This window comes from Schistocerca piceifrons, chromosome 7 (assembly GCF_021461385.2).
Source record: "Schistocerca piceifrons isolate TAMUIC-IGC-003096 chromosome 7, iqSchPice1.1, whole genome shotgun sequence".
Taxonomy (NCBI): domain Eukaryota; kingdom Metazoa; phylum Arthropoda; class Insecta; order Orthoptera; family Acrididae; genus Schistocerca; species Schistocerca piceifrons.
In genome coordinates this window covers 246,923,130-247,067,308 of record NC_060144.1, presented here as the reverse complement: position 1 = coordinate 247,067,308, position 144,179 = coordinate 246,923,130, and positions in this window count along the sequence as shown.

Genomic DNA, 144,179 nt, shown 5'->3' with positions numbered 1-144,179 from the left:
TCGCCATTCACCTACCACCTGATGTTGCATGCCCTCTGCATGTGGCGGTACGCCACGTAACGTGATGAAAAATAGCGGGTGATCAAAAAGTCAGTATAAATTTGAAAACTGAATAAATCACGGAATAATGTAGATAACGAGGTACAAATTGATACACATGTTTGGAATGACATGTGGTTTTATTAGAACCAAAAAAATGCAAAAGTTCAAAAAATGTCCGACAGATGGCGCTTCATCTGATCAGAATAGCAATAATTAGCATAACAAAGTAAGACAAAGCAAAGATAATGTTCTTTACAGGAAATGCTCAATATGTCCACCATCATTCCTCAACAATAGCTGTAGTGGAGGAATAATGTTGTGAACAGCACTGTAAAGCATGTCCGGAGTTATGGTGAGCCATTGGCGTTGGATGTTGTCTTTCAGCATCCCTAGAGATGTCGGTCGATAACGATACACTTGCGACTTCAGGTAACCCAAAGCCAATAGTCGCACGGACTGAGGTTTGGGGAACTGGGAGGCCAAGCATGACGAAAGTGGCGGCTGTGCACACGATCATCACCAAACGACGCGCGCAAGAGATCTTTCACGCGTCTAGCAACCCAATGTTTTTTTTTTGTTCTAATAAAACCCCATGTCATTCCAAGCATGTGTGACAATTTTTACCTCTCTATCTACATTATTCCGTGGTTTATTAAGTTTTCAAATTTATACTGACTTTTGATCACCCGGTATACTGAATAAATTCGCGAATATACTAAAACTGACGTCATAACGCAATAAGTATTATCGCAGAAAAATCACAAAGACTCTGTAATCAATTAATATGATCTGCGAATGTTATTTGTAATCTCTGTTCCTCTTGAAAAAGGATCGCGCTCTCTTCTCTTTTGTTTCTTGATAGTGTAAGAAGCCATTTTGTGACGAGACACGAAAACATGTAAGTTTCATGTAATATTTAGCCTAAAAATAATCAAATAGTACTTAAAAATGTCGCTAATGTTTTTCTGTAATAACTCCTGTATTCATGAAGTGATATTTTTCAATAGTTTATGCAAATTTTATAGGGAAACATTGGCGCAGAAGTCAGCGTCATTGTTCTAAGTGATAACCGCCAAAAGTCGTAACAAAGATCTTACTATTCGCTAATTTTGACAAGTAAAAATAAATGTAAGTGTAGGAGGATTCTCTTGATTAGCGTTTTTTCCTTTGAAACAGTAAAAGTAATCAGTTTCTCTGATGTTGTTGTTGTGGTCTTCAGTCCTGAGACTGGTTTGATGCAGCTCTCCATCCTACTCTATCCCGTGCAAGCTTCTTCATTTCCACGAACCCACTGCAACCTACATCCTTTTGAATCTGTTTCGTGTAATCATCTCTCGGTCTCCCTCTACGATTTTTACCCTCCACGCTGCCCTCCAATACTAAATTGGTGATCCCTTGATGCCTCAGAACAGGTCCTACCAACCGATGCCTTCTTCTAGTCTTCGGTATTGTTCTGTAGCACCACATTTCGAAAGCTTCTAATCTCTTCTTGTCCAAACTTTTCATAATCCATGTTTCACTTCCATACATGCTACACTCCATACAAATACTTTCAGAAATGACATCCTGACACTTAAATCTATACTGGATGTTAACAAATTTCTCTTCTTCAGAAAGGCTTGTGGTGTCACCGCCAGACACCACACTTCCTAGGTGGTAGCCTTTAAATCGGCCGCGGTCCGGTAGTATACGTCGGACCCGCGTGTCGCCACTGTCAGTGATTGCAGACCGAGCGCCGCCACACTGTGGGTCTAGAGAGATGTCCTAGCACTCGCCCCAGTTGTACAGCCGACTTTGCTAGCGATGGTTCACTGACAAGTTACGCTCTCATTTGCCGAGACGATAGTTAGCATAGCCTTCAGCTACGTCATTTGCTACGACCTAGCAAGGCGCCATTATCAATTGCTATTTATCTTGTGATGCATGTACCGTCAGATCGATGTTCACCATTTATGGATTAAAGTTAAGTATTCCAACAGATACGTACTATTTTTGCTAGTCTCATATCCCTGACCTGTTCCAGACCTCACGCCATCCTGCGTGAGCTTAAACGCGTGCCTTTCGGCTACCCGTCATTGTGGATTGGCTGTCTTGCCAGTCCACAACAAGGCTTTCCTTGCCATTGCCAGCCTACATTTTATATTATCTCTACTTCGACCATCATCAGTTATTTTGCTCCCCAAATAGCAAAACTCCTTTACTACTTTAAGTGTCTCATTTCCTAATCTAATTCCCTCAGCCTCACCTGACTTAAATCGACTACATTCCATTATCCTCGCCGGCCTCGGTGGCCGAGCGGTTCTAGGCACTTCAGTCCGGAACCGCGCGACTGCTACGGTCGCAGGTTCGAATCCTGCCAGGGCATGGATGTGTGTGATGTCCTTAGGTTAGTTAAGTTTAAATAGTTCCAAGTTGTAGGGGACTGATGACCTCCGATGTTAAGTCCCATAATGCTCAGAGCCATTTGAACCATTTCCATTATCCTCGTTTTGCTTTTGCTGATGTTCATCTTATATCCTCCTTTCTAGACACTGGTCATTCCGTTCAGCTGCTCTTCCAGGTCCATTGCTGTCCCTGACAGAATTACAATGTCATCGGCGAACCTCAAAGTTTTTATTTCTTCTCCATGGATTTTAATTCCTACTCCGAATTTTTCTATTGTTTCCTTTACTGCTTGCTCAATATACAGACTGAATAACATCGGGGATAGGCTACAACACTGTCTCCTCCCTTCCCAACCACTGCTTCGCTTTCATGTCCCTCGATTCTTATAACTGCCATTTGGTTCAAAGTGGTTCAAATGGCTCTGATCACTATTGAACTTCTGAAGTCATCAGTCCCCTAGAACTTAGAACTACTTAAACCTAACTAACGTAAGGACATCACACACATCCATGTCCGAGGCAGGATTCGAACCTGCGAACGTAGCGATTGCGCGGTTCCAGACTGTAGCGCCTAGAAGCGCTCGGCCACTGCGGCCGATGGTATTTGGTTTCTGTACAAATTGTAAATAGCCTTTCGCTCCTTGTATTTTACCCCTGCCACCTTAAGAATAGGAAAGAGAGTATTCCAGTTAACATTGTCAAAAGCTTTCTCTAAGTCTGTAAATGCTAGAAACGTAGATTTGCCTTTCCTTAATCTTTTTTCTGAGATAAGTCGTAGGGGCAGTATTGCCTCACGTGTTCTATTATTTCTACGGTATCCAAAGTGATATTCCTCGAGGTCGGCTTCTACCAGGTTTTTCATTCGTCTGTAAAGAATTCGCATTATTACTTTGCACTTGTGACTTACTAAACTGATAGTTCGGTAATTTTCACATCTGTCAACACCTGCTTTCTTTGGCATTGGAATTAATATTGAATCATATTAGGGAAAAGTGAGTTCAGTAAACTTTTTACGACTGGGAGAAAATGCTTACTGATGCATTTTCTTAAAACCTGCAGTGTCACGTACCGTTACGTAGGCGCCAGTCTGTCTTTCTCGAGGGCCTCGAAACCACCTCACCACATTCGAAAACGTAACATACGTCATGATATACAGCCATCAAGCAATAGACACTGAAACGCCAAATAAACTGAATAGGCATGCGTAACTAAAGCACCCCGTCTTCAGGCCACAAGTGGCCCATCGGGACCGTCCGACCGCCGTGTCATTCACAGCTGAGGATGCGGATAGGAGGGACATGTGGTCAGCACACAGCACTCCCGGTCGTTATGATGGTTTTCCTTGACAGGAGCCGCTACTGTTCGGTCAAGTAGCTCCTCAAGTGGCATCACGAGGTTGAGTGCACCCCGAAAAATTGGAACAGCGCATGGCGGCCGGATGGTCACCTATCCAAGTGCCAGCCACGGCCGACAGCGCTTAAGTTCGGTGATTTGACGGGAACCGATGTACCCACTGCGGCAAGGCCGTTGCCGCGCAACTAAAGTCAAATCCAATAATGAAAGCAGCTGTATGTATTGAAAATGACGTGTTGGTGATGTCTTTTAGTATAAAAAAATCGTGTCGGCAAACTAACTGTGGGAAGTACAACAACTGAGTCACTGACGTAAATAATTTTTCAGTTGTGAAGCAGCCACAATGACACTATCTGAAACTTTTTATAAGATGTAAATACCAATACATAAAAAAGAACCACCACATACAGTTTTTTTATATGCCATCAGCTAAGTTTGTGGTCTGCTCGGAAAGGTTTGTACCAGATGTTGTGCTTGTAGTCTTTGTACATATTTCACTACTGTACCAGTAGTAGTCATTCACTATAGCAAAGGATACAAGTTATAGGTACATTTCTTTTTTAGTATGCTGCTGTTGACCATGGTTAGCTACAAGTCTGCGGAAAATGCCAGCATGAAGTTACTGTACGACGAGCTCGGTGCAGTGAGAGAGTTGCTTGTCACTTGTAAGAGGAGCGTTTTCCATACAGCCCGACACCTTCAAATTTCCTCTTTGCTGCGGTGTAGCAGGGAGCCTCGAGATGAATATATTCACCACCAGCAGGGCTGACTTTGGTGCTCCACAGCAGAGCTTGAACGTTCTGGAGGCCGGCGGTTCAAACCCGCATCCGGCTATCGAGATTTCCGTTTTCCGCGATATCCCTAGCTCTCTACAGGCAAACGCGGGGAAGGTTCCTTTGAAAGGGCATGGCCGATTTCCTCCCCTATCCTTGACACAATCCGAGCTTGTCCTCCGTCTCTATCCACCTCGATGTCGACGGGACGTTAACTCCAGATTTCCTTTCTCAAGGGTTTCAGGAACGATACTGTTTCTACATACGAGCAGAGTCCTGGATGGACGAACAACTGGGCCAGATCTTCTTCCACCACCTCCCACGGTTGTCGCGTACTTGCGATTCCTTGACAGTGTACTGCATTGACATTTGGAAGGTGTGTCACTGCATGTGCGTCAAAACATGTCGTTCCGGCACAATGGCGCAGAATCTCATTTTTTCCGTTTGGTCCTAGATCATTTGGATCAACGACTTGGTTAACAGTGGATAGCTCGTGGTGGCACGATTACTTGGCCTACACGTTCTCCCGACTTTTACTCCTAAACCACTACTTTTGGGGGGTCACATGGAACTGTTGATTTACGAGATCCTTGTGGCATCGGAGCAATACCTACTATCGGTGGTTATGGCCGCGGTGGATACTGGATGATTAGGGACTGGTGATTGTGTGTAATGGAACGTGGTGCGGAGGTGCCGTATCTGTATTGACGTCAGCGGTCGTCAGATCGTGCTCTGCTTCCTTTCTTCCTTCAGAACCTGCTGTGGAAGACGACGCGACGGCGAGTACTAGAACCATAGCTGTGGACCCAGACGACAAGCAGCAGGAGCCAGAGAGAAACGTGTGTTGTGGTATTTTGACTGTAGGGGGAAAACGGTACGTTTCCGGATAATGGGTTCCTAGGCTAAACTTGTCATGCTTCCAACTGCAAATCCTTAGTCTGTAGAGGGAGTTTGGTTACATCCTTTATACAGGGTGAACCAGACCTTCACCGACACACTTTCAAAGATGGTAGTATATACGAAAACAAGAAAAGTATGGGCTATAATACGTTAAGAGCTGTGGGCACTTGTTCATTATCGCTACTGCGGGACGTCTCTTCTAATGAACCACCAAAAACTGCTGTAATGTCATTTATCGACGACCAGTTTCAAATCAGAATATCATTACATCATGTTAAAAGAAGGTTCCTGGACTTCCAGTACATAATGGCTCAAATGGCTCTGAGCACTCTGAGAGTTAACTTCTGAGGTCATTAGTCCCCTAGAACTTAGAACTACTTAAACCTAACTAACCTAACGACATCACACACATCCATGCCAGAGGCAGGATTCGAACCTGCGACCGTAGCGGTCGCACGGTTCCTCAAGTACATAATGATTGTGTCTCAAGTAATTATAATTATTAAAGTCTCTTGACACCACCACAAGGATCCTACCTATAACCTGGTGTGATGATCTTCGTGACTAGGAGACGCTTGCATGACCAAAATCTGCCGTCGATAATGTATTTTTTGGTGATTCTGCGACTTGGAGTATGCTGAATGTGACGATATTACTGTGTTTAGGAATCGAGCCCATGTTTTCGCTTACTAGTAGATGATAAGGTGTCTGGACTGCTCCACAGCTGCATGTAACGTCCTCCTCATACCCCCACGAGACCAAATGTGTTCCGAAATTAGATTTATATTAATACCTTCAGCTGCTAACGGGTGTTGATACATATCAAAGAGGACTGGTGAAAATGTGTGCCCCACCGGGGCTCGAACCCAGGATCTCTTGCTTACAGGGCACACGCTCCATCCATCTGAGCCACCGAGAGCACAGAGGATAGCGCGACTGCAGGGACTATCTCGCGCACGCCTCCCGCCAGACCCTTATTCTCACCTTGTATGTCCACACACTACATTCGTAGAGTCCCCCCCAGCACACTCGTTACTCGTGGCAGACAAAAAATGGTTCAAATGGCTCTGAGCACTATGGGACTTTACAGCTGAGGTCATCAGTCCTCTAGAACGTAGAGCTACTTAAACCTAACTAACCTAAAGACGTCACACACATCCATGCCCGAGGCAGGATTCGAACCTGCGACCGTAGCGGTCGCGCGGTTCAAGACTGAAGCGCCTAGAACTGCTGGGCCACACCGGCCGGCACTCGTGGAAGGCATTCTTACCAAGTCCCGTAAGAGTTCGGGGAATATGTGTGCATCCCCACAGAAGAAGAAGGTCATGGCCGGTGTTGCCGGAACTATATACTTACAAGGAAAGGGTGTCTGTTCTTTTAGACATGTCCGAAAGAAGGGACACGATATCCATATAAGTAAATGTGTTCCGCAACCTGCGGCTTCTGCTCGTAAACTATTAAAGGTTCTCCAATAGTGTAGGGTGGGTGGTAATCACAGCTAGTTTTTTCCCTTGGAACGAAACCATCTGACTTAGGAGCATTTTATAGCGACAGGTAAAAAGTCCAACATCTGCTTTGTCCTTTCCTCAAATGAAATCTTGCGAACTACGATGAACGGCAGCAGACGCATTCCATACTCCTAGATTTCCGAAATGCGTTTGATACTGTTCCATATTGCAGAGTGTTAACGAAGGTACTAGCGTACGAAAAAGGTTCCTATGTATGTGACTGGCTCGAACACTTCTGGAGTAATACGACCCAGTAGGTTGACCTCGACGGGAAGTATTCGTCAGGGACAAAGGTGTCGTTAGGACTGCCCCAGGGAAGTGCGGTAGGATCGTTATTATTCTCTACGTACATAAATGATATGACTGACAAGGTGAGCAGCGGTTTGCGGCTATTTACTGACGATACTGTGCTGTGCGGGAAAGTGTCTCGTGGAGTGACTGTAGGAGGGTAAAAGACGACTTTCTAATTGTGTGATGAATTGCCTCTAGCTCTAAATGTAGAGAGACGTAAGCTATGCAGGTGAGTGGGAAAAACAATCCAGTAGCGTTCGAATGCAGTATTAGTAGTATGCTACTTGACACTGTCAGTTCGATCAAGTATCTAGGCATCACGTTGCAAAGCGGTATGAAATAGAAGGAGTGTCTAAAGATTGTAGTGGGAAAAGCGAATTGTGGACTTCGATTATTTGGAGAATTTTAGGAAAGTGTGGGTTGTCTGTAAAGGAGACCACTGATAGAACACAAGTGCGACCCATCGTTGAATACTGTTCGAGTGCTTGGGATCTTAACCAGCTCGGATTAAAGGAAGACATAGAAGCAGTTCAGAGGCGGGCTGCTAGATTTGTTACTGGTAAGTTCGATGAACATGTAAGTATTTTAGGAGATGCTTTGGGAATTCAGATGGGAATCCATGGTGGGAATGCGACGTTCTTTCCGAGGAACGCTACTGAAAAAATTTAGAGAGCCTGCATTTCATGCTGACTGTAGAACGATCCAGCTGCCACCACCGTACATTGCGCGTAGTGTCCTCGAACATTTGCTGGTGAAATAGGAAGGAAAACATACACTCAGTCACGCACCATACGGTGGCTTCCGCGGTATGTATGTAGATATAGAGATACAATGTTAACGTTTGCTGCGAAAACTTTTCCTGGACGTACGGTATTGTGCTGCAGAATGTATAATTGTATATCAAGTGTTTTGGGTCTCCAATCTGCTTCTTTCGTTATGTTCTTCCCGCCACTTTGCGTCTTATGGGTGGGAGTACAACGCCGGCCAGAGGGTAGATCTTGGGACTGAGGTATCCCATAACTGAGTAGACTGACTCGTTTAAGGTCATGTCGACCCTGGGGGTTTGTTCCCCATATAGAACTTATTAGCTTACTCTAAATGTTGTGTCTGCTGCAGATTTTTTTCCTTTCAAACCCATACAGAGCTTTCTAAAAGGAAGAGTGCCCTCCAGAATAATTCATATGTAGGACTATTCTGCTATGTCACAGTGCTGAATTTACGATCGTCTCCACTTAATATTAAGTTTTCTTTTAGAGTCTCTGTTTCACAAGTGGAAAGCACATGTACTTATGTCTTTCTTGGATCGGGCTTGAGATGCTGCAGTTAAAAATAATCTCCTAACCCCTCAAGTTCGCTGCTTGTTCCTCAAAAGCCCTCCGTTGGGCCGTCATCTCTGTATAATTCGCACAGATATACAATTTTTGAAGAATCGTTCGGTTGACACTGGGTTCTAGAAACCCTAAAGGATTTTCATCTATTCTTTCTGCCTTGTTTAATGGTCAACCGCCTTCCAAAGCTCTGTCTGACTCTGACTCTAATATTGGTTACCCCTATGTCTTCCAAACTGATATCCACTTCTTCTATCGGATCAGCCGGCAGCTCGTCTCCCACACAAATGCTATCCGCTCTCTCGTCTGGCTTTAATACCTGAATTCCTTTTGCACTCCCAATCTTCACACTCTTGCTTTTCTTCTTCTTCTCTTCCTCTTGCGTTACGGCATCGGTTGGACCTCGGATAAACCATTCATGCATTGCACTTTCCTCTTCGACTCCCAGAAAATTTTCATCTTTCCACTTCTTCTCTCTTCTTCAGAGAATAATAACCAGAACACACAGGAACTGGGCCGTGAGGGATTAGCCGAGCGGTCCCGGAGGAGGATCGAGTCCTCCCTCGGGCATGGGTGTGTGTGTTTGTCCTTAGGATAATTTAGGTTAAGTAGTGTGTAAGCTTAGGGACTGATGACCTTAGCAAGCAAGTCCCATAAGATTTCACACACATTTGAACATTTTTTGAACATTTTTTTGAACACAGGAACTGGACGAGATTGAAAACAACTTTAGAAAAAAAGCAGAGAGTTCTTAAGTCAAAAAGAGTCTAATGGTATGGAAGGGGAGACAACTTTTTACAAGAGATAAGGAAAGGGTACTGGCCGTTAGTGGGAAGCAGTAATTTCACGACCTGCTGAAATGCGAACCGCCTGAAGACGAGCTGGAACTGCGGACAGACACAGAAGAGAGAGTCACATCTTCCAACCTGGGACTCGCACAGGCTACAAGGGATCTAAGGAATAATAAAATAACCAGAGTAGAAGGGATAACAGCCGAGAGGACAAAGTGGAGAGGCGATAGCACGATAGACAACATCATCAACGTTATCTGCCAGATTCTGTAAACAAATAAGTTAGCACAATGGTGGAAGAATGAGATCGTAGTGCCTTTGCTTTTAACTTGACTGTTCTCTATGGTGAATCTGTCTTTCTCATTTCTTTTTCGTTTAGTTACAGTTTTCCTGCGCCTGTTTCGCTCTAGCTTCCTTGCACATTTTATTTTGATTTAATCAATAAGCGACTTATATTGCTGTATTTTTCTTTTTTAAAAAATGTATGTCATTCGTTCTTTCATTGATCAATTGAAGTAGCTCCGTACAGTTTCTTTGCAGTTATTTTTCTTATATTTGTCTCTTCCTTTTTTATGGATGTGATAAACGGCATAAATATGCAGAATACTTTAAAGACACACAAAGACATGCACCCTTCATTGAGAAAGGGTCATGATGGTCTCTCCATTAGCAAAAGATTCCGGATTAGTCTCCCATTCGGATCTCCGGGAGGGTGCTGCCAAGGGGGAGGTGACCACGAGGAAAAGATTGAATAACCAACGAAAGAGCAACATTCATCGTGTCGGGGTGTGGAATCTCACAAGTTAGAACGCGGTAAGGAAGTTAGAAAATCCGTAAAGGGAAATGCAAAGGCTTAATATAGATATAGTGGGGGTCAGTGAAATGAAATGGAAAGAAGACAAGGACTTTGATCAGACAAGTATAAGTTAACACCAAGAGCGGCAGAATATGGTATAACGGGACTAAGATTTGTTATGAATGGGAAGATACGACAGAAGTGAGTTACTGGGAAAAGTTCAGTGATAGGCTTGTTCTCATAAGATCGACAACAATAGTTCAGGAATACATGCCACCGTCGTTAGCAGGAGATGGATATGTCGTGCGACGAGGGCCTCCCGTCGGGTAGACCGTACGTCTGGTGCAAGTCTTTCGATTTGACGCTACTTCGGCGGCTTTCGCGACGATGGGAATGAAATGATGATGATTAGGACAACACAAAACCCAGTCACTGAGCGGAGAAATCTCCGACCCAGCCGGGTATCGAACTCGGGCCCTTAGGATTGGCGTGCTGTCGCGCTGACCACTCAACTACCGGGGCCGGACATGAAATAAATAAGAAGCGCAGGGAACCCAAGGCGAAATGGGTGAAGGTAAAATGTGAAGAAATCGAAAATGAACAGGACATCGGAAGGGCTGGCTCAGCTTAGAGATACGTCACAACGACTCTCGGTGAAATTAAAAGCATTGGCGGCAAAACTAAGAGTGCAACGGGAATTCCACTGTTAAACGCAGAGAAAAGAGCGCGGTGGTGGAAAGCATATATGTAAAACCTCTGTGAGGTGGAGGAATTTACTGATGGTGTGTAGAAGAAGTCGACATGGAACAGAAAGAGGATTCAGTATTGGTATTTACAAGAGCTTTGGAAGGTGATCTTTAGGAAAGGTAAAGGAACCAGAGAGTAGTTGTAACGTTGCGGTTGGTATTGGAAGCAAGTCTGAAGAAAAATCGAGACACGTTCGTAGAATTTGTAGACCTAGAAAAGTGTTTGCCGATGTCAAATAGTTCAAGATGGTCGAAAACTTGAGAAAATTATGTGTAATCTGTAGGGAAAGATGGGTAATATACGACAGGTACAACAGACAAGAAGGACAATAAGAGTGGAAGACTAAGAACGAAGAGCTCGGATTAAAAACGGCGTAAGATAGGAATCCACCCTTTCACCCCTACTGTTCATTCCATACACTGATGAAGCAATGACGGAAATGCAAGAAAGATTCAAGAGAGGGATTAAAATTCAGTATATTAATGTTAAGATTCGCTGGTGACATCGGTATCCTTAGTGCGGGTGAAGAAGAATTGCAGGATTTGTTGAATAGAATGGTGTAGTGAGGGCTGAATACGGATTGAGGTTATACCGAAAGAACACAGAAACTAATGAGAAGTAACAGAAATGAGAATAGCGAGAAACTTAACATCAAAATTGGTGATAACGAAGAATATGAAGTTAAGGAATTCCGCTACCTAGGGGAAAAAACAGCTATGACCGACGATGCAAAGAAGACGCAAAAAGCAGACTAGCACAAGCAAAGAGGGCATTCTATCAAACATAGGCGTTAATTTGATGAAGAAATTTTTGGACACGTGAGTTTGGAGCACAGGGTTGTGTGGTAGTGAATCATGGACTGTGGGGAAACCGGAACAAAAGAGAATTCAAGTGTTTGAGATGTGTTGCTGCAGAGGAATGTTAATAACTAAGTAGACTGATAAAGTAAGAAATGAGGAGGTTCTCTGTAGAATTGGCGAAGAAATAATATAGGGAAAACACTGACAAGAAGAAAGGACAGCATGATAGGACATCTGCTAAGAGATCCTTGGTACTAGTAGGGGCTTTGGAGGATAAAAGCGGTAGAAGAAGACAGTGATCGGAATACAACAAATAAGTGAGGACGTAGGATGCAAGTGCTACCCAGAGATGAAGAGGTTAGCACAAGAGGAATTCATGACAGGCCGCATCAAACGTCATAAGACTCATGACTCAAAGAACAGTCCACCCCATCCCAGCCCACCCGTTTGTAGCAGCATCTACAGGCTCAGTTGACCTTCAGTCGCACATAACCATTCAGTGCCATGATTTATTGTACGTTGATTACTCATGAGGCATCTCTTAAACGTGGGCATAGCTGTTGGCAGTCATACGAGTCACTTTCCTTTTATTCATATGCAAAGAGATATAGCCGTAATTAATGCACATGGTACAGTTGCACTATGCAACGTCGAATGACTTTGTAATGTGAGACAAACATCGAAGTAAGCTCTGTCATTCATTCACCATTACGTGGCGCGTTAAAGTGCCTGCTTGGATGTTTCAAGAGAGCATGCTAAAAGACGTTGTAAAATGTGTAACAATGGTGAAAATAAATCGTAGTTACAGCGTTAATAGTCCGCAGCTCGTGGTCGTGCGGTAGCGTTCTCGCTTCCCACGCCCGGGTTTCCGGGTTCGATTCCCGGCGGGGTCAGGGATTTTCTCTGCCTCGTGATGACTGGGTGTTGTGTGCTGTCCTTAGGTTAGTTAGGTTTAAGTAGTTCTAAGTTCTAGGGGACTGATGACCATAGATGTTAAGTCCCATAGTGCTCAGAGCCATTTTTGAACAGCGTTAATAAAAGTATTGTACAGACTGAAATTTTCACTATGCAGCGGAATGTGAGCTGATATGGAACTTTCTGGGAGATTAAAACTGCGTGCCGGACCGAAACTCAAACTCGGGACCTTTCCCTTTCGTAGGCAAGTGGTCTACCGTCTGGGCTATCCAAGCACGACTTACGACCCCTCCTCACAGCCTTCCTTCCGCCAGTACCTCTTCTCCGACCTTCCGAATTTCAAAGAAGCTCTTCTGCCTGTAGAACACTTGCCCGCGAAAGGCAAAGGTCCGGAGAACGACTCTCGGTGCGGCACACAGTTTTAAGCTGCAAGGAAGTTTTAAAAATATTGTCGTGTATAAAATTCTGTGACTCCGTGAAAATGCATAACCGTTTTTTACTTTTTTTTTCTTGAGTCATCAGTCTTCTAACTAATTCGATGAGACCCTCCACTAATTCCTCCCCTGTGCCAACCTCCTCTGAGATTAGCACTTACAACATACGTCCGTAATTGTTTGCTAGATGTATTTCAATCTTGCTCTTCCTCTACAGTTTTTACTCTCCACAGCTCGCTCTAGTACAATGAAAGTTATTCCCTGGTACCTTAACGGATGGATTACCATCATTTCCTTTCTTCCCTTAAGTGTTTTGCATATATTCCTCTCCTCCAATTTTGCAGAGAACTTCCTCATTCCTTACCTTATCAGTCACCTAATTTTCAACATTCTTCTGTAGCACCACATCTCAAATACTTCGATTCTTTTCTGTTCTGGTTTTCCCAAAGTCCATGTTTCACTACCATATAATGCTGTGCTTCACACGCACATCCTCAGAAATTTCTTCCTCAAAATTGACCCTATGTTTGACGCCAGTAGACCTCTCTTGACCAGGAATGCCCTCTTTGCCAATGCTAGTCTGTTTTTTTATGTTCTCCTTGCTCCGTCCGTCATGGGTTATTTTGCTCCCTAGGCAGCAGAATTTCTTAACTTGTTCTACTTCATCATCATCAATTCTGATGATAAGTTTCTCGCTGTTCTCATTTCAGCGATTGCTCATTATTTTCGTCTTTCTTCTGTTTACTCTCAATCCGTATTCTGTACTCGTTAAACTATTCATTCCATTCAACCGATCCCGCAACTCTTCTTCACTTTCACTGAGGACAGCAAAGTCACTAGCTAATCTTATCGCTGATATCCTTCCACTTTTAACCTTGATTCCAGTCTTGACCCTTTCTTTTATTGCCGTCATTTCTTCTTTGGTGTATAGATTGAACATTACGGGCAAAAACCCACATCGCTCTCCTACCCCCTTTTTAACCCGAGCACTTTGTTTTTTGTCGTCCAATCATATTGTTCTCCTTTAGTTCTTGTAGCCATTGCATGTTACCCGTCTATCGCTGTAGCTAACCATAACTTTCCCCAGAATTTCGAAAATCTTGCACCATTTCACATTGTCGAACGCTTTTTTGTGGTCGAAAACTTCTACAAATGTGTGTTTTTTTTTCATTCTTGTTTCCATTATCAACCGCAACGTCATGATTGCCTCTCTGGTGCCTTTAACTTTTCTAAAGCCAAGGTAATCATCGTCTAACAGATCCTCAGTTTTGTTTCCCATTTATCTGTATATTATTCTTGTCAGCGACGTGGATGCATTAGGTGTTAAGCTGACCGTGTGATGATTCTCGCACTAGGCGGATCCTGCAACCTTTGGAATTGTGTGGATTATGTTTTTACGAAAGTCAGATGCTACATCGCCAATCTCATACATTTACACACCAGCGTGAATTGTCGCTTTGTCGCTACTTCCCTCAATGATTTTAAAAACTACGATGGAGTGTTATCTATCCCTTCTGCCTTATTTCGTCTTAAGTCTCAAAAAAGTATTTTGAATTCTGATCTAATACTGGATTCCCTATATCTACCGTATCAACTTCTGCTTCTTCTTCTATTACGTCATTAGGCAATTGCTCCCTTTCTTAGAGGCCTTCGGTTTACTCTTTCCACCTATTCGTTCTCTCCTCTGCATTTGTGAGTGGAATTCCCGGAATTCCCATTGCACTCATAAGGTCCCGTCCATACTTTTAGTTTCACCGAAGGTTATTTTGACTTTTCTATTTGCTGAGTCAAACTATCCGACAATAATTTATTTTTCGATTTTCTTCACATTTTTCATGAGGCCATTTCGTCTTAGCTTCCTTGTACTTCCCTTTCATTTCATTCTTAAGTGAGTTGTATTTCAGTATTCCTTAATTTCCATAATCATTTTTGTACTTACTTCTTTTGTCGATCAAGTGAACTATTTGTTTTTTTCCACATGGGTTCTTTGCAGTTACCTTTCTTGTACCTGTGGTTTTCCTTCCAGCTTCTGTGATTGCCCTTTTTAGAGATGTCCATTCCCCTACAACCGAACTGCCTGCTGAGCTAGTCTTTGTCACTATCCCTATAGCCTCAGAGAATTTCAAGCGTATCTCTTTTAGCTTCCTTACCACTTTCAAACTTGTGACATTCCAGATTCCGACTCGTAGAACGTTACTCTTTTACTGGTTATTTAGTCTTTTTCTCACGGTGTTGCTGTCGATTCTGATAAGAACAACAATATCACTGAGCAGTTCACACTAATATACTTTCTGCTCTACCTTTCTATTCATAACGAATTCTATTCCCGTTATACCATTTCCTGCTGCTTTCGATATTTTCCTATGCTAATCTGGCCAGAAATTCTTGTCTTCTTTCCATTTCATTTCACTGACTCCTACTATATCTAGATTGAGCCTTTGCATTTCCCTTCTCAGATTTTTTAGCTTCCCTACCATGTTCAACCTTCTGACATTCCACCCTCCGACTCGTAGAAATCCTTTCGTTACTTATTCAACCATTTTCTCGTGGCCAGCTCCCACCTGGCAGTTCCCTTCTGGAGATCCGAATGGGGAAATATCCTGGAATCCTATGATGATTCGTGTCTTTAATGCAGTGGTTTGCGTTCCCATCTACATCCTCATGCGTTGATCATCGTTGATTCTGCCGCCTTTTAGGAGAAATTTACTACCCCAATGGCAAGAGAGTACCCTGAAGCTCTGTCCGCTCCTCTGCCCTCTTTCAAAATGCCGTTGGCACGATGATTTCTATTTGAAATTTAGGCAGTGGCGAGAATCGAACCTGGGAGCCAGGAAGTTTTCATTATTAGTCAAAGAAGTTTCTTTGGAGACCACGAGTGCAGACAATAAATAATATGAAGTTAATTGAGTGTTATTATACAAAGGCCTGACGTGACAGCTTTTCAGTAGATAATATGAAATTAACTGAGTGGAAGATTGTGACGTCAGGCACTTCTGTAATAACATGTTTCCTTGCCTGATCCAGAGTGATCCCAATTAATTAGTGAGTCGATACTTCTGGCAACTGGTATATCAAGCGATGCTGCATCATTCGTTCTCTGTAGCTTTTCGAGTGCTATGATATTGTTTACAGTCGAATCGGATATGAGTGGTCAGTTCATTGATCTTGATTAATCGTGTTAGTCAGATTAATTTTATCGCTACAATAGTAACTATACACTGGTAAGTCAGAACATTCAACGAGCTACTATCGATATAAACCTGCCCAGGCAATAGCAGCATTACCTGGCGAGGATTGGTTGCTAGTCAGATATATGAACGGTCAATGTGAGCGTGCTGACCGGCAAAAGCATTTCTGAAACTGCACAACTTATAGGGTGTTCGAGGAGAGCTTTTCCGGCCGGAGTTGCCGAGTGGTTCTAGGCGCTACAGTCTGGAACCGCGCGACTGCTACGGTCACACCTTCGAATCCTGCCTCGGGCATGGATGTGTGTGCTGTCCCTAGGTTAGTTAAGTTTAAGTGGTCCTAAGTTCTAGGGGACTGATGACCTCAGCAGTTAAGTCCCATAGTGCTCAGAATCATTTGGACCATTTTTGAGCTGTGGTGAGGATCTTCAGTACGTGGCGAAAAAGGTGAAACTAGATTCAAAGTCATGGAGTTGGGCGGCCATCCCTTATTACAGACGGCGGACGTCGTAGACTGGGCCGACTGGTAAAACAGAACAGCGGCGAACTGTGGCGGAACTAACATCAGCGTTTAATGCTGGCAGATTACTAGTGTTTCTGAATATACAGTGCACTGGACACTGCTAATGATGGGCCTCCGCGGCCGACGAGCCATGCGTGTGCCAATGTTATCACTACGACATCGGCAATTGCGACTGAAATGGGCACCTGACCGACGACACTGGACACTGGTGCAGTGGTAAAGCGTTACATGCTCTGATGAATTCCGATACCTTCTTCATCAAGCCGACGGGAGGGGGGCGAATCCGTCGTCTTGACAACTGTACTGCGGGTCGGAGACAAGCTCCAATGTGCCCTGGGGAACATTCACTTGGACATCGATGGGTCCAGTGGAGCTCGCGCAAGGCACTATCCCGTAACGGCCAAGGTGTATCACGTACACTCCTTCACGATGATCGTGTTTCCCGGCGGTAGTAGTGTTTTTCAACAAGATAATGCGCCAAGTCACATAGCCAGGAGTGTGATAGAGTGGTTCGAGGAACACGAGTTCCATTGATGTACTGACTCCCCAACTCGTCAGATCCGATCCCGACCGAACACACCAAAGATGTGATTGAATGTGGCGTCGAGTTCATCGGCCCCATGTCCAGAATTTACGGGAATTGGGTGACTCGTGTGTGCAGATGTGGGGCCAACTTCCCCAAGCGACCTACCAAGACATTATTTCCATGCCACGGCGCGTCGCCGCCGATATCTGTGCCAAAGGTGTGGACATTCTGGCTATTGGATAGATGGTCTTAAAGGTTTGGCTGATCAGTGTATATGCTTAAATACGCATAGAAGGCGTATGCTGATAAACATGCGTGAGGGAACGTAAAATTTTTATCTCTTTGCAGTTAATGTACTAAGTTATTCGTTGGGTGTAATCCAATCTCTAAATTCCTCTACAGTTTTTTTTACCGTCTAGAGCCCCTCCCCCAAGTACATTTATGCCTTAACACATTTAATTATTATCTTGTCCCATCTTTTTGTCACTGTTGTCCACATGTTCGTCTCCTCGCCAGTTTTGTAGAGAAGCTCCTCATTTCTTATCAGTCAAGCTAATTTTTCAATATCCTTCCGTAGCGTAACATCTCCGATGGTTGATGATTTGAGTTTCTTCTTTTCCAGTTTTCTTAACTTCCACACAATGTTGTACTCTAAATGTGCACTCTCAGGAATTTCTTCGTCAAATTTGAGATCGATGTTTGATACTACTTGACTCACAGTCTGCTTCTTACATCCTCCGTCTGTCCTGTATAATTTTGCTTCCAAGTTAACAGAATTCCTACACTTCATCTGTTATGTATTCTCCAAACATATTTTTCACTGAAGGTTGCAATGTCCGAAATGAGTCTTATCGCTGAGATCATTTCACAATGAATTTCAGTCCAACGAGCGAAACTTTCTTTTATTTCTGTCTTTGCTTCATCGACAAATAGATTTAACAGCGGTAACTAAAGTCTACATACCTGTCTTACACCCTTTCTAATCCGAGATCTTTGTTCTTGTTCTCTCATCCGTATTTCCTTATCTTGGTTCGGGTGCATATCGCATATTACGCATCTTTCTCTATAGCTTACACTATTTTTCTGAGAATTTTGAACATCTTGTACCATTTTACAATTCAGAATGCTTTTTATAGATCTATGGATCTTGTGATCGTGTCTTGATTTTCCTTTTCTTCCATTATCAAGCGCAACACCGGCACTGCGTCTTTGGTGCCTTTGACGTTCCTTAAGTCAAAATTGTTGAGCTGAATGTGCAATTCCTCTAACACCTGGGACTGCTCTCTTCGGGATGCCTTGGATGATATTTTTTCAAACGTCCATTGGTATGTAGGGCAATTTCATTTAGATTTTTGCCGTGTGATCGTGGCAAGTGAAGTGGCTGTCTATATCACTAATAATCTCGTCCGTATTTACGTATTTTCCAGTTCTGTACCACGGTTGCAGGCAATATCGAGTATACTCTGCAAGTTAACGCGTGTAGTTGAAACAGGTTTAGACATTTTATTTATTCAAGGTGTGTCACAGCAACTACAAATACAGTGCTTTCTCTGTATATGCGTTTTGCTGCAGTGAGCAAACGCAGTGGTATTTTCAGATCACTGACACTGTTTTACTGACAGAAACTAATATGAACTGTTTAAACATCAACTATGTGTATTTTGTCCCCACAGGTAATGCGTGGTTACGTATGCGTATACGTCGTTTTCGGTTTCCGCTATAGTTTAACTAGACTTTGTTTGTCTTTAGTCTTCTTAAACGTTTTGTATTTGTTATTTATTGTTTCTCAAAGATAAAAAGAATTTTAAAAAATCATACTTAATGTGTCATGCCTTAGAATGTTGAACGCTCGCATGAAAAACATCTGAATTCTCCCACGTTGGTTACATGAATACGAATTTGGTAGGAAATGTAGAAAAAAAATTCAAAGAATGGAAACTGATACTCATCATTATGTGTTACAAGTTTTGTGATCTAGAGGGAACAAAGCAAGCATGTATCTCGCAGATATTACCGTGAACGTTTAAGACATTAAATCGAAAACAAAATATACATTCAAATAACGCTATTTATTACCTGCAATAGAATGCGAGTTGTGTGGTTTTTTCTCTGGGATGTCGGGGGGGGGGGGGGGGGGGGGGGGGTTTCAGCCTCCTAATAGGGAAGGGATCTCATCCTCCGCGGACTATGGCACCTTTTAATGTGGTGTAGGAGAAATGTCTCTTTAAAATGTCTGTTCAGGGTAGATGACTCTAACTCATGTGTCTATACTGTGGTATTACACGAGGGCTGTTTGGAACTTTAGTTGGCGTGTATATACTGTGGTGTTATACGTGGGCTGTTCGGAAAGTAAGGTCTGATCGGTCGCGAAATGGAAATCACAGTGGCCACACCTTCCTGCTACCTCTCTAAACAGTCGCCGCTCCGACTTAGACATTTATCGTGGCGTTGTACAAACTTTCCAGTAACCTCGTCACAGAAAGCAACCGCCTGTGCTTTTCACCAATCCTCTACGCTGGTCTGCCTTTCGTTGTTTGAGCCAATATGCTGTCTTCGTTGCTAGCGGCTCATGTGAGCAGAGATGAACAACGGAGGGAGCCAATTAAGGGCTTTATCATGGGTGATCAAACACTTCCCATCGAAAACGCTGCAGGAGCGCCTTTATTGCCCTTGCAGAATGCGGCCGAAAATTGTCTTGAAGAAAGAAAAGCATGACATTTATGTTATGTGGGCTGCATAGCTTCAGGCGAAATCTCTCACCAGATCCACACACTTGGCGGGAGACAGTGTTGTTCTAGGCATTTCTACGTCATCACTTTGCACTCTGAACAGAAAAGAGCGACGTGAAGCGATCGGAAGGCACACAAAAGACGCAGCCCGAAACATCTGTGCAAAGTTCCATGGGATATTGACAGTGGTCTCTATTTCACGCGAAATCGGACTTACTTTCCGAATACGCCTCGCATTTTTGCTGTATGATATTGAGAGAACCGATAAATCAGTTCCGGTACACAGCCTGTTCATGTTGAGATCACTGGCTTAATGCCACTATCGGATGGGCGGATCACCACCAACATGTCACAAGCCCTCACTCAATGAGACGCTGTGGGGAGGTTTGTAATTTAATCCAGCTCACTGGCAAGAAGACTGGTGGTCTGTAACTTGGTGCCACTGCCTCTCCTCTTCTTCTGGCTGAAAATTTCTTCCGCCTGTGAGACTGGAACCATTTACCTCCGAGCAGATCGCTACTCCTCAGACATGCATCGTCTACTTTTTTATTTTCCATTTTTGTAAGCAACTCCTCCCTTCCCTTCATTTCTAGTTACTTCTTCGACTGGTGCTCTCCGCCGTTAATGTTCCTGAAACAAATAATTGTTTCTCAAAGCTAAAAAGTATTTTAAAATCTAAGATCTTTCTCCTTTGTAATGTAATGAAGTTTTTCTGTGATTTATAGCGTTCTTCTTGCTAACTTAAAGTTATGCTTTTTGCTAATCAGAGTCCTGCTTCTTTGGAAATAATGCTTTTTTTTTTAAACTGAAATTTAAGTAAAGGAAAACTAGCAAGTGGACAATCTTATCTGGCTTCCTATAACTTGTTAGATAAACAATTTAGTTGATAAATATATACAAATTTAAAAACTCTGACTAAAACCCAAGTGTTTTGGATTATCACTCTGAAAGTAAATCATTGTTTCTTAAAGGTTAAAAAAGTTAATTCAGGATCTATCTTTTTACTAACACAACCAAAATTTCTTTTTTCTAACTTGTGTGTTTTCGTCTTTGTTAACGTGTTACACATCTATCAAGATCAAAGTCTTGCTGCTTTAGAAGTAATGCTTTGTTTCGTCTTACAACGTTCTACGAGCCAGGGAGTAGAAGATCAAAGTTTGAACGTGGCAGGAGAGCCAGGAAATCTTAAAAGTCAATTTCAAACACTCAATCTCGATATAGTGCGGAGTCAGTGAAGTGGAATGGAAAGAAGACACGGATTTCCGATCAGACGGGTATAGAGTAATTTCAACAGTTGCAGAAAATGGTATAACGGGAATAGGATTCGTTATTAGTAGGAAGCTAGGGCAGAGACAGAGTTAGTGTGAAAAGTTCAGTGATGGGGTTGTTTCTATCAGAATCGACAGAAAACATACACCGTCAATAGTAATTCAGGTATACGTGCCCAGATTGCAAACAGAAGAGTAAGAGATACAGGAAGTATATGAGAATATTGAATGGGTAGTTGAGTATGTAAAGGGAGATGAAAATCCATTAGTCATGGGGGACTGGAATGAGGTTGTAAGGGAAGGAGTAGAAGAACGGATTTCGGGAAAATTTGGGCTTGGTAGTAGGAATGAGAGAGGATACAGACAAACTGAGTTCTGCAAAGAATTTCAGATGCTAACAGCGAATACTCTGTTAAGGATTCACAAGAAGAGGAGGTGCACTTGAAAAGACCCAGAGATTCAAGACGACTCCAGATTGATTACATCATGGTCAGACAGAAATTTCGAAGTCAGATATTGGATTGTAAGACGTACGTGGGAGCAGATATAGACTCAGATCTCATTTTAGTAATTATGATGTTAAGCTGAAGTTTAAGAGACTAGCCAAGAAGAAATATTCCGGAAAGAAGTGGGATTCGGAAATACTAATGGATGAAGAGATACGATTGAAGTTTTCTGAGGCTGTAGATACTGCAGTAATGAATAATTCAGTAGGCAGTCCAGTTGAAGAAGAATGGACATCTCTAGAAAGGGAAATAACAGAAGCTGGAAATAAAAAGATACACTGATGAGCCAAAACATGGCCACCTGCTTAATAGCTTGTTTGTCCGTCTTTGGGGCGAAATACATCACTGATTCTGTGTATCAGGGATCCGACAGTTTATTGGTAGGTTTGTGGAGGTATGTGGCATTAGACATTTACGCAGGGTCATGTAATTTTCGTCAAAAAAGAACTGCTGATTTGCTTACCCCAGTAGCGACCCAGATGGTTCCCATAGGATTTTAAGTCAGGCGAATTTGGTCGCCGAGACATCAACGTGAGTGCTCTACAATGCTCATCAAACAACTGTAGCGCGGTTGTGGTTCCGTGACACGGACATTTTTGTTGCTGAAAGATGAGACCGCTGTTGGGGGAGGCATCAATCATGAAGGTATGCAGGTGGTAGCGTGTGATAATACTGCTCCCATCAATCTGCGTCCCTGGAGCGCTGCAACGTTTCGAGCCTCCGTTCAGCTCGATGACGGCACATGATTCACCCGAAGACCGAGATGTTTCCATTAATCGAATCTCGCTGGTCCCCTGTCTCCTGCAATCGTAATTGACTATATCGTTCGGTTAATATGTGAACACGTCGGGGTGGTCTGCTGTGGAGCTCCATGTTCAACAATGTACGATGGACGGTGTCCTCCCAAGCACTTGCACGTCCGAAGAGATGGCACAGACCACTATCTACATCTACATGTACATGATTATTCTGCAATTCACAAGTAAGTGCTTGGCAGAGGGTTCATCGAACCATAATCATACTATCTCCCTACCATTCAACAGCGCGCGGGAAAAACGAGCACCTAAACCTTTCTGTTCGAGCTCTGATTTCTCTTATTTTATTTTGATGATCATTCCTACATATGTAGGTTAGGCTCAACAAAATATTTTCGCATTCGGAAGAGAAAGTTGGTGACTGAAATTTCGTAAATAGATCTCGCCGCGACGAAAAACGTCTTTGCTTTAATGACTTCCATCCCAACTCGCGTATCATATCTGCCACACTCTCTCCCCTATTACGTGATAACACAAAACGAGCTGCCCTTTTTTGCACCCTTTCGATGTCCTCCGTCAATCCCACCTGGTAAGGATCCCACATCGCGCAGCAATATTCTAACAGAGGACGAACGAGTGTAGTGTAAGCTGTCTCTTTAGTGGACTTATTGCATCTTCTATGAGTCCTGCCAATGAAACGCAACCTTTGGCTCGCCTTCCCCACAATATTATCTATGTTGTCTTTCCAACTGAAATTGTTCGCAATTTTTACACCCAGGTACTTCGTTGAATTGACAGCCTTGAGAATTGTACTATTTATCGAGTAATCGAATTCGAACGGATTTCTTTTGGAACTCATGTGGATCACCTCACACTTTTCCTTATTTAGCGTCAACTGCCACCTGCCACACCATACAGCAATCTTTTCTAAATCGCTTTGCAACTGATACTGGTAAATTACAGCATCGTCTGCGAACAACCTAAGAGAACTGCTCAGATTGTCACCCAGGTCATTTATATAGATCAGGAACAGCTGAGGCCCCAGGATGCTACCTTGGGGAACACCTGATATCGCTTCAGTTTTACTCGATGATTTGCCGTCTATTACTACTAACTGCGACTTCCCTGACAGGAAATCACGAATCCAGTCGCACAACTGAGACGATACCCCATAGGCCCGCAGCTTGATTAGAAGTCGCTTGTGAGGAACGGTGTCAAAAGCTTTCCGGAAATCTAGAAATACGGAATCAACATGAGATCTGCTGTCGATAGCGGCCATTACTTCGTGCGAATATAGAGCTAGCTGCGTTGCACAAGAACGATGTTTTCTGAAACCATACTGATTACGTATCAATAGATCGTTCCCTCCGAGGTGATTCATAATGTTTGAATACAGTATATGCTCCAAAGCCCTACTGCAAACCGACGTCAATGATATAGGTCTGTAGTTCGATGGATTACTCCTACTACCCTTCTTAAACACTGGTGCGACCTGCGCAGATCTATCGGTGAGCGAGCGGTTGTATATGATAGCTAAGTAGGGAGCCATTGTATCAGCGTAATCTGAAAGTAACCTGATCGGTATACAATCTGGACCTGAAGACTTGCCCGTATCAGGCGATTTGAGTCGCTTCGCAACCCCTAAGGTATCTACTTCTAAGAAACTCATGATAGCAGCTGTTCATGTTTCAAATTCTGGAATATTCCATTCGTCTTCCCTGGTGAAGGAATTTCGGAAAACTGCGTTCAAGAACTCCGCTTTAGCGGCACAGTCGTCGGTAACAGTACCATCGGCACTGCGCAGCGAAGGTATTGTCTGCGTCTTGCCGCTTGTGTACTTTACATACGACCAGATTTCTCCGGATTTTCTACCAAATTTCGAGACAATGTTTCGTTGTGGAACCTATTAAAGGCATCTCGCAGTGAAGTCCGTGCCAAACTTCGCGCGTCTGTAAATTTTAGCCAATCTTCGGAATTTTGCGTTCTTCTGAACTTCGCATGCTTTTTCCGTTGCCTCTGCAACAGCGTACGGTCCTGTTTTGTGTACCATGGGGGATCAGTTCCATCTCTTACCAATTTATGAGGTATGAATCTCTCAATTGCTGTTGCTACTATATGTTTGCCATGAACCACATCTCGTCTACTTTTGCATAGTCAGTTCGGAAGGAATGGAGACTGTCTCTTAGGAAGGCTTCTAGTGACACTTTATCCGCTTTTTTAAATAAAATTACTTTGAGTTTGTTTCTGATGGATTTTGAAGAAACGGTATTGAGCCTAGCTACAACGACCTCGTCATCATTGATCCCTGTATCAGTCATGATGCTCTCTATTAGCTCTGGATTGTTTGTGGCTAAGAGGTCAAGTGTGTTTTCGCAACCATTTACAATTCGCGTGGGCTCGTGAACTAACTGCTCGAAATAATTTTCGGAGAAAGCATTTAGGACAATCTTGGAAGATGTTTTCTGCCTACCACCGGTTTTGAATAAGTATTTTTGCCAACATATCGAGGGAAGGTTGAAGTCCCCACCAACTATAGCCGTATGAGTGGGGTATTTATCTGTTACGAGACTCAAATTTTCTCAGAACTGTTCAGCAACTATATCATCGGAGTCTGGGGGCCGGTAGAAGGAGCCAATTATTCACTTAGTTCGGCTGTTACGTATAACCTCCACCCATACCAATTCGCACGGAGTGTCTACTTTGACTTCACTACAAGATAAACCACTATTGACAGACACAAACACTCCACCACCAATTCTGCCTAATCTATCTTTCTTGAACACCGTCTGATTTCTGCAGAACTTATTTCAGGCTTTAGCCAGATTTCTGTACCTATAAAGATTTCAGCTTCTGTGTTTTCTATTAGCGCTTGAAGCTCATGGACTTTCCCAGCACAACTACAACAATTTACAACTACAATTCCGATTGTTCCTTGATCCAAGCACGTCCTGTATTTGCCGTGCATCCTTTGAGATTGCAGCCCATCCCGTACTTTCACGAGGCCTTCTAACCTAAAAAATTGCCCAGTCCACGCCACACAGCCTCCACTACCCGTGTAGCCGCCAGCTGAGTGTAGTGAACCCCTGACCTATTCAGCGGAGCCCGAAACCCCACCACCCTATGGTGCAAGTCAAGGAATCTGCAGCCAACACGGTCGCAAAACCGTCTGAGCCTCTGACTCAGACCCTCCACCCGGCTCTGCACCAAAGGTCCGCAGTCGGTTCTCTCAACGATGCTGCAGATGGTGAGCTCTGCCTTCATCTCGTAAGCAAGATCGGCAGCATTCACCAAATCAGATAGCCGCTGGAATCCAGAGAGAATTTCCTCAGATCCAAAGCGACACACGTCATTAGTGCCGACATGTGCCGCCATCTGCAGCTGGCTGCACCCCGTGCTCTTCATGGTATCCGGAAGGATCCTTTCCACATCAGGAATGACTCCAGCCGGAATGCACACGGAGTGCACACTGGATTTCTTCCCCTCCTTAGCCACCATATCCCTAAGGGGCTCCATTACGCGCCTACCATTGGAGCTCCTAACTACCAACATGCCCACCCTCTGCGATTGCCCGGACCTTGAAGGCTGAGAATCATCCTCTGAAACAGGGCAGGCAGCTGCATCTGGCTCAGCTAGAGACAGTACCTGAAACCTGTTTGTCAGACGCACTGGGGAAGCTTTCTGATCACCTTCCGGGACGTCTTTCACTGCCTGCCATGCCTTGGAACGACCTCCCAATCAACCACAGGTGAGGGCTCAGCCCCACTGCGGGCAGCAACCGGTGAAACCACAGCGGCAGACCGATCTGGGGACAGACGGGACGAGGTTGACATCCCCGTGATACCCGGCTCCCCACAGTGGTGCACATTGGCAATAGCCTCAAGCTGCGCAACCGTAGTCAGCGCCGCCTGCGGCTGTGAGCGAAGGGAACTCAGCCCTCTTCCGAACACAGCTATCCTGCTTTACAGAGCGGACAAGTCCCCAAACCCCACGTTCTATGAAGAGTCGTGGACGTCCAACCATTTAGCGCCTAGTGGCCGTTTCTCTGTCCTTCTACCTCATTAAAAAACTAGAAACTCGCCTTGATTGCGAAAAAAGCACCTAGTGTTAACCTAGGTTTCGGTGTAGATAACTACACCTCCTTGTTCTGAAGAAGGTGTAGTTATCTACGCCGAAACCTAGGTTAACACTAGGTGCTTTTTTCGCAATCGAGGCGAGTTTCTAGTTTTTTAGTATATTAACCAACGATTGCTGACGCGCTGCGATGTTGAAGGTTCTTAACTTCTACCTTATTTCCTAGACACTCACGACAGTAGCACTTGAACATTCGACCAGCTTCGCTTTATCGAAGTACTCGTTCACAGGCTCTGCGTAATAATAATCTTCCCATTATCATCGTCTCTTATCTCAATGGATTTCCTCATCTGCAGCCCACATCTTCACAAGGGTTATAACTCGTCCGTGTGTGTTTCGCGTACATACTTATCTTACCGCGTCACTTGCCCGCAACACCACCAGGTGGCATCCAACGTCGCGGTGGGTGGCCGTCGGAATGTTTTGGCTTATCAGTGTCGGTCAGGAAGGTAACTGGGAAGGAACCATGGGTAACAGAAGAAATACTTCAGTTGATCGACGAAAGAGGTAAATAGAAGAATATTCAAGTAAATTCAGAAATACAGCAACATAAATAATTTAGAATGAAATAAATAGGAAACGCAGGGAAGCTATGGCGAAACATAAACAAGGAAAATGTGAAGAAATCGAAAAAGAAATGATTGTTGGTAGGGTTAGCATGTACAAAAATTAAAACAACCTTTGATGAAATTAAAATCAAGGGCCCTAAGATTAGGAGTGCAAGCAGAGAGCGGATAGTGGAAAGAGTCTCTGCAAGGGGGAGTTCTGGTCTGATGCCCTTATCGAACAATAAAAGGAATTGATAAGGAAGGGATAGGAGTTTCAGTATTACAATCAGAATCTAAAAGAGATTTGGGCGATTTAAGGTCAAATAAGGCTGAAGAGATAGATGACATTCCATCACAATTTATAAAATCTTTGGGGGAAATGGCAAGAAACGACTATTCACGTTGCTGTGCAGAATGTATGAGATAGGTGATATACCATCACATTTTCGGAAAAACATCACCCACACAATTCCGAAGATAGCAAGAGCTAACAAGTGCGAGAGTTACAGCACAGTAAACTTGACATTTCATGGATCCAAGTTGCTGACAAGAATAATATACAGAAGAATGGAAAAGGAAACTGAGGATCTGTTAGATAACGATCGGTTTGGCTTTAGGAAAGGTGAAAGCACCGGAGAGGGAGTTCTGTCGCTGAGTTTGATAATGGAAGCGGGACATTCATAGGATACGCTGACCTGGAAAAAGCGTTCGACAATGTAAATGGTGTAAGATGGTCAAAATACTGAGAAAAATATGTGTGAGCTGTAAGGAAAGTTGTCTAATATGCAGTATGGACCAGAACTAGGAAGGAACAATGAGACTGCAGAACCAAAATCGAAGTGATCAGGTCAAGAAGTGTTCAGTCTACACATTGAAGAAGCAATGGCGGAAATAAAACAAAGGTTCAAAAATGCAATTAAAATTCAGGGTGAAAGGATATCGAGAGTAAGATTCGCTATGACATTGCTATCCTCAGCGAATGTGGGGACAGGACCTGTTGACTGGACTGAACAGTCTATTGAGTACAGAATATGGACTGGGTGTAAATCGAAGAACGAGGGAAATAATGAGAAGTAGCAGATATGAGAACAGGGAAAGCTTAACATCAGGATTGGAGGTCACGAAGTAGATAGTAAAGGAATTATGCTACGTAGACAGAAAAATAACCCAAGATGGGTGGGGCAAAGAGGACAGGAAAAGCAGACTAGCAATGGCAAAGATTGATTCCTGGCTAAGAGAAGTCTTCTAGTAGCGCACATAGTCCTTAATTTGAAGAAGAAATTGCTGAACAATTCTTTGTAGCATAGCGTTATTTGGTAGTGAAACATGGACTGTGCAAAAACTGGGGCAGAAAATCTAAGTATTGGAGATGTGGTGCCTGAGAAGAATGTTGAAAATTAGGTGGACTGATAATGTAAGGAATGAGGAGGTTCTCCGTGGAATTGGCGAGGAAAGGAATATATGGAAAATGCTGACTAGAAGATAGGACGATATGATAAGACATCTGTTACGACCTTAAGGACTAACTTCCATGGTACTAAAGGGACCTGTTGAGGGTAAAAGGTGTAAAGGAAGACAAATATCTTAACACATCCAACAAGTAATTGAAGACGTAGGTTGCAGTTACTACTCTCAGATGGAAAAATTGTCACAGGTGAGGAATTCGTGGCTCCTCCTCCATTAACGCCCCCTGACGGGATGTTAAACTTTTTCCTTCTCTATTTAATAATCTTTTCTGGTGTTTCCATTACCCTGATGACTTTATGTTTATGTATATTTTTAATTCTATAATATTTTCTATATACACTAATTTACCTAAAGCCTATTCGTTTAATGAACTGTGGAGTTACTTCAATTATATCATTATATGGACGAGCACATGCCAGTTTCGTTTCTTATACATGCATATGAATCATTTCCTTATAACACCAACAAGCAGAAAACAAAATGACGTAACTGGGAGTCACACGAAAACGAGAAAAATGAAAAAAAGTAATGTATATTTGCAAGTGGGGATATTCAGCCGGCAATAATTGTTAAAATTCATGGAGTAAGCTTTAGCTGTCACATATTTTGCATAATTCGCTACAAGTTTCCGTTGATGACCATTATCATGCTTCCTGGCATTTACGCCAGGTAAGTTGATAACGGTCATTGATCGAAACTAGTAGCGAATTGTAAAAATAAATGACGGCTGTAGGTTTCACCCTGAATTATTGCGAGAAAAAGTAAGTGAACTATTTATTATTTCAAAATTAATCACCATATCTGTTAATATGTTTATCCTGCTGTGAGACAAGACGGTCAGTGTCTTAATGGAGAAATGATTTGCCTTTGCCTTCGAAACCATGAATGTATCCAAACGAGCACCTCTTCGTCCGGAGCAAATCGACTGCTACGGATGTCTTTATTCAGGACTCCAAAAATATGGAGATCGTGTAAAGCCCAAAGGACAGAAAAACCAAATTAACAAAAATTGTGAAAACTTAAAGTAGGGAAGTGAGTCATCTTGACAGTGACAACAGCTATTGGTGATAAAAAAAATTAATTACACTGATAATATTTTGAGTAACAACTATAACACTTAAATACTCAGAATAACATACAAAAGAGGAGATAAAAGGAAAGTGTTGTCATGCAATATCTTTTAATCATCTATAGAATAAATTTAAATTGATATGAACAAAGGTTAAATCCAAGGTGATAACATTTACCATGGAAGAGAGTTGTAGCCGCATCGAAAAGAAAATTCAATGCGCCTACAATGCAACTCGGATGTGGAAATGTTTAGTAAGTTTCTCTTGAGTCGCTCTAGAGTACTATTGCTGTAGTCTTCTGGAAGCAAACGCTATTAGATTGTTTCAGTTGTGAAAGTTCGATAGTTCGGGAGAGAGAGACTAAAGCCATACTGAATCATTCGACTGAATAAAGTAATCGGTGATTTTAATTGAGTGATACTGATTTACTGGACTTAACCTTCAGACTGAAGAACAGTTGCGAACTTGATAGTAATGTATCAGTGACACGAAAACTATTCGTAGTCTTGAGTAGGACACAATAATACAAAGTCATGAAGAAAAACCAATACGCCGTTCAATAAAAAGTTGTCAACGTCACGATTATTGGAGTGGTGAGAAGTTAATCTTGAATGACATATCGGTGTGTACGCGTGATAGGGATAAACAATTAATTACAAGAAGATTAATAAACTATTAGTCAAGAGATAAATCAGATGTGTCGCCTACATGATTCAAGGAATAATATTACGTATGTTCATGCTAGTGATTAAGTCTTTTAAACATTTTAAGTGACTGTGTGAAGACAGGAATAACAGACAGTGAAAGGTGAATAATATAAAAATCAGCATTATGGCGTGTTACAAGGACGTTACTTCAACATAAGTGATTTATGGAGTTACGTTCGACCGTTGTTAATAATTTCACGTAGCAACGGCATAGCAACGGAATTACGAACAGCAGTTATTAATCCTCGCTAAGGACCGTAGTGATAAGATTAAGAACCAAAATTTCACTGCTCAACGAAATTGACCGGGCATAAGATAAAAGATAAACAGTTGATAAGACTGTTACGGACGAACAATAGAATATTTCTTTAATACGCGAGGAGCTGTGTTTTTCGAGAGTAACAGGTGCTGTTCCACGTCATACTGACAGGGAGGAACATCAATACGAGTCGCGTCTCCTTCCGACGAGTACTGAAGGAGGGAAGGGACGTCACAATCGGGACTGTGTGGTGTATATGAAAGGGCATACCAGAGAAACTTCTGGAGCGTAGTCGTAACAACCTTGGCAACATTTGGGTAGGCGTTATCCTGCAACAGAATTATGCCGTCTGACAAACCGGTGCTAATTAACTTTCTGAAACATGGCGCACTATTAAAACACAGTGGTACGTGGACAACTGATAAAAACTGTTGCTTGCCATCAAGTGGAAATGCTCAGGAATATCGACGTACGGCATCAGTCTGTTGCAGAATAATGGCTGCACACATGTTGTCAAGTTTGTATCGACTGCGCTGTGTAAGTTTCGCTGGGAAGCTTTGGCACATCCTCCATACAGTCCCGATCTCTCCCCAAGCGATTACCGTATTTTTAGAGCCCCGAAGAAAGATACTGGTGGCCGTCGGCAGGCTTCGCACGAAGAGGTGCACATGTGGGTACAGTCGTGGTTCCGTACGCAATCCCAAACAATTTTTCCATTAAGGCATTGATCGACTTGTCTCACAGTGGGGTAAATGTAATAATAGTATGGTGATTACTTTAGAAGTCATAAACAGGTTACTTACTGTTTTTGCGTCTGTCCCATTTTCATTTGACTGCCCCTTATACATGCACAGATATGACGTTCTACCATGATAATAATGATTCTGTGTGCGGCGTGTGGGAATTGGATGGGAGGCATGCTCAGATGACCGACGCGCTCAGGCAACCGTTGTAGAAAAGCGGAGTAATCCGGTTCGAGTCCCGACCCGGCACATACTGCCGTTGCGTTTAATGCAACACCTGTGTGCAGCTGAGATCTGAAAACTTCTCTTATATTGTATATACATCTAAATCTACATGGATACTCTGCAAATCACATTTAAGTGCCTGGCAGAGGATTTATCGAACCATCTTCACAATTCTCTATTGTTCCAATCTCGTATAGCGCGCGGTCGGTGTCAACAAAATATTTTCACATTCGGAGGAAAAAGTTGGTGATTGGAATTTCGAGACATGATTTCGTCGCAACGAAAAACACCTTTCTTTTAATGATTTCCAGCCCAAATCCTATATCATTTCTGTGACACTCTCTCCCATGTTTCGCGATAATACAAAACGTACTACCTTTCTTTGAACATTTTCGATGTACTCCGTCAGTCCTATCTGGTAAGGATCCCACACGGCGCAGCAGTATTCTAAAAGAGGACGGACAAGCGTAGTGTAGGCAGTCTCCTTAGTAGATCTGTTACATTTTCTAAGTGTCCTTCCAATAAAATGCAACCTTTGGTTAGCCTTCCCCACAACATTTTCTATGTGTTCCTTCCAATTTAAGTTGTTCGTAATTGTAATACCTAGGTATATAGCTGAATTTACGGCTTTTAGATTAGATTGATTTATCGTGAAACCGATGTGTAGCGAGTTCCTTTTAGCACTCATGTGGGTAACCTCACACTTTTCGTTATTTATGGTCAACTGCCACTTTTCGCATCAATCACATATCTTTTCTAAATCGCTCTGCAGTTTGTTCTGATCTTCTGATGACTTTATTAGTCGATAAACGACAACGTCATCTGCAAACAACCAAAGACGGCTGCTCAGATTGTCTCCCAAATCGTTTATATAGATAAAGAACAGTTAAGGGCCTATAACACTACCTTGGGCAACTCCCGAAATCACTTCTGTCATACTCGATGACTTTCCGTCATTTACTATGAACTGTGACCTCTCTGAAAGGAAATCACAAATCCAGTCACATAGCTGAGACGATAATCCATAAGCACGCAATTTCACCACGAGCCGCTTGTTTGGTACCGTGTCAAAAGCCTTCCGGAAATCCAGAAATACGGAATCGATCTGAAATCTTTTGCCAATAGCACTCATCACTTCATGTGAATAAAGAGCTAGTTGTGTTTCACAGGAATGATGTTTTCTAAACCCATGTTGACTGTGTGTCAATTGACCGTTTTCTTAGAGGTAATTCATAATGTTCGAACACAATATATGTTACTAAATCCTTCTGCATATCGACGTTAACGATATGGGCCTGTAATTTTGTGGATTACTCCTACTACCTTTCTTGAATATTGGTGTGACCTGTGCAACTCTCCAGTCTTTGGGTACGGATCTTTCGTCGAGCGAATGGTTGTATATGATTGTTAAGTATGGAGCATACTCCGAAATGAACCTAATTGGTATACAGTTTGGACCAGAAGATTTTATTTTATTAAGTGATTTAAGTTGCTTCACTTATCCGAGGATATTTACTTCTACATTACTCATGTTAGAAGCTGTTCTCCATTCGAATTCTGGTATATTTACTTCATCTTCTTTTGTGAAGGCATATCGGTAGGCTGTGCTCAGTAACTCTGCTTTGGCTGAATCATATAAATGGTGTCTGTTCTTTCGACCATGTCCGAAATAACTACATACAGCTGCTGAATGATAAAATGAGTTCAACTGCTACTATTTTGCATCACACGAAATGCCAAGCGACTATCTGATTTAAAACTACATCATATACAGAAAAAGAAGCAAGCGTAAATGTGATATAAGCATCATCAGATTTGTTTTATTGTTGATACAGCCAGAAAATAATGTAAATTACTTCTCTTATTGACGTAGTAGTGGAGAACTCAATTTGATTTTACAGTCTGCAGAGCTAGAAATGCACCGTAATTTATTTGGCCCTTAAATTAATATCCGCCAACAAAGGAAAGCGAACTGCAGTAATTAGCTAATCAGCAGTGGTCAATACTGCACATAAATACAAAGGAACGCTGACAGTGAATGTCCTGTAATTAACAAACGCAAAAAAGCATCACTGTGATGAAAATTGCTTTGAAAATAACAGCTAATTAGAAATAATTTCTCCAAAAAACTGTAAATTAAGGTTTTGAAAGTAACAGCTAATTATAACTCAGTTCTTTGAAAACTCTAAATTAATGTATTTGGCCATTCTATCTACTTAGAAGGATTCTTTTGCTATTCGATGAAAGCAGGTCGAGCTTATTAGCATTTTTCATATTTGTCTTTGACATGTCGATGGTATTACGTATTTGTTTTGCACATTGCGTTCTAATAATTTATGTATTGTTTCTATTGATTTTTTGGGTGTCCAGCATTGCAGTATGGACATATGACATCACGAGAATTCTTTTTTGCAACATAAATTGTATTGTCATGGTAACGACCACCTAGAATCTACAATGTGAGTTGTGTCCTGTTCTACATCTGCATCTACATTTATACTCCGCAAGGCACCTAACGGTGTGTGGCGGAGGGCACTTTACGTGCCACTGTAATTACCTCCCTTTCCTGTTCCAGTCGCGTATGGTTCGCGGAAGAACGACTGCCGGAAAGCCTCCGTGTGCGCTCGAATCTCTCTAATTTAACATTAGTGATCTCTTCTGGAGGTATAAGTAGGGGGAAGCAATATATCCCATTCCTTATCCAGAAACGCACCCTCTCGAAACCTGGACAGCAAGCTACACCGCGATGCAGAGCGCCTCTCTTGCGGAGTCTGCCACTTGAGTTTGCTAAACATCTCCGTAACTCTATCACGCTTACCAAATAACCCTGTGACGAAACGCGCTGCTCTTCTTTGGATCTTCTCTATCTCCTCTGTCAACCCGACCTGGTACGGATCCCACACCGATGAGAAATACTCAAGTATAGGTCGAACGAGTGTTTTGTAAGCCACCTCCTTTGTTGATGGACTACATTTTCTAAGGACTCACCCAATGAACCTCAACCTGGCACCTGCCTTACCAACAATGAATTTTATATGATATGTTGTGGCTTAGGATTTCATTTACGAGAATGAAGACAAAGCAATACGTCGCCATTCCATGAAGTGTTTGGTTGAGAGTGTCAAGAACACCACCTACGTACTCTACCTTAATATTGTACAAGGGTTTGCTTAAAAGTAATGCCTACGAATTTTTCATGCGAAAACTCTTAAAGCTTTTTAAATAAAACAAACGTTGGTAACATTCAACATCTTTATTCTTCATGTCTACATATTTGCAGCTCTTTTACTCTAGAGGGCTCCGAATTGGAGCATGTAACTATGCCGGCTCTAAGAAACAACGTGTTGTAATAGAATTTCTAATACGAAGAGTTCCCTCACACATGCAGGATCCTCTCCTCCAGTATGACAATGCCAGATCACAGACGAGCGCTGCGACAACAATACGACGCCTTGGGTTCACTTTCATCGATCGTCCCAACATGGCCCCATCGGATTTTCATCTGTTTCCAAAACTTGAAGAACGCCTTCGAGGACTTCGCTTTGACAGTGGTGAAGCGGTGCGAACAGACGTTATGGCTCCGGTCAAACATTCTAGCCGTCCGCTGTGACCGAGCATTTCTAGGCGCTTCAGTCCGGAACCGCGCTGCTGCTACGGTCGCAGGTTCCAATCCTGCCTCGGCCATGCTGTGTGTGATGTCCTTAGGTTAGTTAGGTTTAAGTAGTTCTAAGTCTAGGGGACTAATGTCCTCAGATGTTAAGTCCCATATTGCTTAAAGCCATTTGAACCATTTTTGTCAACATTCTACAGTGACGGTATCAACAAACTGGTCTCTCCTTTGGAGAAATGTGTTCGTCACCAAGGTGACTGTGTTGAGAAACACATATGTAAACATGTAGAATAAATACACTCCTGGAAATTGAAATAAGAACACCGTGAATTCATTGTCCCAGGAAGGGGAAACTTTATTGACACATTCCTGGGGTGAGATACATCACATGATCACACTGACAGAACCACAGGCACATAGACACAGGCAACAGAGCATGCACAATGTCGGCACTAGTACAGTGTATATCCACCTTTCGCAGCAATGCAGGCTGCTATTCTCCCATGGAGACGATCGTAGAGATGCTGGATGTAGTCCTGTGGAACGGCTTGCCATGCCATTTCCACCTGGCGCCTCAATTAGACCAGCGTTCGTCCTGGACGTGCAGACCGCGTGAGACGACGCTTCATCCAGTCCCAAACATGCTCAATGGGGGACAGATCCGGAGATCTTGCTGGCCAGGGTAGTTGACTTACACCTTCTAGAGCACGTTGGGTGGCACGGGATACATGCGGACGTGCATTGTCCTGTTGGAACAGCAAGTTCCCTTGCCGGTCTAGGAGTGGTAGAACGATGGGTTCGATGACGGTTTGGATGTACCGTGCACTATTCAGTGTCCCCTCGACGATCACCAGTGGTGTACGGCCAGTTTAGGAGATCGCTCCCCACACCATGATGCCGGGTGTTGGCCCTGTGTGCCTCGGTCGTATGCAGTCCTGATTGTGGCGCTCACCTGCACGGCGCCAAACACACATACGACCATCATTGGCACCAAGGCAGAAGCGACTCTCATCGCTGAAGACGACACGTCTCCATTCGTCCCTCCATTCACGCCTGTCGCGACACCACTGGAGGCGGGCTGCACGATGTTGGGGCGTGAGCGGAAGACGGCCTAACGGTGTGCGGGACCGTAGCCCAGCTTCATGGAGACGGTTGCGATTGGTCCTCGCCGATACCCCAGGAGCAACAGTGTGGCGGTGCGGTCCCCTACGGCACTGCGTAGGATCCTACGGTCTTGGCGTGCATCCGTGCGTCGCTGCGGTCCGGTCCCAGGTCGACGGGCACGTGCACCTTCCGCCGACCACTGGCGACAACATCGATGTACTGTGGAGACCTCACGCCCCACGTGTTGAGCAATTCGGCGGTACGTCCACCCGGCCTCCCGCATGCCCACTATACGCCCTCGCTCAAAGTCCGTCAACTGCACATACGGTTCACGTCCATGCTGTCGCGGCATGCTACCAGTGTTAAAGACTGCGATGGAGCTCCGTATGCCACGGCAAACTGGCTGACACTGACGGCGGCGGTGCACAAATGCTGCGCAGCTAGCGCCATTCGACGGCCAACACCGCGGTTCCTGGTGTGTCCGCTGTGCCGTGCGTGTGATCATTGCTTGTACAGCCCTCTCGCAGTGTCCGGAGCAAGTATGGTGGGTCTGACACACCGGTGTCAATGTGTTCTTTTTTCCATTTCCAGGAGTGTATGTAATAAGTTAATGTCTGCTTTTTTAAAAGTTTTCACGTCAAAAATAGGGAGGCTCTACCATTCAGCACGATCTTGTACGAGGGCAGTTCAATAAGTAATGCAACACATTTTTTTTCTCGGCCAATTTTGGTTGAAAAAACCGGAAATTTCTTGTGGAATATTTTCAAACATTCCCGCTTCGTCTCGTATAGTTTCATTGACTTCCGACAGGTGGCAGCGCTGTACGGAGCTGTTAAAATGGCGTCTGTAACGGATGTGCGTTGCAAACAACGGGCAGTGATCGAGTTTCTTTTGGCGGAAAACCAGGGCATCTCAGATATTCATAGGCGCTTGCAGAATGTCTACGGTGATCTGGCAGTGGACAAAAGCACGGTGAGTCGTTGGGCAAAGCGTGTGTCATCATCGCCGCAAGGTCAAGCAAGACTGTCTGATCGCCCGCGTGCGGGCCGGCCGTGCACAGCTGTGACTCCTGCAATGGCGGAGCGTGCGAACACACTCGTTCGAGATGATCGACGGATCACCATCAAACAACTCAGTGCTCAAATTGACATCTCTGTTGGTAGTGCTGTCACAATTGTTCACCAGTTGGGATATTCAAAGGTTTGTTCCCGCTGGGTCCCTCGTTGTCTAACCGAACACCATAAAGAGCAAAGGAGAACCATCTGTGCGGAATTGCTTGCTCGTCATGTGGGTGACAATTTCTTGTCAAAGATTGTTACAGGCGATGAAACATGGGTTCATCACTTCGAACCTGAAACAAAACGGCAATCAATGGAGTGGCGCCACACCCACTCCCCTACCAAGAAAAAGTTTAAAGCCATACCCTCAGCCGGTAAAGTCATGGTTACAGTCTTCTGGGACGCTGAAGGGGTTATTCTGTTCGATGTTCTTCCCCATGGTCAAACGATCAACTCTGAAGTGTATTGTGCTACTCTTCAGAAATTGAAGAAACGACTTCAGCGTGCTCGTAGGCACAAAAATCTGAACGAACTTGTCCTTCTTCATGACAACACAAGACCTCACACAAGTCTTCGCACCCGAGAGAAGCTCACAAAACTTCAGTGGACTGTTCTTCCTCATGCACCCTACAGCCCCGATCTCGCACCGTCGGATTTCCATATGTTTGGCCCAATGAAGGACGGAATCCGTGGGAGGCACTACGCGGATGATGAAGAAGTTATTGATGCAGTACGACGTTGGCTCCGACATCGACCAGTGGAATGATACCGTGCAGGCATACAGGCCCTCATTTCAAGGTGGCGTAAGGCCGTAGCATTGAATGGAGATTACGTTGAAAAATAGTGTTGTGTAGCTAAAAGATTGGGGAATAACCTGGTGTATTTCAATGCTGAATAAAACAACCCCTGTTTCAGAAAAAAAATGTGTTGCATTACTTATTGAACTGCCCTCGTACATTTTCCGATCCCGTATTGTCCACCAGGTGACCAAAATTTTCCAAAGAAGGTAACAAATACATTTATGTGAAAGCCGTTCAAAAGTTTTGCAGAAGACAAAAGCAGCATACACAGTCGAACCGTATTATTGTGTTCATCTCCTTCTCTTTCAGATTGATGGTGGTCATCACGCCAAATGTGTTGGTAGCTTTCTGCATGCTGTATCGCACTGGCGGAGGATATTGGCATATAATGAGTACCATCCTACAATTGTAAATTAATTTCAATAGACAATTGAGAGTGGAAACCATAAGATGGACGTATGTTAAACTGTATTTATTGCCACATTGGTTGTGTCCACTTCTGATCTGGGACCAAGAGTAAACAAATATATTTTCGCTGTGGTCACCGCATCTACCTTTACACAATTTTAAGTGTACTCAGTATCCAAGAAAACAAAACTGCATTTTAAAAGAACAGAGTTTGTGTTATACATAATATTTTTAACTGTCCACGGTCGATTTCACCAGTACCATCGAAAGTCCCGAGTTTTGAAAGCCGTCTCTGTGTTGCATTAAAATGACTTATTTGCTCTAACTGCCTATTGCCATGTGTGGAGTAGGAGCAGCAGCGGTGCAAGTACAGTGACTATTTTCTTTAGTTTTACCAATCTAATTGTTTATTGCAACATGTTTTGTGATGGGCGATTTCTATTATTAACTGCAAAAGTATAGAAGACTTTTCTGAATAATAAGATGTGCTGCAGTGTGGCGTAGCGGCAAGCGTTGCTGGCTGCTGTGCTATGCATCTCCACTGCAAACACGACCATCGGCAGTTATTTAGTATTATCATTTTTGGGAGTTTCTTGAAATATCATACGTTTATAATGTTCGTATATTCTAGCATATTCGAAGCTTTTACATACAGGGTGATACACCTCAAACTTGCACCACGAATACTGCGGAAATGAAAAGTGCTATTGATATGCGGTTTTCGCAGAGTGAACTGGTAGTCAGGGGTTCGTATTGGAAGCCAATAAACAGAATGTAATAATACAGGGTGTTCAAAAAGTCTCTACGCAGTGCCGTATGATTGTAAGCCGCGCGTGCCGTATGCCGCAGTGAATATACCGAAATGAAATTCAGTGAAATACACGTTATTAATTTATTGAATATTAATTTTTACTTTCAAATTTTCACATTAAATGTTGAAAGTGACCCCCCTGTTGTTGAATACACAAATCAATTCGTCAAATCATGTTTCCAAACTAAAGAAAAAAGTCACTGTACTTCTACCGCGCTGCTGCTACTCCACACATGGTAACACATGGTAAAAGAAGCAGTGAAAGTGGATATCACAGTTTTCAATTCATCGATGGATTTTACACGGTTTTTATAGATTGTTACTTTCGCTGCACCCCAGATGAAAAAATGAGGTGGTGTTAGGTCAGGCGATCGCGGAGGCCAAAGTCCCTGAGAAATTATGGAATCACCAAAAACATCAGCAAGCAGTGACACTGAAACGCGAGCTGTATGCGCGGTTGCACCATCTTGTTGAAAATAACCTTTCTGTATTTCACTTAACACAAGTCCTCCTATGAATGGGTACAGAATATCCCTGCAGTATCGTTGTGCGTTTATTGTTTCGTTGAAAAATATGGGACCCACAATCCGACGTCTAGAAATTGCAATCCAAACTCCTATCTTCACAGAATGAAGGGATTCCTCATGAATACAAAATGAATTTTCAGTACTCCACATACGAGAATTTTGCTAGTTCATGTACCCGGATAAATGAAACCACGCCTCATCAGTGGAAAACCTTTCATTAAGAATATCCCTTCCATTTTGTTGAACATAATTTTTGAACCACTGACAATAATGCAGTCTATTGCCATGATCAGTATTTTTCAGTTCTTGCACGACTGTCACTTTGTATGGAAAAAGTTCTAATTTTTTCCTTACAGCTGTGTGGGCCTTTCCGACACTAACAATCGATTTCTTGGGCGAGTTTTCTTACTGACTTGTTCGGACTCATGGATATTTTACCGGAAATATCGAGTAAGTTATCCTCACACAAAACGCTAGAACGACCACCTCTCGGTGCATCTGTCACTGAACCCGAACTTCGAAATTTTTTAATCAAATCTCGCACATTATCGTGATGTGGGAGTGTTGTCTCCGGGAAAACTGAATTAAATGTTTGACGAACTGAAACTGTGTATTTACTGCCAGCTTTTAACATTTGTTCGACTAGAAACACACGTTATTAAAAAAAAAATGGTTCAAATGGCTCTGAGCAGTATGGGACTCAACTGCTGAGGTCATTAGTCCCCTAGAACTTAGAACTAGTTAAACCTAACTAACCTAAGGACATCACAAACATCCATGCCCGAGGCAGGATTCGAACCTGCGACCGTAGCGGTCACACGTTATTCAATTGTTGGCATTTTAACAGTGACAAAAACGCAACAAACGAACAAAGGAAATAAACTCCTCAGACCGCTCGGCTAATCCCGCGCGGCAGCAACGATACTACTGACACTGGCTGTGATAAACGAAACAATGGAATGTTAGGAGAGTCCATTTGAAGGGAAGTAACCCAGGCAGGCGAACAATCATACGGCACTGCGGAGAGGCTAAGAAAGTGTAGTTTTTGTACAAACATACACTTTTAAATGGAACAATGCCTACTGACATTAAAAAACTAAAAGGGGGGTAAACTAGAGTGTAAGTGGTGATCTTTTACAGGAGTCTAGCAGGAGTCGTTTACGACATACCGTATTGTGAAAACTTTCCACACCAACTAGTGTTTGTGCCATTCAGCCTGCGTAGTTGCTAGGTACAATGTTCTTATGTTAGCTTACAGTGTGCTTACATCTTCCTCGAGTTCACTGCAACTTGCTAGTCAATTAGTGTGTGACAGCCAAAGCAGTAGGTCGTGAATGGACGATGGGATTTAACAATGCGGAAAAAAGCGTCATGTCTATGGTATATGGAAACTGTACGAACAATGAAGTTCGGTGTACGCGCCAAGATATCCCAATAAACGTCAAGCATCTCGGCAGTTACTTATCAACCTTTTCAACCAGTTAAGTGAAATTGGTAGTGTAAAACGTAGACAACATTATGGGAGGAAACAAATGACGACAGAAGAGGGGGGAAATTAATCTTCTTGTTGCTGTTGCAGTTGCTCCGCACCTTAGTTCCCGTGGAAGCGCACAAGGAAGTGGCTTGTGTCAGGCAAGTGTGCTACGCATTCTCCACCCACGTGGGTTCCATCCCCATCACATCCCTCGCCATCGAGAGCTGCATGGAAACGATTATGAAAATCGTGTTAAATTCTGTACATGAGCATTAAAACAGGATATTCCAGGTGCATCAGATATCTTGTTTAGTGATGAAGCCATATTTACCAATCGTGGGCAGGTAAACGGCCTAAAATGCACTATTGAACCATCAGCTCAAAGGCCCGTTTTTCATAGACGGAACACTGAACCCACACTAGTATCGTAGCCTCATAACAGACCTTGTTACGCGGATGCTAGAAGATGCTCTTCTGCAGATTAGGAGGAACTTGTGATACCAACATCATGGCTGTCCAGTCCATAGTGCCCACGTAATACAGCATGTCTTCACGGATGTTTGTAAACCTTTGAACTGGATGCAGAGGACGCGCACCTTGATCGGCCCATTCTCCGGATTTAACGCCTTTAGACGTTTTTCTGTGGAGAAAGCTGAAACACGCTGTCTATAAGGATACACCAACTACACACAGTGATATGCAATGATCTACTTCAGCAGCCTGCTCGGACACCTCCGCTGAATTGCTAGCACGCCTGTAGCAGTCGGTCCATACCAGGCTAGAAGCATTTACTGCCGCTGCTGGCAGTCATTTTGAACACAACCTGTGACGGTCAGTTTCCCTATACTGGTCAGAAGCCACATAACTAGTGCATCCACTTGGGTTTTTATTTAGTGTGTGCTACCACAAGTCTGGTACAAGAAGCGGGCCGGGGTGGCCGAGCGATTATAGGCGCTTCAGTCTGGAACCGCGCGACAGCTACGGTCGCAGGTTCGAATCGTGCCTCGGGCATGTATGTGTGTGATGTCCTTAGGTTAGTTATGTTTAAGTAGTTCTAAGTTCTACGACACTGATGACCTCAGATGTTAAGTCCCATAGTGCTCCGAGCCATTTTTTTTGGTACAAGAATCGGTATGCGAACTTCTGAAAATGCGATATCTCGCCAACTACTGACAGTCTAATTTACCGTACTTTTAGATCGTTAATGTCAATAGGCAGTGTTCAATTTAAAAAGTTCATGTTTGCACAAAAACCAAACTTTCTAGGTATTATTACAATCTGTTGATTGGCTAACAGTACAAGCCCCTGGCTACCAATCTGTTCTCTGATAACGTCACATCAACAGCACTTTCCATTTCCGCAATATTTGCGGTTCGCAAAGTTGCTGTACTGTAACAAAATATGTTGGAAATGACATCCAGGGTTACTATACAAGTGTCAACCCGTTTAATTTTATTAGAAAAGACGTTCAGCGGATCTGATGATAGACTTCTCCCGTAAGCCGTTATTTTTTTTTTTTAAGTACACGGCCTGTGTGAGTGATTTCGATACAACAACAGATTTTGCTGCTCCCCAAAGAAAAGTCTGATGGAGTAAGGTTCGGTGAGAGAGAGGGGCACAGTTTATTTGAGATGTCGCGTTCTCCCAAAAAATCTCCCAGAATACGAATAGTGTTGTGTGCCATATGCGTAGCAGCGCCACCATTTTGAAAGCAAGAGTAATTTATTTCGACCTTTAGCTGTCCGATGTATCACGTCCACTGTTCACGGTTTCTTCAGATAAAGGTCCAATAATGCGCCTACTGGATATTGCTATCCACATTCCAATTTTCTGATCATGTAATGGCGTTTCAAGCACAGCACGAGAGTTGTCCATTGTGCACAATCGTGTGTTTTGTGTGTTAACATGACCACAGATATTTAACCAAGCACCACCTGTACAGAAAGTGACATCAGGAATAGTAACGGTATTGCTCTCTATAAAAGATAAACCTTTTGCAATAGCGAATTCACTTTTCATGATCCATTTCCTGCACTTATGTCACTACATGGGGACAGTTTCAATGTTTGGCTAATCTCTTCGTGTGCAGTTGCTGGCACAATATTCGTGTGCAGTTGCTGGCACAATATCTTTTACTTGTGCCAACTTGCGCAATGATTTTGCTGAACTCTGATGCACAGCGTCATAAATATCGAACTACTTCAGTCACTTCAGTCGTTTGGTTTAGGTGGTCTTCCAGTACATTCGACATGTAACAAAGAGCCTGTCTCTCGAAATTTCTCACGAAGTTGACGATGAAGTACAGCTGTTTCCGGGAATTTTTCAGAAAATGTCTCTTGCGTTAAATTGTCGTATTTATCGCCTTGTCGAAACGCAAGTTCAATAAGGAGAATACGTTCCTCAGTTTGAAAACACAATAATTTCAAAACAAATAGAACATTTAAAAACTACACATCATATTCAGTAGTTTTCATCAAGTGATCCAAAATGTTAAATGTTACGGAACAGTAGAACGAATTAAAAACAAGCGGTTATCTATTGAAAAAAACATTTCTGACAATTTGTGTTTTGCCGGTTTCGTAAAGTGTAAACTCTTACGACCGGAAATGTCACGATGAAGAAAATGTTCCGGGCTATTATGCCTTGGTCGAATGCATTTCACATTAAAACCAAAAGTTTCGTCCCATCTGCGGAGGACATTTTCAAGGGAGAATGTCCTCCGCAGATGGGGACGAAACGTTGGTTTTAATGTGAAATACAATACACCACGACATAATATCCCGGAACATTTTGTTAACTGTGTGCTAACTTTGTTTCGAACTTTCAACGTGATCTACATACCTCGTTCGTAGTCTACTGCATAGCGACTTTCCGAACGCACTGTATTTCATTGACGACCCTCTCTTAAGATTCATACGCTACTCAGTCTTACCACAATCACCCATTTGACGTCCACTGGTGGATAAAGATCGCCTTTAGACCTGTCGACGCATGATGACACCAGGTGGTGTCACTCCCGCTTGTTTTCTGCCGTCATCTAACCACAAAAAATGGATCTGAGCACTATGGGACTTAACTTCTGAGGTCATCAGTCCCCTAGAACTTAGAACTACTTAAACCTAACTAACCTAAGGACATCACACACATCCATGCCCGAGGCAGGATTCGAACCTGCGACCGTAGCGGTCGTGCGGTTCCAGACTGTAGCGCCTAGAAGCGCTCGGCCGCCCCGCCGGCCATCTAACCAAAGTTAGGGTGTCATCTCCATCTATCCTTATCTTGATGACTTCAGTAAAGAACTTTTTCAGTGTTTCCTTTTTTTACTTGTCTATGACACTGGATGCTGAGTTCCGTTAAAAGGTACATTTTGCCATAAAAAAACATATATGCTTCAATATCAAGTTTAAATTCTATTATGGACTCGGTTTCGGATCCACTTTACAGGGTGCAACTAAAGAAGAACAAATTTATTTATATTTTGACTAAGTAAGAACTATACGTTGTATTTCATTACTAGCTTTTCGTCCGTGGCTTCGACGCGTACACATACCTGTTGTAAGCGACGTTCACATTGATCATCAGATTTACCAGTCCATCTTACAGTGACACGCTCCCACATAGTCTGAAGTTGGTACGTCGTTGATAATCGTTTTCTTTACAACAGTTTCGCTTTTTTTTCCTTTCCGTTGAATCCGACCTACAAGTTTTAGTTTTGTTTCAGGCATATTTACAACAGTAACGGACTGTCATTCCGACTGTCTGATTTCCCACTGTTTTACACGTGGGACATATAACAAGGGCGTTGGGACTAGAGATTTACGCTGCCCGCTACTTTGAATCTGGCGCCCTAAACTTGCTCCTTGTTATTAATTTCTGTCGTGTTCATTTTCACTTTCGTGAATAATACAGTGGCGGAAGGCATTTTCAGACTTTCTTCTGGTCTTTAAAATGTGTTTGATCCAGTAACACGACACATTTGGCTTCGTTAGCGGAACTTCCTTCTTGTTACACATTTTGAATAATCAAGAAGTGAAGTGTGTGATTTGGAAAGGCTACTTTCGAAATCTGGCATTTCCCTTATCACAGAAAGACGACACAGATGTTCCGTCTATGTCCTGAGAACATACTTTGCTGTGTCTGGACGGTTTGCAATGTTTTCTGTAACAAAGTTCAACCAGAGTGTTCTTCGAGTTGTGTTGATACGAAATCTAAAGTCAAATAATAGAAATACGCTACAATACAGTAAAAGTAGCTTACGCAACTAAAATTCAAGTATATATAAGAAAATATCGCTTGAACGAGTCCACTTAAGAGTAAAATGTGATTCCCTCGCCTTAGACCTGTAATAATGACGACTGGTACACATGTAAATGATGCAAGTTGGCATTTTTTATCAAAATACTTCCACCAGAAGCTAACGTTTGGGGCCGTTAACACGGCGGACGTCGGTATCATGCGAGGCCCACGAGAAAGACAGGCCGTGGTGCGTGCCTCACAGCACGTGACACTACAGGTCTTACAAGTGCCAGCAGCCATCTACAGCGAGGAGCGAGGAGCTATTTCAAACGAATTGAGTGATTCTTAACTACGTGTTCAAACGTTTGAAAGATCTAGGTATCACACGACAAAATTAAGGCCTTTATTGAACATCTTTTCAATTACACATTGAATTCCCGTGGGCCCCTCATGGAGCCGAGTGTTCACGAAGTGTGGTGGACAAGCCAACTAATGTGACATCACAATTTATTCGCAGGGCCCGTATATCTCGTTGGCCCTGGCTTCAAGTTTATGACGTGATGACAACTTCCCATTTCTTTTTGAGTCATCAGTTTTTGACTGGTATGATGTGGCCCACCACGAATTTCTCTCCTGCGTCAACCTTTTCATCTCAGAGTAGAGCATCCAGCCTACTATCTTCAACTATTTGCAGGATGTAGTCCAATCTCTGTCTTCCTCTACAATTTTCACCCTCTACAGCTCTCTCTAGTACAATGGAAATCTTCCCCTGATATCTTAACAGGTGTCCTATCATCCTGTCGCTTCTACTTGTCAGTGTTTTCCATAGATTCCTTTCCTCTTCGATTCTGTGCAGAACCTCCTCATTTCTTACCCTATCAGTCCACCCAGTCTTCAACATTCGTCTGTAGCATCACTTCTTAATTGCTTCGATTCTCTTCTGTCCAGTTTTCCCACAGTCCACGTTGCACTACCATTCAATGCTGTACTCCAGACGTACATTCTCAGAAATTTGTTCCTCAAATTAAGGCCCATGCTTGATATTATTAGAGTTCTCGTGGCCAGGAATGCCCTTTTTACGAGTAATAGTCTGCTTTTGATGTCCTTCCTCCATCCGTCATTGGTTATTTTGCTGCCTAGGTAGTAGAATTCCTTAACTTCGTCTACTTCGTGATCATCAAACCTGATGCTGAATTTCTCGCTGTTATCATTTCTGCTACTTCTCATTAATTCTGTCTATCTTCGACTTAATCCATGTTGTGTATTCATTAGATCATATAATACCTCTTCACTTTCACTCAGAATAGCAATGCCATCGGCGAATCGTATCATTGATACCCTTTCACCTCGAATTTTTATTCCACTCCTCAACCTTTCTTTTATTTCCATCATTGCTTCTTCGCTGTTTAGATTGATCAGTAGGGACAAAAGACTACAAGCCAGTCTTACACCCTTTTTAATCCAAGTGCTTCGTTCTCGGTCGTCCACTCTTATTATTCTCTCTTCCCTCTTGTACATATTGACTAGTACCTGTCTCTCCCTATAGCATACCCCTATTTTCCTCAGAATTTCGAACACTTTGCATCACTTTATATTGTCGAACGCTTTTTCCAGGTCGACAAATCCTATGAACGTGTCTTGATTTTTCTTTAATCTTGTTTCCGTTATCAATCACATGTCAGAATTTCCTCTCTGGTGCCTTCACCTTTTCTAAAGCTAAACTAATCGTCATCTAACAAATCTTCAATTTTCTTTTCCATTTTTCTGCATATTATTATTGTCAGCAGCTTGGATGCATGAGCTGTTGAGCTGATTGTGCAATAATCCTCGCATCTGTCAGCTTTTAAAGTCTTCGGAATTGTCCCTGGGACATTGCCGACGGCAGTTTTGATGCGATCCTTCAACTCAGGAGTGGTGACCAGAATTTGCACGGATTTCTTGCGACAGACATTTCCCGGTAGAGTAATTTCCCGTTTTGGTGACATTTCCTGGCCGCCTCGCTCACCTAACCTTTCATGTGCAAACTTTTTCCTTGGGGGCTACCTGAATCAACAAGTGTTCCGAACACCATTCCTGAGTTGAAGGATCGCATCAGAACTGCCGTCGGCAATGTCCCAGGGAATACGTTACGCCGAGTTATGGAAAGCTTCTAATGCCGCCTAGATGAATGTGTTATGCAGAGGGGGCATCATTTGACACGAGTCATATTCAAAAAGTAATTCAAGTAATGGACAATGACTCACACATTAGTAAATGGCATACCTTTAACTATTAATTGACATAGGAAGTAATAAATAAATTACAGTTGCTGATTGATATTGTGTTTTTAATATCCTACTATGAACGCTGCCGCACCCTTTATATCTACATAGATTGAACCTTTGCATTTCCCATTCAGGTTTTCTAGCTTCCCTACCACATTCAAACTTCTGACATTCCACGACCCGACCCGGAGAATATCCTTTTCTTGATTATTCAGTCATTTTCTCATGGTCACCTCCCCCTTGGCAGTCCCCTCCCGGAGATCCGATTGGGGAACTATTCTGGAATCTTTTGCCAGTGGAGAGATGATCATGATATTTTTTCAGTTACAGGGCACATGTCCTGTGGATACACGCTGTGTGTCTTTAATGCATTGGTTTCCATTGCATTCTTCATCCTCATGGCGTTGACCATTGCTGAGTCTTCCATCTTTATGTGCAGTTTCCCATCCCAAGAGCAAGAGAGCGCCCTGTACGTCTCTCCGCTCCTCCGCCCTTTTTGACACGGCTGTTGGCAGAATGAGGCTGACGTCTTATGCCGGAAGTCCTCGAGCGCCGATGCTGATTATTAATCAGAATTTAAGAGGTGACGAGTTTCGATCCCGGCACCATGAACGTTTTGATTACTGATCAAAGACGCTACCCCTGGACCACGGGGTCTTGGGGTACTATACGTGTATATCGAGTGTATTAAAGAACGACACTCTAGAGAGATTGTTGAATATACCCATGGCATGATCTTCGGCTCTGAAAAGCAAAATTATTGACTTATTGAAGAACACATTCTTGTGACCTGAGTAATACAACTAAGTGGTAGATTGCGCTTCACACTTTTCAAATATTTCTAGTCACCTAAAAACCAGAAAGGAATACCAACAAGTAGTTTTAGAACATTTTTGCATGTCATTCCTCCTTATCCCCAGCTCCACTCTTAGGAGTAGTAAGCATTTTACACATATAATATGATTTATATATCAAATTCGAAAGTTTTTGGGCATTATTGGGTTTTGCTTTTATGTCATCCCTTTTCAAGCCCACCCTCAGCAATTAGGTTGACACGGGTGTTTTACAGTCACTGATTTTTTTCCAGATAGCAAGCGACGCATGTGTCACGTTTGGTAGAAGTTGCCTCGGGGGTTACAGAAATATGCAAGCTCATCCACCCCTCTGCCCCAGCCACGCGGAGTAGCCCGTAGTCTGGGGGGCCCTGCCACAGTTCGCACGGATACCCCGTCGGAAGTTCGAGTCCTCCCTCGGGCATGGGTGTGTGTGTGTTGTCCTTAGTGTAAGTTAGTTTAAGCTTGGTTAAGTAGTGTGAAAGCCTCAGTAGTTTGGTCCCATAGGAACCTACCACCACCACCGTCTCCCGCACTGTGAAACGCACCCATGTAGTGCTGCCAACTGGCAGGGAGCGAGTAATGTCGACTCACCTATAGCCACTCCGTCAACTATAGGTTCGATACTAATATCTGTCGTTATTTAAATATTTTTACGCATGATGACTTCTCACCCTCTCCTACATCGTTTTTAAACCAATTATTATACAAGACTGAGTAATGTATGTACTAAATTTGGCTGACATTGCTCCAGGCGTCCCCGGGTTACGCTTCTACACCATCCCCCTTCCACCCCACCCCATAGGCTGCGGGATTTTACTCCAGCAACGCTTCTTTCACGCTGTAAGTGGTGTTGTACTAATTGTTGAACACACCGTTTGGTTCAGGAGAAGCTGTAAAACGTACATACATAGATAAAATAATTTTTATAAATATATAGATTTAAAAAATTAAATTTCTATAGGAAACAAGGAAGTTTGTTTCTGCATTAAATGCGTCACATTTCATGAGCATTAGTGAAGAATGTCAACAAATGAATTCATAATTAATATTTATTTCATATTGAGACACAAAAATTATATAATTTTCAATCATATTTCATAATTTAATTTACTGTGCAATAGTATCAGCAATAAATTTCAATTAAACCAGACATTCCTAACTTCAAGTGCGTTCCTACATGAAACAGAATTAGCAACTGAACAGAAGAGTGAGGATGTTGTGGATGTCGTCTGGCTGTTGAAATCGTCTTTGGATTACCTGTGGTGCATAGTGTGTGTTTGTGTGTAGAAGTCAAGTGTAACAAGAAGTTTTGGGTTTCAGAAGCTATCAGTATGCAACACTTCCACATTGGAAGAAATGCGGTGGGTGATTGTAACAGTCTAACCGTATAAGTCAGGGCTGCAGTAGGAAATGTACTGCATCAGGCACTCGTTGCAGATTTTTCTATAGGACTCACCTCACTTCTTCTGAAGATATACCTCTCACAGCAAAAGAAAACGCTCAGTCGTGGCATCTTTTAGGAAGTGATGCTGTAGCTGTGGTGATCGTAGGAAAATTTGGAGCTCTCTTTCAGTAAAGAGTGTACAAATTTTGCTACGAGCGATGTCTTTTTGAGTGCTGTACTTCCTGACACAGCACTGTTAACTTTACATAACACGACATGATATTTGTATAAATCGGTACGGGACACTGGCGAATAATATTGATGTTGAACATGGTTTGTAATCACATATACAATACCACATTTAAGATAGCCTCTAAACATAAAATCTCGGAAAGATGAACACAGTTTTACAATACAATCACACAGAGAACATTCACAACCACATTCGGCTATGGACGTCCCTCGACTCTAAATTCCCAGAACTACCAATACAGTTGCTCACATCCACATCTGCACCCCGCTCTGGTCTTCACTGGTAAGTTAACATAACTGGTTTACGCAGACTATCTGTAACTGTGATGTTAGAACTTCAGCAATCAACTGCCAATTTAGAGTACTGATAACACAGTTACAGACAGTCTGTGGTGAGAACTTTATACCTATTGATTGTGGGTTCTGTGGAAGAAGGAAAGGTACAAATCTTATTTTTGTACGTCTTCTAAGGTAAGAAAACATGTGCACTGTTGACAAAAACGTGAATGTGCTATCCGTCCCATTCTATCTAGCATATCCTTACAAGTACATTGGAAAATTTATTGTTTTGTGTGACCAGATGTTTGAACTGACATCCATTCTGTATCGATTTTATAGCGCTCTTCGATGAACAATACCACTTAAGGTCAACTATTACGTCACTTGTCTTAATTGTGTCTTGTGTATTTTCCATGTTGGCATTTCTGACAAATAAGCCTATTATGAGCATTATTGCAGTGTAAAGTGCACTTCTGTTTCACGTGTCTTAAGTCTATGTGTTGTCTAGATGTATAGTATTCTATCTGCATGTGATGCACAGTGTTATTGTGAGCAGTTTATTTTTTATTTACGCTCATTTGAATACATGTTTATTTTGCACACATCTCGTGTAGGTCTATAACATTATTATCGTATTCACTGTGTTCAATGTTACTGATGTTCCTCAGGTATTGTTCACTTGTTTGAATCTTCATTTATTTGTGCATGTCTTGTCTTATGTACATATGCGATGTTCTTATCATATTCAATGTAACAATGTTCTTCATGAACAGTTTACTTGTAAGGAAATTTATTTATCTGTACTTGTCTTGTACGTCTTGACTAAGGGCAACTATATATATGAGAATGGTCGACTGGGCTTGACCCAGTAGGGCACAACTGAAAATATAATATCCCCACAATATCCCACATCACTGAATGAAGTTTTAGTGTAACTGTTGGGGAGTGAAGATTCTTGTTGTCTCTTGAAGTGTGTGTGTGTGACGGGCCAAGTGAACATAGATGGGCCACTTTGCCAAGACTTTCAACATTCCATCTCAGAAACTTAATAGTCATGAGAAGGAGCTGTGTAACATGTCCGACTGTGGCCGCTTTCGCCAACTCACCACGAGCGGCCGAAGAGGAGGAGGGAGCCGGAAGCCTGGGGCAAGCCCCCAAGGAGAGGGCACTGCAGTCGTTCTGCAAGCACACAGCAGTAAGTCGGGCCGCCGTCCTCACCTCGCTCAAGGAGGGACACTTTGCGAAGGGCCTGTCTGACAACGAGCAGCATACCGAGAATTGACGGACACCTGCAGCCATTAAGATGGCATGCCAAGAATGTACGCACGAAAGCATCTGAGTTCTTCTGGCCTGGTGGCAGTCATTTTACCTGCCTTAGAAAGCAGGAACGTGCCGACAATTCCAGCACCCCATGGGCACAGTGAGGAGCATACACAAAGTATGGGGAACTGGCACAGGGGGGCGTGTGAAAGAAGTCAGCGCTCTTAAGAGGATGTTTTTCTCGACAGTAAAGACATTCCTTATACGACTGATGGGACTTAAATAGTGGCAACTATTTATTCACATTCGATACAAAAGAGTTACGTGTTTGCACCTGTTACTGTCCTTCAAAGTAGTCACCTGCGTTGTGTAAAACCCGTTGCCCACGATGTGGAAGGAGTAGTATACCGTTAGCAGGGCCTGTTCTGTTGATGGTGCGAATGGCGCGGGCTACTGCCTGTCGAATCTCTGGAACAGTTCTGAAGCGAATGCCGCCTAGTGGTTCCTTCATCTTCGGAATCAAATCAAAGTCACAAGACTTAAGTTCGGAGAGTATGTTGGGTGGTACAGTACTTCCCAGTCCCATCGACCGAACAGAGCAGCCATAGCTTGCGCTGTATGAGCCCGCGCATTGTCGTGCAAAGTGATGGGTGAGCTGCGCAGAAAGTGTCGACGCTTCTTTCGTAAAGCTGGTCGCAGGTGATGCTCAAAAAACGAACAGTAATACTGTGCAATGACGGTCTGCCGTGGAGGAACGTAATGCGTTTGGATAACACCATGACAGTCGTACACGAGGATCACCATAACTTTCACCATACTGGGGCTCTGACGCACTTTCGACTTTCGCGGCGACCCATAATGACGCCATTCGTTGGATTGGCGTTTCAGTTTTGGCTCGTACGATGTGGCCCATCCAGTGTTACGATACGGCGTAAGAAAGCGTAAAAAAGCCTCTCCTTCGCGCTCATAGCGCTTCAAGTGCGTCTGAGAAGTGTCGTAACGCATCCATTTCTGCATTTTTGTCAAGTCATATAGAACCTATCGTGAGGCAATTTTTCTCATATTTACTATCAAAAACAGTCTTGATCACAATGTATTTATTACGGTGACCGGTTTCGACCACTATTGTGGTCATCTTCAGACCTCCTTCTGGTGGTAAATCACATGAGTAGTGATGACCACTGTAGTGGTCGAAACCGGTCACCGTAATAAATAAATTGTGATCAAGACTGTTTTTGATAGTAAATATTTGTAACACATTGATCACTGTTCACACCCATAATGTATTCAAAAGTAATTTTTCCCATGCCCAGGCGTTCCTTCAGGATGCGAAGCACAGTTGTATGGGTTAATCCCGTTTCGTGGGCGAGCTCACCAATTGTATGGCGTCGATCACTGTCCACTAAGTCGACAACAGCATGCACTTCTTCTTCAGAGACGCTAGGACGACCTGCCCGATACATGTCTGCCACAGTTTGCCGACCTTCGTTGAAGGCTTTTATCCAAAGTTCCACTGTTCTGTACGGCAATGCCAATTCCCCGCACGCCTCTTGAAGACCTTAATGACACTGTCGTGCTGTACGACCTCTGACACATTTAATATTGATCCAACTCCTTTGTTCCTCTTTCGAAAACACAGAACCGTTACATTAGACCGCTAGCTCACAAGTGACTGTATTTCCCTCAATTGTGCGCACGCCGGTGACGTGGGACGGACGAGTGCATTTGCTTGCAGGTAAGGTACTTACGTCAACAGCGTGTGCTATCAGCGACAATAGAAGATTCCATTGCATAGTGTCTCCATAGCAGTGTTGCCACTATTTAAGTTCGAACCTACGTAAATCACGGGTGCCGGCAGATTTTGGGACGGCGCCCAAACATGAGTCTGTCAAAATGTTCAAATGTCTCTGAGCACTATGGGACTTAACATCTGAGGTCATCAGTCCCCTAGAACTTAGAACTACTTAAACCTAACTAACCTAAGGAGATCACAAACATCCATGCCCGAGGCAGGATTCGAACCTGCGACCCTAGCGATCTCGCGGTTCCAGACTTAAGCGCCTAGAGCCGCTCAGCCACTCCGGCCGGCAGAGTCTGTCCAGTCCTCGCGCAGAAAGAGTGGTTATAAAGAAGTAATGTGTAGCTCCCCTCACAACAGCCTCGGAATGCAGGAAAACATCGTAAGAATGCGAGAGAAAGATGCCGATTCACGAAGCACACGCAAGCCCATGCCAGATAGGAAATTTACACTCCGCATGGAGAAGCGTGGCTATGAAACGGCGATCTGTCACTGGGCTGCACTGAAAATGAGAACGCCGAAAGGAAGAATATTTCGAAGAGGAATTGAGCTCTGAGATGGAAGAGAAGTGAGGGGGAGTTGCGGAGACACAGCGGAAGGGAGAGGACATGGGCGCTCTTCCACCCATCGTCAATATCCACCTTCGGACACCGTGATAGCACAGGTTCGGCCACGCGACCGACAACTGTCAGACAATTAGAGATCGTACTTGTGCCCCTCTGCAAAGCCGCAAGTCCTGATGAGGGCAGCCGACTCGCTCCGCACAGCTCCGAGGCGACACGCCGTACCAACGCAGCGCATGCCACCGACAGCAATACTCGACGAACGATAACAAAGAACGGTGAGACGACTCGGCCCCTCCCCGTTCCCCTTAATAACTGAGTCGTGTCCACGCCCAGTAAAATCGGCCCTGAGATTTATAATTTTGTTTTGGTTTGTGTAAACAGCACGAAAATATATACATTTCTTTCATGTTTTGATCTCCTATAATCGATTTTATACATTCGTACATGAACCCCTACATTACGAACCATTTGTGTTTGATTTCATTTCCTTATAGATTTCAATTAATTGTTGGCTCCTAACGTGGCGCAGTCTCATCAGTCATCTGCTCATAATTTCATGTTCGACAGCATAGAGTAGAATTCACAATTCACTACATTTTGTCACCCAACGTGGGGCGACCTGATTGGTAATTTTCGTGGTATCTGATGTCACAAAATAGTTTCTCGAGATCATAACAATGTTGTTGTTGTTGTGGTCTTCAGTCCTCAGACTGGTTTGATGCAGCTCTCCATGCTACTCTATCCTGTGCAAGCTTCTTCACCTCCCAGTAATGACGGCAACCTACATCCTTCTGAATCTGCTTAATGTATTCATCTCTCGGTCTCCCTCTACCCTCCACGCTGCCCTCCAATGCTAAATTTGTGATCCTCTGATGCCCCGGAACATGTCCTACCAACCGGTCCCTTCTTCTTGTCAAGTTGTGCCACAAACTCTTCTTCTCTCCAATTCTATTCAATACCTCCTCATTAGTTATGTGATCTACCCATCTAATCTTCAGTATTCTTCTGTAGCACCACATTTCGAAAGCTTCTATTCTCTTCTTGTCCAAACTATTTATCGTCCATGTTTCACTTCCATACATGGCTACACTCCATACAAATATTTTCAGAAACGACTTCCTTACACTTAAATCAATACTCGATGTTAACAAATTTCTCTTCTTCAGAAACGCTTTCCTTGCCAATTCCACTTTACATTTTATATCCTCTCTACTTCGACCATCATCAGTTATTTTGCTCCCCAAATAGCAAAACTCCTTTACTACTTTAAGTGTCTCATTTTTTATTTCTTATCCATGGATTTTAATACCTACTCTGAAATTTTCTTTTGTTTCCTTTACTGCTTGCTCAATTTACAGATTGAATGACATCGGGGAGAGGCTACAACCCTGTATCACTCCCTTACCAACCACTGCTTCCCTTTCGTGCCCCTCGACTCTTATAACTGCCATCTCTTTTCTGTAAAAATTGTAAATAGCCTTTCGCTCCTTGTATTTTACCCCTGCCACCTTTAGAATTTGAAAGAGAGTACTCCAGTCAACATTGTCAAAAGCTTTCTCTAAGTCTACAAATGCTAGAAACGTAGGTTTGCCTTTCCTTAATCTTTTTTCTAAGATAAGTCGTAAGGTCTGTATTGCCTCATGTGTTCCAACATTTCTACGGAATATAACAATATGGATCCTAATAACCCCTTCAGCATTGAAGCGCCGAAACTGGTAGCTACACAATAAATAAGATCATAAGGACGGCTGTAGGCTTTTCATTTTCTTACAATGGCAGTTGGGGACGCTATTTCCAAGTGGGTTGTGGCGCCGTAACTCCTCACCAAGATACCATCGTTGTCCTCTGCCCACACTAAAGGTCATCTGACATATCGCATTATATTACAATTTAGTGTAGTGTTGTCTTCGATAAGGAAAGGAAACTGGTCACGTTATTTTCTAACGAACTGTACCCGTGTTAATATTAGATAACCCAGACGTAACCTAGGTTTGGGTGGCTGGGTGAGAATTTGACCCTCTGCCTTCTCAGGTGTGAGTCAAGAGTCCGACTGTGGCGCCGTCTCGCTCAGCAGCTGTTGACTGAGATATCATCCACGTAGTATAATTCTATATAAGAGAATTGATGATAATACAGCTACAAGTTTTAGAGAAACTATGTCTCACAGGTAAAGCTCTGTCACTATTATTATCAGATTTACGCCTCTCATTGGTAATATTCAGGTTCTGGTAGACAGTACTACATACCCTGACGTGACAAAAGTCATGGGATAGCATGCACATATACAAATGGCGGTAGTATCAAGTACACAAGCTATAAAAGAGCAGTGGGTTGGCGGAGCTGCCACTTGTACTAAGGTGATTCATGTGGGATGGTTTCCGACGTGGTTATGGCCACACGAACGGGTATTGACGGACTTTGAACGTGTCGTGATAGTTTGAGCTAGACGCATGGGACGTTCCGTTTGGGAAATCAGTGGGGAATTCAGTATTCCGGGAATACCAAATTTTAGGCATTAGCTCTCACCATGGACAACGCAGTGGCCGACGGCCTTCACTTAACGACTAGAGCAGCAGCGTTTGTCAGTGCTAACAGACAAACAAGACTGCATGAAATAACTTCAGAAATCGATGTAGGACGTACGACCAACGTATGCGTTAGGACAGTGCTGCGAAATTGTGTTAACGGGCTATGGAAGAAGGCGATCGACGCGAGTGCCTTTGTAACAGCCTGCGGCGCCTGTCCTGGGCTCGTGACCATATCGGTTGGACCCCAGACGACTGAAAAACCGTGGCCTGGTCAGATGAGTCCCGATTTTAGTTGGTAAAAACTGATGATAGTGTTCGAGTGTTGCGCAGACCCCACGAAACACGAAATCCTGGCGCGGGGGGGGGGGGGGGGGGGGCAGTTGTCAAAAAGGGGCACTGTGCAAGCTGGTAGTGGCTCTGTGTTTACACGGACTAGACTGTGTCCTCCGATCCAAGTGACGCGTTCATTGATGAGAAATGGTTAAATGGTTATGTTCGGCTACTTGGAGATCTTCTGTAGCCATTAATAGACTCGGCTGATCCCGGCGGAGTCCTCCCTGGGGCATGGGTGTGTGTGTTTGTCCTTAGGCTAATTTAGGTTAAGTAGTGTGTAAGCTTAGGGACTGATGACCTTAGCAGTTAAGTCCCATAAGATTTAACACACTCACACATTAATAGACTCCTTGTTCCGAAACAAAGCTGGAACTCAACGCTCCATGTCACCAGGCTACAATTCTTCGCTATTGGTTGAAGAACGTTCTTGACGATTCGAGAGAATGATTTGGCCACGCAGATCACCTGACATGAATCCTATCTAACATCTGTGGGACATAATCGAGAGATCAGTTCGTGCACACAATCCTGCACAAGCCACACTTCCGCAAATATGGACGGCTACAGAGGTAATATGGCTCGATATTTCTGCAGGGAACTTACACCCAATTGTTGAGACCATGTCACGTCGAGTTGCTGCGCTACGTCAGGCAAAACGAGGTCCGACACGATATTAGGAGAGATCCCATAACTTTTGCCACGTCAGTGTAAAATGAGATAAACAATCTTAGTTATTTCCCTTAAGATATAAAGTATACAGAAATGAGTTGTACCACGTGAATGTATAAATTTGTAAGAAACGAAGATTTTACTTGAACCGTCTCATGAGAATGTAGGCGTTCGATTATTTGACAATGTATGCTGATGTGGCATCTTTTAGACTGATCAGTCACAATCTTAGTTTTACGGAAGTTCTTAACGATTGACTATATTACTTACTTGGGACATTAATAGAAAGAGCTAAATATTTCTTACGTACTCCCAACTAATGATGTGACTTAAGCATTCGGTCAACAAATGCCACAGTCACCCAATAACGAAACAGGGTGTTGCCCGCTAGAGAAATTACCAACAGGATAAACTTGTCTCATCGCACGTATAAATACGTCAGAAACAAAAGAGAATTTTTTGTAACAAGCAATATAGTTGGAATTCAATGGGACCTGAAAAGAGATGGAGGGTGTACTGATCAGCGCTGGCGATACATTGCCCCTGTATCGACTGTGATCAATAGACTTGAATAAACGACGAGCGGTGGTCGTTTTTGTTCGGGCTGCAAATTAGTTGGTTAATAAACGGAATTGCCTCGCGAATGCAGGATGACGGTGATTCAATAGGGCGCAGTTCTCCGAAAAGTCAAATGCAATGATTGTTCGCTTGTTTCTGACTGTAACATAACTACAGAGCAGCTTCGAGTAATTAGCTTTTCTTCACATCAGGTTTCTGATTACACAAGATTTACGAGGAAACCTATTAAGAACAACAGATACCTGCATTTCTATTATTTTCGCGAATTACCGCTGTGGGAAATTTTCCCAGCTCACTAAAGACATTGCGATCGGCGCGGGCGTAGCCGGTTCGAATCCCGACGTTGGGTTCAGTATTCAATACCATGGTTTGCTTTGCAAGTAGTGTATAGTTTAACTCTTTAAAATAGTATTCAGTTACTCATCAGAAAACTCCTTACCATTGTCTCTAGTTAATTCTCAAACTTCTCATCAATAGTCACCTGTATAGTGTGCAGGCGATGTTGTTGACGATAATCCATTAATCTCATCTTAACATTAACTTTGGGATTAATCGAGGGAAGCAGGGTAAGTGCTGGTTCCAGACTTTGACCTCCCACACTATTAATTAATTCGCCTACCTAAAATGACATATTTTTCACAAAAACAGAAGAATACTGAAATGTTGTGATTTTGAAAGTCCGAGGAGCATTTTCCTTGAAGAACATTGTAAAGCGTCCACCTTGGCTCACGTTTGTAAACAACAGCCAAGGCGCAACCTTTAAAATATCCTTCGTTATAAGTTTCCATATTTATATGAAGATAGTAACTGTTCTCGAAAGAACAGATACCATTGATGACCGTGCGGCTTCTCTAGAATAAATGATAATTAATTGAAACACTCAGTTGCCGACAGGTGTTGTTGATATATCTTGATAGGGACGGCTGAGAATGAGTGCCCCGACCGGGACTCGAACCCGGGATTTCCTGCTTACATGGCTGACACTCTATCCATCTGAGCCACCGAGGACACAGATGAATAGCGCGACTGCAGGGACTTGTCCCTTGCAGGCTTCCCGTGAGACCCACATTCCCAACTGTCCACAATCTACATGCATAATGTTCCTAACAGATACTTTGACCATCCACTCCCATTTTCAGCTGTCCCCATGAAGGTATGTCAACAACACCTGTCGGCAGCTAAGGGTTTCAATTAATTATCATTTGTTTCCATATTTCTTAAAGTACCTGGTACATTCTTGTGACTACGTCCCAAGTGGGTGAACGACTGTTCTGGCGTTGTCCGTTCCTCTACAATTTCTTCTAAGAAAACTATGGTGTTACTAATTTATCGATTCAAACTACCGATTAAAACTGCCATCCATCTAACATCGCAATTAAATAGTCTAATAGTAGTACTAAAAGTGAAGTACCGTTCCTCTACAATTTCTTCTAAGAAAAATATGGTGTTACTAATTTATCGATTCAAACTACCGATTAAAACTACCATCCATCTAACATCGCAATAACAATAGTCTAATAATAGTACTAATAGTGAAGTAATAATAATGAAAAAAGGAAGATCAGAAATGGAAAGAAGAATAGAGCGAAAAGAGTAAGAAAGATATTTGTCATTACAAAAAGTATGCGGAGTAGCACAAATACATTACCTAGGCTCGAACGAACGTGTCAGAATTTACATTGAGCAAAAGCACTTGCGACAGAATACTTACACATGGTGCAACAAGAGGGAACCTTAGTGATCAAGAACTTGAAAACTTCTCGGAATTTCAAAATCACAACGTCATTTCAGTATTTTTCTGTTGTCGGCGAATTATCATCTTTCATTTTAAAATTCACTAAAATTAATGTAGAGTAATGCAATTTCGGGGATACAGTAGTCTAGGTAACATATATGAGTAATTAGCATCGCAAGATCACAGGTTAATGCAAGCGCGAGATAAGCCATTGCTAATGTGAAACGCTGGTACTGCCTTTGTAACCTGTGTAACCGCCAGAATATTGAATGCAAGTATGCAAACATGAATGCATTGTGTTCTACAAGTGCCGGATGTCAATTTGTGGGAAGGAATCCTATGCCTGTTACACTTAGTCAGTTAATACAGGGACGCTTAAGGCTGGTTGTGGATGATGCTAGAGTTGTCTTCCTCTCATGTCCCACATCTGATCTACTGCAGACAGTCTAGTGACCGAGCAGGCCAAGGAAACATGTCGTTGCTCTTCAGAGAATGTTGGGTTACAACAGTGCTGTGTGAACGAGTGTTATCCTGTTGGAAAATACTCCCTGCAAAGCTGTTAATGAATGACAGCACAACAGATCGAATTATCATATTGATGTAAAAATTTGAAGTCAGGGTGCGTGGGATGACTACGAGAGTGCTCCTGGCGTCATATGAAATCGCAACTCCAGGTGTAGGTAAGGTGTGTCTATCACGTGCAGAGGTTGGTTGCAGGCCTACAACTTGCCTCTTTCAAACCACCTCACGGCCATCACTGGAACCGAGGCAGAATCAGCTTTCATTAGAAAAAACAACAGACCTCCACCCTGACCTCCAATGAGCTCTCGCTTGACACCACTGAAGTCGCAAATGGCGGTTGGTTTGGGGTCAGTGGAATTCACGCTACAGTGCGTATGGCTTTGAGCTGTAATTGAAGTAACCTATCCGTAACAGTTCGTTGCGTCACTGTGGTGCCAACTGCTGCTCAGATTGCTACTGTAGATGGATTGAAATGCGACACAACCATACACCGATCACGATGGTCTTCCTTGTCGGTAATGTCACGTGCCCAACCGGAGCCTGGTCTTCTTGTGACTGTACATTCTCGCTACCATCACCGCCGGCAGTCATGTAAAATGGCTACATACCTGCCAAGTCTATCTGCAATAACGCTGAAGGAACATCCAGCTTCTCATAGCCCTATTAGACGACCTCATTCAATCTTAGTGAGGTACTGATAATGGTGTCTTTGTCACCTTGTCTAAAATCAACTCACCAAGTTCACTCTGAAGGGTAACTAACGCTCACGACTGTTACAGCGTATATTTAGAGCAAACCTGATGCGCATCCTCATAGTGGCTCTATTACCGTCACTCTAGTGCGACTGGTGTGAAATTTGAGTAGACATCGTCTTGCAGACGTAGAAATTAGAATTCTGGCAGATGGACTGCTATAAACTCTACAACAAGCGATAACTTCCGCTTCCTTGAACAATTTTTTCTGCTGAAATGGTACAGTGATTAGGTCACACAACTTTTATTTAGAAGGACTTAGATTCTAAACTTCCTGGCGTATTAAAACTGTGTGCCTAACCAGGACTCGAACCTCTGATCTGTGCCTTTGGTGCGCAAGTGCTCCACCGATTGAGTTATCGACTCATCATGATCCGCCCTCACATCTTTACTCCCCCTCCCCGGTTGTCTTCTCTCTTACCTTCCAAATTTCTGCGATGTTGCAATGCCTATGTTATTACGAATTACGGTGCGAAGTTACTTTTTGCGACGACTATAGCAGTTATTAACTACATTAAACGTATTCCAGATTTCTACGAATTTCTTCCGCATATCTTACAAGACTAGCGCTCCTGGAAGAAAGGAGTGAGGGTGAGTCGTTAGCCGTGCTTGGATAGCTCATTCGGTAGAGCACGAAAGGCGAAGATCCGTTGTTCGAGTCCCAGTCCCACACAGAGTTTTAACCTGACAGGCGTATATGTGCTTTTGAGTCTGACAGAGCTGTAATGATTAGGACGTTAAAATTACACGATCAGTTATTTACTTGCTGCAATGTTCTATCACCTTCTACCCTTGGGACTTAACCGACTCGCAAGTGATTGACACGTATGATTATGGTTGCGTAGCTTTTACTGGAAACACTGCAGTCTTTGTCTACAAAAGCCTTCTTGGCGGTAAGAGAGTGCTGCAGCGACTACTTATCTCTAATCTGATAGAAAAATTATCCAGTGACAGAATTCTCTCTAAGTCCATTCAGATAGCGTGGGAACTCTGACAATTCTATACGGTCATAACTTAACAATCTATGGAATGCTTTTGAATTACCTGCTCTGCAGTCAGCATGGTGAGTCTACCTACTCCTATACTAAATGTATGACTAGTGGACAAAGACTAACCACGAAATATCAGTACTGACATGAGGTTACTGCTGACGTATAATCAGCACATGGATTGTCGATATTCCAGCTGAGCTGCGAGAACACTGGGAATAGAGGGAAGTAAGGCTTCAGTCCACGAAACTCGCCCAAATAATCATGGGTCCACCTGTTACTATACTGTTTAGGTAAATAGATCATGAGCAGTGGAAAAATGCTCCTATTGGAGCACAAAAAGGAGAATATGCTCCTGTTTCAAAGACTCTGGCTGACAAGTGGGGTGCCAGCTGCCTCATTCCACCTTCTTCAGACCGTTAAAAATTTTGCCTAATATTTCGGTAAGCGAACATATCCGCACACTTTTAACAGGAAGCTCACCTCTCGCTCCCACAAGCTCTCGTAACTGTAACTCGCTCACTCACAGTAGTCCATCGTTGTAAGTCACTCATACCCTTCCATTTCCACTGACCCGTCCCAAGCACTCATTCAGCGCAACTCATTATCTCTTTGTGTCTATCTGTTACTCTGTCCTTTCTCACAGCCACATTCTCTTTCGTTCTATCCTACTATATACTTCTGGCTCCTTTCAATGTAACTGTCTCCCTGTTGCTCTCTGTTACTGCTAGAATGACCTTCATTGCATGCCACTGCTGCCGTCTCTTCTCGCTGCAACTATGTCTCTCTTTTCGTCGTTGTCACTGTCACAGACTGTGTCTCTGATTTTCATTGGCTCTCACTCACTTCCACTCTCTCTTTCTCTTTATTCCTCTCCCACTGGCACTGTCTCCTTCATTCTTTTCCTAACACTGCTCTGTCACTATCACTTATGTTCCACTGCCACTATGTCCCTCTCTCGCACTCACACTGCCATTGTCTTCTTCGATCGTTTTGTACAACAACCGCGGTCTACTATCTTCCGGTGTTTATTACCTTCCCGTCTCTTTCCACTGCTACTACCTCCTTTCTCAGTAAAAAAAAGCGCGAATATGCTCGTATGGTAAATTTTTTGTGAAATTTTTTAAACATGCTGAGGAATGTTCAAAACATGGTTCAAATGGCTCTAAGCACTATGGGACTTAACATCTGAGGTCATCAATTCCCTAGACTTAGAACTACTTAAACCTAACTAACCTAAGGACATCACACACATCCTTGCCCGAGGCAGGATTCGAACCTACGACCGAAGCAGCAGCGCCGTTCCGGACTGAAGAACCTAGAACCACTCGGCCACAACCACCGGATGCTGAGGAAGGTAGAATGAGGCGAACTACCTCACTTTTCAGTCAGTGCTTTGTAATCGGGAGCTTATTCGCCTTTTTGGTGCTCCGAAAGGAGCATTTTCCACTGGTTCCTTTCTTTTCACTTACATGAAAGAACGTCATGAGTCAGTAAAATTTTGATAGTTTACTAAACTAATTTTACATCTTCGATCGGATTTTACGTGCACAGAAATTTTAAATGTTCTACAGGAGAAAACGTGGGGTTCCAAGAACACTTCCGGTAATAACGGAGACACTGTACAGTATATCTATTCGTGGTTCGTCACATAATAAACTAGGTTTCCGTCTCACAACGAATTTTACGTGCGTATTTCAGGTGTACGAGTAGAGTGAATTCGAACTTGTGTATCTCGGAAACGGATATAGACATCGAGAAAAGTTTCAAGGTATTTTAGAAATATACCGTAAAAATTTCAGCTATTTTCTGTGCACAGCCATCTTGGAACCCGTGGCTCGAGTTTGGTACGAAAAAATCTTAAAAAACGATTTTTTGGGATTTTCTAGGGAACCATACATTAACTGATAAAGGTTTTTCAAAACAGCAGGATGTTACTTCAAGATAAATGCCTAGAGAATATAACGTTACAATCTGAGAAATTCGCTGCTGTTATTTGTTATTTATATTTCGCCTCATCTGGATTATACGTGCGTATTTTACGTGAAGAAGCAGGGTTACTTTGAACCTCTGCATCTCGGATACGGCTAAAAATATCCTGTGAGAGGTATTGGCAGTTCTCCACATGGATCCACCAACAGACTAGAAGGAAATGATGCCGACGATGCACGAGGACGTGCCGGAATGGATATTGAGGCAGCTGTTGACCTTCCCCCTTACTGGAATACAACAGTCTTTCGAAATCCTTGCCAGTTTGGACGATGTCGAAGACGAGCGAAATCACTGAAATGGCTACAGAGAAGGTCAAAAGCCTCATAAAGTCAGGACGGAAACATACATGCACCTGCGAATAATCAGTCAACCTTTTCTTATGGATTGGATATACTTTGGGTATTGTGTTCCATTTGTTTAACACTGCTGTTCGTAAAATGCTGTACAATCAACGGGAGTTTCTCTAGGTGAATCAGCAGGGAAGAGAGCTGCCGAAATGTCTGGGAGTATGGCTATGTGTCTCCGAGTGAGCTGGATAATTAAGGGAAAAGCACAAAGCATAAGGGCTCTTCCTCTCGGAGCGGAAAACGTCCCCACCCCCTGACCACCTCAAGTAAACTTATATTCAGAAAAAAAACAGGACACCTTGAATGACTAGAGATAGGACGTTCATATTCACAGGACACGTACATAAGTATGTTTAGCAGAAATGTTTAGGATTTCTGTCACCTCGGTTCAGCGTGAATCCTGTTGCTTAATAGGCACATGGTCCGGTCCGCCATGTTCCATGCGTGTTGACATCAACGCGCATAAGGCGAATGGCGTCCTGTGATTTAGCCATCGATGCTGCATTCACCTGGTTCCAAAGTTCATCTGTGGTGGTTGGCGTTGGGTCACAGCCCTGAACCCACCGTTCCACCACATCCGACGCATTTTCGATTGGCGATACGTCTGGTGATCTGGCGCACCAGGGCAAAAAGCTCACATCCTGTGACACCAAGGAGGTACGTATTCGTACAACATGTGGTCGTGCATTATCTTGCTGGAAAATAGCGTCTGGGGTGTCAGAGAGGGTGGGGCTACAGGTGTAGGATCTCGTTCACAAAGGTCACATTGGCCACAGTGCCCTGGACACGCACCAAGTGTGATTTGTGGTTGTACCTAATAGCGCCTCTCACCATAAGGCCTTGAATTGGCGCTGTATGTCTTGTGAGAATGCAATCAGTGTGATGCTGCTACCCTTGTCTGCGGCGAACAAAAATGCGGCCATCATTTTCAAACAAATAGAACCTGGATTCGTCCGAAAACCTTACCTGGCGCCATTCTTGTCCATAATGATGCCGTTCCATGTACCATTGTCGTCCAGCATGTTTCTGCACTTTCGCCAGAGGTAAGCGGAGAAGCGGACGACGCGCATGTAGCCCATACCATAATAAACGGTGACAGACTGACACCCCTGATAGTGTACGCCGTGTTACGCTGTTCCACTGTTGCGCCAGAGCCGACGAGGAGGCAGGTATGACCTGCAATGTCATTCGAATGAGGTGTCGATCTTCTCGGGGGGTGGGGGGGGGGGCGGCAGGGGGGGTCTGAATGGTGCGTCCTGACCCATCTCGTCGTCTTCTACAGCCTTCCGTGAACCAGTCTGCCCACATCCGTTGCACACTGCCGAAACACTTCGTTCCAGACGAGCTGCAATTTCTCGGATGGATGTATCGCATTTTCTCATGCCAATAATGCTCCCTTTTTCAAACTAACTGATTTGACAGTACGATTCGTGCATACGTCTGCGAATCATCCTGCATGTCTGCTCGTCACCCTGATCCATTACCTTCGGTTTATAGCGACTACAAGGGCTGTAGGCACAATTTACCGGTAGGTGGCGTTGCGTGGGACATCGATGGTGATCTTGAACCCACGGGCCGAACTTGGTTCTTACGCCAATCATTTCTGCAGAACATACTGATGTACATGTCCTGTGAATATGAACGTCCTGTCTCAAGTCGTACAAGCTGTTTCGCTTTTTCTGAGCACGAGTGTGCTTGTCGGAGACAGATTGGATCAGAGGATTTACCTGTGGTAAGGTTAGCTCCAATTGATTCATTTGGCCAGGGGACAAGAATACACTCTCTCACGCACATTTCTGGCACGCACTAAGGACAACAACTTAGTAAGGAAAGATTGGTTCACCGCATGAAACCAGCTGTGCAGACGAAAAAGGGAGAGAAAGTCTGTGCGACCACAAATATCAGGAAGGTGAGCGTAGATGATAAGGAAGGTCACGTAAACGAAATGTGTATGCTAAAATGTTAAGAAGGTAAGAAGTTAGTGATAACTCAATAAGCTGGGGCTAGTACAGTAGTACAGAGTACAGTCTGACCGACTTTGACAGAAGAACTGAGATAACATTGGTTATTTAACTATAGGAAGGACTCACTTGGAAGTTACTACGTTCATGGTGTCTAGTTTCCCTTCCAGTTCAGCCAGCGACTTACAGAATTCCAGGAAAGGATAATTTGTGGAGAAAAAAAGGGAAGTAAATAGTGGTTCTCAAGAAAGGGTAGGAAGGCGTGTGGGTGGCAAACCTGAACAGCTATTTTATCAAACATTAATTTTTAAGTAGTAAATTAAGGAAACTAAACTATTTCTGGTAGATGACCTGGTAAAAATTGCCAGTCTTGCGTGCAAGATGAAGACGGAGTTCACCATCAGTAGTACTGTCGACAGGGTCGACTGTGGAGTCGAGTGTAGCGTCTGAATCAGAGGCTGAGACTGTTCTGCGACCGTGTAGAGTGCAGATTACTCGACTTGCGCCGTAGGTTGGTGAGTTTTTGGGTTCCGATTAATAGGTCAGGAGTCCGCTACACACAGGAAGCGACTACACAGGTAGCGGGGCTGTATGGAGGGGACAGGGCGATTTTTTTAAGTTACAGGATCTCAGGAAACTACAGGAAGAGCATCAGTGTAAATGGATGAAGGGCAAACGCAAGACGAGGTCAGAGCTAGCAACAATCGATATTGCAGTAGTAAACAGTAGTAGCCGTGTTTGGAAAGAACCAGAGCTCAAAGCGCTAATAGAAAGCACTGAAATTCAAATCGTTATACGTAAGGAAAGCTAGCCCTAGATAGGAGGGCTGTCCTGAAAGTAAGTTCCTATAGGTCACAAAATGGAAACCATTCTGAAAATCCGATGACGATTTGTACACATATATTGGGGAGAGTCTCCGTCGAACGCGGCATGTAGCTCTTTTTAAAAAATGGTTCAAACGGCTCTAAGCACTATGGGACTTAACAACTGAGGTCATCAGTCTCCTAGACTTAGAACTACTTAAACCCAACTGACCTAAGGACATCACACACATCCATGCCCGAGGCAGGATTCGAATCTGAGACCGTAGCAGCACCACTGTTCCGGATTAAAGCGCCTAGAACCGCTCGGCCACAGCTTTCGGCCAAGGTATTGTAGCAGATCCCACAGCGCTCATGTGTAGCCTAGCACTGTCATGCTGAAAGAGAGTATTTCGATTGGTGGCACGTTCTACAGTTATAAACACGATTACGGCCTGCTGTTTGTCACACAGCAACGTAATTGGATTATACGCTACTATGTTACACGCTACAATTCGGTGCCTTCTGGGGGCAGAGGCCTGGAACTATTTAGACAAAAAGAACAAATGTGTAGAGTAGAATAACGTTTGTTTCACTTAAAAAACTTTGAGTTTTCATACAAGAAATTTGGGGGCATTACTTTTCAGCGCTCCTTCAAACAACTAAACCACACGATAGCAATGCTAATGTAACTGATGACAGTGTCAATAAAGTAGAGTTACAAAATAAAGTTTTCCAAAATTCTTTTACTGGAGAAGACGAAGTAAAGGTTCCAAAATTCGACTCAAGAAGGACTGCCAACATGAGTAACTGAGACGTAGATATCCTCGGTGTGGCGAAGCAGCTTAAATAACTTAATAAAGGCAGGGTCTCTGGCCTAGATTGTATACGAGTTAGGTTCCGAAAGACCTAAAGACGAAAAGTCGCACAGGTCACACCAATACTCAATAAAGGAGCAATCCGCTGAGATTCAGACCTATAGCACTAGGAGATTAAAATTAAAACACGTGCAGCCATCTCTTTTGCATTTAATTGATACGTACAACCAGTTTCCGTGTTCCATTCCACCATCTTCAGGTCCCTTGAAAAATGAAAACTGGGAGGAATCCAAACACGTGTGCAGACATAACAGGAGGCAATATTAAATGACAGGTGTCCGTAAATCTCTGGGTTACACGACACTACCCTTTCGTTCTTCAACTGTCGACTTTGGTCAAGGGGCCTGAAGATGGTACAAATTAAACACCGAAACTGGTTGGATAAACAAATTAAATGCAAATGAGACGGCAGCAGGTGTTCTATTTTCATTGTTCTTAAACATCGGAAGTCCTTGTAATTGTTCGTAGAAACTGATGATAAGTTGTCGAGTAAAACAGAAGAAATGTCTGGCGTTCCACAAGGAAGTGTTGCAGGCCCTCTGCTGTTCCAGATTCATATAAATGACTTAGGTGACAATCTAAGCAACTCGCTTAGATTATTTGCAGATGAAGATCTCGTTTACCGACCTGTAAAGTTATCAGATGATCAAAACTATTTGCAAAACGCTTTAGCGAAGATGTCTGTATGATGCGAAAAGTAGCGTTCCACCCTAAATAATGAAAAGTTTGAGGTTATCCACACGATACTAAACGGAATCCTTAAAATTTCGGTTACATGATGAATCACGCAGATGTAAAGGTTGGAAATTCGACTAAGTACTTAGGGGTTACAAATACGAACAACTTTACTGGAACGATTTCATTGATAATGTTGTGGCGAAAGCGAACCACAGACTGCTATTTATTGGCAAAGCATTTAGAAAATGTAACAAGTCTACTAAACAGACTGCTTACTCTACGACTGTGCGCCCTCCTCCGGAGTATTGTTGCGCTGTGTGAAGTAGGATTGACGGAGGACATGGAAAAAGTTCAAAGGAGGACAGCTCCTTTTGTATTGTCACGAAATAGGGGAGAGAGTGATCTCCTCATGAAATTTCAGTCACCGACCTTCTCCTCCGATGCGAAAATATGTTGTTGGAAGAAGAAATGATCATCATAATAGAATAAGAGAAATCAGAGCTTGCACGGAAAGATTTAAGTATTCGTTTCTCCCGCGCGCTGTTCTGAATGTAGCGGTAGATAAATAGCTTGAAGGTGGTTTGACAAATCGTCTTCCAACCACTTAATTGTGAACTGCAGAGTAATCATGTAAATGTAGATGTCTCTACTGTCCTGTTGAAACGCGTCAGTTGGATCAGTTTCATGAGTGGTAGACGTACTCGGCGTTCTAGCATACTAACAGAGTTAATTGCACATTACATGCAATTCAGTCTTAGAAATATGCAGCCTTTGGAAAAGGGACGAGCTGACTTGTTTGCTTATGAGCCTACGCAAGGCTCGTTTAATTTCCATTCAGTCCTATAAATGTCTGTGAGTGGGTGTGATTTGGCAGACTGAGACCGTGTATTACTCTGAAGGTATGGCAGTACATTCCTTAGAGATGCAGAGCAGAAAAATGGGGTACGTCCACGTGATTAAGTTTTACAGGACAGGAGTTAAAAAAAAAAAAAAAAACTGAACACCAATATACTGATCCTGAAGTAATTTACTTTTTGTAGTAGACACTCGTCGGAGTATGTCTGAAATACTCCTCAGGAACGTCCATAGTTAACAGGGCACTCGTTTAGCGTTGCCATCTTAACCTTGTAGATGGGAATCATCGAGAGCAGAGAGCGTCGGTCAGTAGCATTGTAAGACGTGTATATTTCTATTGTCTATTGTCAAACCATAATTTATGAAAGATGTTTATATTTTATTAATAGGATTAAGTATGAATAATTAATATTTGTCATGTTGGAAATAATTGTGGTAGCAGGGAATGTCTGCACCAAAGTATTGTTGACAAAAGAGACCGCAAATTGATATAATTTTAAAAAGGGCGGGAGAGACCGCGTATAGATACATTTTAAGAAAAGAGCGGGAAAGACCACGCATTGATACATTTTGTAATGGTAGCAGGGATTGTCTGCACCAGAAAGCATTGTTGGCAGGAGAGACCGCACTTTAGCGTTCGTAGGAAGTCAGTAGTAAGCGAGAAGTGAAGCGAGTCGGTAGCAGGTCTGAAGCGAGAGGTTGAGAGGAACGGTGTGCCTGCCAGCCACTAGGTATGATTTACAAGAGATTAGAAACGGATGTACAGAGACATCAGCTAACTATTATAATAAGAGGAACTAATATTATTGAATTAATTTTTTGAGAAATTCAAGACTACTGAAGGTATGTTTGCGCATTGCTAGTTGTAAGATTATTGTAAAAAGTAAGTCCCATTTGAACTTTTGTAAAATCATTTCATTTAGAATATAATTAACTTTTGCCAGCAATATTGCATTTCTAATTATAATTCATCCAAAAAACCATCAACGTAAAACTTTGCAAAATTTTATTGTTGTCAAGAAAAAGTTTAACTATGAATTACGTAACTTCACTCAAATTAATTAAAGAATAACGTCAGCTTTGCTATTAAAGAATAACGTCAGCTTTGGTAATAAATACAGCCACTTATTATGAAAGCCTACCAGCAGCTAATTGAGTATAGTAAACCAGAGTAAGTATATTCATGTCGCAGTTCGATGTAGCAGTCAGATGGCGATCCAGTAACAGTAAAAAAGGTAAGGAACAGTTTTGGGTTATTGCAGATAACGACTGAGGGCCGCACGACGATGACACAGTCTATGTTTCGTCGAAATAATCCGAAAATCACTTTTTAAAAGCAGCAATTAAATTTGTATGCGAAGATTGAGAAAGAGAATAAATTTCAAAGGGAAGATTTCATTTGTTATTATTACGCAAGAGATAGCAAGGGGGCACGGTTGGGAATACTTTTCCAGACGGGGTCTAGCCATCACCACTTAACAGAGAGGCGACCGTTCGCGCAAGAGCCTCCATCGACACTTTGCTGCTTTGATTCTGTAAATATAGGATGCTGTAAGAGTGGTCCTTTTACGGTATGTACAAAGTTTTTGGAATTATTTAGTTTGACTCGTGTTAGTAGTTAATTTCTTTCTTTCAGTTGCGGTAGATAGCGATATGGTTCGCTGTATCTTTTTTGCTTAACTTCTTAAGTAATCTCGTGTGTTTGACTGTACCTATAAATGGGTGCTTTGTTCTTTCAAGGCAGCCGACACATATGTACTATTTCCCAAATGTTTTGGTAGTCTGCGTACTTAGTCGTGTCTAACGATTTTTCTTATATATTAACAGAATAGCCTTTGTGTCTGGGAAGGTATCCTTTGTCCGGTAAATACGACGTATCACAAACTTTGTTGCTACTATTGACTCGCGTGGTTCATAATGCAGAACTCGAAGTAACAATGCCAAAAAACAGCAATATGTCCACAGAATTTCTGTCTGTTTCCTTTTCTTATTTCATTTTTTGATGATAGCAAAATTTTTGTCCGTCAGTTTACCATGTGTCCCGAACTTTGTTAGTACTGTTAATGGTATGGTTCATATTATAGAACTCAAAACAACAAAGCCAATGAATATCTTTATGGGCACATAGTGTCTTTCTGTGTAGTATTTTTTGATTTTCTGTTGATAGTACAGTTTTTGCCCGTCAGCCTATGAAGTGTCCTAAATTTTCTTGTTAGTGTGACATGGCGTGAGTAAAATTAAAAGAGTGCATAATTGCGAACCTAACGAATAGTTTTTTATGTGAGAACTATCTTTTCGTTACTGACTTTTATATTTGTTATTTCTTTTACGTGATGGTCGAGGAAACACGCTCCCTGTTCCCTGGACCCACGTTTGATACTTGTTCATATCATTGGTAGTAAATTTCAGATGTAAATTTTCCTTTTGCATCCGTATTTAAGTGAATTGAGTGTTCTCATCCAACCCGTTATATTGCGTCACATTTCCTGAAAAACGGGGCTGGCTTTGCTTATAGGAAAATCTTTCTCCGAAAGTGTTTCCAGAGACCGCTTATGGTCGAGTAGTGTGTACTCATTGCTCTTGTTAACGTCGTAAAGGCTGCAGAGACGCTACTTTCAGATTGTTTGTAGATAGGGAACGCTGTTCTTAAGGAATAAATTCCTGACACTGAGAAAGAAAGGAGACCGTGAAAAATGAAACTCCAAGCAGAATTCGTTTACTGTTCCATAGTTATTACTGAACGTATGCCCAATAAAAAGCTAAAGCCTGAGGGAGGTCTGTTAGCATGTTTACTGCCAGCATCTCATGCAGTGAGTGCTCATGAGTAGTAAAACTGCAGGTATAGAAGCAGTGGGCTACAGCTGTGTGTGGGACAGGTGTCCCTTAGCGCCCAGGGAGTTAATATTCTCGTAACTGTGGCATCGGACTGGCGCTCTAGGGTAATTTAGCTGTGGACGAGACTCAAAGTGAATTCGACTCTGGCCTGCTGTGTAGCCAGATTCTGCCAACGCTCCCCTGTGTAAGAGGCAGCCTGCCATGGAGGTAGTAACCTCGGCCATCCATTCACTACCTGGTTTTTGCTGGAGCGGCTGTGTGTGTCTCCCTCCTTACCTGGGACAACAACAGGTTGCCACCTCCGGTGAGAACAGTGATATTGAGAGTGTTTAGGCAAACAGGAAGGGTGACTGGTAAATCATTTCCCGTTCATAAGTAACAAAGTGAGTGAATTTGTAGTGCAAGTGGAAACCCGCTAGGATATCACAAGGAGTTCGAAAAGAAGCCTCTGGGAAATTTTAATGTTCATTTTGTGTTTATTTATTTTTTGTAAAGTTTGCGGTCTTGTAAAATATTTTGTGGACGAACAGTCCTTGCATAATGACAGTTATAGACATTTGAAATTATATTTGTCTTTAGCTTAAGGCAGGTCATGTTTGAATGACTTTCCATGAAACTTTTTTGCACAAATTAAGTTTTTGGTTTTGGTTAAATCACGCAAATGGAACAGCGATACAGCGCAGTATCAAAGTTAGCTGTTTTTCTCTTTGTATGAGAACATTTTGTACTGAGGTAGTCCTAGAGGGAAAATTCGTATTGATATTTATAAAATACTTTTGTGTACTTATTATTTATTGTTTGCATATAGTCAATGTAGATACACTATGTGATCAAAAGTATCCGGACACCTCCAAAAACATACGTGTTTCATATTAGGTGCAATGTGCTGCCACCTACTGCGAAGTACTCCATATCAGCACCTTAGTAGTCATTAGACAATGTGAGGGAGCAGAATGGGGCGCTCCGCGGAACTCACAGACTTCGAATGTGTCAGGTGATTGGGTGACACTTGTCATACGTCTGTACACGAGAGTTCTGCACTCCTAAACATTCCTAGGTCCATTGTTTCCAATGTGATAGTGAAGAGTAAACGTGAAGGGACACGTACAGCACAAAAGCGTACAGGCAGACCTCGTCTGTTGACTGACAGAGACGACAGTTGAAGAGGGTCGTAATGTGTAATAGGTAGACATCTATCCAGACCATCACAAAAGAATTCCAGACTATCAGGATCCACTGCAACAACTATGACAGTTACACGGGAGGTGAGACAACCTGGGTCTCATGGTCGAGCGCCTGCTCATAAGCCACACATCTCGCTGGTAAATGCCAAACGACGCCTCGCTTGGTGTAAGAAGTGTAAACATTGGACTATTGAACAGTGTGAAAACATTGTGTAGAGTGAATAATCACGGTATACAATATGGCGATCTGATGGCAGGGCGTGGGTATGGCGAATGCCCGGTGAACATCATCTGCCAGTGTGTGTAGTGCCAACAGCAAAATTCGGAGGCAGTGGTGTTATGGTGTGGTCGTGTTTTTCATGGAGGGGGCTTGAACTCCTTGTTTTTTTTTTTTTTTGCGTGGCACTATCACAGCACAGGCCTACATTGATGTTTTAAGCTCCTTCTGGCTTCCCACTGTTGAAGAGCAATTTGGGGATGGAGACTGCATCTTTCAACATGATCGAGCACCTGTTCATAATGCACAGCCTGTGGCGGAGTGGTTACACGATAATAACATCCTTGTAATGAACTGGCCTGCACAGAGTCCTGACCTGAATTCTACAGAACACCTTTGGGATGTTTTGGAACGCCGACTTCGTACCAGGCCTCACCGACCGACATCTATACCTCTCCTCAGTGCAGCACTCCGTGTAGAAAGGGCTGCCATTCCCCAACAAACCTTCAAGCACCAAATTGAACGTATGCCTGCGAGAGTGGAAGCTGTCATCAAGGCTAAGGGTGGGCCAACGCCATAATGAATTCCAGCATTACCGATGGAGGGTACCACGAACTTGTAAGTCATATTCAGTCAGGTGTCCGGATACTTCTGATCACATAGTGTATGCCTCGTTATTTGGCTTCAGTTTGTGTCCGATTCTTAGGAGGGAATATTATTTCCCACAAAGGTAGCTGTCCGCCCAACTGGAACCCTTGGAGGGAGCAGGTTGTACTCAAAGACTAATCAGAGATGTTTGGAGCATCTGGTGACGCTTCAGCAGACGTCTAACTCAGTCCTAATGCAGAGAGAGAGAGAGAGAGAGAGGGAGCTATCAGTAAATAAATTATAACCGTGTTATCAATCATAGATTAGGATTGCTTATGCAATTACGACTTCAGTGGTAGGATGCACGAGCTGGTAAATCAATTGATTAAAAGCCAATAATTTATGCCTGCTTGGTTATATATCAAAAATGATTTTCCCCAATCCAAGTGAAACCTTCGCTAGCTTTCCTTAGTGCTATTCACTGATGGGCTGGCGCAACATTCACGATCGCCAATCATTTTAACCAAAACAAGATGGCGTATCTGCAGAAGTTCCCATTCTAGCCAAGGTGACGGTGGCACATAGGGATACTGAGCACTCCTGTGGTCAGACAACAGGCACCATCCCAGGCCAATTAATTTGAACGTTGGAGGGGGACGAAATGCGCCTTCGGAAAAAGCCAAAGCGGCCACCTACAAGAAGCTCGCTAGTGTGCGGCATCCGAGGAAATAACTATTGAGAGATGCTCTCTGTCTCAGTTCTTTGCAATTCTTGATAGGCATCACTTCGTGACTGGCACTTGTAGTGAGGCACTTGATGTCTTTTTCACGACACTTGTGTTAGTTTGTACCATCTTGGAAATAACTACGCACTGTTACTATTAACGTTTGTCAAGATATTCAATGTGGAATGCTCAAGGAAATTTGTCCAAGATTAAGATGCAAACACCCGACTTTCACCACGAGAAATCAACTTTATGGTTCCATCAATGATAGAAGGGTAAGCTCTGTTGTTCTACCACTGTCTGCATGCTCACGTTACACTATTATTCATGGCTCATTACTTTCGTTTGTGATTCTAAATTCTAGGGGTCCTTTCTGGTTTTGTGACCAATACTCTCTCTCTCTCTCTCTCTCTCTCTCTCTCTCTCTCTCTCTCTACGGAATGGACAGGTCGTTATTACTTCTCATGTATAAATGCTTGGTTCTTTCAGACTTGTCCGAAAGAACAGATACAACACATTGATACAATTGATTGGTCTCGATGGTTAAAGAATCTTCAACCTTTAGTGCTGATACACATTTACGTTCGATCTCCAGCAGGAATCCAAAATTAGCGAGCATGGGGAACGTGGACTAGGTTTTCAGATAAGGGCACCTAGATGGGGATGTGAGTGGGCTGGGGATTGTGCCTAGTTAGTTCTTGAATTTTCTGTAAACACTGTGTCTGGGTCTGGTTAACGCAACTGCCTTTCCTTTCTCCCCCTTCTCCCTTCAATTTACATAACATGTATCAGAGCTGCGGACCCCGTGTGGTGTCTGTTCTTTTAGTCATGTGCAAAAGAACAGACACCACACATCCATATAACTGATTCATCTCGATGGTCAACGAATCCCCAACTTTCACTGTGGATGAACAATCACATTCCATCTCCAGAAGGCCTCTATAATTAGCGAGCATGGAGGAGATGGACAAAGATTTTGGGCAGGTAGCACTAGGTGGTCAGACAGAGATACCGCAATCAGATACTGGATTGTGAGGCGTAACCGGGAGCAGATATACGCTCAGCTCGTAACTTAGTAGTGATGAAGAGTAGGCTGAAGTTTAAGAGACTAGCTAGGAAGATTAACACGCAAAAAGGTGGATGCAGAAGAGTAGTGGAGCAAACTATGTACAGCCCCACTCTCCATTGTTGCCAGATGTATCCAAGATCGCGGCAATGGCGTTATCCAAGATGGCGTCCTGTGGAGTTGGCAACAGCACATGACGTCAACAGAGATGGCGGCCGTGACGTCATCTGATGACGTCAGTACCGTTATCCAAGATGGCGGCTATTGGGGAAAGTGCCACGCCTCCCTGGTGGGAAGTTTGAATTTTGGAGGGAAATTGAATTATGTGATTTTACAGGTCACCCTGCAGTTCCCTGTCCCCCTTTCCGACTTTTTGCATGATGGTACGTCATCCTATTGCAAAATAGGCGCGAAAATTTGCATTTGGGTGGGGGGGAGGGGAATTTTGCTTTAAGAGCTTACTCTTGCAGTTGGGGGGAGTTGGTATGGTGTTGCCCCCATTAGAGGCCGCTCATGATGTCATTCAATTCGAATATAATTTGTTTAAATTTGTATAAATTTGTTGAAATTTGTTTAAATTTGATGAAATTTGTTTAAATTTATTATCACCTACAGTAGTAGTGGCTTAGTGTGGTGTTACCACCACGAGAGGCTGAGATATCAGTGATTGTTGAGCTGTCAGTATGTAAGAAGCATGTGTTCTATGGAAGAGCTATTGGTGTCTGACCAGGAGGAGTTTAACAGACATGTTGCCTGTAAGCATACAGCCGAGAACTGCGCCAATAGCCTCCTACATAGAATGGAAGCGAGAATTAATAATTGAACATATTAAGAGGGAGAATATGGTCCTGCAAATAAATGCTTTGCATCGAGATGCATTAAAGATGCATTACACAGTGCATGGAAACATCTGTCTGTGCTGGAAATGTCTTTCATTTCTAAAACCTACATATAAGCTCCCTCCCCACAAGAGGCAACTGCCTCTGATCCAGCAGACCAAAGAACTGAGCTAATTCGCAAGTTCTCCACTAGAGGGCGCTGCAATAGGTCATATGATCGTGCAGTTTAGTCAATAGGAGCACTGCATCATGATGATGTCATGTGTTTTTCTCAGCTGTACGTGTGCCCCAGCTATTGGCAGGTATTTCGAATTTTGGTGGGAATTTCTAATTTTGGAGGGTATTTCTTTGTCCCAGGGCTGTGCTGATGTGCCTGTCCCACCTGGGAATAGGCCGGAATAGGAATCAGCCCGTTCTGGGGTGTACTTTATTTATTTTTCGAATAGTTTATTTAGGGATGGATTTCACATAGTTTATTTATTACATTGATACAAAACAGTCTCCCTGATGTCATTGGGGTCACAATATATCTGAAAACTACTCGTAAATAATGCAGTACACTGATGTACAGAGACGAAAACAACTCGCATTTCACCGAAATAATGCATTGCACGGCATACAGACATGCAAACTCCTTGTACATCAGCGAAATAATGCATGTGTAACAGTATGCAAACACACTGACAACGCTTAAACACCCAAAAATAATGCATAGCACAAACATTCAGTGCACATAAAAAACGCAACGTAGTAGTGGCTCGAACCCTGATTCTACTGAATGGAAAGCCAAAGTGAACACCCTAACACATGGAAACTGTCCAGTTACGGCAGAGGAAGGTTAGGTTGGGGTACTTTGTTTATTTTTGTCGGGAAACCGACGCAAATATCGATCCTAATTACATAATTAATCACAAAAATAGGGCCTAATTACACAACTATATGCGTAGCGCTACACTAGGATATCAATCCGTTGTGATGAAACAGACGGTTAAGAATAAGAAGCGGGCGGTTTTTATGGATAATGGAGCTCCAGACGGACAGAGTTTGTTGCGTTTTACGTAAATCAACTGCGCTAGCAATTCTAATGTATTGTCCTATTGTCTGGGGTCATTACCAAGAAGGAATTTGTAAGAGAGAACATAAACACAGAGGTCCTAAGGCTACAATGTTCTGCACTTAAAGCACGCTATAATGTTAGATCGATGCGGTTTCCGACCTGTTACTATCCCAATGTAAGAAATATATTTCCAGCGCATGTCATAGATTCTCCTTGCAGGTTCCTCTACGATAAACTATGGTGATAAACTGTAAAATGAAAAACTACTTCCTTAAAACATTGATTCCTTGTGATACACGTAAAATATAGCTTCCCAGAGGTGTATAGCCCCCACTACTCACATCTGATGATGGTTCAGAAATTATACTATGCTCGCATCAGTCCTATCTATGATCTTTAGTCCTATCTATGATCTTAAGTAATGGAGAATCCGTCTTACAAGGAAAGAGACAAACACATAGCAGCGGTGTTTGACATGTGAAATTACACGTCATGCTGCCACTAATTACGTAAATAGGACATCTGTCAAGCAGATGTTTACATGGGGATTGTAGTACCTCACGAACACCTGTCAGTAACACCGTAGTTATGAAACTGAAGACTCAATCTTATGCCCAAGATGCGGCAGGGGGATGGGGTGCCTCGCATAAATCTTCATTCGTCTAGAGGAATTTGTCGAAACAGGATGAAAATCCTCTGATGACCGAAAGGTCTGATGTTAATTCTCTCAAGTAGACAGTGCTGTAAGTCATACACAGAACTCGCAGTTATATGCGAGTCGATATGACTCGTAAAACGCAACAAACTCCTTCCGTCTGGAGTTCCATTATCCATAAAAACCGCACGTCTGTTGTTCTTAACCGTCTGTTATATAATCACAACAGGTTCATGTCTACTGTACACCGATAAGGGGTGCTAACCTCCTCGACATTTCCGCATCTGGAGAAATCTTATGCTGTTGGATGGGCGCAGGACAGTAGTTACAGCCTCGGTTCGCACTGTTCCTGCACGATACATGGAATGTAGCGGTCTACTTCTGGTCAGCTGCAGGGAGCGTTGGTCAAAGACAATGCGAGGAGATCTTTTGGACTCGAACTTTATCCTAAGAATGCGAGAATGCCCTGTGACTCCCATCGACATGGAGAAAGATCATTAGTTATGCACTATGATAGAAGTGCTAGAGATATGTAGGTCGCTGTCTGGTATACTTGGTGTAAATGTTGGAGAATTAACAATGAATGAACTTACGGCACAGTCACCTACTTAAATTCTCGATGGTACGCACAAGGTAGTGGAGGGGCTGTTTAGTGATGATACAGAAATTGGTAAGCATGCTGCTGCGTCATTGGTTGGTGTTGAAATTATGATAAAATTGCTAAAATTGTTTGCACTATCAACTGTGATGCTTATTATTATAGTACATCGACGTTGTCTTTTCCATCCCAAGAGTGCAGGTACACTGTTGATTACCACACTGTGTGATGTCTAGTTTCCTGGGGGAGTCAATGGACCAAACGTGTTAATGTCAGTTTAGAATGTGACACAGACGTCAAAGTCGTGGCGGAAAAAATGTATGGCGCTGCACAAAGCATGTTACAGAATAAAAAGCGGTGTATCAAACAATAAAAAAGGGTCCCTCTCCTGCGATTGATAACATATGGGAGAAGGTTCTCGTACAATACAGGCGATGAATCTTTACACTGGTCTGTGCAAGCGACATCGATCACTGGCCACCTGCTCCAATGGACCAATACCTGTATATTTAATAGGCTCACCACATATGCTCGATGCCGGCACGTACGCGGTATTCGTTTTTTGATATATTCGAAGAGAGAGATGCGGTAAAATTCTACCGGATGAACTATCGGAGCTTTTATAGCTCCTAATTTTTCTCTGCTGGATGGTACAGAATAACGATGATAGAATGTTTGGGTGATAGTTCTAAATGGATCCTGAGGGACGACAACATGTTCCCGCTTCTACCATGTGGTCAAACACGTTCCTATAGCATTAATTCAACTCACTCTCTCTCTACACAGGTTGTAGTATGTGGTGGATATTGTCCTCTCCGACTTCTGGATAAAATTCCTAAAATTGATCTCGCTATCAACTGCGGTGTGTATTCCAGACATCGCTCCATATCAGTGGCGTCTTTCCAGTCCACACCGTCCACTCGGTACACTGTTGACTACCGCATAATGATTGACTGGCACCTCTCTATTGAGATGGAGGGAACCTTGACGGATATCTGCTACTTGTTGTGGGATTAAGTGTAGAGGTCATCACCTTAATAGAGTTTGGAAGCGTTCCTCATTGCTACAGGCTTGTCCTAATTCCATATGTCTTTCTTTTATTTTTTACTTTTTTCACCATTAAGACAACAGAACCTCTTTTTATTTGTGCTACCTCACATGTGTTGTGAACAGCACCTTCCGGTGATGGTCAATACCGGCACAGTATTCAAGTACTTGACTGCAATATGAAAAACCAATGCTTTTCGAAATGGGGCAGCGAACCATCCGCTACCCTTTCGATGGGAACTGTATAGGTCATAGCTGTTGGAACGGCTGCGATGTCTTGTACATTTATGTCAAAGAGAAAACATTGCGTCTGTGTTTCATTTCTACCAGCCTGTGGTGTGGTAGCTGTACAGTTTATGCCTAGCGAAGTTCAGTTTTCTGTGAGAGCCAGAGGACCGAAACGTGTTAATGTCGGTTTATCAGCAGCTGACATGGGTCTCTAAGTCATGGTAGGAAAAAAAAATACAAAGCGTATGGAGGTGTACACTGATTGGGTGCGTTACAACCGAAAAAGCAATGTATTGAACTGCTAATGAAGGAGCAATACAGGAACCCTCTCGTGTGATTAATAGTCTGTAGGATATGGTCGTCCTACACTACAGGTAATGAAACTTTACATCGGTCTGTGGAAGCGACTTCGATCACGAACCACCTGCTCCAATGAATCAATACCTATATATTTTATAGGGTCACCACATATGTTTGGCTGATAGACATGAATGCACACTGAGAGACAGAAATTTCCTTCGGACTAGCTGTATGTAGTTTGGAGATGTGTCGCAAAATCTTCGTCCATCCTCCATGCCATGTATGATATGTAGTCTTCCTAATTTTCCCCAACAAGAAACCCACCATAGCTGCTTGTACTACTTTTCCTACTACCTCGTGTTACAGGGGAAAGCTTCGTTAGGCGCTGGTATTACGCACTGGACACAGCTGGCTGAGATATGACACCATGTTCCCATTTCCACCAAGTGGTCAAAATGCTCTCCTGTCGCGTTAACTCAGCTCCTCCTGTTTCCCTACGGGTTTCAGAACGTTTTAGATACAGCGCTCTCTGAATTCGGTACAGATCAGATTTAAATTGGGACTATCACTTGGACTAAGCTGCAGGGAGGGCGCGGCAGAGACTTAGTAGCAGTTACAAGATATAGAGGGACTGTCTAAAAACAGCGCTGGAGTTTCTGTCGTATGGGATCCTTAGCATATAGGTTCGAAAAATGTGACTCATTTCTAGATATGAGAGTGCCACGAATATGATTCACCAGCGGCAGTAATCATTAAAAGATGTCTCTACAGGATCCAATGAAAGTAAGTGCTTGAATGGATAGACTTGATTCCAAATCGCGGACAGCATTTCTACCAGAAAGCGTAACGCTATCAGCGGTTCGTGTGTGAACCTGTAGATTGAAGACCGTTTTTTATGAATGGCGACGGTAATGATGTAGTCGTTACGATCGTGTTTTTAATAGCGTGGTCTTTACGCGAAATGTATGTTGTGGATTGTAGAATCGCTCTGTGGTCAGCTTCAGATGTCATTTTCTCAATAGTGTTCCACGAAAAGAACATCGTGTTACTTCCACGGATTCCCATTTGGCCTACCTGGTGAGTGTAATCCGACTACCGAAAAAACAAAAACAAAAATTACTCGCCACGCAAAGTGACTCTCGTGATCAATTTAATTTCGAAATAACGAGAACATTCTGTGGTGATTGGTAGTTTTCGCATCAAAATAGTCGAAGTTTTTTTTGTCATGATTTTATGCAGGGTGTGTATGTCTCTGATGATCATTTGTGATCGGTGGCGGTACACTTCGCTGGACGTCACAAAATAATGAGATGCGAGTGCAGTCGAACGTAAAATATATACCGATTTTATTCATAAAACTAAATGAAAATTGGCTTTGTCTATTTTCATGGAAAGAGGACATTTATTATCTTTGCGAATTTTTTTTTCGTTTTTTTAATAGCTGCTTTATTATAGGTTTAAATGGCTCTGAGCACTATGGGACTTAACTTCTGAGGTCATCAGTCCCCTAGAACTTAGAACTACTTAAACCTAACTAACCTAAGGACATCACACACATCCATGCCCGAGGCAGGATTCGAACCTGCGACCGTAGCGGCAGCGCGGTTCCAGACTGTAGCGCCTAGAACCGCTCGGCCATTTATTTTAGGAGTCGAGTTGATGTTAAGTAGTCCAGCGTAGAACAGCGGGTGAGTTCTCTACGAGACTGTGGCTCTCCCCTGTTCCCAACTGGAGCGTCCTACATGACATTAATGACAAGTGGTTTCCATCCCAGAATCAGAGGCCTATTAGAGGCGTTGAGGACCTGTCTAGTCTATGACAACTCGTCGCCGCAGCTGCGCCCCCCTAACCATTAGGGGCAGTTGTGTCACTATACTTTAGACGACCAAGATTCATTTGGGAAAGCCACCCTTTTATCTCCTATTGTTTACTTAACTATGCCTGCTTTTGCGTTGGCAGAGGACCATTGTATCAAGGCAGACAGCGGCCAGCACATGTCGCGAGGCTGCTGGTGGAGCAGCTCCCTTCCTCGGTCCATCCACTCTGTAGATGGAAAGAGGGCCTCGATTTTCGGTAGTTTGTGATTGTACACGGAGGAGAATGCACGTTCAACTACCATCCCCTATGCAGTCTTTTTGGACGACGATTTTCCCCCGTACATGTGCTATGACCTGTTCAATACGAGTGCTGGTTTTTTAACGACAGTTTCGAAGTGTAATTAGAACAGTGACGCATTTTTTCCATCAGCTGTGATAGCATGTGTTGGCTTTGGTTAGCTGGGTTGTAGGGTGGTTTTTAGTAGGTGTCTGTAGCGAACTCTGAAGTCAAACAATGGTAGATGTTCTATGCTTGCAGGTAATATACTTTTTAAACTCCTCTCTGTCCAACACCAGCATCTAGTCAGCTGAACGTATTTCGCCCGAAAAGAATAAAGATAGTACTTAGACCCCAGCCTTTCCCCCTGTAGCATGTAGGTGTACAGTAGAGTTTGAGTGTTTCTGTCACAGGTTTCGAGTCGTACTGCGAAATTTATTCCCAGCAGAATAACACCAGTTGTATTTTATCGTCAGTTATTGTGGAGTATTGCGCTTTTTTGCCCTCATTGTGTTATGCAATGCATATAGTTGTGTATTTAGGCCCAATCTTTGTGATTAATTATGTAATTAGAATCCATATTTGCGTCGGTTTTCCAACCAAAATAAATAAAGTACACTAAAGGAACCTTCCTCTCCTCCATCTTGACAGTTTACATGTGTTAGGAGGTGCACTTGGGTTTTCCATTCAGTCGAATCAGGGTTCGAGTCACTGATACGTTGCGTTTTTTAGGTGCACTAAGTGTTTGTGCACTGCATTATTTTCGGGTGTTTAAGCGTTGTGAGCGAGTTTGCATAGCGTTACACATGCATTATTTCGCTGGTCTACGAGTAGTTTGCATGTCTATATGCTGTGCAGTGCTTTATTTCGGTAATCTACGAGTTGTTTTCGTGCCTGTACTTCGGTGTACTGCATTATTAACGAGTAGCTTGCAGGTCTGTAAAATGTATATTATGACTCCAAGCACACCAGGGCGAGCGTTTTGTATCAGTGCAATAAATAAACTACTTGAAATCCATCCTTAAATAAATTGTTCCCAAAATAAATCCTCTCTCCAGCCGCCCAGAACAGGCTAATTCTTTTCCCGCCAATTCCCATGAAGGATGGGCACATCAGCACAGCCCTGGGACAAAGAAACTCCCGCCAAAATTCGAAATTCCCGCCAAAATTCGAAATTTCTGCCAATAGGGTAAGCTGGGGCACACATGCAGCTGGGAAAAACATGTGACATCATCATGACACAGTGCTCCTATTGACTAAACTGCATGATCACGTGACCTGTCACAGCGCCCTCTAGCGGCGAACCCGTGAACTAGCTCAGTTCTTTCTTCTGCTGCATCGGAGGCAGTTGCCTCTTGTGGAGTGGGCGTTTATATGTAGGTTTTAGAAATGAAAGACAGTTCCAGCAGAGACAGGTGTTTCCATGTGTTGTGTAGTGCATCTCAACGCAAAGAATTTATTTGCAGGACCATGTTCTTTCTTAGTACATTCTAAGTAAACACAGACTATACCATTACGGAGACACCAACAGCTTGCTCAGTGCCCTTTTGACAAATTGGGGCCATGGCTTCTTGGGCCCTGCACCATGCTCGAACCCTACCATCAGCCTTTGCCGACTGACACATCGACACCTGAGACCAGAAGTGGGTTCCAGTCTTCTAGGGTCCAACCGGTGTGGTCATAAGCCAGCAGGGGCACTCCAGGCGATGTCGTGCTATTCACAGATGCACTCGCGTCAGTCATCTGCAACCATAACCCATAAAAAAAACGCCAGATTTTGCCACATTGTGGTATCGGAACGTTAGTGTCTCTCTCTCTCTCTCTCTCTCTCTCTCTCTCTCTCTCTATATATATATATATATATATATATATATATATATATATATATATATTCCGTCTTAGTTTCCGTGTACGTCACTGTCACAAAACTGCGTTAATGTTAAACAATATTAAGCACGCAGGAAGTGTTAATCAGGTAAACAGTGATATAAAAATTAAATGGCCATTGTTAAGTTTGTCATTATGTCTTCGAAGGTTGTTTGCCTGACTCTTGTTTTGCGAGTGGTGAATAGGTCACAGTTTAAACCACACTGTAACTGTTTTGTTAGGGAGATCGTGTTATTCACAACGGTAAAGTGGGAATATATCGCAAGTCTGACATTTTATAGCTGCTTAGCTGAGCATCTGGCATTGCCCTGGGGCATTGCCCCAAAGTATATTTATTCTTATCCCATATCAATTCATCTTCTGTTTCTCCCTCTCTCTGTACATCTCCTGCACTCCTCTCTCTGTCCATCTCTGCCCCTCCCTCTTTTTGTGCACTCCATCCCGAACTCACTGTCCATCTGTTCTTGCCCCTATTTCTGGCCATCCCCTTCTGCCTCTTCCTCTGACCATCTTCTCCTCCTCTGCCTGACCATCTCTTATTCTATCTCCACCTCTCCACTCCATTTGTCCATGCCTCCTAGCCTTGTCCCTGTTAATCTCCCCAACTCACTGTCCATCTGTTCTTGCCCCTATTCCTGGCCATCCCCTTCTGCCTCTTCCTCTGACCATCTTCTCCTCCCCTGCCTGAACATCTCTTATTCTATCTCCACCTCTCCACTCCATTTGGCCATGCCTCCTCCCCTTCTCCCTGTTAATCTCCTCCTCTGCGCTCTCTGTCTATGTCATTCTGCTCCCTCTTGCAGTGCACCTCTTCCTCCCCTTTTCTATCGTCCATCTTCTCCTCCTTCTATCCATCACCTCCTCTCCTCTTTCTTTATTCATTTCCACTCCCATCTTGTGCAGCTCCTCCTTCCCAATAGCTGAGTTCTCCCCCCAGTATCTGAGAAGACGGAATGAGTGGAGGGAGGATGTGTAGGCAGTGGCCGAATGAGTGGATGGACAGAGGGGGGAATAGGAGAGGTACCGAGAAAGATTCGGGAGGAGAAAGACAAAAGAGTGAGGGTTGGAGCATGTGGACAAAAAGAGGGGTAGTGGAGATGGACAGAGTAGGAAGGAGGAGGTGGACTAATACAAGATTGGGGTAAATACATACCTGGGCAATGCCAGGAACTCAGCTAGTTTGTTATAAAAAGAGCCATATAAAAAGAGACGGCTATTAAATAAAAATAATTTCATAGTACGAACGGTTTAGAAAATTCTTATAACAGTCCTAACTCACTTGACGTAATAAGAGAATGAAAAAGTCATGAAACTAATATGGACTGTTGCAAGGACATAAAGCATAGTAACGTCATTCAGGATTTGATGCACTACTTTGACTCGCAGTCCGACCAACCATACGATGATGAATCTTTCACCACCAGGTTTAGATCCAGCCTCCTCACAATTCAATGTCAGCTTGTCACCGAGGTTTAGCCACGTCGCTCACAGCGACAGATACTAAGCAGGCGGTAGCAGCTAATTAGTCCTTCCATGTAAATTAGATGCGGCTGCCTATATGGGGCATTCTGGAAATGCCAGACCTGCAGACAGGAATCCGCGCTGCTGCCGGGTCGCACGCGCCAGCCCGTCTCGTCGCGGGAGGCGGGGCAACTCAACAGGTAGGCGCGAGCGCTCGTCTCCCGGCTTTTACCTCCGCGGCGCCCCAAGTTCTCCGCCTCACGAAGTACACCGCAAAGGAAATCTATTAGCGAAAGCATTAGGATGTAAATTTTCAAACTTCCTCCCCTGTAAAAAGACGCCGTTGTAATTAAAAGTAAGTAAAGGATGGAGAGAGGAAGAGCCGGCACTCCCAGACGCTGGCGGGATCATGAATGCGTAACGTGGAATCTGAAGCAGGATTACGCACTCAATTATGGACCACTTTGGCAGAAAATTTACATTCTTCCCTGGAAAATATGCATTTTTCCGCTGGCATTAAAAAAATCCGAAAGTGAGGTGGATTACAGGGCTCGTCTTAATGGTCCAAACTTGCCAGTAAAGCAGTCCGTCACGGCAGAACACAGCACCAAAGAAGGCGAAAGCTTTCCGCTCCGTAGTCATTCGTTACGCATCCTCTGTTTTCAGGTAGCTTTAAGTGAAGAGAAAAAATATTTCGATATTTCTGTTTTTGTTGTTGTTGTTACCAGTCTTCTGACTGGTTTGATACAACTCCTGCGCTTTTCGTCTTAGTGTAGCACTTGCACACTACGTCCTTAATTGGTTTTTGAATGTATTCCTATTACTGACTTCAAATGGTTCAAATGGCTCTGAGCACTATGGGACTCAACTGCTGAGGTCATTAGTCCCCTAGAACTTAGAACTAGTTAAACCTAACTGACCTAAGGACATCACACACATCCATGCCCCAGGCAGGATTCGAACCTGCCACCGTAGCGGCCTCGCGGTTCCAGACTGCAGCGCCTAGAACCGCACGGCCACTGCGGCCGGCATTACTGACTTCCCCGGCAGTTTTTACCGTCTTCAATTGCATGTAGTACCGTTGAAGTTATTCCTCGATATCTTCTTGTCAGTGTTCTTCCTGTATTCCTTTCTTCGGTGAATCTGCTGGGAACCTCCTCACTCGTAATATTGTCAGCCCACATAATTTTCAGACTCGATGTGTAGCAACACATCTCTAACGCTAAGAGTCCCTTCTTGTGCAGTTTTTTCACAGTCCATGAATACTACCAAACAATATTCTGTTCGAAACGCACAGTCTCAGAAATTTCTTACTCAAATTAAGGCCGATGTTTGATTTTGATAGGCTTCTTTTGTCCACGAATGCCATCTTTACCTCTGTTAGTCTTCTTTTTACGTCCTCTATGCATCTTCCGTTATTTTGCTTCCAAGGTGGCAGAATTTCTTCTCTTCGTCTACTTCGTAATTACGAATTCTCTCTTGGACTCTCTTGTGCTTGGTGTGGCAAACTGCACCTAAAAGGTGGAAGAATCAGAAATAATCAAACGCATGAAGATGAGACCACTGTGTTAAACACACATAACGTGGATCCACAGGCTATGTGGATTGTGTTGAGAAAGAGTCGTGATGATCTCTCCATTGGCAAAGGATTCCGGACTAGTCTCCCATTTAGATCTGCGGGAGAGACTGTCAAGGGGGAAGTTACCATGAGAGAAAGATTGAAGAATCAGTGAAAGGATAACATTCTACGAGTCGGGGCTTGGAATGACAGAAGTTTGATCGTCGCAAGGAAGCAGGAACATTTGAAAAGGAAAATACTAAGGCTCAGCGTAGATGCAGTGGGCGTGAGAGAGGTGCAACAGAAAGAAGACGAGGATTTCTGTTCAGACGAGTATTGGGTAGTATCAACAGAAGCAGAAAATGGTATAATGGGAGTACGATTCGTTATGAATAGGAAGATACGGCAGTGAGTTACTGTGAACAGTTCAGTGATAGGGTTCTTCTCATAAGACTAGACGGCAAACCAGCACCGCCAACAATAGTACGGGTATACATGCCGACGTCATAAACAGAAGACCAAGAGATAGAGAAAGTACGTGAGCAGAATAAACGGATAATTCAGTATGAAAAAGGGAAATGAAAATCTAATCGTCATGGGAAATTCGAATGCTGTTCTAAGGGAAGGAGTAGAAGAAAGATTACGAGAGAATGTAGTATCGGTCGTATCAATGGGAAAGAAGAAAGACTGAGTTCTCAGTAAAGTACAACAAGCAAAAACAAACACTATGTTCAAGTATCACAAGAGGAGGAGGAATATTTCGAAAAGGCCGGGAGATATGGGAAGATTTCAGTTAGATCAAGTCATGGTCAGGCGTAGATTCCGAAATCAGATATCGGATTGTATGACGTACACAGGAACAGACACTGACAGAGCAAAATTTAGTAATAATGAAGAGACTAAGAGCAAACTGAAGATTAAGAGACTAGTCACGAAGAATCAATGCGCAGAAGAGTGGGATACGGAAATACTAAGGATTGAAGACATACCTCTAATCACGGAAGTTGGAAAGAAAAACATAGGTACAAAGGTGCAAAGAAACCATAGGTAGCTTCAGTTGATCGAAGCAAGAGGGAAGTACAAAAACGTGCAGGTAATTCAGGTATATAGAAACACAAATCAGTTAGGAATGAAATAAACAGAAAGTACAGGGAGCTATGGCGAAATGGCTGCATGAAAAATGTGAAAAAATCTAAAAAGAAATGATTGTCGAAAAGAGAGTCTCACTATATAAGAAAGTCAAAACAACCCTCCGCGAAACTAAAAGTGTGGTAACAATAAGAGTACAATGGAAATTCCACTGTTAAATGTAGAAGAGAGTGCGATTAGGGGGAAAGCGTACATTGAGAGCCTCTATGAGGTAAAAGACTTGTCTGATTACGTCTTAGAAGAAGAAACAGGAGTCGATACGGAAGATATAGGGGATCCAATGTTAGGATCAGAATTAAAAGGGCTTTGGAAGACTTCATATCAAATAAGGCAGAAGGGATCGATAACACTTCTTCGTAATTCCTAAAATAATAGGGGGAAATGACAGCAAAACAACTATTCACATAGTTGTGAAGAATATACGAGACCGGCGATAAACCATCAGACTTTCGGAAAAACATAATCCATACAATTCTTAAGAACTGTAGCACAATCATATTAGCAGCTCATACATAAAATTGCTTTAAGAATAATATACAGAAGAATGAAAAATTGAGGATCTGCTAGATGACGAGCAGTTTGGCTTTATGAAAGGTGAAGGCACCAGAGAGGCAGTTCTGACGTTGCGTCAAGAAGGAGCAATAAGAAGACTACATCGAAGAAGCAATGATGAAAATAAAAGAAAGGTTGAAGAGCGGAATTAAAATTCATTGTGAAAGGATGTCAGTGGTAAGATTCGCTGATGACATTCCCATCTTCAGTGAAAGTGAAGAAGAATTACAGAATCTGCTAAATGGAATGAACAATCTAATGAGTAGGGAATATGGATTGAGAGTAAATCGAAGAAAGACGAAAGTAATGAGAAGTAGCAGAAATGAGAACAGCTAGAAACTTATCAGGACTGATGGCCAGGAAGTAGTTAAAGCTGAGAACTTCTACTTTCTATTCAGCAAAATAGCAATGACGTACGAAGCAAGGAGTGCATCAAAAGCAGACTAGCACCGGCAAAAGGGGTATTCCTGGCCAAGAAAAGTCTACTAGTATCAAACACATGCCTTAATTTGAGGAAGAAATTTCTGAGAATGTTCGTTTGGGACACAGCATTATATGTTAGTGAAACATGGACTGTGCGAAAACGGAAACAGATGAGAATCGAAACGTTTGAGATGTGATGTTACACAAGAATGTTGAAAATTAGGCGACTAATAAGATAAGGAATGAGAAGGTTTTGTGCAGAATTGGAGACGGAAGGAATATGTGGAGCACAGTGACAAGGAGAAGAGACAGAATGACAGGACATCTGGTAAGACATTAGGGAATAAGTTGCATGGTAGTAAAGGGACCTGTATAAGGTTATAACTTTATAGGAAAACAGAGACTAAAATACAATCAGCAAATAATTGAGAATGTGGGTTGGAAGTGCTATTTTAAGGTGAAGAGGTTGGCACAGGAGAAGAATTCGTGGCGGAACGCAACAAACCAGTCAAAAGACTGATGACCAAACAAAATTCGGTTGCTTTCCTGAGCTCATGTGGATGGGCTTGCATGTAATATCCCAGGCAGAAACAGACGCCATTTCTCATACTGTCAGTACTTACTGAAATCCACTAATCCGACAGGTTTGGAACCGGCAGATCACAAGATCTTAAGTAACGCAACACAAAATTGGACAGACACTTCACAAACGGAAACATATTAACAGCCTCAACTGTACTTTATTTATTCAATAGAGACCGCGTTTCGGCAGGCTGTTAACATCGAATGAACAAGAAGGAAAGAATGGTGTACGGCGTTAAATAGTACTTACACACGGTACGTTTAACAGCTGTTCGTATGAATAAAAAACTGAGTGTTGTCCTTAAAGACGTAATGTGCTAGAAATAGTTTATTTCCTGTGGATACTGCTAATAAAAGTTTAGTTTCATTCAAAATTTAATACTCGAATTTAGTACTAAAGCATTTTTATGACTGTTGCATATTGTTGCATGTCGGAATTTTTCGGATTTGAACAAACTGCGTGATTGACTCGAGCTAGCAGGAGGCTCAAATTAAATAATTATTCTTTGATGGTTACATAATTTTCCTGCGTTGTATTAAACTCACCGAGAGGAGATAATTAAACGGAATGTTGTTAGGAAACTTATGGAATTGGAAGCAGTATTTAGATTTAAGTCTCAACGAATCAGAGAAAAATACTAATAGATTCTGGGAACCATCTGAACGAGGTGGCGCATATGTTAAGGCTATAGACTCGCATTTGGTAGGAGCAGGGTTCAGGTCACCATCCGGTCGCCCATACAGGGTGAACATTCATAAAACCGACACGCTGCAGGGACGGATTCCTGACTGGGTATGGAGGAAAAAAGGTTCTATGAATGCAGGCTGTGTGATTGACGCAGCGTACTGTAAGCAGTGGATTGGTACGGTATTCACGTCGAGAACAAGCCGAGATGGTGTTTGCCTATGGCCAACCAGATGGAAACGTTCGAGAGGCAGCACGGCTATACCAAAACACGTACCCTCACAGACTCAACCATATCACACGTCATTTCAGGCCCTTTTTGAACGTTTGGAGGAGGATGGGTACCTTCAGACAGACGAATGTGCAGGGAAGCGGCGGACTGGGCGTACACCAGATCAGGAGGACCAATCTTAGCGCAAGCTCCAGGCAAGTGGTCTGCCAACGTGGTGTAGGCCAAAGTACAAAAATGTGTATCCTGCATGACAACCGCTGCTATCCCTATCACCTATAGTCCCATGGAGGCCACTTTGAACATCTGTTGTGACGTGGATGCGACGAAGTTCTGTACTGTGTTCCAGGACGATTTGATGCCTTACACACGCACCGTTCATTTCCAAACACATGTTCATAGCATTTTTTTCCTCCATTTCCAGTCAGTTATCGGTTTATTATTGTATATGGATGTTTTTTACTGCCCCAAAATGACTGCGTTGAATGCCAGGACTGTTCCTTCCGAAGGAACGATCCATGCTGGGTAGCTAAAAGTGTACGGGAATATTGCCTCATCGTATGGCACAGTGGTTACGTGTCACGTATTATTACGAGTATGACGTAGTCATCACCTGCCCAGGACACAGCGACTGCAGTAAGTGCGAAATTAAACACCCATGGTTCACGCACAGTTTCATTCAACGTCGGATTATTATTTCCCTGGTAGCAACACATTGCAGGCTTAAAACCAGCACTCGCTGCCACAGTCAAACGCGGAAGTTGTAGACCGTATGTCTGTGAAGTTAAAGTTGCGACGCAATTGCCGAACCAAGTCGTGGAGCGTAAACAACCGTAGTGCTCGCAGTAAAACAAATCATTGAGCTTACAAGATGAGCGAGTGCAATGCTCTCCTTTTATCTGAATTTTTCATATAAATGATTAGCTTGGGGACGCAGCCACAGTGAGAACAACAAACTTATTAATGGTTCGGTTAGCCGTGGGAAAGTTGCAGGACAACTTGCAGTGTAATATAGATTGAAAATAAAAGACATTTATTTGCTCTAATTACTGACAAAAGTCGCATTAAAATTACTGAGATCAAAATTCTCTAGAAGTCAAATCAAATTAAATGATGAAGGTAACACTGTGGAGAGATACCAAAAACCGTGGAAGAACATCTCATATGGGCAGCTGTCGAAATTAAAGTTAATGACGCAAACAAGATCCCACAATTTATAGCCAAATTAAGAACACCAGTTGCATGACAAAGTAAGCAAGTAACGAGCTGCTGAAAATATGGGATCACGCTACAGCAAGCGACCTGTACATTTGCCCAAAATCATACTGTGTGGCAGTCAGCACCAAATTGCGACGGGAGGTGAATGACCTTCACGGCGGGTGGTGATCGATTCACCGTGAAACATAGATCTCCCTCCACAACTCCCACTTTCGGAAAAACTTTATGCAGAGAATACGCCCCGGTGCTGTTCAGAATGTGACAGACCAGAATATCGCCTGTTACATGTAAAAACTGGAGAACGCAGCAGAAATGTCCCACTCTTGACATAAAGAATCCATCTTAACAAATAAGAGGTTGATGCTTGGATGGAGCAGCGTCCCATCGATTGGTCAGCTTCTTCACGCCAAGCCCAGTGGCGAGGCAACTCTATTCCACTGGACACACTAAACTCTGGAGGAAAAGAAATACACCTTTTCATGGTAGTTGGGCAGTGTCTCAGTATCTCGTGCTTTTATGCCCGAACAGAAGAGGCAAAAATGACATTCTCTGTTACTCCCTGAGGTTGGGTTGGCAACACGGCACCTTCTGCTCAGGAGTAGGAGAGGGACTCGCTTTGCTGACAAAAGCATGAAGCAGGCCACAGCTGGACTGCCCAGATTCCAGAGGAACTTATCCCTTTGTAATGAGATTCACTGACTGCCTCCTGCACACCGCGAGGACCCAGAGACGAGATTAGGAGAACACCTTTTCAGTGAGAAAAGCGCAAAGCCTTGTTCCTACAAAATGTGCCCAGTATACGCTAAATAAAATTGAATATGTGGCTGTAATGTCACACAAGGACAGGAAATGGGAAGAGGAGGCCCTGGTGCTCTAAGACCACTGAGTATCGCAATAGAGGCGATTGGGGAAGAAGTAAAAACCAGTCATCATATATGTGTGGTCACAGATCAGCTGTCAACATCTAGCACACCACTGAACATGACGCAGGCCGCTGCTGCCCATTAGCTTCAACGAAATCTCACAGCCATGCAAAAAGCTCATCGTACAAGTGTAGCAATGAAAGTGTCACAGATGTGTCGGGCCATCCCAGATGTACTTCTTTATATGCTTAATCATTATGGACGAGTGCTGCGTTTATCAGTACACACCACATATCAAGCTTGTGCAGGTCACTGCCTATGACTGCATAGCTATTGTTGACTTCTGTAAGCTGCCACTGCCGTGTTACGTTATCATCAGGCCCCGACATGTCAGTATGACCACCGTTTGGCAATGAGCGTGCATGACATACTGTTCATCCACACTATAACAAGCTAGGTCTGGACACGTATAAATAGCTTCTGCTCCTCAGGCAATGGTAAACGAATCAGCTACTGCTGCTGAGTGGGCGACAGCTGTGGGGTCTGAAGAAGCATCATCGCTTGAACACCGTCTGTTGGTGCACCATCAGCGTCAGACAGCACTACTCAAGAGGACCGCTTGCCATACAGCCCTGCACCTGGCCTGAGGCTCGAACCGAGACCTACTAGCTGCCGGCCGCTTAGCGAGTGCCGTGGCCAGTTGTCTCCAATCAGGAATCTGGGACCAGAGTCATGCAGTAACATCACTCAGCTGCGCAGACAGCACTGAAAGCTTCAGCAAGGGTGGTCACCTGCCCAGCAACAACACTCCGCTATGAGCTACACTGTACTGTTCACTGCTGTTGACAGAATTCTGAAAGCGTATCATTGCCAAGGACCTTCACTTCAGCGCTACCGTTCCCTCGCCTTTCTACTGAGATGTCGCAAAGAAGGAGTAACACAAAAATTTGCCAGATTTTTTTCCTTTATACTAACACAAGAACAACTAGTTTTCCTTTGAGAAGGGATCCGATTTACTTGCAGGCGATTGGATATAATATCCAAAGATTTGCCTTAACTTCATTTAGATGTAGCTTAATTGGTTTACATATGGAGTTAAATCTATCTTCGAGAAATAATCTGCAAATTCTTTTTCTTCTTCCTTTTTTGTAAAGTGATGATTTTCTAACTGTGTTATAGTGGTATGGTTATCTTAAATAATCTGATTAATTTTTTTATTGAGATATGATGTAGTGAAGTAATTATTGAGTTGTGTTAGAATACTTGTGCATTCAGATTTGGTAATGTAATTAATGCATTTCTAAATACTGTTTGGTAACTGCATCATAATCATTAGGAAGATCTCTTATATCTTCTAATCTTCTATATTTAAAACAATATATTCTTTAATTATTTTAAAAATATTATCTAATTCTATATGAAATTGTTTAATTGTATGTGGTCACACATTTTCAATTTTAACATTTCTCTGATTCTGGAGATTATATTTTTGTAGAGCTTTGTTCACATAATCTTATATGAAATTGTTTACTTAAATGTGGTTGAACATTTTCAATTTTAAGATTGATTTTTTTCTAATTCGCCAGATTATATTTTTGCAGAACTTCGTTCACTTACCTTGTTTCCAAAAGGTTTATTTATTAGGTTTAAAATAATATTGAATTTATTGTTATTGGGAAACAATTTTCATACAGATACATACAAATGATCACAAATGACTTTGTTAAAGTTTTGTATTATCTTGGAACTTAATTTTTCACATATACATAACTGGTTATTTGGGTAAGTTGCCAACAAATGAATCAACAACAATGTTTATACTATTTTTAATAGTAATAAAACCAGTGTGTGACAGCATGATTAGATATATTTAAATTTACTATTCCACATCCGATATTTTTTGGTTTGTATGATAATTCATCAGTCATGAAGATGCCATGAAAGAGATTATTTTTTAATGGTTTAGTATGTTTTTCTATATCCAAATTAGTTAATGCATTAACAGATATACTAATTATGTTTTGGAATTTGTTTCTTTTAATCTAAACCTTTTTTCCATTGCTTAGTGACGCCTTTTTTGTTCTTCTACTTTTTATCACCTTCCTTTTTAGTTATAACATCATTTGCAACAGCAGCTGCCCTGCCTGCCAATGAATGAAGTGTAGCTAAATATGGTAAAGCTGCCAATAATGGAAGGAATTGTCCTTTATGTCGTGTTAAACCAGAGCTTTCTTTCTTTTTGCTAGATATTCAATAATTTTTTCACAATCGGTATGCCTTATTTTATGATCAAACTATAATTTTTTATCTCTCTTTCTTCTATGAGCATCATTTAAAAATTATCAGTACCATACAATGGTTCATTATTAAATTTAATTTTAATTGTTTCTGATTTAGTTTTGCCATTAGCTAGGAATTATTAATCAATATTGAAGTTGCTGTAGCTCTATGGGGAGGAGATAGTTCAGCTCGTCAGTAAGTTTGATAACCTTCATAAGAAGAAAGGCCAGCTACTGAGTGCCCTCGCCTTTCTACTGAGATGTCACAAAGAAGGAATAATACGAAAGTTTGCCAGATTTTTTCCCTTTATACTAACACAAGAACAGCTAGTTTTCCTTTGAGAACGCATCCGATTTACTCGCAGACGATTGGATATTATATCCAAAGATTTACTTTAGTTTCATTTAGAGATTTCGTCACTGCTGACTACGACGTGTTGGGAGTAAGTCGATTTTTCGCCCTGGACATTATCAAATTGGGTGCATAGGACTGCTGCTAGTGGGCAGTTCTCTAAATTTCAACATCTTGGTCATACGTGTTGACAGACTGTGATAAATCTTACAAGTAAACTGGATGATGTCTGGGTTACAGTGTTGGAAAAAGGTTTAAACTTAGCACCAACGCTTAGAAGTGTTCCCACCACGGAATTCATTTCTTCTGTTGAGCAAGCACTGTCATGTCTTTCAGAAGAACAGTTGAAAGAGATCAGACAGGAGTTTTTTCAACTTTTGCATCAGGCTTGACCTTCACAGAGTAATATTTCCTCTGCTGAACGGGAAGCAGTTCGATTATTAGAGAAGACCCTGAATTATTAATTTTATCAGCAGACAAAGGCAATGCTGTCGTTTTAATCTCTGAGGCCGATTATGCAAATGGGATGTTTGACGTACTTAAGGATCTGTCATATCGTTTATGTCAGAAAAATACCACAGATCGCATAAAGCGGACAACGACTTCCCTTCTGAAGGACAATGAATTATATGGATTGGCGAAGGTCCATAAAGATCGTGTCCTGTCACTTCCTACTGTTAGTAATTTCAGAGCGCCGACTTATAGTTTGGCAAAATATTTAGTAATGGTCCTCAGCCATCATGTGAGTAGATGTGAACACCATATTTTATCCAGCATTTAAAGTCGCTTTGTCTTGGTTCCTCTGATTTACTTACCAGTTTCGATGTTGTGTCTCTTTTTACCCAGATCCATCTTGAAGAGTCATTGGTTTAATTACTGAAAAGCTAAATATGGGAATGACTAAGTTCTACCATCTTGTACAGGCATGCACCTATTTTTCATTGAATAGCAAATATTTTGAACAGACTGATGATGTGGCTATGGGGACTCTTTTTATCCCCCCTAGTCGTTGATCTTCTTATGAATGACTTTGAGGATATGGTCCTGAAAGCATCGTTTTTGGAGCATACTTGTTTTTTGAGTTACCTTGACGATATGTTTCTTGTTTGGCCATATGGAACAGATTCTTTGCACTGGTTATGGGACCATTGTAATTGTCTACATCTTAACATCAAAAGGAGGGGATATTGCCTTTTTTGGATGTTCTGATTTATAAAAAGATGACAGAACTCTTGAGCATAGAGTTAATAGGAAATCGACACATACAGGTAGGTATTTACATGCTGCTGTGTACAGCAGTCCTACGATTCTTGGTCAAAATAGCATATGCTCTCTCGGATGCTGAGAATTTACCACAAGAACTGCAACATCTGAAGTACATGTTTAATCATAACAGCTATATGTACAGACAGATTCGATGTGCTCTTGAGCTGGACCACTAAACCAGCTGAAGACACTATTAGTTATATGGCTTCCCTTCCATATGCCAAGAGAGACAGGGTTTTGAAGAAATATGAAATTCCATCTGCCAGCTTAGGTTAGAACACTTCTTGGCTCTGTTAAGGACGATATAGGTTCGAGGAAGCCTGGCGTTTACAAAATGCCATGTGAGTGCAGCAAAATATACGAGTACATTGGCCGAACTATTCGTACTATCAGATGTGTTGAACATCACCATCATACGCGATTATTCCAACCTGACGAACCTGCAGTGGCTGAGAAATGTATTACAGGGGTACGCAGGATGCTATACAATGTGATGCAAGTGCTTGCAAATGCCTCTCGTTACTGTGATTGTGTATTAAATGAATCTGTCGAAATTAAACTAACAGGTAATATCATTAACTGTGTAATGGATACCCACTAAGCAAAACTTTGAATCCTGCTTTATCGGATGCTAAGAAACAATGACATCTGAATCAACCAGCTATGAGCAATAATCCTTAATGATATATCGTTTTTCGACAGTATTTATCACTGGAGGCGCTGCAACTCTTCTTGCGCCAAGGGGCAGCAGCAGTGATTAAGTGCTTGCATATTTTATCTTGGGGCATGCACTTCTTTATTTTCACTGGGTATAAATGTTCCATTGTTCACATTTGAATGGCTTACCTATTGTCACTTGATGATGGCAGCCAGTTGGACAGTGGAAATATTGTGTGCAGATGAAAGTTTGATCCGGCTAATGAACTGGCAAGAATTGGAATACAGAAGTTATTCAAGTATATAGATAAAAATTATTATGACGATGAATATTTTTACAATTCCAACCACTTTCATCAAGATCATTAAGTATGTCAAATTTTCGTTTTCCATACATTTTTCCTGTAACTGCTGTTTCAGCTTATTTTTCTCCTAATAAATGATCAGAAGACTGCATTCTTTCATTGTCAGCCAACTGAAGTTGTTTATATGATTCATACCCTTTCTCTAAATCTGTATGATCCCTAATATAGGCAATAACATATTGTTTACAAGCTTTTTCTACTGGATTGATTCTTTGATCTCCTCAAGCTAATCTTTCATCTAGTTTGGTCCCTGAACACAAAATGTATAGCCTGGCAGATGCATTTCAAAAGGTAATTAATTAATGAATGTGTTAATTAATCCTTTTCCATATTTCTAATTTTCCCAAAATGTGTGTACCAAGTTATTCAAAAGTCTAATCAGATATAGTATTCCCTTTGGATTATTGGTAATGAAATTACTAAATGTATTTGTTAACATTTGTGTTATTCCTGCTTACCATTATGATAATTTTTATTTCCAGCTAATTCTTCATCATGAATTACTGCTGATCTGGTGATCAATTCCCATGCATCATTCATCCAAACATATTCAACCGGTTTTTCTTCACCAGCTTTCTAATTGAAACTTGATTCTAAATGTGCTTTTAAATTTGGTAAATAGAAATCAACATTTTCACTTATCGAACTCTTACATTTTTGACCTTTGGTTGATTTTATTTTATTTGGATTATTATCATAAACGTAATTATTCTCGATGGTACAGTATATTCACATAATTCTATAATTCAGGAGTATCAAATTTTGAATTTAAATCATTCTTAGTAATTCTGTGTTTTAGTTAAATGTTTCGTTATCCCATCTGTACATTAATATTCTTTTTCACCAATTTTTAATGTATTTCCATTGAATTCAACTGGCAAAAAACAAACAAATATTAAATGCACAAAGAGGTTTTATTCCAAAAATTTTCTCTTTGCTATGGTTAACACACTTTAATATTCTTTCAGTTATGTTTATTTTTGAAACATCACCCTTAAGGGATTCTCTTCAATCAGTAATTTTTTTACTTTCTTCCTTTTCTTCAAAATTTTTTAGTGCAGACTGTATTTCAGATCCACATAATGCATAATCAGACTATAGCCTTTCATAGCATTTTAATTTATTTCTCATCTTCAAACTTACTCAGCACAGCCTGTGCTTCTGATCCACTTAATACATAGCTGTACACAGCAGGGTTACCATCAGAGCATTTGTAATGTGAACTTAGGTATACTGGGAAATTTTCATGATATGGAAACATTTGTTTTTCAATTTCTCTAGTTTTTAAAAACTTCAGAACATTATTATCTAAAATTCATTTCCTTGTTTTACCTGCTTGATTTCATCAATAACAGTCAAATCTTCTTTTTTATATGTTTCACATTGTTTTTGGTTGTGCTTTCCAAAACTTGAATAGTTTTTTCCACTCTTCGCTTTTCTCTGTTTTCTGTAGCTTTTTTAACTACTTCTGGATTCTATTTTACAAATATTTAGTAGGGACAAAAAAATTAACATATTTATTTTTATGTTTAACATTTAGATGTTGTAAATATCTTTAATTTTGATGTCTTCATTTACCTTCATTGTGTTTCCTAGTCACAACTACCCTAAGAAACCTTCACTGATGCTTATTCCAGCATTCACTACAATATTCCTTAAAAATCATCAAATTTTAAATCACCACCAACACTCATGCTAAATATTGTTTAAATTTATATAATCTTGTCGAAATATATTTTAAGAATTTAGATTAACGTGAGCTAAATAAAAAAGAAATCTGTACCTTTATTCCTGCCTCTAGTAAAATATTCTCTAACCACATCCTGATATTAAGAATGAAATCATCAAATACTACAAAAAAAGGTCTTGACAGTGATCTGAAGGTGTAATTTCTTAATTATACTCAATAAATGTAGTAATATTCTCATTATTCTTATCTTCCACTTTTTTGCACATTTTTATAAATTATTGATATTTTGGCTCATCTAAAATTTTAGAGTAAACATGTAGATGACTGATTTTATCCCATTTCAACCATACTGGAGCTAGAATATAACTGTCAATCATTAATACTGTTTTTCCACATCTGCTTGGCCCTATCGAATTAGACAAGAGCTGATATCTTCTCTTGAAGTCTTATTTTTGGATCACAGTCAGTGTTCATTTAATTAAGAATACAACATATTTTTTTAGTAGTAAATGAGTTGCCTATTTCAGTTGGGTGCTAAGCCAACTGTTTTCGAAAAAGGTACCTATACGAGTTAGCTATGGTAGTTGGCTATTATTTTTAAGTGCAAATATAACACCAAAAAATAATAAATTGTATTGTGAAGGAGAGACAGTAAAAGTGCCTGTTGATCAACATACTTTGAAATACTTTGAAAAATTTGTTCATTCAAAAAGCTGAATATTCACATTAAGGCTGGTGAAATTTTTAATAGAGATATTATTAAAAATGCTTGAATCTGGTGGGCGCCTGATTCAAGAACCGCAATAACCTATATATATTCCAGTTAACAATACAATTCAGGATTTAGAAACAAATATAAATTATAAAAATGACAATTTAACTGTCTGCATTGGTGCTTGGGGTACAGGTGTTTGAGAAATGGCCTAATAAACTTTTATCCTTATTGAATGAAGAATATAGAATCTGATGAGTTTTGCTCATTCCCTGTGAACAAGAAAAGGAAATACAACCTAAATATTCCTAACACAGATAGCGAAATTAAGATCCATATAGGAGATTGATGGCTTCATCCTAATCATAGTTGTATATGAGCTTCAGAATTGTTGAAGCTGATGGATTATATGATGGAAAAATTCAATAAAATGTTAATTGATAGTTATGTGGTAAAGCTATTTGATTCTATAACCAGAAAGAAAAGAAATAATATTTTATCTAGAATTTATCATTTCATTTCATCATCAGTTTCGTTGGATTTGACTTTATCTCTTATTGATAAAATCAGCATGGAAGTTCATATACTTAACAATGGAAAAATAAAGAGAAAGAAAAATGTTAACTCGAAAATAATAATCAGTTGACTGTTTCATCATTATTTGATACACACACTTTATGTGAAGGATGGAAGAAATGAGGTTTTTCTGCAAGAAATGTGGAACTTTTATTCTGTTAATTAGAAGATGATATCTATTACTGTTTCCTTGGATAGTTCCTTTCTTGTAGATCACGCTAGGTTTTTGAATTTTTAAAATAGGTTAATATTTGACTGAGGAATAAACAAAAATCGATCTATTCTGTAGCTCATAAGTGGTCCTGTAGTATATAGGTCATGAATGCGTGAGAGAACTGACTCAGCAAGCTAATTCAGAAAGTGTGCACAGTAGCCATGCTCGCTTCTCCCTATCAAAGCACAGTTTCCTGTCTCTCTATTCCACAAAAGATAAACTTCTTGCACACTACTAGTTCAGAAAGTTGCTAACAGATGGCTCTTTTTTCTTTTCAAATCAACTTTGTCCCTCGAAATTGAACTATGTATATGATTTTTAAACAGCGTTTGCTAGCCCATATGGGCTAAGCTAGTGCTATAGCTAATCATTTGGCCAATCATTATTAAATCATTTGCTATCATGCATTGTTCAAGAACATCTGGCAGCTAATCTGGCAGCTCATCAGTATACAAGCAGAAGAAGAGGGAATAGCAGCAGTGTTACAGAAAAACTTGTTACGCAACAGCAGCGTCAGGAAAAACTCAGAGTGGGAAATTAAGAAGCAAGCAAAAAAATCATGAAAAAACTCCTCTGGGTTTCTCTAATACGGTCTGGAGTTTCGTTAAATTTTATTAACATTCTATATAAATGGAGCCCTTACTCAAGAATCTCAGTAATGCAAGCAGTTCTAATTTATTTACAAAATAAGTCACCTAGAAGCAAATGTTTTGTATAACATCAGTGGATGTGAAAGTTTTAATGCTAGATATAAAGAAAAAAATTGTATGAAGCTTAATAATGGGTTTAACATTCTTTTGTCTGATAGATAGTTGAAATTAATAACTAATTGGAATTTTCAAGTTTTTGAAGATGGACAGATTAAACACAGACACAATTAATTGTAGAAAAAGAAAAATAATAATAATGAATTTCATGATTTTGAATTTTTAGTTTAATTGATATTTATTGTTGTTACTACTCCTACTTGCCGCTGCACTGGCCCATTTTTTGTCCGCCAAGTGTGCATAATGCAGCAATTTACTTGTGATTCATGTATATAAGTTGGTCATTTCCCTGCTCATTTACCTTCTTGCTATTCTTAGACTGAGGTGACTGAGTCGAAACGAAATAAGATTGTAGGAAAGTGTTGTAGGTTCTGGGTTATTTTTTCTTTAGGGAACATTATATAGCTCACAAAATTCTGTAGGGATCTTGTGATTACTGTCATTTTTTTCTTACAATGAAATGATCTGGAACCTAAAAACTTACCCCACTACCACCCATCTCAAACGTTTCGATTTGCTTCTATTCCAATTTTCCCACAGTCCATATTCACCACCATATATTGCTGTGCTCGAAACATACATCCTCAGAAACTTCTTCAAATTAAGGCCCATGTTTCATGCTAGTAGACTTCTCGTGACTGGGAGTGTCCTATTTGTCAGTGCTAGTCTGCTTTCTATGTGCTCCTTGCTCCGTTCGTTGTGGATTATTTTGCTGCCTAGTTAACAGGATTCTTTAACTTCATCTATTTCGTGCACACCAATTCTATTGTTAATATTCTCGCTGTTCTCATTTATGCTATTTCTGAGTACATTTCATCTTTCTTGGATCTAGTCAGTATCCATATTGTCCACTCATTAGATTGTTCATTCCATTCAACAGACTCTGTAATTCTGCTTCTCTTTCACTGAGTATAGTAATGTCATCAGCGAATCTTACCATTGATATCATTTCTCCTTGAATTTTACCTTCTTTTAATACAAGCACTTCGTTTGTAGTCTTCTAGTCTTGTTGTTTCCTCTTCGTTCTTGTACATATCGCATATCACCTGTCCTTTCCTACCTTGTCAGAACGTCTTTTTTGGTTTCTTTGTCTTTCCTAAAGCCAAACTGATCATTATTTATCAGATCTTCATCTTTCTTTTTCATTCTTCTGTATATTATTCTTGTAAGCAAACTGGATTCATGAGCCATTAAGCTGATTGCGGAATAATTTTCTCACTTGTCAGCTCTTGAAATCTTTGGAAGTGTGTGGATAATGTTTTTCCGAAAGTCAGATGGCCAATTTCATACATTCTACACTCCAGCGTGAATAGTAGTTTTGTTGCCACTTCCCCCAATGATTCCAGAGATTCTGGTGGAATGTTATCTATCCCTTCCGTTTTATTTGACCTTGAGTCTTCCAGAGCTCGTTTAAATTCTGATTCTAATACTGGATCCCCTATCTCTTCTATTAGGACCGACTCCTGTTTCTTCTTCTGTCACCTCTCACTTCTTCAGACAAGTCGTATGCCTTCATAGAGGTCTTCAATGTACTCTTCCCACCTATTCGCTCTCTCCTCTGCGTTTACCAGTGGAGTTTGTAACACCTCCGTTGTGTCCCGACCCGTTCTGATCGAATAGCAGCCCAATATTTATTATAAATATGACCGTGTACCTAATGGGGCTGGTAATCGGAATTGACTGCTACGGAAGTTGTTACTTTCCAGTTCGTCCTGTTCAATACTGTGATAATGAAATGTCTGGTAACAAGAAAAACACCAACACAGTTTCACTAATTACGAACCTATATTCGTCTCAAAAACACAAAAAAAAGGAGACAGCCACTGCCTTCGTCATACATATCTAATTACGGCTAATCTCAGCACAGGCTTCTTCATTTTCCATTATCGTCACACGCTAATCCATCGCTGCATCCAACACTGCAATCCAACACTGCAATCCAAGGAGATGCCGGCGCGGTAGACGCGAAACCAAATATCAGCCCTAGAAATGTCACTGACCACTATCGTAATAATACTTCTTCACCTTCCCGGTATTATTCTAGTACAAGGGGTCTAACCACGGCGATGGCGACCCGCTTCTCCGTTAAAGCCTTGTATTTCAACAAACACCTTCACACATCTCTACCCACAACATGGCACACGCTCAACTCCACACTCGCTCTCGCAACACGATACAATCGATTGTTTGCCCTATCGACCTGTGCCGAGTGCAAATTTTTAGTAAGGGCCTATGGACCCCTTACATCCCCGCCCTCGAAAACTTCTTTGGAGCATCTGGCGTAAAAGAATCGGCAAGGAAATTAGATATCATTACATCTGAACAAAACACACAGTGTAAATAATTAATGAAATTACAATTCACCAAATAATCCCTCGACTCCGGTAGTGGGCTGCCTCCACAATAATATTCTACAAAAGGTTATTACATCTTACAAACATGGCATTGTCCAAATTACAATTTTTTTTTCAAGCAGCAATAATCCTCTATAGTCCATATTGAATGTAACACACAACATCAATCTATCTTAATTAACATAGCATGGTAAATATTTTTATAAATTTATCTTATATTCAATTACCAAAAATCTTCACTTTCAAAGGTTTGTACGAGTCATTAACTACATATTTGTTATAACTTGTTACAGCAAAGACAAGAAAACAAACTAGTTGAATGCCAACTACCCCTTTGGTATGCCATCCTTTCAGCGGGGTTCCTGCCGTCCATACTACTATCACTCTAACTTATAACTCACTTGGCCAACACGCATTAAAGTTAAGGATGAAATTCACAACTTATTCATTTGAGTTTTTAACAGAAACAAAATTGAATATCAAAACTAAATATAGCATTTACTCCTTGACTTATGCAATTATTTTACAATCCCTCATACCTCTACAGATTCCATAATATTAAATGCTCCATTATACCACTAAGTATGTCTTACATAACTATTTGCAACACTATAACTAATGTGGTCACCCAATGAAAAATTTTAAACTACTGATCATTTCATTTTGCCAAACATTACTGCCATATGTGAATTGTTATCAAGAAAGCTTAGATGAGAGGTACAATATTTCCTGTTATACTGACATTAATCCAAATCTTCTATATGGATATTTGTTATTCATTACACAGTGCCAGAATTCTGCTTCTAAAGCTTGACCTACATATAACCATAATTGACTCTGATAGCTAATTGGATACATGAATTACTAATTATTCATTAGTTACACTTTGTTTTATCAGCATACTTCAGATAAACATGTATACCTACAAATAACTTGCAGACAGATGTTGCACATGTGCTAAATGACATACTTCAATACTTCAAACATCTCATACTCCATACATATCATTACACATAACTCCCTCAACTTAATAGCAATTTCAACTGCAAATAAATATATATCTTCAATCTACATCAATCCTCCATATACTTCAATACTTCAAACATCTCACACTCAATACACTTCATTACATATAACTCCCTCAACTTAACAGCAACTTCAACTGCAAATAAATATATATCTTCAACCTACATCACTCCTCCATATTAACTGCAGTAACTACATAAAAATACTACTCCAGGCTCCTTAGCCTCTCCGTTCATCATATTTCACAGCATTTATTCGAACAACTATCTCCTCATGTATTTGTTTCTTTATATGTTCATCTTAATTATAAGCTGAAACATTACTTCAATTTTCTTACAATTCCTTGACCTTTTCATGCCTCATAAAACAACTCTATAAGATTACACAAACTCTTGTTTGACCAATTAGCTTCCCACGACATTTTGTAAACATTAGCTTTCTTATCTGGTTCTCATTTTATTACTTCTGGCACTAATAATTTTGCAATATACTGACACTAAACTGAGATTTCAACTTATTGATTCTTTGACACCTCACACACTACATCAACAGTAACTACTTATCCTTATTTAAGTCAACTATAAATTTACTACATGGTTCCTGACTGAATTACTTGGATGACCGCTACCAATCCTAACTACTACACTAACTTTCTTAACCTACAGATAGAGAAAGATGGTAGAGGAGTGAAACTTGAAATAAGCTGGGAGTGTACCAGTCGCCACTTGGTATACCAGCAAAAGAGTTGCTGGCTCCCTACACCTCTCTTTCTTCAATTTGTACCTCATGATCCCTTTGTCTATCTTCTCCCCTCTCATAATTCCTGTCATCATCATCTCTCCTATGATTGTCGTGAAACTGTCGACCATTGCCATGGTTCCTACGTCCATTACCCCCACCTCTACCTCTGTAATTTGGTGGGCCATTAAACTGACTGTGATGTTAATCATTTCCTCCTTGGTTCTGATCATGCATCTGATTGTTTTCCTGTGGACGAATAGTTTCTAATTGCTCCAATATTTCCATTAAAGTATCTTTATCTTTAATCAGGCTTCCAGATAAGTTTTCTTGCATCCTATGACTTAACCTCTTTTTAATTCTTGATATCATTATGTCATCATTCAACGGCTGCTCCGATGTTTCATTCAACTCCCATAGACTCTCAGTAAATTCTCTGAAGGTACCTCTCCCAGTATTAAGGGACTTGTGATGCAGTAAATCTTCAAGTGTTGCACACTGGTGACTTTTGGACCAGTATTTCTTTAAAACTCTTCCTTCTTCATGACTCCCCAAGTGAAGGCCTCACCTTCCATCCTATCTATTGCAAATTGAATCTTGTCTGCATCTTTGAAATGTGCTGCAAAAACTCCTTTTAACCATTTCATAAATGTCATTGGGTGCAACCCTCCTTTCGGTTTAAACTTCTGCCCTGTATTATTTTGGATGTACCGATTATCACTGCTCATCAAGGTAACGACTCTACCTTCCATAACGGTTAAAATGGCATTGCTAATTCGTTTATCAATTTCTTCTGTCTTGCTCTCCAATTGTTGAACTCCCTGTTGTAATTGCCTGATCTCCATTGCAACCCTCTTGTTATCCTCGTCTCGTTGCACGGCTATAGCATTTCTCAGATTGACAGCCAGTTGGTTTTACCTATCTCCTATCCCTTTAACCGCATCATTGCATTGTTTCTGCATCTGTGTCACCTCGGTGATTCGATGATTGCAATTTGTTTCCACTTTGGTGATCCTTTCTCCCAATTCGGCTTTAGTTTCTTCAATATCGTCTTCTATCTATTTTGTTAACTTTCCTTCTATCTTCTCCACGTCTCCCTGGACTTGGTCTATGCTCTTCTGTAGCTTACTCTCTCTCTCGTTGATGTCCATCTTCAGTCGTTCTTGTAACTCCTGCATTTCCTTCTTCAGATTATATTCTATCTTCATTTGCGATGTTTTGATCTCTTGTGCTAGAGTTTCCTTAAATGATTTTTCTAAGCTTTCTTTGGTTTCTTGTAAATCTTCCTTTAATGATTCTTTAGTTTCTTGTAAACCTTTCTCTAATGATTTGCGGACTATTTCTTCCCTTTTTCTAGTTTCTTGTAAACCTTTCTCTAATGATTTGCAGAATATTTCTACCCTTTCTCTAGTTTCTTGTAAACCTTTCTCTATTGATTTGCGGAATATTTCTCCCCTTTCTCTAGCTTCTTGTAAACCTTCCTTTATTGTTGCCTTGGTTTCCTTTAGCAAGTCTGCTAACATTGACCGTATATCTGCACCCTCTGAAACTGGCTTATCTCTCGTCATTTGTCCCGGTGCCTCGGGGTAACTAGTTGAATGTGCTAATGGGCTTTCTAATGACAATCCATAATCACTGATTCCTGAATCATCTCTGTCTTCCTGTCCTATCCCTTTCCTTTCAACTACTGCCTCACAAACCTGCTTATCTTCAGTAGACATGTTTGTTTATTTTTAATGCACAGGCAAGTAATATTAAATAACCTATAGTAACCCAAAACACTCCTAATTACCGCTGAACTGATCAAACAGTAACTGTAGTATCTTCAGTTAATTCCAAAATTGATACAATACGTATGAGTACTGAACATAACGACTCTCAAAACCTAATAATTTCAAATATAAATTTTCACATACACAGCTTATGTAAAATGTTTTAAATAAGACAAATCACACCATTCATTAAATCTATAAATGTAAAATCTCCAAAAACAATGAGCATATCTGTATAATCACCATTTAGACAGCGCAGTATGCATAAATAAGTATGCTATATTTCAGAGTATGTTTCGCAAACTTTTCGGAAATTACTGTAATTGGGCACTTGTCCTAGGGTAAAACACAGTTTAAAACTGTTTATTTATCGTGAAGACAGTATACTGCAATTTAATGTTATGCTAACCAGTTGTCTTCACTCACCAACTGACGTTACCACGAGTCGCGATGTTTTGACGTTTGAAGTGGGCGTGGCGCTGTACTGCCGCCGGAGCTGCGTGAAGTCGCACTGAAAATCTGTGGCGAGTCGTCGTAGTTCTCAGTCGGCCGCTCTGTGGCGCTGCAGGCGGGCGTAGTTTGTAGTTCGGCCGCTAGATGCCGGGTTGGCGCTCGGTGTCTCGAGGTCGCGCTGATCGCTGTAGACTGTAGTGCATCTGCGTCTAACCTACTCCTTGCACAGGTAGTTGGGATGATGTGTGAAATCACCTCACGGATCGAAGCTCTTTGGCGCAGATCCTGCACGGGTCTGCGTGACGTCATTCAACAATTGCGTCGCGACATAAATTGTCGCCTGCGTCACAGTTTATGGGTCCACATGAAGTTGCTCGATTTTCATTATTCAAAAAGCAATTTTGATCATAACATTACTACTAAACACTTCTTTAAAAGCTTCCGTGACGAATTCTTGGCTCGTTTTGTTGTAGTAATGTTCACACGTGACTTCCTTTAGTGTACACTTTTCACCGTTTTTCGTGCGGATTTATGCGTTTGCACATTATAACACAGTTTATCGACACTATTACTCTTATCTAATGTGGCGAGAAAAACAGTTTATTCACAATTGTAAGATGCTATTACTTCGTATTGTTAAAAACGCACTGTTTCTTGTCGCGATTTTAAAGTTTATACTCTGTCTTGATCCGAAATTGGAAAATATTTTCCCGCGTTAAGCAAGATAAAATTACCTATTGTTCTTACTATTCGTCCGAAGATTGCACTTGCCCTTTCATGGTAAGCCAAGGTGTAACACCTCCGTTGTGTCCCGACCCGTTCTGATCGAATAGCAGCCCAATCAATATTTATTATAAATATGACTGTGTACCTAATGGGGTGGTAATCGGAATTGACTGCTACGGAAGTTGTTACTTTCCAGTTCGTCCTGTTCAATACTGTGATAATGAAATGTCTGGTAACAAGAAAAACTCCAACACAGTTTCACTAATTACGAACCTATATTCGTCTCAAAAACACAAAAAAAAGGAGACAGCCACTGCCTTCGTCATACATATCTAATTACGGCTAATCTCAGCACAGGCTTCTTCATTTTCCATTATCGTCACACGCTAATCCATCACTGCATCCAACACTGCAATCCAACACTGCAATCCAAGGAGATGCCAGTGCTGTAGACGCAAAACCAAATATCGGCCCTAGAAATGTCACTGACCACTTTAGTAGTAATACTTCTTCACCTTCCCGGTATTATTCTAGTACAAGGGGTCTAACCACGGCGATGGCGACTCCCTTCTCCTTTAAAGCCTTGTATTTCAACAAACACCTTCACACATCTCTACCTACAACATGGCACACGCTCAACTCCACACTCGCTCTCGCAACACGACACAATCGATTGTTTGCCCTATCGACCTGTGCCGAGTGCAAATTTATAGTAAGGGCCTACAGACCCCTTACAAGTTCCCATTGAATTCTTGATGTTATTTCCCTTGCTTCTAACTTCGCTGAAGGTTGTTTTGGGTTTTCTCTGTGGTGCGTCAGTTCATCTGAGAATTCTGTCTTTTCCAACTTTTTCACATTTTTCATGCAGCTATGTCACCTTAGTTTCCCCGCACTTTCCACTTAGTTCATGTCTAAGTGACCTGGATTTCTCTATTCCCAAATATCCATGAGCATTTTTCTACTTACTTCTTTCACTGATCGTCTGAAGTAGCCCACGGTTTCTTTGCAGTTACCTTCCTTGTACCTACGTTTGTCTTTCAAATTCTGTGACTGCCCTTTCTCGCTCCTCTTCAAATGAACTCTCTACTGAGCTGTTCGTTATTGCAGTATCTATAGCCTCAGAGAACTTCAAACGTATCTATTCATTACATAGTATTTCCATATCCCACTTCTTTATGCATTGATTCTTCCTGACTAGTTTCTTGAACTTCAGCCTAATCGTCATCATTTCTAACTTGTGATCTGTGTCTACATCTGTTCTTGGGCACGCCTTACAATCCAGTATTTGATTTCGGAAGCTCTGCCTGACCAGGACGTAATCTAACTGGAATCTACCCATCTCCTCAGACCTTTTCTAGGTATACCTCTTCCTCTTGTGATTCTTGAACAGATTATTCTCTATTACTTGCTGAAATTTATTGCTGAACTCAATTAGTCTTTCTCTTCTCTCATTCCTATTTCCTAGCCCACATTCTCCCGTACCATCTCATCTACTCCTTCCCTTACAATCACATCTCAATCCCCGATGGCTATTAGATTTTCATCTCCCTTTAAGTGCTGAATTAATCATTCAGTATCCACATATATTTTATCTATCTCTTCATTTTTAATGGTGTAAAAGGAAAGTCTTAAAAAGTTAGTATCAGTACCTTATTCACATTTAGAATCGTGTATGCTATGATCATAACTCCGCCATTGCCGGTCCCAAGCCCGGATGAGAAAGGAGGAGGGTTAGAGGATGGGCCAACCCCCCATCCTCTGTAAAAAAAGATTCTGGTTAAAGAAAAAGACAAAAGGAAAAACTGGACGGATCAAAATGGTGACGAAACTGGATACGTAAATGGATTTTCTGGATTTAGAATTGGAACATGGAATGTAAGGTCAATCATGACGGGGGGAATGAAACAACTTGGAGGAGAACTGAGTAAATATCAATGCATAGTGGCAGCAATTCAAGAAACAAGACTTCCTCAGGGTGTTATGAAGATTGGAGATACTCACACGCTCTTTAACAGCAATGAGCTAAGCCCAGCCTGGACTTCTGGAGTTGGTTTTGCTGTACACAATAAAATGATATCGGCTGTCAACAAATGGTCTCCTGTAAACGACCGAATCTGTTGGATGATTTTACACGCTAAACCATATAAGATCTGCCTAGTCAACTGTCATGCCCCATCAGAGGATGCCGATGAAGAAACAAAGAATAACTTCTATCTAGAACTAGAGAATGTAGTAGACAAACTCCCAAGACACTCAATTCAGTTGATAATGGGAGACTTCAATGCCCAAGTGGGAAGAGAAGTGCAGTATCGTCCAACGATAGGGGCTGATAGTATCCATGAAACAAGCAACGAGAATGGTATCAAATTAATTAACCTTGCCGATACAAGGAGAATGATCGTTAGAAGCACATACTTCCCCCGCAAAGCAGTGCATAAAGTAACCTGGATATCCCCAGATGGAAGTACGATGAACCAGATCGATCACGTTCTTGTTGACCGAAGACATCATTGTAGTGTCGAGCATGTAAGATCCTTTCGCGGGGCAGATATGAATTCAGACCATTTCTTAGTGGTAGTCAAACTACGTCTGAAACTTTCAACCATGTGGAGAAGAAATTCTGAAATGATGGTCCGCTTCGACAAGAATAAGTTGAAAGATGTAGAAGTGAGACAGCGCTATCAAGAAAAAATTGCAGAACATCTCACAATAACAGAGAACCCTACCAGTGTGGAGAACGCATGGATGCTGCTGAGGAATGCAGTGTTAGAAAGTGCAAATGAAGAACTAGTTTGCGATGCAAAACGAAGAAGTAAACCTTGGTTCGATGAACAATGTCGAGAATCTGTTGAGATTAGAGCAGCGAAGAGGATAAAATGGCTACAGCAACTCTCGGAAGAAGCAAGGGTAGCTTACTACGAAGCGAGGCGTAACACGGACCAACTCATGAGAAAGAAGAAACGGGACCACCACAAAAGTCTGTTGATTGCAGTCGAAGAAGCAAAGTCGTCACGCTCGTTTTTCCAGGCCTCAAGATTCGCCAGAGGCGCATACAGACAACGTACATTGGTCCTAACGAATGAGACGGGTGAAGTTGTACCGCCAGAAGAGCAAGCAACCCTATTTAAAAAACATTTTGAAAACCTATTGAATCCCGACAACCCACCAGTAGGGACAACACAGACGGATGCCCGTTTTGACAGAGTTGAAGTCCCTGAACCATCTGAGGAAGAAATCAGTGTTGCCCTAAAAGCACTCAAGAACAACAAGGCTCCAGGAGGTAGTGGTATCACAGCTGAGATGCTTCGCTTGGGAGGGGAAACACTGGTGGGTGCTTTGAAACGATTAATTTCTACCATCTGGGAAGCAGAAGTTATTCCTGAGGAATGGAAGGGAGCAATCATATGTCCCATATTCAAGAAGGGAGATGCTACTCATGTATCCAACTACCGAGGGATTTCGTTACTTGAAATTGGCTACAAAGTTTTTACAACACTGCTACTAAACCGCATGAAACCACTGGCTGAAGGAATTGTAGGGACCTATCAATGTGGGTTCGTTGCTGGACGATCGACAATTGATCACATATTTACTCTGAGGCAGTTGATAGAAAAATTCTACGAATTCAATAAGGATCTACACCTCATCTTCATCGATTTTCGACAAGCTTATGACAGCATTGACCGCGCCACGTTATGGGAAACGTTAGAGGAACTTGGCATCCCATCAAAATACATCCGCTTAATTGCTGCTTGCTACTCTCAGTCTACGGCCCAAGTGCGGTTTGGTAATCAACTATCACCATCATTCAGTATACAAAATGGATTGAGACAAGGAGATCCATTGGCGCCAATATTATTCAATTTGGCCCTGGAAAAAGTAAGCCGTGACACTTGTCGAACCAGAGAGATGGAGATGGTGGGAGCAGACACAATCTTGGCATTTGCTGATGATGTTGTGATCCTTGGCGACACTCTAGAGCAAGTACGCAGGGATACTTCCCGATTCCTCCACAATGCAGAGAAAATTGGGCTGGTGGTGAACGAGGAAAAAACTAAATATCTTGTTGTATCACGCCGCCGAGATCTCCCTCCTTCCATTGATGTCGACAGGCATACCTTCGAACGAGTTGAAGAGTTCAAGTACCTGGGCTCCATACTAACAAATAGAAGTGAAGTAACGAAAGAAGTACAGCAACGTATAACAAATGCTAATCGCATGTTCTTTAGCCTGAACAATCTTTTCAGATCTCGGCTGATATCGCAGAAGAACAAGATCCACCTATACACGACACTGGTGAGACCAGTACTTTTATACGGCTGTGAAACTTGGGCAACATCAGCAACAGCAGAAGAAGCAATATGTGCATTTGAAAGGAAGGTACTTCGGAAGATATATGGACCCATCTACAATGCCATGGAAGGTAAATGGGAACGAAGAAAAAAAGAAGATTTATACCAGCGGTATGGAAAGCCACACATTGGACGAATATTGGCGCAGAAGAGACTCCAATGGTTTGGCCACATCCTACGGGCAGACGGATCCCTTCCAAACAGAGTCCTCCACTCTCAACCCACAGGAAAACGCCCTAGAGGACGCCCAAGAACTCGATGGAAGGATAGGATAACAACGATCCTAAAAGAAGTGGAACCAGCAGCCGTGGAGGAGGACGCCAACGACCGGAGGAGATGGACTGCCATCTGCAACAGCTCCCTCCTCTCGTGTAATTGACAGACACTGCGTGTGTGTTCTTTTTTGTTTTTTTGTTTCTGTAATGTATCCCTCTTGCCTTTTAAACCTTTGATTGAATGCCCTGTTTATTTTTTCGTTTTTCTTTAAGCTGTAATGTACATATGTAACTTTTACTACTGTATAGAGTACTTTTGTAAGTCTTTTTGTCTTTACTTTTCCTTTTGTTCTTCTTGCTGTAGGCCTTAAAGGCCCGATAAGGCAATAAATGATGATGATGATGATGTATGCTATGATCATACCCAAATTTTTGCTTATTTTGTTATTCCTATGGACAATCTAAAGATGCCCCACGAACGCGAAACGTGTTGTTAATAAAAGGGGATATTGCAACCAAGACTGAAATAAACTGACTTACTGCCCATACGGTGTAATGGAAAGGTAGATTCTGTAACACATAAATAATAGGGTGGGCGATTTCCCACGAGCACTATCACTGTTAGTGCACACGAGTTCGATGATCGCTCGCCATGGGTCCGCTAAGTAGTAGAAGCATACGGGAGCTCACCTTTAAATTTCCTTGTATGATAAGTGTTAAAGCACGAACAGCTCAGTACTAATATACAGCACATGTGGAAATCTTGTCTGTCGTGCCGTACCAAGGAACTGCCAAGTCGAAGCAACGACGCTAGTTTACTCAGAATATCGATACGAACGTATCAAATTTAGAGATATAACAACGAACGTTTTCGACGTACTTGACACATCTATTGCAGGGAATACATTATTAAGTTTCACTATACGGCACTGCACGCGAAATTTACGTAGTGTAAAAGTTGAGGAAATATGCAGCAGTAAGTTGCTAAAAATCTGTTAATGGCAGATCTAGATTTCAACCATTGTGCGGCTGTCACCAGTACTAAAAACATGTAAGAATAGATTACAATAAGACACGTGCATGAATCGAAGCGTATTATAGTTGTATAAGGTTCCTGCCACAGTAATACAGTAACATAGTGGTAAGATGCAAGTCATAACGTCGTATGGGATGGAACTTCACATAGGGTTTGTAGAAGAAAAAACAAACAAAAGTCGTATTTCAATCAGTTCATGTTTATGTTTAGGGCCCCATACATCAATTGGCAAAAACGGAACCCTTATAGGATCACGTGGTTGTCCATCCGTCTGTCAGTTAACAAAACTTTCTCTCAGGAACGAGCAGGCTATCAAGTTGAAATTTAAGTGACATATTAAGGTCTAGGGTCTCCAGATGGTGTACAAAATTGAAGCCATTAAGTCAATGCAATCAAAAGATACGACTATTTATATCACATGTTTTGATATCGAAAATTCAATCAACAAACCCTATAAGGTATTTTCCGTTGACGTAGGATCATGAAATTTGGCAGGGAGCAGGGCTTCACTGTAAAATTAAAGGCCAAAACCGGAAAGTTGTGATTTTGTAATTACTTTACACGAAAAAAATTGTAATTTGTTATCACACTTTCTGACTATTCGTCTGCTAAGATCGCTTTTTTTCGGGGAATGGTTAGACGTATCAAGTTCAAATTGGTCTCTTGGCGGTATGATAAACTGTAGCTTCTAAGTCAACGTAATCAAAAGATACGACCATTTATGTGCCATTTTGCTAATTGTAAACTCACTCATTAAAACCTCTACGGTACTTCGCTTTGACATAGATTCATGAAATATGGCTAGAGGCAAGGTTTCACAGTACAAGTAAAGGAAAAAAAAAATTGAAAATTTTGAATTTGTAGTTATGTAACACAACAAAAATATTTTTTTTGACATTTTTTATCTGATTTAAAATTTCAAATTAAAGTATTATTGTAAGTCTTGGACTCCCTGGGACGAATAACTTGTCAGTATCAATGCAGGTAACAGGTAAATATCGTCGAGATTCTCGATTCTCGGTATTGATGAATTGACTATACCGATAGGATTGTACGAAACCCTCAGTTTATGTGCCCTACTTGCACTTGGCCAATTTTTCTTTAAGCTTAAGCTACCAATTCCGACACTTCACTGGTGCTATCCTCAGACCCCTATGATACATTGTGCACGGATGCACCACACCGATTGATGCAGTACAACAGCAGCCATCAAAGAAATATTGATTTCGTGTATATATTTTTGAAGTGAGCACCTAAATGGTTGCCGGCCGCGGTGGTCTAGCGGTTCTAGGCGCTCAGTCCGGAGCCGCGCGACTGCTACGGTCGCAGGTTCGAATCCTGCCTCGGGCATGGATGTGTGTGATGTCCTTAGGTTAGTTAGGTTTAAGTAGTTCTAAGTTCTAGGGGACTGATGACCATAGATGTTAAGTCCCATAGTGCTCAAAGCCATTTGAACCATTTGAACCTAAATGGTTGAACAACAAGTGTCAATAATTGCCCTCCTGATCCGTTGTGAGGTTTCTCAGCAACATTTTGACACAAAACCTTGGCATGTGCAAAACGGATGTCAAAATTTGATGTGTGGTGAAAGTGCTTAAGTTTAGCAGGTCACCCATCATCCTCATTATTAAACACATCAGATGAATTCACAACTGCGAATAATGGCTACCATCAGCTGTAGAATGGAATGACGACAATGGCAATCTGTGCCGGTCCGGTACTCGAACTTGAATTTCCCGCTCGCGATAAGCGGTAAATCCGGGTTCGAGTCGCGGTCTGGTACAAATTTTCGTTGTTGTAATTCCATTCAACAGCTGATGGTAGCCTTTATTCGCGATTGCGAATTCATCTGATACGTTTAGTTACAGCTGTGGTCACCGCAGTGAATCCTCATCAGAATAACACCGCCATTTCAATATCGTCATTATTCAACGTTCGACATTTTCGTCTGTTTTCGAAGTTAAAAGTCTCCCTGAGCGAGGTTAATCTACAGCGTGTTCTCGACCTCACAAAAGTGGTTTGTACCGGCGAAAAATTTGTGCTCTTCGTAAGGAATCTTCAACATAGACCGTGTTTCGACTTTTCAAAGGTCTCACTTCCGGATTTCCCGAGTTTAATACACAACCTGATGGCATGAAGTTCATCTAAATTCCGCTGTTCTATTTTTAATACATAGCAAAAACACAGACTCACTGAGAGCGCTCTTAAAAACCATGAGATGGCTGTACGGAGCTGAAACTCGGCCTGAGCATCTGGGAGGGATTACACACAGGTGTACACAAGTTTAACAATATAGCGTTGCCAGATGGCTCGCAGTATTATCAGTCTAATTACTTTTCTCACACACCTCTTATGATGACATGGAGAATGAAGATGTAGAGTGTTAAAGCTTTAAGAGTGTTAAAGCTTTAACAGTTTCCACATTAAAAATTCGGATGCATCACATTTCAAGACTATTTTTACAAATCCATAGTTTCCTCAGTTATGGTGTTAATAGATTTTCCCTCAGATTTTGTCTATGCCTGAAGAGGACCTCAGTGTATTCCAAATGGTATGCCTAATATTTAAAGCCGAAACACGAATTAAGCGAGAGATGGGGAAAAAGAAAATACGTCCGGCAAGAGTTGAACGGAGCGGCAGACGCCAGGAACCAGGTCGGCCGTTTTAATTTTCGGAGGTTAATGAGCTGAGATGCGGGCTTTCCGCCGCTGGAGGAGGCGCAATTCATTAACGTCTGGAGAGGCCAGGTCGGCCCGTCTCCCGCTGCCTGTCTGCTGGAAAACGCTCTCCGGACTCCCGGCAAAGTCCTTCTCTCCCGGAACTCGTTAAGAATTCTTCAGCGGCCATTTGTACGAGTCCTTCGGAGATTCCGACCGCCCCTCACAAATCGTTTACGCTTTAATCTTTTACAGCACAAGGAAGGTGCACGGGTATTTGCTAAAATAGGCATTTTGATTTCACTCTTACGTAAATATCGCTTCTTGTCCGATTACGACAATAGCCGCATTTAGTTTTATCTTAAGATCTGACAAATGACATGCAAAAAAAAAAAAAAAATCTTTACTAGTATACTGAGCTAAACGCTGCGAAAATGATTGGAATTGCGAAAAGCCTGTTTCTTAAAATCTGATAAAAGGAAATCATGACTTTAAGTATGCAATATGACTGGAAAGACTAACGATTTTGCGACTGAAGACACTGTAGTTTGGTCCCTTTATACCCCAAACCAACCAACTAGCAATTTCTCGTAGCAGCAACATCTTTGTTTTATTGTCTAGTGAAGGTTCTGATACATTGCCCGCTTCAAAAGGTCTAAGTCTTGTGCGACCCGTCACGAATTCGTTTCCTACGCGAACTTCTTCATCTCACAGGAGTACTTGCAAACTATAGCCTCAATTATTTGTTGCTGGATGTATTCAAATCTTTGTCTTCCCCTGCAATTTTTACCCTGTACACCTCCCCATAGTACTATGAAAGTTATTCCCTGATGTCTTAACAGATGTCCTATCATCGTGTCCCTTCTTCTAGTCAGTGTTTTCCATACATTTCTTTCCTCGCCGATTCTGCGCAGAACCTCCTCATTCCTTACCTTATCAATCTACCTGATTTTCAACATTCTTTTCTAACAACGGACCTCAAATTCTTCGACTGCCTTCTGTTGTGGTTATTCCACAGTCCATGTTTGACTATCATACGATGCTTTGTTCCAAAAGTACATTTTCAGAAATTTCTTTCTCAAATTAAGGTATAGGTATGATACCAGTAGACTTCTCTTGGCCAGAGATGTCCTCTTTCGCTGTGCTAGTCTTTTTTTTATGTCCTCTTTGCTTCATCAGCTGTGATTTGTTATGTTTCTAATGTACATAAATTTCTTAACTTCGTCTACTTCGTAATCTCCAATTCTGATGTTAAGTTTCCCGTTACTGCTACCTGTCATTACTTTCGTCTCCCTTCAATTTACTCTCAGTCCATAAATTACCATATATTTAATCCCAACAACTATAAGACAAATCACTAACAGATTCGAACAGTTGTAATACCAAGCTCCCCCAAAGACACTATAGAATAGTCTACAACTTACATGAGACGCTCCGTGTAGAATCTTGAGGCTAGGAATAAATTCTTTCATATTAGTACAAATCCTCCTGGGTAATATCGTCCATCTTATAATGTTAACCAAGCGTAAATAATATGAACGGTTTATACACTACTCATTAAGGAACACCTGCTTATGCAGATGAGACTATCCGAAAAAAATGTGAATAATGTAAATAGGTATTATTATGTACTTGAGATTACTTCGTGAAAACATTCGAGTGATTAAAAAAAAGTACAAACTCCAGAAGATGCAGTGCATAACATTTTCATTAGCACGGAACCATGGGCACAAAGCCATATTGTTGTTGTTGTTGTGGTCTTCAGTCCTGAGACTGGTTTGATGCAGCTTTCCATGCTACTCTTTCCTGTGCAAGCTTCTTCATCTCCCAGTACCTATTGCAACCTAAAACCTTCTGAGTCTGCTTAGTGTATTCATCTCTTGGTCTCGTTCTACGACTTTTACCCTCCACGCTGCCCTCCAATACTAAATTGGTGATCCCTTGACGTCTCAGAACATGTCCTACCAACCGATCCCTTCTTCTAGTCAAGTTGTGCCACGATCTCCTCTTCTCCCCAGTTCTATTCAACACTTCCTCATTAGTTATGTGATCTACCCATCTAATCTTCAGCATTCTTCTGTAGCACCACATTTCGAAAGCTTCTATTCTCTTCTTGTGTAAACTATTTATCGTCCATGTTTCACTTTCATACATGGCTACACTCCATACAAATACTTTGAGAAACGACTTCCTGACACTTAAATCAATACTCGATGTTAACAAATTTCTCTTCCTCAGAAACGCTTTCCTTGCCAATGCCACTCTACATTTTATATCCTCTCTACTTCGACCATCATCAGTTATTTTGCTCCCCAAATAGTAAAACTCCTTTACTACTTTAAGAGCCTCATTTCCTAATCTAATTCCCTCAGCATCACCCGACTTGATTCAACTACATTCCATTATCCTAATTTTGATTTTGTTGATGTTCATCTTATATCCTTCTTTCAAGACACTGTCCATTTCGCTCAGCTGCTCTTTCAGGTCCTTTGCTGTCTAAGACAGAACTACAATGGCATCGGCGAACCTCAAAGTTTTTATTTCTTCTCCATGGGTTTTAACACCTACTCCGAATTTTTCTTTTTTTTCTTTACTGTTTGCTCAATATACAGATTGAATAACATCGGGGAGAGGCTACAACCATGTCCCACTCCCTTCCCAACCACTGCTTCCCTTTCATGTCCCTCGACTCTTATAACTGTCACCTTGTTTCTGTACAAATTGTAAATAGCATTTCGCTCCCTGTATTTTATCCCTGCCACCTTTAGAATTTGAAAAAGAATATTCCAGTCAGCATTGTAAAAAGCTTTCTCTAAGGCTACAAATGCTATAAACGTAGGTTTGCCTTTCCTTAATCTATTTTCTAAGATAAGTCGTAGGGTCAGTATTGTCTCACATGTTCCAACATTTCTACGGATTCCAAACTGATCTTCCCCGAGGTCGGCTTCTACCAGTTTTTCCATTCGTCTGTAAAGAATTCGCGTTAGTATTTTGCATCCGTGACTTATTAAACTGATAGTTCGGTAGTTTTCACATCTGTCAACACCTGCTTTCTTTGGGATTGGAATTATTATATTCTTCTTGAAGTCTGAGGGTATTTCGCCTGTCTCATACATCTTGCTCACCAGATGTAGAGTTTTGTCAGGACTGGCTCTCTCAAAGCTGTCAGTAGTTCTAAAGGAATGTTGTCTCCTCCCAGGGCCTTGTTTCGACTTAGGTCTTTCAGTGCTCTGTCAAACTCTTCATGCAGTATCATATCTCCCATATCATCTTCATCTACATCCTCTTCCATTTCCGTAATATTGTCCTCAAGTACATCTCCGTTGTATAGATCCTCTATATACTCCTTTCCCTTCTTTGCTTAGAATTGGGTTTCCATATGAGCTGTTGATATTCATACAAGAGGTTCTCTTTCTCTGAAGGTCTCTTTAATTTTCCTGTAGGCAGTATCTATCTTACCCCTATTGAGATAAGCCTCTAGATCCTTACATTTGTCCTGTAGCCATTCCTGCTTAGCCATTTTGCACTTCCTGTCGATCTCATATTTGAGATGTTTGTATTCCTTTTTGCCTGCTTAATTTATTGCATTTTTGTATTTTCTCCTTTCATCAATTAAATTCAATATTTCCTCTGTTACCCAAGGATTTCTGCTAGCCCTGGTCCACTCTAATAGTGACAAGTAAGTGCCATTGAACCACTCTGGATTCAGATTACAAAAGATGTTGCAAAGTTAAATAAAAAGTTTGCCTGAGTTGTGATCCAGACTCTTCCATGAATTTGACATCCTCAGCCATGTCTCAATTATAATTAAAAGAGGAAGAGGGCGTAAGAGAAGGAAGGAAACGATTAGAACTGTAATAATTTCCTTATCAGATGATGACAATTTCATCAGTGAAGATTCCCACTGGCATGGTCGTAACGAGAGAATATCAAACACATTAGTCTGATTTTGTATTTACATTCTCTTGCAGGAAAACGGAAGAGAAGGTCGTCATTCTTTATTTACACAAAAAACTGTGGGGTTTGCTGCTTTTCTGTGAAAGTTGAAAAACTGTTGTGTGTGAGTGTTTGTGATTGTGTGTGTGTAAGGAGTTTATCTCTTATAATTTGTTAGAAAAAACGTTTAATCGATATACACATGTACTCGAATTATGGAAAGTAAGACATTGCAGCTGAAAGGTGGCAACAGCTCTGATATATGTCTATGTACATTCTCTCCCTGAAGAGCATTTTCCGATTTTTGGTGTCTAAGGCAGGCAACAGACTCACAGCCGGTAGTGCACTAAGACTAGAGGACTTCAAGGACGTGAATGATAGGTTTGTTAAGTTGAACGGCTCTTCGAGAGGAGTTAAATAAAATGGAAAAGGAAAGTGGGTTTGAGAATAACCAGCTGTTGAAAAATTAATTAGTGCATTGTGTTATATACACTACTGGCCTATCGTGATTGCGGTTTATCGTATCGCGACATTGCTGATCGCGTTGGTCGAGTTCCAATGACCGTTAGCAGAATATGGAATCGGTGGGTTCAGGAAGGTAATACGGAACGCCGTGCAGGATCCCAACGGCCTCGTATCACTAGCAGTTGAGATGACAGGCATCTTATCCCCGTGGCTGCAGCGGATCGTGCAGCCACGTCTCGATCCCTGAGTCAACAGATGGGGACAACAGATGGAGACAACAATCAGGCACGAACAGTTCGACGACGTTTGCAGCAGCATGGACTATCAGCTCGGAGGCCACGACTGCGGTTACCCTTGATGCTGCATCAGAGACAGGAACGTCTGCGATCTTTTACTCAACGACGAATCTGGGTGCACGAATGGCAAAACATCATTTTTTCGGTTTAATCCAGTTCTGTTTACAGAATCATGATGGTCGCATCCGTGTTTGGCGACATCGTGGTGAACGCACATTGGAAGCGTGTATTCGTCATCGCCATACTGGCGTATCACCCTGCGTGATGGTACGGGCTGCCATTGGTTACACGTCCCGTTCACCTCTTGTTCGCCTTGACGGCACTTCGAACAGTGGACGTTACATTTCAGATGTGTTACAACCCGTGGCTCTACCCTTCATTCGATCCCTGCGAAACCCTACATTTCAGCAGGATAATGCACGAGCGCATGTTGCAGGTCCTGGATACAGAAAATGTTCGACTGCTGCCCTGGCCTGCACATTCTCCAGATCTCTCACCAATTGAAAACGTCTGGTCAATGGTGGCCGAGCAACTGGCTCGTCACAATACGCCAGTCACTACTCTTGATGAACTGTGGTATCGTGTTGAAGCTACATGGGCAGCTGTACCTGTACACACCATCCAAGCTCTGTTTGATTCAATGCCCAGGCGTATCAAGGCCGTTATTACGGCCAGAGGTGGTTGTTCTCGGTACTGATTTTTCAGGATCTATGCACCCAAATTGCGTGAAAATGTAATTACATGTCAGTTCTTGTATAATATATTTGTCCAATGAATAACCGTTTATCATCTTCATTTCTTCTTGGTATAGCAATTTTAATGGTCAGTAGTGAACTCCAATTGTATTCGTTTTGCAGCAACAAGTTGGGATATTGACTGTGACAAAAGCGTTTCTCGAAAAAAAAAAAAAAAAAAAGAAGAGAAGAGTTCAGTCTCCTGTAGATATCATGGTAATTAGAAACAGAGCACAGTCCTGCATTTGTTTCAACGACATGGCAGAAAATCGGCAGTGCCATTTCAAAAGAATAATGTTGGCTTTTAACTGAGGTGACTTAATGAAACCATGGAAGAATTAAAGAGGGTGAAGAAACTCGCATTTTTTAAAGGATAGGGAAGACAATCGGCCATGCACTTTCAGTGGAACCATCTGTGAATTTGCCTGGAGCGATTAAGGAAATCACGGAAAACCTAATATGGATGAAACGTCGTCCTTCAGATTAAAGAGTGGTTAAGTAAGCATCACGATGTATTTTGGCAGCCAACATCAAGGGAAGTATCAGACTTAACGGTTATGCCTAGCGAAATGAAATTGTGTGCAGATATTTTACATGCCTTATCTGCTGCAACTGACTCCAAATATCAATTATGAGGAGTTGCAGATCCATTATTGATGAGACTAACAGATCTGTATTGATGAGTTATGGGTGAGTAACGTGGGGGCAAATGTTGTTCCTTGGAACATTTTTAGACCGTCGCCTCTAGCCAGCCCTGTAAGAGGTATTTAATATATCTTCTTGTGATATTTCTAAATTAATCTGGTACTATCTTTTTCTGAAATTAAAAACACTGCTCAAGAAAATGAAGGTTTCTCCAAATGTGAAAACATGTTCTAAGGTGCAACATGGTCACGTTAGCTAGGAACCAATATTCTACTGAAATCTGAAAGCATTTCAGTTGATAACATCTTATCAATTATTTAATTGTTGGTCTGTTAAATTATTATTCTACTACACACCAATAATCAGTGAATGAAATGAAATCAAGCAGAAGTGTTATCAAAAACTGGTTAGAAGTTATATTTTTAATTAAAAGCTGTTTGAAACTGACACAAATTTCTATTTTCAAGAGAGGTAAAATAGTTAAGATATTAAAGACATTCAGTTCATTTGCAAGTATCACATGTTCCATGGTAAAAGACTTCCTTCTGTTTCAAGGTAAAAGACAGAGCACCACCAACTAAATATAGATTAACTGTCCACATGTTATATAAATCTTTCTAAAAATGTATAGCATTTCACTCACTATTTGATTATGGGCGTGAAGAGTTAATAATATATTGCAAACAACTTTAATATGTTGTTCAGTAGTTAAATTTGAAGAGCGCACAATGTTTACAGATGTTGTGCAAAACATAACATATTGTCTAACAACAACAAAAACTGTAGAAGATGGTGGGAACTGCTGATGGCAGGCTGTAGTGCATATTCCTTCATGTGATTGTAAAATCAGTCACTACATTGAAGTACCAGACAAAAATAATAGTGTGTTCCTAGTGTAACACATGTTGACTATGGATTATATTTCTTTCACATAACTTCTATATTTTCTTATGAATGATGCAGTATCTGTGTTTCAGTATTCTTTGACTTATCATATGTGAAATAGTTGTTCTTATTACCAGTAAAGTGATTTAAGAAGAATTAATTTATCAATATAATTTTCAAAACTACGTTGTTTTGTAATGATAAGATGTCAAAGAGTGTTGTGTATAAAACTGGTTCATGGATAGTGTATGTCAATTTATACATATGTAAAACCTGGAGGAAAGTCTGCAACAAAACGCTATAGGTGTGAAGGTAAAAGGTAGCTTGGCACAAAGTGCTGTAAGAAACCTTCATGACTTCGTGAGAGAGAAGATCCAGCGATTTTCTTACGAATGATGAACATCTTGAGTGCTAAATGGGAAGAAACAGCAAGAAGACAAGATTAGTTACATATCAGATATGGATATAAATTAGTTATTGGATCATCACATTTATTTATTTGTCCTAATTCATAAAATTTCGGCTCTGAGAAGATAATTTGTAGAGCGATTTTGCATTAATAGCCATGCTCTTGTATGACAACTTCATATTTGTTCCACAGAAGATCGCCACAACCACCATCTTCATTGCAAGTGAAATTTAGTATTGTCTTTATATGCATAGTCCAGTAAGTTGCTTAATATGCAAATCATAAGTGCTTACATTTCAACGTTATGTTGAGAAGGCTCATTTGTCTGCGATCGTCTGGACAGTTTCCCATTCCTACTGATGTAGTAATTCTGAATGTCCGATTTCAAATGAACTACAGTATCATTACAGAGTTAAAGGTGTTTATTAAGTTTTGTGAGGGTATAATTTTCTCAAGTAGGTAGTTTATCTTTGTTATGAAACACTCTATGTGATGAATAAAAGATAATATTTGAAATATGCCAGTAGGATAAGTGTAAAGACGTAGGTCTAATTACAATATTAATTTCTCATTTATATCGAAAGATTTGATCAGTATTAAAGTAAGAGAATAATATTGTGATTATAAGAAGTATTGGCAGACCACTGCAGCTGAAAGGCTTACCCAATTATTCTTTACTTTGCAGGTTTGCAACAATGATTTCTTCCCAATGTTTCTATTTATATATTTATCTTCATTGAGTATGGTTTGAAGCAGTAGTTCTATACTCATTAAAAATAGAATAGTTTCCATGTTTCCTCATTTAATGTTGAGCCAGTAGTTTAATAATTGTCATAGTGAAAGTATTCATGAACTGTAGGGATCATTTTAGAGACATTTACTTATGTATTTGTTATGTATTTGGCCTGATCAGATTAGAGCCTTAAGGTCCTCTTTCACATCTGATCCAGAAAATACATACAAAAAATATTACATGACAATCACAATAACAATAATTTGCAATATTAATAAAAATTATAGTTGGCAATAATGACAATAGTAACACTAATAATAATGATAAAGTGATGAGGTATTAAGCACAATTTGAATTAATTATTACATAATGAATTGAATGATAATAGTTTGCATTATTAAAAAGAGTTAATCATTTGAAATAATAATAATATAATAATAATAATAATTATTATTATAATTATAACTGTAACACTAATTATAATAATTAAATAATAGTGGCATTAAGAATATTGGTTAGCACCCTTGAAGCCTTATTTGGTATTAGAAGAAGTGGAAAGGATAATGAAAGAGGAGGGGATTGAAATAAATGTGACAATGGTTACTAGGAAGGAAGAGAATTTCGGTAAGGAACTTTGTAGACAAGGGGATGGAAAAGTGATGGGGGAGGAAGGCTGATGAGAGTGAGCTGCAACAAGAGAGAGCTAACCTGACAGAAGGTGGGCCATTACCTGTCATTTGAAGTTTGATCGCATTTTAATTTCTCTAATAGTTTGAGAGACAGTGGTCCGAAGTCGGGTTCCTGGTACAAAAAATGATTTAGAGAACATACCAGTGTTGTGTATTGGTACAGAGAGAATTTCATTTTTTTTAGAAAGTGTGTTTCTGCTGTTTTGTTCAGATAGGAGTGTGATGGTTGAAGGTAAATACGAAGCAGTGGTACGATTGAGAAAGCGATACAGCAAACACAAGGCTTATCGGCAACAAGCAATGGTAACTGTTCATAGGCAGGAATGATGTGGTCGAAATCGCGTACATAACAAACGTATCACACACAAGCATTCACTGCCAATTGTAGCCAAAGTGAGCCCTCACGCGAAAGTCCTGGGAGAATAGGATCAGTGTAATCATGGATGAGGAGTACTGGTGATTCTACGAACATCTTTTTGAGCTCTAGAGGAAATACTTTTTTATAGTTCTGTAATGAGTGAAGTGACATCTTCTTACAGAAAGCAGCTGTGTGCTCTGTCCAATCTAGGTGGTGATCTAGAATTATCCCCAAATTCTTTGCAGAAAAAGAAAAGGTGATTTCTTTGCTGTGCAGGATTACTGGTGGTAGAGATAGATAGAGGTCGAGTGCAGTTTACATTTACTGTGCTGCGCCTCTGGTACTCATAAGGTGTTTGAGTTGATCGATAAGCTATGGTCCAGGTTTTCTTCTGACTTTTAATTTTTATTGGATCGTGTTCATCATGTAAATTGTTCAGTCTGTCAGTGAAATTAGATGCTTAATAATTTGTGTCAAATTTATTTCCTGTCATTCCCAGCCAAGAGATATCAGAGGAGTCAGCTATAAGTTCAGATATATTCAAGCGCTTAAAATCTCGAAAAGTGGGCACTTGTGATTTGTTCTTTTGACATTGCAACGAATAATTCATGGATATTACATCATGAGCAGATAAACTGGGTGCAGATATTGGATCAGTGTGAATTACTCTGTTTGGAAAACTGGTTGCGAAAATATCAATAGAGGTATAAGTGTCTGCAATATGATGAGTTGGTCCATGTTGAAGCAGTATAAGATCTGAGCAGTAAAGTATACGCCTGAATTTTGAAACTGCAGGAGCGTTGCTTATAAAATTTATGTTCACATCTCTGGCTAAAATTATGCGTTCATGCAAAGATTCAAGACCTGAGAGTGCAAATTCAAAGATAGAGAGCTGTCCATGTTTAGATGCATTGTACATTAGATAGATAAATCACCTTCTGTTGAGTGGTTTAATTTCAGTGGACATGTGCTCCGCTTGTTTGTCCACGTTTTTTAGCGTGAGCACGTCATTGGGAAAGAGGGGGGGGGGGGGGGGGGAGGTGGTATGTTTGCACATATACGAGTATATGCAGCCACTTCTTCACCTCTTCTGTCATATCCATGTCTCAGAAGCTCATAACCATCGGGGTCATGTTCCTGTTAGTATAACCGACTGAAACTTATCAAGACCATAACAGATTCAGGGACCTATGCTTTACATTTGTTATGTATAGTGTAAAGACTTACATGCTCTGTTAGTAAACTAGTAGTAATCATAATACTAATCATAACAGTTTGATGATCATTTATATAGTACATTATTTCAAGAGTGAAGTGTTAAACTCACTTCAAAATGGTTCAAATGGCTCTGAGCACCATGGGACTTAACTTCTGAGGTCATCAGTCCCCTAGAACTTAGAACTACTTAAACCTAACAAAACTAAGGACATTACACACATCCATGCCCCAGGCAGGATTCGAACCTGCGACCGTAGCGGTTGCGCGGTTCCAGACTGTGGCACCTAGAACCGCTCGGCTACTCCAGCCGGCAAACTCATTGTTTCGTATACATTTTAGAAAATAGATTTCAGTCCGAAGTAAAGTCATATACAACAGTTGGTTTTTTTCATTAACGTTATATTTACTCGTGATTATTTTGCGTAATTAGACTGGCGACCTTCTTTCATTTACATGGATACAATGTTACTTTACGAACTGAATAACATACGTTCGATCTCCATTAATATAACTGCTGTTTGGCCTGATAAAATTTCCATTAGCATTCGATCACAGTCAAAATTTGACTCCTTTCATAGGAGGAACCATATCGGCGACATACTGAGGTGACAATAACTGGTAGTGTTATACTATTTACGCTGTCCTCTAGGCACAAAACTGTCAACTAGCGTTTAAAGTGTAATGATATTAAAATTGTCGGTAACAGGTAAATTGTGGTTAAATAAAATCCAAGCAGATACTAATTACAGAAGAGACAAATCCATTATTTAATTTCCTGATGGAAGCTGATTATCTGTGGACTAAGCAGTAATAGACATAATTGTACTGAGACGTTCAAGTGATATATATGACTTGAGCAGTACAGGACGAATTTCTAAAACTGTAAGAAAATTCAGTGGTTGAACATTTGACAACGAGTAAGAGAAATTCCCATATATTTTCTTGTGGTTAATAATATGGTGTGTGACCTATAACTCAGTACATCTGTCGTATGACTGATTATTGCAGCATTGTGTATGTGTAGCAAATGTTTGCTGTGCAGAATGTAGCCTTGGCACTCAAGAGAGCGTATCACTTGCTTTGAATGGCTCTTCTCAGTTTTTTAATGTCTCACAGTAGATGTCAGAATTGATTGTCGTTTTACGTTTCATAAAATACGCAAATAAAATGCCTTTAGTGTCCGAAGAAACGGTAGCTACAAACTTTCTGACGTACAGAGATCAGTTTGTTGTTAGTGGTTTCACGGACGAAGTGTTACGAATTCTACACTAACGTGTTGTCCCTGAATCAGTAGAGCAGAAAATGTCTCGAAGTCATTATTATATTGAGTAAACCACTTTCTTACACATTGCAACGGAAAAGAAACCATTCATCTGTAAAGTTATGCAGTTCTCAGAAAGCAGTTTTAGAAATCAACGAGTACAGAATTTATGTTAGCTAATAGATATATATATTTATAAACATAAAAGTATAAATGTATATACAGAAATCTCGACCACTGAAGTTTTGAAATAATTGTTTATTCCCTTATTGTAGTTTTCGAGCGGTTTCAGGTTCATCTTCAGATGGGGCACGCAGGAGATACATCTTTTTCTGTGGCATGCAGCTAGCAGCTGGCTCTGTGACAAGAAGACAGGAAAAGTTTTAATTCGATTTGTATCGTGAAACGAGTTATTTTACATACTGTGGCAGTATAGGTGACATTTTAGTTGGTGTCAACCTGGCAGCTTCCATTTTAATTGCCTACTTTCCACAGATTAAACAATTTGACACCTTTCTGTTAGCTCTTTCGTTTTCATCAAATTGTAACTCCTCCACTCTGAACGAGGCATGACCCAGTTGCTGGTTATAACAGACTGAGTGAACACGTGAGGGCTGTAGCTGGACGTGGACAACATCAGGAACACCATGCAGTAATGCAAGACCTGGTGTCTTCTAAAGATCATACACGTAATGTCCCCTTTGCTGCAGAAGATAGCGCCCGACCGTTGTGTCAATTACGAAGTGGCGCTGCTAGATTCCATTTTAAATTTAAAGACATTATCCTATCCTGAAGTATAAAGATTTGTTTCTTACTCAGCTAGGATTTTGTGTCACGGTGTTCCTTTTTCCTGTAAATTAAAATCTTGGAATTCCAGATTGAAGAATCCGTCCGGAGCTGTAAAGTTATCTTCTAGTGTTTTGTAAGACACACTGCCTATTAATTCATTTCTCTCGCTTTCATTGTCACCTTTTTCTGTTTCAGCTGAGTGTGCCACGTTGCTTTGTCACCATCTTGTTGTCTTATGTGGGTTTACTACCAGACCCACAAGTACTCTGACGAACAGGAACTCAACTTTGGGGATGCTACTAAACAGTATTAGTAATAAGGAATCCATACTAAGCATGATACGAGGTTTCAGGTGCTGAAAACGGTAGGACCTAGTGTGCTGCATTGCTGACTGCTGCTTGACATTGCTGCGTAAACTCACTCGCTGTTAAGAGTTTGTATAGGAAAGAGAGTCAGGATTTAAAGCTTGTGGCAAAGCTGATTCGTTGAGGTTGTTGAAACGGAGCACATCTATTTGTTCTTCGATTCTTATTGTAAAGTTTTAAGAGTTTGTTCAGTCTAGAAGTTTAGGCATGAGTTACGCAGTAGTCGTGGTTCTGTGGATGATTTTATTTTGAACTAACTGCGAAATCCGGCGTTGCCCTGATATTAATCATTACGATCTTCTGTGAGTTCTCCTCCGTCCATTCCCTAAGCATCCCACCTCTCCGTGTCCATCTCCTTTTCTCTCTGTCCATCTAGTAATCCCCCTCTATCTGTCTACCTTGTGATGTCTCAGAACAAGTGCAAGTCAGAATAGCTGTGGTGTGACTGGTTGCAGTAATGAGCGACGCTGTACTTCAACTATCCAACATTCCGTACCACACCCAACCAGGAAGATATTGAAAGATCCCTCTGACCGCGTCTTTAGATAGAGGTAGACTATGAGAGAGTATGAATAGCAACGAACCAGCCATTTTATTCAAATTTACTCTATGTTTTTGTACTGTTAGTATTAACGTGCTAGTATCTGACATCGACTGAAGATAAATAAAATAGTGAGACTGTCCCACGTAATTTATGGTTATCTGAACTTAATTAACCAATGTACAAGCCCTTTTTTAAATTGAGACGATTTAGTTGTTGGCTCACGGTCAAGCATAATAGAGACTACATCTTTGGAGTTTTTTTCCTGCTGATAACGGATAAAAAATCTCGACGCTACTTATTAGCTACCCAGGTGTGCACGCATTGCAAACTACGTGATACTTCTCCAGCCGCTAAGCGTAATAAGATCTGCTCTCATAATAATAATAATAATGATAATGATAACTGACACTTCTATCCCTCAAATTAATTACATTTTGACGCATTTATAACTCAAATAGTTGTCCATTTCTTCGACAGATAGTTTAACCTCATCTCCCTTCTCTGACCATCAGCCTATCATCCCCCCCCCCCCCCCCCCCTCCCCCCATCATCAAAATGGGAAGTTGCTGTTGTTTTACTCCCAGAGTAGATAAGTAATAAGCGTACAAAATTTGTGAAATCGATCCAGGGGCTTACGAGGAGGTGCTAAACGCGATCGTGTGTGGCATATATAGAAAATGTCTTATTCTTTGTTGTTCTACACCACACGGCTGTAGAGACGATCTTAAATTCATCTATGGCTTGATCTTAAATCACAAAGCACGTTGACAAAAGTATTGCCTCGCTTCGGTGTTCGTTCTTGCAACCTGATTGACACACTCAGCAGCACAATTAAGAAGCCAATTGTACCACGTAATTTTAAAATTATTCCAAGCCTCCTAAATACATGAAATAAATACCAAAAAGTCGCTTTCTAACATGTTTGTTTGACCCTTTCTCATCCACACTCTCACCCCTAATGATAGTGGTGAATCTTACTGCCACAGAATTTTTATACAAAGCCGTGTACCTATCAAATTTGTTTGAAATTGCTCCAGCTGTTCCTCAGTTGTGCATCAATGTCATCCCTTTTTCATTCCCACCCATATGTAATGCAGATGGCTTGCAATCTCACAGTTCGTCTTTCCAAATAATTAGTAACCACTAAGCCCCCAATTCCTTTAGGAATCGAACTCCCCTAGAAAAAGTTTAGACAAGATTTTTAATTATTTTTAAAATCTGCAGGAAGTTGCACAGTGCTCTCATTGTCAAACATTGAATGAATCTAGTCTGGGTGATTTGCTCTACTTTTGAAGTAAACAGTTTTCACGCGTCTCAGTGTTAATGACGTCGTACCTCCTAAACTACACTACTGGCCATTACAATTGCTACGCCAAGAAGAAAAGCAGATGATAAACGGGTATTCATTGGACAAATATATTATACTAGAAGTGACATGTGATTACATTTTCACGCAATTTGGCTGCATAGATCCTGAGAAATCAGCACCCAGAACAACCACCTCTGGCCGTTCAAAAATGGCTCGGAGTACTATGGGACTCAACTGCTGAGGTCATTAGTCCCCTAGAACTTAGAACTAGTTAAACCTAACTAACCTAAGGACATCACAAACATCCATGCCCGAGGCAGGATTCAAACCTGCGACCGTAGCGGTCTTGCGGTTCCAGACTGCAGCGCCTTTAACCGAACGGCCACTTCGGCCGGCACCTCTGGCCGTAATAACGGTCTTGATATGCCTGGGCGTTGAGTCAAACAGAGCTTGGATGGCGTGTACAGGTACAGCTGCCCATGCAGCTTCAACACGATACCACAGTTCATCAAGAGTAGTGACTGACGTAATGTGACGAGCCAGTTGCTCGACCACCATTGACCAGACGTTTTCAATTGGTGAGAGATCTGGAGAATGTGCTGGCCAGGGCAGCAGTCGAACATTTTCTGTATTCAAAAAGGCCCGTACAGGACCTGCAACATGCGGTCGTGCATTATCCTGCTGGAATGTAGAGTTTCGCAGGGATCGAATGAAGGGTAGAGCCACGGGTTGTAACACATGTGAAATGTAACGTCCATTATTCAAAGCGCCGTCAATGCGAAGAAGAGGTGACCGAGACGTGTAACCAATGACACCCCATACCATCACGACGGGTGATACGCCAGTAGGGCGATGACGAATACACGCTTCCAATGTGTGTTCACCACGAAGTCACCAAACACGGATGCGACCATCATGATGCTGTAAACAGAACCTGGATTCATCCGAAAAAATGCCTTTTTGTCCCGGTTCGTCGTTGAGTACACCATCGCAGGCGCTCCTGTCTGTGATGCAGCGTCAAGAGTAACCGCAGCTCTGGTCTCCGAGCTGATAGTCCATGCTGCTTCAAACGTCGTCGAACTGTTTGTGCAGATGGTTGTTGTCTTGCAAACGTCCCCATCTGTTGACTCAGGGATCGAGACGTGGCTGCACGATCCGTTACAGCCATGTGGATAAGATGCCTGTCGTCTCGACTGCTAATGATACGAGGCCGCCGGCCGCAGTGGCCGAGCGGTTCTAGGCGCTACAGTCTGGAACCGCGTGACCTCTACGGTCGCAGGTTCGAATCCTGTCTCGGGCGTGGATGTGTGTGCTGTCCTTAGGTTAGTTAGGTTTAAGTAGTTCTAAGTTCTAGGGGACTGATGACCTCAGAAGTTAAGTTCTATAGTGATCAGAGCCATTTTGATACGAAACCGTTGGGATCTAACACGGTGTTCCGTATTACTCTCCTGAACCCACCGATTCCATATTCTGCTAACAGTCATTGGATCTCGACCAATGCGAGCAGCAATGTCGCGATACTATAAACTGCAATCACGATGGGTTAGGATCCGACCTTTATCAAAGTCGGAAACGTGATGGTACGCATTTCTCCTCCTTAAACGAGGCATCACAACAACATTTCACCAGGCAACGCCGGTCAACTGTTGTTTGAGTATGAGAAATCGGTTGGAAACTTTCCTCATGTCAGCACGTTGTAGGTGTCGCCACCAGCGCCAACCTTGTGTGAATGCTCTGAAGCGTATCACAGCATTTTCTTCCTGTCGGTTAAATTTCGCGTCTGTAGCACGTCATCTTCGTGGTGTAGCAATGTTAATGGCTAGTAGTGTACATGTCGTCTAGAGATATAATTTCGCAGGTACATTCTGTCCTTTATTAGAATACTGTCAACAAAGTGTGTCGCGAATAGCATTTGTGGTAAAGAAACAATAAATTAAAACGTCATGCCCGATGCGGCATATTTTCTCGCATCTCAGTGTTTATGACGTCATTTCTCCTGAATTATGTATCGCAGGACAACATAATTTTACGGATAAATTCAGTGTTATATATGCTTATTGTCTAAAAATGTGTCGCGAATAGAGGTAGTGATAAGGAAGTAATAAATTAAAACGTCGTTCCTGATGCGACAGATTTTCACACAACTCAGTGTTTATGACCTCATTTTTCCTGAACTACGTGTCGTACAGCGACATAATTTTACAGCGGTGTATGTGGGTACTGAATCCAAATGTCTTGAGGATAGAATTCATGGGAGAGGAGTATTAAACTAAAACGTCATGCCTGATGCAGCAGTTTTACTGCATGAACAGCAAAAAAGTATTAAGCCATAATCCTGTTTGGCTTTCATTGTTTTATGGGAGGATATCAGCAAAATGTTTCGTAACGTTTTGTAATTATATGATAAGTTATGCAAGTCAGTAAGTGCTTCCATTCTAAAACACAGGATGAATAAAAACTGGGTAGTTGCGCACAGTGCATGCGCTTCTTTTTCACCCTCCGCCCCTCCCACCCTTTGAGAGTCAGATGGTTTTCCCAAAACATAGTGCTTCTTTCCAGATAGCAAGCGACGTGTATACCACGTTTGGTTAAAATTTATCCAGTAGTTTTGAAGGAGATGTTGAACATACATGCGTACATACATCCATTTTTGTAAGATACAAAGATTTCATTGTTGGTGGAAAGGTTTGTTTTTACGTATCTTAAAGAAGTTGACAATTTGGTAAGAGGTTGTCCCTAGGAAATATACGGTTACGCATGTAGTTCTGTTGTTTGTAAGTGGTTTTTCGTCAATTGGTTGATCTAACTTTGATGTATGAATTACTTTATCAATTATAATGTAGTAAGATTGTAGTCACCACTAGAGGCAACTGATTTATATTTTTTGTTTCTATGTGTATGGACATATTAAGCATGTGATCAACAAAGATGTGAAGAACGATTTTACGTTGGTCTGAGTGGCAAGAAGAGCTATCGTATTCTAATATTTTGTCACGACCTGATGATAAATACGTAGACAAACTTGCAGAAAATTGTCCGACAGCTGAGCTATCAAGAAACACCGGTCTTCGCAAATTATTATTGTACCGATTAGTTTGCTGAGCTCAAATGGACAGCTTTTGTCATCAAAAGCTTTCACTTTTGGACATTACTCACTCATCACATCCCGTGCGTATACAGCTCAAATTGCGCTATGCATGTAAACATGATTGAGAATCTTTTGCCTCTAGAAACCGTAACACACACATGTACTTTACATTTGGCAACATTTTAAATTGTAACGCTAATTTTGAACGGTTATTCGAAGCGAATGACTATACCAACTGTTTAGTTACTCTCCCCTTCGTTCCCATGCTACATGAAACGGAGGTACTTCCGGAGAGCTCTCGTAATACAGTGTTTAAGATTCACTTGTCCCTGAAAATATACACTACTGACCATTAAAATTGCTACACCACGAAGATGACGTGCTACAGACGCGAAATTTAACCGATAGGAAGAAGATGCTGTGATATGTAAATGATTAGCTTTTCACAGCATTCACACAAGGTTGGCGCCGGTGGTGACACCTACAACGTGCTGACATGAGGAAAGTTTTCAACCGATTTCTCATACACAAACAACAGTTGACCAGCGTTGCCTGGTGAAACGTTGTTGTGATGCCTCGTGTAAGGAGGAGAAATGCGTACCATCGCGTTTCCGGCTTTGATAAAGATCGGATTGTAGCCTATCGCGATTGCTGTTTATCGTCTCGCGACATTGCTGCTCGCGTTGGTGGAGATCCGACGACTGTTAGCAGAATGTGGATTCGATGGGTTCAGGAGGGTAATACGGAACGCCGTGCTGGATCCCAAAGGCCTCGTATCACTAGCAGTCGAGATGATAGGCATCTTATCCGCATGGATGTAACGGATCGTGCAGCCACGTCTCGATCCCTGAGTCAACAGATGCGGACGTTTGCAAGACAACGAACATCTGCACCAACAGTTAGACAACGTTTCAGCAGCCTGGACTATCAGCTCGGAGACCAGAGCTGTGACGCTGCATCACAGACAGGAGCCCCTGCGATGGTGTACTCAACGACGAACCTGGGTGCACTAATGGCAAAACGTCATTTTTTCGGATGAATCCAGGTTCTGTTCATGATGGTCGCATCCGTGTTAGGCGACATTGCTGTGAACGCACATGGGAAGCGTGTATTCGTCATCGCCATACTGGCGTATGACCCGGCGTGATGGTATGGGGTGCCATTTGTTACACGTCTCGGTCACCTCTTGTTCGCATTGACGGCACCTTGAACAGTGGACGTTACATTTCAGATGTGTTACGACCCGTTGCTCTGCAATTCATTCGATCCCTGCGACACCCTACATTTCAGCAGGATAATGCACGATCGCATGTTGAAGGTACTGTACCGGCCTTTCTGGATGCAGAAAATGTTCGACTGCTGCCCTGGCCACACATTCTCCAGATCTCTCACCAATTGAAAACGTCTGTTCAATGGTGGCCGAGCAACTGGCTCGTCACAATACGCCAGTCAGTACCCTTGATGAACTGTGGTATCGTGTTGAAGCTGCATGGGCAGCTGTTCCTGTACATTCCATCCAAGCTTTATTTGACTCAATGCCCACGCGTATCAAGGCCGTTATTACGGCCCGATTCGGTTGTTCTGGGTACTGATTTTTCAGGATCTATGCACCCAAATTGCGTGAAAATGTAATCACATGTTAGTTCCAGTATAATATATTTGTCCAATGAATACCCATTTATCATCTGCATTTCTTCTTGTTGTAGCAATTTTAATGGCCAGTAGTGTATATGTGTTCAGGAAGTTGGGTAATGAATGTAATAAAGCATTTTTATGTGCAGACTGCATTCTTTCATTATACACAGAGAAGCTTAAGCCCTGTCACGGCGCTACGTACACGTCACACAACTTTCAACTCACGTCTATAAGAGTTGGACAAAATATGGAAACGCCGCGTGAAACGTATGCTAGAACAAAAAAGCAGAAGCTAGCCAAGCCTGGAGGCCTTGCTGTTGTATTTGACCACGAACGGCACTGTGCAGTGTCCTCAATATGTAGCAAGCGTCAGACGCGGTCAGAAAAATGTTCTGTGTAGTTGTGACTGCACTGTGTCGGAGCTAAGTGGATTTGGACGTGGGCAAATTGTTGGTGCTCGTATCGTTGGTGCTTCCGTAACCAAAGGAACTGCAGTGTTTGGTATTACAAGAGGCATCATATCGAAGATTTATACCACGTTCAGCGAAAGCAGAAGAGCGTCATCCGCTAAGTCACAACGCAGACGGAGTTGTGCGTTGAGTGCTCATGACAGAGGGTGATTAAAGAGATTGCAAAACTGAATGTCACACCCATGAACCTTATCAGCAGCAAAACAACACGAAGGCAGCCCCATTTGTAGGGAACTGCAGGGTTAGCACTCATCAGTGATGGAAATGCTCGTAATAGGAAAATGTGGTGCAAAAGCCATAAAATCTATGGAGCAATGGAAGAAAGTCATTTGGCCGGATGAGTCCTGCTTCACCCTGTTTCCAACTTCTGGCTGAATTTATGTCCCAAGACTGAAATATGGCGGGGGCTCGGTGATGATTGGGGAGCAATAACGTGGTATTGCACGGGCTCCAAGGCTACTCTGGAAGGGTGCATTACTGCCAAGGATTATGTGACCATTTTGGCTCTTCAGTTCTATTCCATGTACAATGTTCATTCCTCAATGGCGTCACTTTGTTTCAAGAGGATAGGACCCCCATTCACACAGCTTGCGTCACCCAAGACTGGTTTTGTGAACACGAGGATGCATTGTCGCTTCTCTCCTAGCTACCACAGCCGCCAGATCTCAGTATTATTGAGTCTTTGTGGTCCACTTTGGAGAGAAGGGTGCGGGATCGGTATCGACCTCCATCATCGTTATCCGAACTTGCCATTATTTTGCAGGGAGAGTGGTATGAGATTCCCTGGAAGATCGCAGAGGAGCTTGTAATGGAACTGTTCAATACATATCCTTTTTCAACAAGAGCACGATCCAAAGAGACTGAAATTATAAATTGCATATTTCCTATAATTTGAGTGAAGAAGGACATAAAATTCACTATTTTATGAGAAGCGTAACTATTTTTGTATTTTTGATTGTGGCGGAAACTGGTTTACAGTATTTCGTGACCTTAATTACTTATAAATGATATTTCAGGTAGATCAAAAAAGTATAAAACCGGTTACCTATTGTCATCGTAACAATTCGTTTGATCTCAAAAATGATTATCCCGTCTAATATCTGTAACTCTGCTAAAGAAATCTCCAGTTGAAGTTGTGTAGAAATGTTGTCTGTAAAGTCTTGTGAGTGGCACTAAATTGCATATCATTTATCAGATTTTACACAGCTGTTACTTAAGATGGAAGCACTTTTCTCTAGCAAAGGAAACATTCAGTCACAAAATACTACCCGCTCACAACACTGACGTATGTCTCCTATTAAAATATTTCATGTAAATCGTCCGAAATAATTAGGCTTCATACATCAGCAAATAAGAAATTGATATTACGTAACGTGCTGTGAGCACTATTTTTAAAGATTCAATCTGAGTTGAATTCTGTGTTTTAAAGTAGATTCGGGACCACCGGTGCACATTTATTTCCATTCTTTTATATCTAACAACACTTATGTTTGTTAAAATTCTCGATTCAAATTTGCCGCGGAGATATTTTTGCTAAGATGGCGGCAGACACGATAGTCAATTTGTCTATTGTTATTCTCTATTCCTTTTATTACAAGTTAAGATATTTAGATAAAACTCTTTAAGCCTTTTATATCTATTATTTAACATTTAAAATCATATTCAATGGAAATTGCGTCATATTTTTTATACTAGCTACTAGTAAATTCCGCTGTAAGTTACTAGCGCTAATGGCTGCACTCCTAATTCCGGAGCTGAAAATTAACGCTTAAAAACATGAATTAGATTGTATTATAATTGAAATAAATACAAATCCACGTCTAGACAACAGCGACTCTATTTTTCAAATAATAATTAACAATATAGTTACAGGTTTTCTCTTTGCAGACCTCCACACGTCTCACGTCCGAACAGTTCATTGGTTAGCACAGGAAGAACAACTGAACCACAGTTATCACACATAACAAAAAAAGATTATAATTGTCGTTGGTTATGAATATAGTTCTCTGAAATTAAATTATTACAGAAATAATGAAATAATTATCGTCATTTTTACACGATACAGTCTTTTTTATACGTAGTACCGTTAATATTTGTTGAAGTTTGTACAATTAGTTCATTTTAACATCTTGTGGCTAGAACACAGTGTCGTGGATATTACACGATGTACTTCTGCTCATTCGTGATGTTCAAGGATATTTAGATTTAATTTCATAACCGTTTTTATTTTTTTCAATAAGCACTGGAAAATAAAAAATCTACAGAACACTGTATTATATTTCGCTTTTATGAAATACTCGTATTTATCAACTGTAATTCTTTGGTGGAAGACAACGTTTACATGGATTACAGAAATCATGCAAATATATCTTACAACTGAAACTTTTATATCTCTGTTCTTGTTCACTTGAAGTGCTAAGTTTTGGCGCGAGACATTTGGCAATTAGTAGTTCTTGTTAAAAATTGTGTTAGTTCGTAAAAACTGCAAAAGAGGGAAGAAAATGATTTTGAAGAGAAGTTACTTTGCTGCTTCGTGATATTACTGATTAAATATATGGATAAACAGGAAACGGTAAACTTTCTGCACCTTAAGCGTGAAGGAATCATTAACCTAGGACAGGTGAGCCAACGCAAAGAGTAATTTAGAGCAAACAACGAGAAACAAGTTAAGTGCAAAATACCTTTCACTGACGTTCTCCCTCTCGCTCTCCCTCTCCCCCTCTCTCTCTGTATGTGTGTACTTCATGTTTTTAATAACTGAAGACTCTTACTCCGCGAAACACTCGCAGTAATTGCGTATAATTTAGAGTAATTAACAGCAATTTAATTAAATTTTCATACATTTTATGGTTCAGAAGGGAGTAGAGCCGTCAGAAGCTGTATTTAGCCACTCAGAGAGGACTGAAAGCCATTTTGAATGCCAACGGATTTCCTACATCGTATTATCGGTGCTAATGTACCGTTCCCATATTTTTGTCGACCCTTGCATGTATACATCGACATATGTACACTGCAATTTCTGGTAATTACCTCTTACCCTTTCCTGTTCCATTCACTAATAGTGCATGTGAAGAACGATTGTTGGTACAGCTTCTTTTGACATCTAACTACGCTGATTATTTCGTGGGAATTTCGCTTAACGTATGTCCGAGAAAATAAGATGTTGCCGAACTCTTTGAAATTATAGGGAGCTAGATGTGGTGTGTTAAGACGCTGAAGTACTTTAAAAGAATTTATTTAAACTGTTTGAAAACCTAGAGTTTGGAAACAGATTTGACTCTTTGTTTTATATTAAACACGTCCACCGCGGACAGTAAGAAATAATATTCACGATCAGAATGAATTTAACTAAAAACATCTCCAAACAGAAGCAATTATTAAAATTATTACTAAACACTTTAAGCTATTTAAATAAATTCTACAGTTAATCGTATATGAACTTTAAAAGAATAAACACTCTCTCTTTAAAAAGTTCTTAAAAAATAAATACATGGTTACAATTGTAATTTCCATAGCCCACGGCTAAGCAAGCTCTCATGTACAAACTGAAGACTCAATGGCCATGTGGTCACAATAAAACCACCTCTGTTTACTATCAAGTACGTCAAGGACTCCACGTAACCTCTTATAGTTTCACGACTTTTACAATGCAATAAATAAACTACCTGTGACACCCTAAATGTGTATAAATCCAATACAGTTGATACACACATATAATAAATTACCCCTTCCTAACGTCGATAGCCGAAAGTACATTCTTGTTCGGAAGAAAGAGAACACCTTGAACGACAAGAGATGGGATTTTCATATTCACAGGACATGTAAATTAGTATGCTATGCTCAGATGATCTGCATTTGAACCATGTCTGTCCGCGGGTTCGAGGTGAACATTGATAATCGCTGGTCATCATCACCTACAGGAGAAATATGTCTGCGGTTCTTGTTGTCGCTATAAACGGAAGGTAATGGATCAGTGCGACTTGAGCAGACGTGCAGGATGCCTCGTAGACGTAAGCGCGAACCTTACCATCAAATCAGTGAGTTTGAAAGACGGGGCATTATTGGGATGAGAGAATGTGATGCAGCCATTCGGGAAATTACTGCTCGCAGAGGACGAAGTGTTTCGGCTGTGCAACCAGAGTGTGCAGAATGGTTCGCGGAAGGCCCTAACATGACGAGATGGGTCAGGTAGCACCACCCAGACCACCCCCTGAGAAGATCGACCCGTCATCCGAATGGCTTTGTAAGAGAGATCCTTGTCGATCTCGGTTTTGGCGCAACAGTGCAACAGTGAAACACATCGCACCCATCAGGGGTGACAGTCTGTCGCCGTTTATTGCGGCATGGGTTACGTGAGCGTCCTACACTTCTCCGCCTACATTTGACGAATGCGCAGAAAAATAATAGACGGCAATGATGTGTGGAATGGCGTCACTGGGGACAGGAATGGCGTCAGACAGTTTTTTTCGAACGAATCCAGGTTCTGTTTGTTTGAGAATGATGACCGCAATTTGTTTCGTTGCAGGCAGGGGAAGCGGCATTACAGTGACTGCATTCGCACAAGACTTAGAGCGCCAGCTCAAGGCCTTATCCAGTAGAGTGTTATTGGGTAGAACCACAAATCATATGGTTGGCTCTCTGGGGCACTGACCAGTGTGACCTACGAGAGTGACCTGCTGCGACTCATAGCTATACTTTTTCTGTGCTTTTTTCAGCAGGACAATGGACGACCACATGCTGCTGCACGAAGACTTTCCTTGTTGGTTTCACAGGATGTCAGTCTTTTGCTCTGGCCCACCGGATCAACAGACTTGTCGCCCAGTCGATAATGTGTGGGATACGGTAAAATGACCGATCCAGCACTGTGACCCAATGCCAACCACCACAGATGGACTTTGGAACTTGAAGAATGTAGCATGGACGAATATACCACAGGATGCCATTCGCGCCTTTAAGCGTCGATGCAATCACGCGTGGAACAGGTTATCAGGGCTATTGGCGGAAGTGTGTCTACTAGGCAACGGGGCGCATGCTGATCCGAGGTGACCAAAATGTTAATCATTTCTGCAGAACATACTAATGTACATGTCCTACGCGTGTGAATGTCCTATCTCTAGTCGTTCAAGGTATTCAGCTTTTTTCTGAACATGAGTGTACTTAAAACTTGAAGAAAATAGTTAAATTATTATAAAAAGGCCACAGCTGGATGAGCTACATAAGGTACTTCGCTTAAAATAATTTTTAAGGAAGTACGACGGGCGTTTGAAAAGTCCGTGCAAAAATAAGAGCTACTTACCTGTTTGGGGTAAACCTTTCTTATTTTTCGACATAGTCTCCTTTCAGATTTACACACTTCGTCCAACGCTGTTCTAATATGTTGATCTCTTCCGAATAATAGGAATTGTCCAAGTCTGAGAAATAGCGATTAGTTGCTGCAATCACCTCCTCGTTTGAATAAAATCTTTGTCCCGCCAGCCATTTCTTCAAATTGGAGAACAAATAGTAGTCCAAGGGAACCAAGTCTGGACAATAGGGGGGGATGTGAAACGAGTTGGAATCCTGTTTCCATTGATTTTGCGACCACAGATATTGATGTGTGTGCTGGTGCTTTGTCGTGATGGAAAAGGACGTTTTTGCGGACCAATCGCCGGCCTTCTGTTTGCAGCTCGGTTTTCAGACGGTCCAATAACCTGTAATAGTTTTATCCTTTTCCAGATAGTCGATGCGGATTATCCCTTGCGAATCCCAAAAGACAGTTGCCATAACCTTTCCTGCCGAAGGACTGGTCTTCGCCTTTTTTGGTACAGATTCTCCCCTAGTAACCCATTGTCTAGATTGTTGTATGGTCTGAGGAGTATGGTAATGTATCCATGTTTCGTCCACAGTGACGAAACGACACTTAAAGTCCTGCAGATTCTTCCTGAACAGCTGCAAACCATCCTTGCAACGCTTCACACGGTTCCGTTTTTGGTCAAGCGTGAACAATCGCGGAACCCATCTTGCGGATAGCTCTCTCATGTCCAAATGTTTATGCAAAATATTATGCACCCGTTCATTCGAGATGCCCACAGCACTAGCAATCTCACTCACCTTAACTCTTCTCTCATCCATCACC